The 125,485-nt window shown below is 41.1% G+C and overlaps 3 protein-coding genes and 1 long non-coding RNA gene across 6 annotated transcripts; 3 read left to right on the plus strand and 1 right to left on the minus strand.

Annotated features, from left to right (window-relative positions):
- Window positions 1–54,463: 54,463 nt before the first annotated feature.
- On the plus strand, window positions 54,464–103,156 carry LOC126992983 (uncharacterized). Its single transcript, XM_050851808.1, is given in 42 exon segments — window positions 54,464–54,619; window positions 58,418–58,509; window positions 59,073–59,210; window positions 60,606–60,809; window positions 61,416–61,442; window positions 63,508–63,543; window positions 63,859–63,979; window positions 64,930–65,060; window positions 65,571–65,721; window positions 67,159–67,309; window positions 69,658–69,829; window positions 70,676–70,930; window positions 71,534–71,610; window positions 72,426–72,519; window positions 73,288–73,481; window positions 74,054–74,180; window positions 74,437–74,561; window positions 76,914–77,040; window positions 77,541–77,686; window positions 77,804–77,888; window positions 78,819–78,931; window positions 79,430–79,627; window positions 80,183–80,297; window positions 80,834–80,970; window positions 81,866–82,132; window positions 82,649–82,892; window positions 84,002–84,122; window positions 84,663–84,835; window positions 84,838–84,894; window positions 85,446–85,616; window positions 85,890–86,077; window positions 86,798–86,941; window positions 87,589–87,745; window positions 88,556–88,681; window positions 89,252–89,639; window positions 90,525–90,622; window positions 93,851–93,911; window positions 93,914–93,993; window positions 95,533–95,853; window positions 97,549–97,649; window positions 98,508–98,618; window positions 99,588–103,156. Coding segments are annotated over 41 exon segments (6,228 nt in total). The 5' UTR covers window positions 54,464–54,619; window positions 58,418–58,419; the 3' UTR covers window positions 99,994–103,156.
- On the plus strand, window positions 68,419–69,626 carry LOC126992982 (uncharacterized). 2 transcript variants are annotated; one of them, XR_007747213.1, is made up of 4 exons: window positions 68,419–68,801; window positions 68,864–69,181; window positions 69,286–69,488; window positions 69,524–69,626. It is a non-coding gene; the product is annotated as an uncharacterized LOC126992982 (long non-coding RNA). The 2 variants fall into 2 exon arrangements; XR_007747212.1 differs by having other exon boundaries at window positions 68,864–69,488.
- A 755-nt stretch (window positions 103,157–103,911) lies between the features above and the next one.
- Window positions 103,912–110,016, plus strand: LOC126992981 (uncharacterized). Its single transcript, XM_050851807.1, has 6 exons — window positions 103,912–104,198; window positions 105,328–105,434; window positions 105,796–105,938; window positions 106,584–106,725; window positions 107,611–107,743; window positions 108,044–110,016. Exons 2-6 carry the CDS (start codon window positions 105,332–105,334, stop codon window positions 108,141–108,143), a joined length of 621 nt encoding a protein of 206 aa, XP_050707764.1. The 5' UTR covers window positions 103,912–104,198; window positions 105,328–105,331; the 3' UTR covers window positions 108,144–110,016.
- On the minus strand, window positions 109,477–113,203 carry LOC126992980 (activating signal cointegrator 1 complex subunit 2 homolog). 2 transcript variants are annotated; one of them, XM_050851806.1, is made up of 2 exons: window positions 110,122–113,203; window positions 109,477–109,889 (listed from the first exon to the last, which is right to left on the minus strand). In XM_050851806.1, exon 1 carries the CDS (start codon window positions 112,563–112,565, stop codon window positions 110,913–110,915), a length of 1,653 nt encoding a protein of 550 aa, XP_050707763.1. In that variant the 5' UTR covers window positions 112,566–113,203; the 3' UTR covers window positions 109,477–109,889; window positions 110,122–110,912. The 2 variants fall into 2 exon arrangements, with proteins under 2 accessions (XP_050707763.1, XP_050707762.1); XM_050851805.1 differs by having other exon boundaries at window positions 109,477–110,007.
- Window positions 113,204–125,485: the final 12,282 nt, after the last annotated feature.

Genomic DNA, 125,485 nt, shown 5'->3' on the forward strand with positions numbered 1-125,485 from the left:
GTGTGTGTGTGTGTGTGTGTGTGTGTGTGTGTGTGTGTGGCTTTATTCTTTAGTCATTCACGTATTTCCTAACTGTGTCTGTCGGTCTCTCTCTCTCTCTTTACCTCACTCTCTTATCTCTCATGTGGCGTCACCTATCATCATTTACGTACACACACACACACACCCACCCACACACGCACACACTTCCCTTCCTAAAGATTACCACTTAACTTTGAACACACACACTCTCTCTCTCTCTCTCTCTCTCTCTCTCTCTCTCTCTCTCTCTCTCTCTCTCTCTCTCTTTTTTTTTATAGTTCTTAGTATTCCCAGCATCTCATCGTGTCTCGTCTCATTTCCTGATGCAAGATCCTCTTTTTGGTAGTCTTTCACAACTGAGAGAAAGGGTGGGTGAGGATGAGAGAGAGAGAGAGAGAGAGAGAGAGAGGCAGAGAATGAAGGAGAGGAAGAAAGGAAAAGAGAGAATGAAATAATACGAAGAAAAAGTGACGAGCCAGGTGTGTGTGTGTAATAATAATAATAATAATAATAATAGTAATAATAATAATAGGTTTGTTAATGTAAGGCAGCCGTATGGCTGAAAATATACAAATTAAAAATCCAAGAAACTAATAGTAAATAGGCTACACTAGAGGGAGGGAGAGGGTGGGGGGTGGTTTAGGAGAGCTAAAAATAGAGACAAAAGGGGAAAGGGAGGGTGGTGTGAAGGGGGCACTTAGAGGGGTAGCGGCGAGGTGCTAATCTCCACCGCGGCCCTTTGGGTATGACTGTCACTGGGCATTGTTTATCATCCGCACCATCGCGGGCACTGCGCTACGCTTGTAACGGTCGGTACGCGGCGCTCTGAAGGGGTTGAGTCTGGAATCTGCCTGGTGAAGCGGGTGGGAGGAGGCGCGTCGGGTGGCAGGAGGTGGCGGTGGCGGGGATGGTGAGGCAGGGAGATTCCGAATTTTTTGAGGGCTTCCTGGTGCTTGTCAGAGAGCCTCGGGAGACTCAGGGTGGCCAGGGCGTTGTCGTAGGTGTGGTAGTCAGGGCCTAAAATGACCCTGAATGCCCTCTTTTGAACCCTCTCAAGCTGCTGTTGTTGGGTGAGGGTAAGGGACGATGACCACGCCGGGGAGGCATACATTAGCTTTGGCAGTATGAATGATGAATACATACTGCACAGCTCAGCAGCCGGTGCCCCCAGCGTCCTGAGTCTACGCAGCATGTACAGCTTGTAGGAGGCTGCTCTGACGGTGTTGGAGACGTGGAGCTTCCAGTTGAGCTGGTAGTCCACAGTGATGCCGAGTAGTTTGATGGACTGGACAACCTGGAGGCGGTGTGAGCCAATGGACAGCAGCGGAGGTGGCACATCTCTCTTGGACGTGCAAACGTACATCACCATGGTCTTGGTGTGGTTGATAGTGGCACTGTTGTCAACCGTCCATGCCTGAAGGTTGTCGAGCGACGCTTGAAGAGGTGCATAGTCAGGATCTCTGTTGTTGACGGGAACGCCCAAGCTGCTGTCGTCAACATATTTCCAGCGATGCGGTGTGTCCATGAGGGCGTTGTTAATGAGCACCAAGAAGCAAAGCGGACCCATTTTGGTGCCTTGCGGGACGCCACACGTCAGCTCAAGAGGAGGGGAGACCGAGCCCTGGGAGCGAACTATTTGCTGGCGTGCGCTGAGGAAATCAGTCAGCCACGATATTAAATTAGGGTGAAGCCCCAGCTCAATGGCCTTAGTAATGACAACAGTGTGGTCTACAAGGTCAAAAGCTTTCCTGAAGTCGACAAAAGCAAGGGCAAGGGAGGTGTCTCGTTTGTCCAGGTGGCTGTGTATGAAATCTAGAAAGCTGACCAGGCAATGAGTGGTGGAGGAGTGTTTCATGTTGCCAAATTGTTGGATGTCTATGAGGCTACTAATATCATCATAAGCCCAGTTAAAAATAAAATCTTCACAAATGAGGCTGGGAATGGGCGTGATGGCGATTGGCCTTAGGTCATTAAGGGACTGTGGGCTGGAAATTTTGGGGATGGGAGTGACAAAGGACGTTTTCCAGTCGCTAGGGCAAGTGTTTTGTTCAAGTGAAGCATTTATTATGGAGCAAATGGGGGTGGCAAGTTCAGGGGCAAATTCCTTATAGATTTTGATTGGGAGGTCAGTGGGCGTGGTGGCTCTGTGCGTCCTTAATTTCTTTAATTTATTGAAAACGTCAACCTCCTGGACGGAGGGGGGTGGGGAGGGGGATGGTAGGTAAGCGGGGAGGGCGGTGAGATCAAGTTTTGGGAGGCTTTGACAGAAACCCGCGAAATGGATATTTATCTCCTCGGCCGCCCGGTCAGGTGATAAATGTGAAGTGCAAGGGAAGGAGGGTGAATGTTTGCAGAGTCCACAAAGAGACCTGACCTTGTGATACCACTGTCTGTTGGCCTGTTTAAGATGGTGTATTTTTTCAGGATAATAGTTTGCTCTGGCGGTTTTGATCTCCCTGATGACTCTGTTCCTGAGGCGTCTGTAGCGGGCAGGGTCTGTGTTGTGGGCCGTGTTTCTCTGCGAGATGAGCCTCTTGACGGTGGGGTTGATCCAGGGGGCATCAGATGGATGGACTGGGAACGTCTTGATGGGGAAGCAGGTGTGGTAGGCGCTGGTAATAGTGTGCTGGCATTGCTCCCATTTGTGATTGACGTCTGGCTCATTTGTCACTTCAGTCCAGGGGTGTTGCGTAATCCACTGCCCGAACCGTTTGATGGCCGAGTCAGTCAGGGGCCTGACTGACCTGGCGTAGGAGGTCTGAGGCATTTAGGAGGTGTGAGCCTGTACCCTCAGCACTGACAGGTGTCCGCTGCGTCCCATGGGGGAGAGGCTGGGGGGTACTGCTGGCTTGTTGGTGGGTGGGGAAATTAACGACCTGAGTGAGATTCAGGTGGTGCATCGTGTCGTTGACGTCCAGGCGGTTAAAATCCCCACATATGACCAACTTTGCAGAGGGGAATCCCACTCGAAGCGCGTCAGTTGTGTCGATGATGTGGTCAACAAGCAGCTGTGCAGTGGGCGCGCGGGGGTGGGGAGGGGGGGGGGGGGGGTATGCCACACAGTAGATGATGGAGGCAGTGTGGCGAGGATGGCGGGCAGGTGTGACCCTCACCCACAGGGCCTCCACTCCCTCGGGGGTGTCGACCTGAAGGTGTGAAGGAGCGAGGTCGGAGCGACAGTACAGGGCCACTCCCCCTCCTCTCCTCTTAGTCCTGAGATGATGAAATAGTTCATAGTCATCGATGTTGCAGATCTCAGGAACTATTTGCCACGCCTCCGTGATGGCCACCACACCAGCACCAGTGGACCTGACCGTCACCATTAGTTCCTCGATCTTGTTGCTAAGGGAGGTCACATTGGAGAGGAGTAAAGAGGGCAGACTATACCACGCTCGCGGCACCTCAAAATGTTTGTACTCCTCCGCCACTGGTTTGTTCTGATTCACCCTCGTAACGATGACAGGGATGTTTCTCGCCACTCGTCTGCCTCTCCTTCTGCTTCGATTGCGGAAGAGTTTGGTGTTTTTCAGGCGTGTAATAACGTCCGGCGGAGGGTGGCCGCTCCCTCGCCTTAGTTTAAGCAAGTCACAAGGTGACAAGGGCGGTAGCGATGGGTGGCTGGGGCGCACATTATTCAACACTGGAAGCTGCAGCACGCACGCACGAACACACGTATGTCACTCGCAAATGTACAGGATGGTCACTGTTGCGTACGTGCACTGTTCAACTTTAGCAGATGTGGTCCTTGTTAGTGGAGTGATGAGGGCTTACAGCTACGGAAGGAGTGAAGGGGGAAAAGGGACCAACAGACTGACCCCGGGCTGCTGCGAGAGCGCCGAGCCGTGTCTTGACCGTGTGAGGTCAGGGACACGTGTGTGTGTGTGTGTGTGTGTGTGTGTGTGTGTGTGTGTGTGTGTGTGTGTGTGTGTGTGTGTGTGTGTGTGTGATGCAGAAGAAGAAGCTTGTGTAGGCGAAGGTTGCATCGGGAGACGAGACGATCGAACCCTCTCTCTCCCTCTCTCGGACACTGCTTTAGCCTTTACGTAAGACGATCGGATTCTATATATACACAGGCCAGCAGAATCAGATCCTTTGTGAGCCGCATCAGACAGCCTGCACAACGGGACGGGAAAAGGATCACGAACCTATTACGACCTGGATTACCTGCCCGCTTTTTTTTTTTTTTTTTTTTTGTGTGTGTGTGTGTGTGTGTGTGTGTCCTTACGTTTTCTTTTATATTTGCCCTTGGTTTTTTTTGTCTTTTTTATTAGGTTATTTTCTCAGCTAACTCATTTGGGCTGTATACGATTCTGTTATTTTATTTACTGATGTATTTACTGGCGGGGAAGGACAGGAACCACAAAGCTATGAGAATTATGGAGGAATTTACAGTTTAAGGTCTTTTTTTATGTATAATCTTATGTGTATTTATATTTATTTTTTATTATTCAAGGCCTCACGACACTAGGCTTATTCGGCAGGGGAGCGAGGGGGGGAGGGGGCCAAGACCATGAGACGTGTGTGTGTGTGTGTTATGGATTAAATGTTTGTTTGTTTATCATTTCCTGTGTAATCATGTGACTTACTTGTTTTTTTTCTCCTTCTTCTTCTTCTCTTGTTTGTGTGCGTGCGTGTGTGTGTTCGTGCCGTCTGATGCTCTCTTGTTTTATTTTTTTATTTTTTTTTCACCGTGTTTGTTGTCATGAATTACTCGCTTTAAATTACGTAGAGTTATAAGATCCAAGGCTTTTTTTATTTATTTTTTTTTTTTATTTTTTTTTTTTTTACCTTCGTGCTTTTTCTTTTCTGTCTAGTTTGCATGCGTGGGTTCGTGCAATCCGGGGCTTTTCAGTTAGCTTGCTTTGTCTGAATGTGTTTTTTTATATTGTTTTGTTTTATTTGTTTTTCCAGTCAAGATTATTTGGTCATGGTGAAACGAGGAGCTTATCATTATTATTAGTAGTTGTAGTAGTAGTAGTAGTAGTAGTAGTAGGTGGTGGTGAGGGAAACAAGGGCAGTGAAGCGAGAACTATTCCTAGACAAACTTCATTCACAAGATCTATTTCAGAACAACATTGATATAAAACCGTGTGTGTGTGTGTGTGTGTGAGAGAGAGAGAGAGAGAGAGAGAGAGAGTGTGTAGAAGAGAAAATGAAGAAAGGAAGACCCAAAAAAGTGAAGTATTTGTATTGTATTGAGACCTACAAGAGAATGAATTATCAGACGAATTTTAAGACCAGGACAGGTGGAAAGGTCTCTACAGGTATTCAGTGACTCCATAAAGACCCAAAATACCGATGCTCTTCCTTAATTAAAATAAAAAAACAGGTGGGAAAGTCAAGGAAACGTCAGGTGTTCATTTAGGTATATATATATATTTCTTTTTTATACCATAAGTTTTTACGAAAAGATATAAATAAAACATCTCGGCTGGACACTTCAACAGCCACAAACACGCACACAGACAAACAGACATACACTTTCACAACAGCCCCACATACGGGAAACTTGGGGCGAGGAGGAGGAGGAGGAGGAGGGAAGAGGAGGGAGGTAAAGAGAGTGGATTGGAGAAGAGTCCTGTCCAACTCCACCTCCTCTTTCTCTTTCTCTTCCTCTTCCTCCACAATCCTCCTCCTCCACAAACACACACACACACACACACACACACAACATTGCACAACACAGTGACAATGTGTTTAGAATTACATAACAGAGAAGCACTGGATAGGTTTTTTACACATAATAAATAGCAACGGTGATGTATGTATGTGTGTATGTATGAATGCGTGTACGTATGTGTGTGTGTACTAGTAATGATGAGGTATACAAACTTAGCCAAGATGATGTATGTGTGTGTGTATGTATGAATGTATGTGTGTGTGTGTGTGTGTGTGTGTGTGTGTGTGTGTGTGTGTGTGTGTGTGTGTGTGTACGTCTATGTGTATTAATAACAATGAGTACAAACTTAGCAACGACGATGTATGTATGTATGTGTATGTATGTATGTATGTATGTATACTGGCAACAGTGATAAATACAAAATACATCTCTCAGGAGGACATCGTGTTCTTGTTGCTGATGATGTATAATTCCAAATGCTTTAACAATTTCTTCTGGTTATTATTATGTCCATTTTTTAGGGTTTTTGTCACTTTCCGTTGACCTAAAAGTATACAAGTTTGGTTCCCGTTCCTCTCGAGGCTACGACGAGGCACGAAGCCGAGGGGGGCGGGGGAATGCCTACGTACACTGGGGGGGGGGAGGAGGAGGGGGGGGAGGAGCCTTTGGAAGAAATACTAAGCTGCCGCCTAGCTACGAGCGAGTCACTGTGTATCGCTCACTGCACGACTAGAAGCTGCCTGGCGACTCCTCCCTCCTGTCTTATCGTGCCTCCCCCTCCTCCTCCTCCTCCTCGGACGGTGCTCCCTCCAGTGTCCTCGTCGCTCCCGGCGCGGCGTCTCAGCGACACACAGTCACAGTCACCGCTCAGGTCACAGTTTATCACAATCACAGTGTTTGGCCTCAGCAAGACACACCTCTCGCGGGGGAGTGGCAGGCGGCGGGGTGGTGGTGGTGGTGGTGCCAATGGTGGTGGTGGTGGTGATGGTGTCCCGTCGCTGCCGGGCCAGCACCAGCGGCGCCTCAGGCAGCACAAGCCCTCTGAGTCGATGAGCCACGTGTTCTAGCAGCAGGGCGAAGCGACGCACCTCCTGTACTGACGAAGCTACAGCAGGAGTGAAGACGCGGCCCAGGGCGCCAGGGGGGAGGGCTGGGCGGCGGCGCGGCGCGGAGCAAACAACAATCAGGAGCTGCGAGCGTCCCCGGCGGGGGCGAGGGGTGAGTCAGGGCGGGGCGGGGCGGGGGGGGGGGGCCTTAGAGGGGGGGTCGCTTGGGCTCCTCCTCCAGGTTGAGGGAGGGCACGGCCAGGGACAGGGACTTGGTGAGCGTGCCCTTGGCGGCAGGCTTGGGCGAACCCTCCTCCATGGGGCAGCCGTCGTCGTCGTCGTCCTCCACGGAGCTGAGCGTGATGCCGGGGTTGAGGATGTCGTCCTCGATGCTCATGTCTGAGAGTCGCTCCAGCAGCACCTTCTCGCTGACGAGGCCCTTCTTACGGTAGCCCTTCACGTGCTTCACCTGGCCGTTCACCTGCTTGGAGGTGTTCACCTGGTTCTGTTGCGTCTCCGTCTCGTTGGCCATCTCTGCGGGCGGCGTCAGGGCGGCGGTGGGTACTACGGGCTGTGGCGCGGCGCTAGCCTGGGGGGCGCTGCTCGGGGCCGAGTGGCACGAGGGACGTGTGTGGCGGCGGGGGCGTGTGTACCCTGTCAGGCAAAGCGTCGGACTGGCCGGGCTGCAGGGCGCGCGGGCTTATATAGCGTGCGGCGCGTTGGAGGTCTGGGTGTGGCCTGCGGCGGAGGCTGTGGCTGGCGAGTGACTGAAGGCTGGTGCGGCGCGGCGGGGCGAGGAGGAAGGTGCCGCCGCCGCTTCCCCCCCCTTTTGACACGTGCGCACAGAGCCTCGGGCTGGCCGGGGCGAGGGTGAGGGCGCGGGCGGAGGGCGGGGGCGGGGCAGGGTGCCCCCCACCGCCTCGCTCACCGACAGTCTGACGCAACGGTGGCGGCGCCTCGCATTGTTGTCGTTCTTGTCGTTGCTGCTGCAGGTAGTGGTGGTGGTGTTGCTGGGCAGCCGTGGCGGGCCGCACCGTCACCGTGAACAGCGTGCGGGGTCCTGGGGCCGCGGGGAGTCCAGGGGCGGCGGGTCCTCGGAGGGGGCGGGAGAAGGGCTGCGGGACGTCGGGCCACGGCGCTGCGGCTGCTGCGGGGCGCGGCGCTGCGGCGGGCGGTGTCTGCGGCGGGCGCTGTGGGGCGGTGCCTGGGGCTGGCACAGCACGGAGCTCCGCACCAGCAGCAGCCCGCACAGGGCAGGGGCGCGGGGCTCCCTGCGGCGGGGGGCGGGGCGGGGCCGCGGAAATCTGTGTGTCGGCCGGCTTCCTGGCGGGGGCGTGTTGGCGTCACCGGTGACTCCGCAGGCACGGTCACGTTGGGCCGCCACGGGGGTGCGTAGGGAGGCCACGGGGGGCCGCGCGCCCGATATGGCGTGGGCGCCTCGTGCGGCTTCCCTGCCGCGGCGCCGCGCCGCCAGGAGCTGCTCCACCCGCACCAGGTAGCGGCGGGCGGGGCTCTCGCTGTCCTCCGGCGGGGCGTAGGCGTGGGCGTCCCGGGCCGCCACGCGGCGCCCCGTCACCTGCAGGGCCCCGCGGGGCACCGCCTCGCCCTGCCCCGCCAGCAGGCTGGACAACAGCAGCACGTGCTGCCGCCGGCTGCTGGCCTGGCGGAGGCGCTGCACCGCTGACCCCTGGGCCTCCTGCGGGTGCTGGCGGGGCGTGCGCTCCGCGGGGCAGCACCGTGAGTCAGCGGGGAGGGGCGGGGCAGGGGCGAGCACGCCAGCGGCCGGCCCCGCACCTGGGCTCTCCGCTTCCACCGCCCCCCCGTCGGGGTCACGGCTCAACATCGGCGGCGGCGCGGCTGACGCTGCCGTGACGTGCTGGGCATCGCGTGACGTCAACGGCGGGTGGCCTCCACGCCGGGGCGGGGCGGGCGGGGCGAGGAGAGTTGTGGTGGAGTCCCGTCACCACACTTCCTGTTCGAGGGCGATGACAACACGTCCTCTTCCTTGTCGGTCGTCTGTGGGACAGGGCGTGACAACACACAACGATGCTCAGGGTAACAACACGCGCCATTGTGGAAAATAGTCAAGTTGTATGATAATTGATAGTAATGGTAATAATAAGTATAACAATAAGAAGCGGCGAAAAGGCGAGAAAGAAGAAAAGTCTTGCTGAAAAAGAAAAGTCAGGATATTGCAGTTTTTTGGCATTGTGTTGCGCGATTTGGCGAAGACGAAACACAGCCGTCGTCTGCCCATTAATGAGAATAAATCCCCCCCCCCCCCTCTCTCTCTCTCTCTCTCTCTCTCTCTCTCTCTCTCATCATTAGTAACCAGTTCCTCTCAAGATTATTCACTCCATCCTCCTCCTCGTACTCCTCCTCCTCTCCATGGGTATGAGTCATCCTGCCTTGGGAGTCTCGCTATCCTCCTCTATCCCCTCCTCCTCCCCTCCTCCTTTCCCCTCTGTCCCTCCTCCTCCCCTCCCTTCCGTGAGTCACCCTAACTTTACCTGTGACGCTGTTCATTAGGGAAGTTTTTTTTTTTTTTTTTTTTTTTTAGGTGTAATGTTGTTATTGTCGTTGTGGTTATTTTTATTGTTTTGTTTACCTTGAGATTTTTTTTTTACTCTTTTTTTTTTATCGTCACTTGCTGGCATCATATTTTGTTTTCTTTCATTTTAAGTATATATATTTTTTTATTTCTTGATTATTCTCGTAGTCCATTTTCTTACTTTTCTTCCTGTTTTCCTTTTGTACTTTTATTTTCACTTTCTTTCTTTCTTTTCACTTTCTTTTCTCTTTCTTTATCTCGTTTTTTTTTTCGTAGTCCGTTTGATTATTTTTCTTCCTGTTTTCCTTTTTTTCTTCTATTTTCACTTTCTTTCTTTCACTTTCTTTTCTCTTTCTTTATCTCTTTTTTTTCGTAGTCCATTTGATTATTTTTCTTCCTGTTTTCCTTTTTTTCTTCTATTTTCACTTTCTTTCTTTCTTTTCTCTTTCTTTATCTCTCGGGGTTTTTTTCGTAGTCCGTTTGATTATTTTTCTTCCTGTTTTCCTTTTTTTCTTCTATTTTCACTTTCTTTCTTTCTTTTCTCTTTCTTTATCTGGGGTTTTTTTCGTAGTCCGTTTGATTATTTTTCTTCCTGTTTTCCTTTTTTTCTTCTATTTTCACTTTCTTTCTTTCTTTCTTTTCTCTTTCTTTATCTCTCGGGTTTTTTTTCGTAGTCCGTTTGATTATTTTTCTTCCTGTTTTCCTTTTTTACGTGTTTTCACTTTCTTTCACTTTCTTTTCTCTTTCTTTATCTCTTGCTTTTTTTCGTAGTCCGTTTTATCACTTTTCTTCCTGTTTTCCTTTTTTACTTCTGTTTTCACTTTCTTTCTTTCTTTCTTTCACTTTCTTTTCTCTTTCTTTATCTCTTGCTTATTTTCGTAGTCCGTTTTATTACTTTTTTCCTGTTTTCCTTTTTTACTTATATTACTTCCTTTTCTATTTTTCCGCTATTTCTTCTTTTTTTCTCGTTATTATTTTCTCAATTATTAGTTTTATCGGTCAAATTATTACTGTTTCCTGTTTCTTTTCTTTTTTCACTTTTTCCACTTTTCCTTGCGTATATTTTCCTCATTCATTCTTTATTAAGCCTTTTTTTCATTCTTTTATCCTCTCTTGTTTATATATCCCTTAAGTCTTCCGTTAAATCACTCTTTCCATTAGACACTGAAGGCCACTTACAACGAACCCCTTTACGTACATATAAATGAAGTGAATACCTGACTAGTCACTTAAGGAGTCCAGGTGGGTTGCCCTAAATCGTGCTCCTGCTATTAATAGTTTACTAAATTTAGCTTAGATTTACCTGGCCGCCGCCTCCATTGGAACACGTGGGCGAGAACACCTGAGTTTGTTTGTTTGTTTTAGTTTCAGTTTTTCAGTTTCAAATTTTCAGTTTCAGATTTTAATTTTTTTTTTCAGTTTGTTTTTCTTTTTTTTTCAGTTTCATTTTTTCATTTTTTCCTGTTTGTTTTTTTCCAGATTTTCATTTTTTCATTTTCATTTTATTCATTTTTTCAGTTTGTTTTAATTTTTTTCAGTTTGTCTTTCTTTATTTTCATTTTCAGATTTTCTTTTTTTCCAGTTTTTTTAATTTTCATTTTTTTTTTTCTTTTTCTTTTTATTTCCAGTTTCAGTTTTTCAGTCTCAGTTTCACACACACACACACACACACACACACACACACACACACACAAATAACAAGTATAACCTAGATTGCATTGTGTAATTTTACGTCAATGATCCTAAAATAAATCCCAACCCCCCTCTCCCCTTCCCCCCCTCCCCCTCCCTTTAGCACATTACTTTGTTCCCTCTTTCCATAAATAGTTCTCTTAACACAGATTACGAATACCCTTTTCTCTCTCTCTCTCTCTCTCTCTCTCTCTCTCTCTCTCTCTCTCTCTCTCTCTCTCTCTCTCTCTCTCTCTCTATCTCTCTCTCTCTTCTCTCTCTCCTCCCTTCTCTCCCTTCTCTCTCTCTCTAAATGAATAATGAATAGAACGAGAATAGAAAGTGAAGGTATTCCTGTACTCTTCATTTACCTGTAGTTGTATTTCGCACCTGTTCTCCCGTTTACCTGTTATTTCCTCACCTGTTATTTCCTCTATCGTCATCATTATTAGCCTTTTCCACCGTTCTTCATTCCTCCCATTGTTAGTGTGTTCCGTCCTGGCTTGACAAAGGTTCTAATTCCACCTCTCCACCTGGTCCTCTGTCTGGTGCTAGTGTACTCCATCCTGCTCCGGTAAAGGTTCTAATTTCACCTCTCCACCTGGTTCTCTGTCTGGTGTTAGTGTGCTCCATCCTGCCCCGGTAAAGGTTCTAATTCCACCTCTCCACCTGGTCCTCTGTCTGGTGCTAGTGTACTCCATCCTGCTCCGGTAAAGGTTCTAATTTCACCTCTCCACCTGGTTCTCTGTCTGGTGTTAGTGTACTCCATCCTGCCCCGGTAAAGGTTCTAATTCCATCTCCACCTAGTCCTCTGTCTGGTGTTAGTGTACTCCATCCTGCCCCGGTAAAGGTTCTAATTCCATCTCCACCTGGTCCTCTGTCTGGTGTTAGTGTACTCCATCCTGCCCCGGTAAAGGTTCTAATTCCATCTCCACCTGGTCCTCTGTCTGGTGTTAGTGTACTCCATCCTGCGGTAGACCGGCGGTCTGCCGCCGACAATGCCCGATCTTACAGCCGGTCGACCGGCGACCGGCTTATCGGGAGTCATCGGGGACGGTCGCCACCGGGACCGGGAATGTGTGAGAGCCCCTTGTGTACTTCATCCTGCCCTGGTAAAGGTTCTAATTCCATCTCTCCACCTGGTTCTAATTCCACTTCTTCACATGGTTCTAATTCCACCTCTACCTGATTCTAATTCCATCTAGCTCCCGTAAAGGTTCTAATTCCACCTCTCCACCTGGTCCCTGCCTTCACCAATACCTCACTGTTCTCTGTTTGCTGTCTTATCAGTTTTACGCACACTGTTGCTTTGGGAGGTCTCTGTTATCAGCTCCACCCTTGGTAACATGATGTCCCCAAGTTCAGTTCCTATTTTTAGTCGTTGTATTGCCTTTAGTTTTTATCTGTTCTGTTCCTTTCTTCTCACTCCTGTTTATCCATCTTATACTCAGTGTCATATTTTTAAACATTTCAACCCCCAAGCACATATTTGACAAGGGTTTCGGAGGAGTTTAGGGCATTTCCAAGGGTAGTTTTATGGCCCTGGTGGTAGTTTGACCCTTCCTCTGTACCATGAACCTAAGAAACAGTGCCCCAAACACACACATTTGACAAAGCTTTCGTAAGAGTTTGGGGCATTTCCAGGGGTAGTTTTATGACCCTGGTGGTAGTTTGACCCTCTGTATTAGAAAATGATATAGGAATTAGGAAGAAGGTGGAAGAGGAAGAGGAGAGGAAAAGGAAAAGGGGAGAGAAGAGCAAGCAATAATCACAAAGAGTAAAAAGACAGGGAAGGAGTGAGAAAATGATATAGGAATGAGGAAGAAGGAGGAAGAGGGAGAGGAGAGGAAAAGGAAAAAGGGAGAGAAGAGCAAGCAATAATCATAACGAGTAAGGAGACAAGGAAGGAGTAAGAATGAGAAGGAAGAGGAAATAGAGGAAAGAAAGGAAGAGGAGAAAAGAAGGAATAAAAAAATGAATTGAAGAGGAAAAATGACAGTATAAAAGACAACAGAAGAGGAATAGGAAAAACATATAAGGAAAATAAATGACAAGTGAGGACGAAGAGGAAGAGGAGGAGGAATAGCCAACGTCCTCTTGCATACATCAGTTAAGAGGACAAGAGGAAGAGAAGTGAGTCTATTGGTTATATCTCCCTCCTCTTTCGTAGGCATTAGAACCCGACTGATCTACTCTTCGGCCCTGGGAAATGGTTGATGTAGGGGGTGGAGGCGTCTGACAATACAAATCTTAGTATCATCTCTCTCTCTCTCTCTCTCTCTCTCTCTCTCTCTCTCTCTCTCTCTCTCTCTCTCTCTCTCTCTCTCTCTCTTCTTCTTCTTCTTCTTCTCTTTCTACGTTGCTTCTTCTCACCTGTCCAGTAACCCTTCACCTGCGCGCACCTGGTAACACCGAACTTGACGGGAAACAAAATGACGTCAGCTATAGATTGTTACGTAAAGGTGTGTGTGAGTGTGTGTGTGTGTGTGTGTGTGTGTGTGTGTGTGTGTGTGTGTGTTTGTGTTTGTGTGATCATGTTCAGTGTTCGTGTGTGTGTGTGTGTGTGTGTGTGTTTGTGTTTTTGTGTTTGTGTGTGTGTGTGTGTGTGTTTGTGTGATCATGTGCAGTGTTCGTGATCGGTAACCTCTTGAAACCAGACGAAACCAGACATCATTGCTAGATAACCAGTACCTGCAACACACACACACACACGAATGTAGAAAATAAAGATGAATTTTGAAAGAGAGGACGAAAGAATGAAGTGAAAGGGATGCAGATGTAGAAGGAAAGAGGAGGGAGAAGAGGAGGAGGAGGAAGGGGTAATGAGTATGGACAGGTGAGCTATTTGCGGACAGGTATTCCAATTAAGTATCGATGAATCACAAGGCAGAAGTGACCACCTGTCTTGCCCACCTCACCTGCCTCTCCCTTCCCTAATTAGTGACGCAGGTGCTGATTGGTCTTCCTTGGCTCACCTGTCCGTCTCTTGGCGTCACAGGTATGGCTTCTAATGAGATGACGTCACTCAGGTATACGCGCCATATGTACCTGATAACACACACACACACACACACACACACACACACACACCTAAACCCAAATATAGCATGTCATTATCTTTTAACTTATTTTCTCTTCTTTTCTTTTGCTTTCTTAACACACACACACACACACACACACACACACACACACACACACACACACACACACACACACACACACACACACACACACACACACACACACACACCAGGAACCCCCAACCAAATTTAGCTTCCGTCATCATTTTCTTTCCCTGTTTTTTTCTTCTCCTTTCCCTTTCTTTCTTACCTGGCGGCCCGGCTCACCTGTGCCTCGCCTCGTGGGACCATAACAGGTAAAAATAGAGGGGGATTAACCTTCGGACTGCGGCAGGTGGCAAGGGGGAAGTGAAAGGGAGAAGAGGATAAAGAGGAGAAGAGGAAGGAAAAAGAGAAAAGAAGGGAAGAGGACGGAACAGAAGGATAAATAATAAAGTGTGGAAGAGGAAAGCGAAAAAAAGAATAGAAAGGGAGGAAGGAGGGAAAGAAGGAAGGAATAGACGGATTGACAGAGGGAAGATTAGAAAGGAAAAGGGAATTGCGGCGGATGAGAAAAGGAAGAGAAAGGGAGAAGGGATGGAAGGAAAAGTTAAACAGAGGAATATTTGGAAAGGAAGAGAAAGGAGAGAGCTAGAAGAAGGGGAGAAGTAGAGGAGGAAGAGAAAACAGGAAAGAAAAAAAGGAAGGGAAGATAGGAAGAAAAAAGATAAGGAAAATTTTGGAATGGAAAAGAAGGAAAACTGGAAAAGAGAAACGAAGAAGGAAAGGAAAAAAGAAAGGGAAAGAAAGGAAAAGGAAAGAGAGAGAGAGAGAGAGAGAGAGAGAGAGAGAGAGAGAGAGAGAGAGAGAGAGAGAGAGAGAGAGAGAGAGAGACGTTCACCTACCTTTCCTCCATCTAAGGGCATTTACCTCTCTCTCTCTCTCTCTCTCTCTCTCTCTCTCTTTTTCCCTTTTACTTACTCTTAATTTTCTCTCCTCGTTCTGTCCATTTTTATTTTCCTCTTTCATCTCCTCCTCCTCCTCCTCCTCCTCCTCCTGGAATAACCTCATCAGTCCTCCTTTCAGCTCTCCCATTGACCTCCTCTCCTCCTCCTCCTCCTCCGTCCATCGCCATCAGAATGCAGGGCAGAAACAGAGACCTCGGTGCCAAAGAGAGGAGGAGGAGGAGGAGGAGGAAAAAAGGTGAAGAAAAATAAAGACGAAGAAGAAAAAGAAAAAAAAGGAGAAGAAAGTAACGAAGAGAAAGAAGAGGAGGAGGAGGAAAAGCAAAAAAAATGAAAGAAATTGAGGAAAAGAGAAAAAGAAAGGAAAAGAAAGATTGAAAAAAGGAAGAGATAAAAAATAAGAAATAAAGATCGTAAGAAGGAAGAAAAAAGATGAAAGGAAAGAACAAAAGAGAACCGTAATAAAAAAAAAATAATAATAATGATAATAATAATAATAATAATAATAATAATAATAATAATAATAATAATAACTTACAGATGAGCTAAAAATGTGATGACAGACTGACGTAAGAGAGAGAGAGAGAGAGAGAGAGCATGAGGGCACGTGAAACAGAAGTGACAGAATAGAAAAAAAGAAAAAAGCGAATGACAGCATGCATAGATCACGTGAGAGAGAGAGAGAGAGAAGCAGGTGGAGGTCGTTTAAAGGACTCTCTCTCTCTTTCTCTCATTTGGAGGAGAGATTGTAGGGATTCAGTGTTCTCAATTCTCCTCCTCCTCCTCCTCCACTGCAAGTCCGCCTGTAAGAAAGCCAATACAATGCTTGGGTTCATATCGAGGAACTTCGAATACAAGACGCCGGGAGTTATGTTATCCTTGTATAATTCGCTGGTAAGGCCCCACCTGGAATACGCCGTGCAGTTCTGGTCTCCAAATTACAGGAAAGAGATTGAATTACTTGAGAGAAGATGATACCATCACTGAGGACTAAGCCCTATGAAGAGCGACTCGAGCGACTCAACCTCTTCACGTTGGAAAAGAGACGACTGCGGGGAGACATGATACAAGTCTTCAAGTACCTGAACAAGCTCAGCAACGTTGATCACTCCAAACTCTTCACGCTACAAACTAACCTGAGAACAAGAAACAACGGAAAAACAATTCAAGCAAAGCGATGCAATACCGACATCGGCAGGAGTTATTTCTCGAATAGAGTTGTTCGCCACTGGAACAGCCTTCCTGCAGAAGTGGTTAGCGCAGAGACCATCAACTCCTTCAAGAAACGCATTGATCGCCACTTTGCTGCAACGGGAGTGAACTGAACATATCCAAGAGTAGGTGCACAAGTGCTTTAATCCTTCCCTGCAAGCCACTCCTGTGGCAAACGGATTGATTGGATCACTGAACGCAGGCAGCCTAGTAATGAGCCAACAGGCTTTCTGCCGCCTGCTAGTCCATGTTTCCATGTTTCCTCCTCCTCCTCCTCCTCTTCGTCGTCGTCGTCGTCGTCGTCGTCGTCGTCATCCTCCTCCTCCTCCTCCTCCTCCTCTTCACCTTAAGAATTTGACTTAATTATTTGCTTTCTTGATTATTTGCTTGTTTTCTTATCTTGTTTTTGGCACGTGAAGACCCGACACCCCTCCTCCTCCTCCTCCTCCTCCTCCTCCTCCTCCTCTTCCTCCTCTTCCTCCTTCTCTTGCTTACGTCATTTCTCCTTTTTTTTTTTATTTAATCCGTTTTCGCTATTCACGGTTGTTGTTTTTTCTTTTTTTGCGAAACGGAAGACGGAGGAGGAGGAGGAGGAGGCAAAAATGAGGAAGGAGAAAATAATAGAAATCAAAGAAAAAGAGGAAAATGAAGAAAAAAGAAAAGGAGAAAAATTTAAAGCGAAAATGAGAAGAAAAAAATAGAAAAAAGTAAAAGTAAAAAATGTAAATAAATAGAATACAAAAGAAAGTAGTTGATGAAAGAGAGAAAGAAAGAGAGAGAGAGAGAGAGAGAGAGAGAGAGAGAGAGAGAGAAGAGAGAGAGAGTCCCATGCTCCCCGACCAGCTGGAGAGAGAGAGAGAGAGAGAGAGAGAGAGAGAGAGAGAGAGAAAAAAAACAGGCCTCACTATCATACCTCGTGTTTCAATAAGGGTCTTTGAGTTTCGTTGAGGTACCATGTGTGTGTCTCTTTCTCTCTCTCTCTCTCTCTCTCACCTCTGGACACGCTGATTTCCACGTGAATTGGACTGGAGGAGGAGGAGGAGGAGGAGGAGAAGGAGGAGGAGGAGGAGGAGAAGGAGGAGGAGGAGGAAACTTAGAAACATTCTATCACAAAAAAGTAGAAGTCAACTTTTTTGTATTTTTTTATATATATACATACAAGTTAATCCCTTCATATTTTTTACAGTAAAGAATTCAACTCAAAGGCAAAGAATAGAAAAAGATAAATAAAAAATCAGTCAGTCAGTTAGTCAGTAATCCACTCAGACAGTTCTATATCTATCCAACCAGTCAGTCAGTCAGTCAGTCAGTCAGTCTCTCTTAAAAAGCAAAGGTAGGGAAAGTTTGCAGGAGGGAGGAAGAAAAGGTAGAGAAAGTGGAGAGACGAGAGAGGAGAGATAACGAGTAAAGATTGGAGTGGTGGATAAATGAAGGAGAAGAGAGAAGGAGAGAAAGTGCGGAGGAGTAAAGGAAAGGAATTGAAAGGAAACAAGATAAATAGAAGAAAGAGGAGAGAGAGAGGGAGGGAAGAACGGTAACGATAAGGGAGCAAAGGACTAAAGTAAGGGAGGAATAGAGAAACAAAAGACTGAAGAAAAGGGAAAATAAAGGAAACAAAAGACTGACGAAAAGGGAACATGAAGGAACGAAAGACTGAAGAAAGGGAAAACAGAGAAACAAAATACTAAAGAAAGGGAAAAATAAAGAAGCAAAACACTAAAGGAAGGAAGGAATAGAGAAACAAAAGACTGAAGAAAAGGGAAAATAAAGGAAACAAAAGACTGAAGAATGTGGGTATACAGAAGTAGAGTGGGAGTGATTGAAATACGCAGAGAGGGGGCAGTAAGGCAGGGAGGGAGAGAGGGAGGGAAAGCGTGAAGGCGTTAGGGGAGGAAGGGCTTCAAAGTTGTACAGGTAGATTACAGAATTCCAGGTACAGGTGTGTGGGCGGCAGGTGAGAAGGACTGGCAGATTGCTGACTGGAGAAATCTGATTGGCGGCTGATTACCTTAACACTTACTGACTGGGGACTAACTGACTAACTTATTAACTGATTGACTACCTGGTTGGATGATGGATTGACTGAGTGAATGAATGAATGAATGACTGACTGACTGACTGGCTGGCTGACTGAGTGACTGGTGAACTGTGATAGACTGACTTACTAAATGACTCACTGACTGACTAACTGAGTATCTGACTAACTGGATGATTGGCTGACAAACTGAATGAATGCTTGACTGATTGACTGTTTAATGGTTGACTGATTGGCTTACTGACTGACTAACTGACTGATTGATTGACAGACTGACTGGATGGATATAGAACTGACTGGCTAAGTGAATGAATCAATGAAATAGTTTAATACTCTCTCTCTCTCTCTCTCTCTCTCTCACCCAGACTATAAACAGGATGCATATTTTAACTTTATTTGAGAAAGTTAGAGAGAGAGAGAGAGAGAGAGAGAGAGAGAGAGAGAGAGAGAGACAGAAAAAACACACAAACAGACAGACTAACAAACACCACCACCACTATAATCATCACCACCACCACCTCAAATAAATAAATAAAACATCTCACGCTATTGGCTAACACTCATGACGTCACGGGATCGGGTAGCCAATTACGGCGGGGTATTGCGTCACTCCTGCAAGCGGGCATGGCAACGGGCGAGGAAGTGACGTCAGAAGGGCAGTGATGACGTCATGAGTGTGAGTGATGACGCAATGACGGCCTTCAACGGGGTGACTAAACCGTGTCAGTGTTATGAAAATTATGAAGATGATGATGATGATGATGAAGGAGAAGGAAGAGGAGGAGAGAGAAGAAGAGGTGTGTAGAAAAGGGGAGAGGGAATGAGAGAGAAAGTGAGAGAAGAGAGAAAAAAGAAGGAGGAGGAGGAGGACATGAAGTAGAAGAGAAGAAAAAGAAGCGAGAAAAGAAATAGAAGGAAGTAGAAAGAGGAATAGAAAAAGGAGAGAATTAAAGAGAAACAACGAAACAGGTAAAGAAGAAGGGAGAAAGAAGAGAAGGAATAAACGGGAGGGGAGAGGAAGAGACGAACACAAACAGGAAGAGGAGGAGGAGGAGGAGAGATAAGGAGGGAGGTGTGAGAGAGAAGTGAAGAAGGAATAGGAATGAAAATACAGAAGAAAGAAGATGAACAAGAAAAGGAAGAAGAAATAAGAGAAGAAATTGGAGGAGGAGAATGTCAAAAGGTGTTAGCAAGGAATTGTTCAAGAGAGAGAGAGAGAGAGAGAGAGAGAGAGAGAGATTCCTGGTAATGCCGTTATCAATTATTTTTTTATTTTATCGTTAACTCGAAGTAAGGAGGAGGAGGAAGAGGAGGAGGAGAAAAAGAAGAAGAAGAAGAAGAAGAGGAAAAGAAGATTGAGGTGTAGGTATTAATCAGTATATGAGAAAAAAAGAAGAATTAGACGAAAAAGAGGAGGAAGAGGAAGAGGAGGAGGAGGAGGAGGGATAAAAATAAACAAAGAAATAAGGAAAATAGAAAAATGACAAAAACTAGAGAACATAATAATAATAATGACACAAAATTGACCTTGAAGGAAAAAAAAGAAAATTGGGATAATAACAAAATGAGAGAGAGAGAGAGAGAGAGAGAGAGAGAGAGAGAGAGAGAGAGAGAGAGAGAGAGAGAAGAGAGAAGAGAGAAGAGAAGAGAAGACAAGACAAGACAAGACAAGACAAGACAAGACAAGACAAGACAAGACAAGACAAGACAAGACAAGACAAGACAAGACAAGACAAGACAAGACAAGACAAGACAAGACAAGACAAGACAAGACAAGACAAGACAAGGAAAAAAATAGGAGAGGAGGGAGAGAAATAAAATGAGATGATGAGAAAATGAGAAGAAATTGATGAAGGAGAGAGAGAGAGAGAGAGAGAGAGAGAGAGAGAGAGAGAGACCAGGCAAACACAAAAACACGCTGACCTATTGAAACACATCTTACGGTATACAAGTGAAAAAAAAAATAGAAGGAAGAAATAGAAATACCTTGAAAACCTCACGTCGTTATCTCTCCCACGTCATCGCTATTATTTCTGAAAACCCGTTATTTCCGCCTTCATTCTGCGAGACACCAAAGGAAATAAAGGAACCAAACTATATATGAACCTATTAAACCAAAACAAAGGAACTAAAGGAAGGGAACCACTGTAAGGGGAGATAATTAAAGAGAAAGAACGAAACAGGAGGAAAAGGAGAAGGGAGAAAGAGGAGGAGAAGGAATAAACGGTAGGGGAGAGGAAGAGAGAAGAGAGAGAGAGAGAGAGAGAGAGAGAGAGAGAGAGAGAGAAGAAGAAATAGGGATGAAAATGCAGTAGAAAGAAGAAGAAGAAGAAGAAGAAGAGAAATTGAGGAGGAGAATGCCAAAAGGTGTTAGCAAGGAACTGTGAAAGAGAGAGAGAGAGAGAGAGAGAGAGAGAGAGAGAGAGAGAGAAATGTATATGTGAAGGAATAATTAACGAAATGAACATAAATAATCATAAAAAAAAACAAGGAAAAGAAGAAGGAAAGTGAAAGGAATAGGTGTGAAAAGTGAAAGTGCAGAACAAGCGTAATGACCTGAAAGAAAAAATGCTAATAATAAATGCTAATAATAGTATCAATAGTAATATAAAACCTAATAAATGAAATACAAATGAAATGAATAATAGAAGAGATCGTAAAAAATAAATAGACACTTAGAATCCAAAAGAGTAATACTATAAAAAAAAAGTTAATAAGGGAGAAAATTAATACATGTTAAAAATTGCGTTGCATTGTGTTGTATTGTGTTGTATTGTGTTGTACTGTGTTGTTTTAATGTGTTATCAATACAAAAAATGAAATAGTAATAATAATAATAATAATAATAATAATAATAATAATAATAATAACAACAACAACAACAATAATGATAACCGTAATAAAAGTCATGCAGCTAAAAATAAACACTGAATAATTATCATAAAAAAACAACGAACTAAAAAAAGATAATATATGTATAAAAAAAACGGCAATTTCCTTTGGTGTGCGTCACTAAGCACTTAAAAACACACACACACACACACACACACACACACACACACACACACACACACACACACACACACACCGACACTGACGCACTGGTATGACTGTGTGCGTGTGTGTGTGTGTGTGTGTGTGTGCGTGTGTCCTATTTTTGTCCCTTTCTTTCCTTCTTTCTTTTCTTTCTTTTTTTCTTATTAACGTCAACAGAAGAAGAATGGTGAAATGTATGACCTATATAGTAACTCTCTCTCTCTCTCTCTCTCTCTCTCTCTCTCTCTCTCTCTCTCTTTAGGAAATAGGAGTAGGAAAATTAGGAATAGGAGGAGTAGGAAAATTAGGAATAGGAGGAGTAGGAAAAGAGGAAAATCGGAGGAAAAACGTAATTAGGAAAGAAACTCAGGACGAGGAGGAGGAGGAGGAGGAGGAGGAGTAACTGGACCCAAAGTAGATGATGAGGAGAGAGAGAAAAGGGAAAGAAGAATAGGAGAAGGAGGAGGAGGAGGAGCACAAGTAGAAGGAAGAGAAAGAGAAGGAGAAGAGAAAAAGTAGAACTGGAGATGGAGAAAGAAGAGGAAGAAGGGAACAAGATTAAAAGGAAAAGGTGAAAAGAAGAGAAGGAAAAGAGGAAAAGGAGAAGCATCATAAATAGAAGGAGTAAGAGAAGAAGAAAATAGAAGAGGAGGAGAAAGAAGAGTAAGAAGGAAAGAGACATGATGAAAAAGAAGATAGAAAGAAGAGAAGAAATAAACGAGATGGGAGAAGGGAAAGAAGGAGGAGGAGGAGGAAAAAGAAGAGAAGGGAAGGAACTTGAAGAAAAGAAAGAAAAAAAGAAGGAATAAACGGGAGAGAAGAAACAGGAAGAAGGGAAGGAAGCAAGAACGGGAGGAGGAGGAGGAAGACGAAGAAGATAGAGGAGGAGGAGGAGAAAGAAGAGAAGGGAAGGAACAGTTAGTAAAGAAGAAAGAAAGAATAAAAGAGAGGGAAGAAACAGGAAGAAGGAAGAAGGGAAGGAAGCAGGAAAGGGAGGAGGAGGAGGAAGACGAAGAAGATAGAGGAGGAGGAGGAGAAAGAAGAGAAGGGAAGGAACAGTTAGAAAAGAAGAAAGAAAGAATAAAAGAGAGGGAAGAAACAGGAAGAAGGAAGAAGGGAAGGAAGCAGGAAAGGGAGGAGGAAGAGGAGGGAGAAGATAGAGGAGGAGGAGGAGAAAGAAGAGAAGGGAAGGAACATGAAGAAAAGAAAGAAACAAAAGAAGGAATAAACGGGAGAGAAGAAACAGGAAGAAGGAAGAAGGGAAGGATGCAGGAACGGGAGGAGGAGGAGGAAGGCGAAGAAGATAGAGGAGGAGGAGGAGAAAGAAGAGAAGGGAAGAAACATGGAAAAAAGAAGAAAGAAAGAAGAGAAGGAATAAACAAGAGGAAAGAAACAGGAAGAAGGGCGAATGGAAGGAAGGAATAACAGGAGGAGGAGGAGGAGGAGGAGGAGGAGTGGGGGCTCGAACCAAGGTGTATAATCGAGAACACCGAAATTACAAGCCATTGAGCCAAGGCGATGTCTATAAATACTTCTTCCTCTTCCTCCTTTCTCTCTCTCTTTATTCGCAAGACCTCTGGAACTATTCTTAGAGTGAGGGAGGAAAATAGAAGAGTGCCCCCTGAAAATAGCTGATAATAGCCCGTTTTCTGCCCTACATAGAGAGAGAGGGGAAGGAAAGAGAGAGAGGGGGGGGGGGGGTCCACTTGCTCAATCAGATACAAATTGCAGCTAAAATTAAACTCACACTGTACCCGTTTTAGCTTTCTATTTTATGTATCAAGTTAATAATCTATGTAATTGGCGCCCTCCTTTTTTTTTTTTTTTTTTTAGTAGAAATTTGTATGTGCCCAGAAATAGGTGTGTGATTATGTAGAGATGGTGTGTGTGTGTGTGTGTGTGTGTGTGTGTGTGTGTGTGTGTGTGTGTGTGTGTGAATGAAAGAGAGTGAGAGGAAAAAAAAAGAAAGAAGTCAGCCCATAAAAGAAAGAAAGAAAAGAAAAGAACCGTAGAAAAGAAGGAAAAGAAAGAAAAATGAGAAAAAAGAAAGTTAAAATGTTACAAAGAAACGAAGATAAAAAGAACAGCCCCCAAAGAAAGAAAAGAAAGAAATAAAGAAAAGATCCAAAAACAAGGAAAATGAAAGAAAAAAGAAAGTTAGTTAAAAAAGTTACCAAATAAAGAAGAAAAAAACAGTCCAAAGAAAGAAAAAGAAAAATAGAGAAAAAAAGGAAAGAAAAGATCCCCAAACAGAAGGAAAAAGAAAGAAAAAAAGAAAGTAAAAAAAAGTTACCAAGAAAGAAAAAGAAGTCCAAAAAAAGAAAGAAAAAGAAATAAAGAAAAAAAGAAAGAAAAGATCCCCCAAAAAGAAGGAAAAAAAGAAAAATGAAAGAAAAAAGAAAAAAATACCAAGAATAGAAAAAAAAGAAGTCCAATAAAGAAAGAAATAAAGAAAAAAGTAAAGAAAAGATTCCAAAAAGAAGGAAAAAGAAAAAAGAAAGTTGGTTAAAAAAAAGTTACCAAGAAAAGAAAAAATAATTAATAGGAAAATAATATAAATAAGTAAAACAAAAAAAATATGTAATAGAAAAATAAATAAATACAAAAATAATTACATAAAGAATAAAAAAAAAAGGAATGAGGAAGGAAGGTGAGGTAAATGATTCCTCCTCCTCCTCCTCCTCCTCTTCTTCCTCCTCTTCTCCTCCTCCTCCTCCTCTTCTTCTTCCTCCTCTTCTCCTCCTCCTCCTCTTCCTCTTCCTCCTCTTCTCCTCCTCCTCCTCCTCTTCTTCCTCCTCTTCTCCTCCTCCTCCTCCTCTTCCTCCTCTTCTCCTCCTCCTCCTCCTCTTCCTCCTCTTCTCCTCCTCCTCCTCTTCTTCTTCCTCCTCTTCTTCTTCCTCCTCCTCTTGGGTGTGACTAATCTCGTTTATCTCAGAATTGACTCATTTTTCTCACTTCCACACAGCGATCCACGTGAGTCTTCCTCCTCCTCCTCCTCTTCTTCCTTCTTCTCCTCCTCTTAGTCGTTCTCTCCTCCTCCTCCTCTTCTTCGTTCTCCTCGTCTTCTCTTCCACTCCCCCACACCTTATGATCAAGAGAGAGAGAGAGAGAGAGAGAGATTTGGCTTTGATCTTCCAAACTTAGGCGTCGGATACAAATTTCCCATTGACTCTCTCTCTCTCTCTCTAATCGTGACTCAGATGATAAAAATAACATAATTCGTATATTTTTTCCACTAATTAATCTTTTTCTTTAATTAACAAACGAACGTAATAAACCTCTACAAAAATATCTAGTAATACTCTTAATTGGTGATCTCTGTGGCAATTATAATGATTAAGTAATTTATTTTCTGTTATTAAATTCATACTTCACTTATAAGTGCAGCGATTGACAGGGTTTTTTTCCTAACTTTTTTTTTTCCTTGAGCTGCGTAATTTACTGTCCAAAAAATGTCTGTCTTCAAACTTCGTGTCCTGTTGATATATTTTTTTCGTATATAAATAGACACTTCCATTTTTTTTCCTTTACCTGATCCCGTTATTTTTTTTATATATTTTTTTAATGAGAATAAAACCAACTCTTGCAGAAGAAAGATGGATACTTAGGAGAGAGTTTCGGTGTACACTTCCACCATTTTCAGCGGTAAGAGATTCGTGGTAAGTCTCCTCTCACTGCTAAAGATGGTGTCAGTCTCTCTCTCTTCTCCTTTTTCTCTTTCCTCTTCTTACCCCTCCGTTTTCTCTTTTTCCTTTCCCCTTCGTAAGTCTTCTCTCACTACTAAAGATGGTGGCAGTCTCTGTTCTCCTTTTTCTCTTTCCTCTTCTTTCCCCTCCGTTTTCCCTTTTTCCTTTCCCCTTCTTTCCCTTTCTTCTTTCCTTCCCATCGTCCGACTGCTCACCGACACTGTTTGGTAAATATCCATCGTTGATCTGCAAGAGTTGGTTTTACTCTCATCCAGAAGATCATGTCTGTGAAAACCACGGAAATATGAGAACCACGCCGGCGGGAATCGTGGTTTGACTGAGGATCCACGGAAAATTTGCCCAGTGTAATACCCCTTAAACTATCAGTAGGATCTCAAAAAGTAAATTAAAAGCCGAGGACCTTAGTAAAAAAAACTTGACAAGAAAAGAAATAAAATAGAACAGTCGAAAAAAGAGATTGAAAAGAAATAAAAAAGAACTGTCCAAAAAAGAAAGAAAATGAAAAGAAATAAAAAAGAACTGTCCAAAAAAGAAAGAAAATGAAAATAAATAAATAAGAACAGTCAAAAAAAAAAAAAAAGAAAGAAAAGATCCAGAAACAGAAGGAAAAAAGTTAAAAATGAGAGAAAAAAGAAAGTTAGTTAAAAAAGTTACCAAGAAAAGAAGAAAAACTAAGAATTAATAGGCGAACGGAGGGGAGACGTTTGAAAATGCGGGCTTAAGCGTCCCCGTTGCTAAGGCGACCCGCGTGAGCCCTCTAGCGGGGATTTGGTAAACTGATGAGGAAAAGGCCCGAGGCTCAAAATTGGATTGCATTTCTTTGTCTTCTCCAGCGTCCTTAATATGTAGCGGTGGGAGTACACACACACACACACACACACACACACACACACACACACACACACACTACCCTTTGCCTACTCCTCCTCCTCCTCCTCCTCCTCCTCCTCCTCCTCCTCATCCGCCTCCTCCTCCTCTTCCAGGTTACGCAGTTATCTATTAAGATATACACACGTGGGTCGGCACGAGGTAGTAAGTCACACACACACACACACACACACACACACACACACACACACCGAAAAGAGAAGTATATTATGAGAGGTTTCAGAAAAGAATATTCATAGCAATCACAATAATTATGATAATAATAATAATAATAATAATAATAATAATAATAATAATAATTGGCTTTCTACAAATGAATATACTAAAAATAGAAAATGAAAGAAAGTGATTGAAAAACGCCATTATAGACGTATGGTGAGAGAGAGAGAGAGAGAGAGAGAGAGAATACTTCCGTTTATGGTAATCAACTACACACACACACACACACACACACACACACACACACACACCAACGTGACTGCTGGGCTCCTAGGTGACAATAATTGGACTAACCTGGTTCTCTCTCTCTCTCTCTCTCTCTCTCTCTCTCTTCGTTACAAAGACAAAAATAAATATTCCAATCTATTTACGTGTTACACCCTCAACGAATTCACGCCATTTAAAGGGAAACTCTCTGGTATTCACGGGCCCTTATCTGCTCGTCTGAAGGCAGGTGCGTGGGCCGGACTATTGCCTGGGTGAGTGAAAGGGGAAGGAAAAATGTCGGAAAGGTGCGTGGGGGAAGAGGAGGAGGAGGAGGAGGAGGAGGAGGAGAATATGGGGATTAGGAGAGAGGGAGAGGAGTGTGTGTGGGAAGAGAGAGAGAGAGAGAGAGAGAGAGAGAGAGAAATCTGAAGTTATGTTTAAAAATTCTTTGGTAGGGGAAGAAAACTGGTTAGTCTCTCTCTCTCTCTCTCTCTCTCTGTTTGTTACTTGGGTACATTTTAGGTCAATCAACTTGTTTACCGCGAACACACACACACACACACACAGACACAGACACATTATTCTCTCTCTCTCTCTCTCTCTCTCTCTCTCTCTCTCTCTCTCTCAACAACATGTCTTTTTAAAGCTTGTTGACTTCCACTTCAACATAATTGGATATAATTTTTTATCATTTTATTTTGCCAAGCTTTTCACTCTCGCTATTTATATGCATCAACGAAGAGGAGGAGGAGGAGGAGGAGGAAGAAGAAGAAGAAGAAGAAGAAGAAGAAGAAGAAGAAGAAGAAGAAGAAGAGGCTATTTTTATTGTCTATTGTTAGTTCGAGTTTATCTGTTTATTTATTTATATATTTTTTTATCTTATCTCTCCATTCGTTTCGTTCTCCGTAAGCCTTTTGAATTGCACTGGTTTTTCGTTTTAATGTTTTTTTGTGTGTTTTATTTTTGGTGTTTTTTTACTTAATTAAGTTGTCAGTTTTTTTTTTTTTTTCATTGGAATGTTTTTTTTTCTTTTTTTCCTTTCGTTTTCTTTTTTTTCTTTTCTTTGTCAGTTCTCCTTCTCGTGTTTTCTTTACTGTTTTCTTGTCTTGTTTTTCTTTTCTTTTTATTGGTCTGTTTGTTTCTTTTCATTGAAGTCTTCCTTTTTTTCCCTTTTCGTTTTTTTCTTCCTTGTCAGTTCTCCTCCTCGTGTTTTCTTTACTGTTTTCTGGTCTTGTTTTTCCTTTCTTTTTGTTGGCCTGTTTGTTTTATTCATTTTTGGTGTCCTTTACGTTTTCTTACTCTGTCAATTCTCTCTCTCTCTCTCTCTCTCTCTCTCTCTCTCTCTCTCTCTCTCTCTCTCTCTCTCTCTCTCTCTCTCTCTCTCTCTCTCTGTCTATGGCGTACGATTCTTACTTTTCCATTTCTTTGTCTGCCATTTCACTCATTCGTATCGCAGGTCCAATAATAGCTTTCCCCTCTAATACTTTTTTTTTTTTCAGTTTTTATTTCAAGGCATACTATTTTTGCTTGCCTGTGTTCTTCTTTAAAGGAATGACGTGTTACACTCTCCCCCCTTTATTTTTCTTCAATGGATTACGTCATTTTTGGATCCGTTTTCTTTCTTTTGTTATTTTGGGTCCGTCTCCTTTCTTTTGTTATTTTGGGTCCGTCTCCTTTCTTTTGTTATTTTGGGTCCGTCTCCTTTCTTTTGTTATTTTGGGTCCGTCTCCTTTCTTTTGTTATTTTGGGTCCGTCTCCTTTCTTTTGTTATTTTGGGTCCGTCTCCTTTCTTTTGTTATTTTGGGTCCGTCTCCTTTCTTTTTGTTATTTTGGGTCCGTCTCCTCTCTTTTGTTATTTTGGGTCAGTCTCCTTTCTTTTGTTATTTTGGGTCCGTCTCCTTTCTTTTGTTATTTTGGGTCAGTCTCCTTTCTTTTGTTATTTTGGGTCCGTCTCCTCTCTTTTGTTATTTTGGGTCCGTCTCCTCTCTTTTGTTATTTTGGGTCCGTCTCCTTTCTTTTGTTGTTTTGGGTCCGTCTCCTTTCTTTTTGTTATTTTGGGTCCGTCTCCTTTCTTTTGTTATTTTGGGTCCGTCTCCTTTCTTTTGTTATTTTGGGTCCGTCTCCTTTCTTTTTGTTATTTTGGGTCCGTCTCCTTTCTTTTGTTATTTTGGGTCCGTCTCCTTTCTTTTGTTATTTTCGGTCCGTCTCCTTTCTTTTGTTATTTTGGGTCCGTCTCCTTTCTTTTGTTATTTTGGGTCCGTCTCCTCTCTTTTGTTATTTTGGGTCCGTCTCCTTTCTTTTGTTATTTCACTCTTTCGCACGTCAGTTCCAATAATAGATCTTCATTTTAATAGTTTTGTGCGATGTCATTGGAGTTTTATTTTAGGTTGTGAATGAATAAGGATTTTTTTATTGTTTTTCTTTCTGTTATTTCACTCTTTCGCATCTGTGTTCCAATAATAGATCTTCCTTTGAATAGTTTTGTGTGATGTCAGGGGAGTTTTATTTCTGGTTGTCAGTGGATTAAGATTTTTCGTTTGTTTTTCTCTGCATCGGAGTCTATTTTTATTTGTTTTTCTCCTTTCTGTGTTCATACCTTGTGATCTGTCTGTCGTGTTTTTTTTTTTTTAATTCCTTTTCATTTTCTTTTTTGTCATATTCTCTCTCTCTCTCTCTCTCTCTCTCTCTCTCTCTCTCTCGTATTTTTTTTCATTTATTCCTCTTTATTTTCTTACTTTGTCATTTCTCTTTTGTTTTTTTTTTTTCTTATCGTTGTTCTTTGCCTTTTCCTCCTTTTCTTTCTTTTTTGTATTTCATTCATTCAGTAGTTCCAATAATAGATTTTAATTTTAATATATATTTTTTTGGCTGGCAATAGTGTAGAGTTTTTTCCTTCCTTTTTCTTCGTTTAGCATTTCTCTCTTTCATTCAGCCGTTCCAATAATAGAATCTCCTTTTATAAGTTTTCTTTTTTCTTTTTTTTTTTTTAGTTGTCCATTTTATTTTTGGTTTTCTCTTTTTTCTTTGTTTGGTATTTTTCTTAATCGTATTCCAGGAGTTCCAATAATAGGCTTTTCCTTTTGTTGTATGAATTGTCCATTGTGTACGATCATTGCCTTTTCTCTTATTTATTTATTTACTTATTTTTGCATCCCCGTACAGCAGTTTAGTACAATGTGATTTTAGTTTAAGTTGTTCTTGTTGTTCTTGTAGTTCTTCTTTTCGTCATTTTTTCTTTCTTTTACACATTTTCTTCTTCTTATCATTATTATTACTTCTTGTTATTGTTCTTTATGTTACTTTTCTTTATTGTCGTTATTGCTGTTATTTCATTATTAATTTTGTTGTTTTTTTCTGATTCTCTGATTAATTGGCGAATATTTCAACTTCACGATATCACTAACAACGAAGAAGAAGAAAAAGAAGAAGAAGAAGAAGAAGAGAGGAAGAAATAAAAGAAAGAGAAAGTAAAGTGAAAAAAAACTAAAATAAATGATGATAATAAAATAAATAATAAAAGAATAAGAGAAGTAGAATTTAGCAACGAATCTAAAAGAGAGAGAGAGAGAGAGAGAGAGAGAGAGAGAGAAGCCATTGATACAGACGTCACTGTATACTTTTATTTTCTTCTATTGAGCGATTCATCGACAGCAGGAAATGTCAGAGAGTGAAGTGACGGAGGAAGAGGAGGAGGAGGAGGAGGAAGAAGAAGAAGAAGAAGAAAAAGAAGAAGAAAAAGAAGAAAAAGAAGAAGAAGGAGAGGAATAAGAATAAGAATAAGAAGCAGAAGAAGAAGAAGAAAAATAAGAAAAAAAAGAAGAAGAAGAAGAAGAAGAAGAAGAATATGAAAAAAAAGAAGAAGAAGATGAAGAAGAAGATGAAGAAGAAGAAGAAAAAGAAGAAAAGGGAGATGAAGAAGAAGAAGAAGAAGAAGAAGAAGAAGAAAAGGGAGATGAAGAAGAAAAAGAAGGTGCTGAAGAAAAAGAAGAAGAAGAAGAAGAAAAGGGAGATGAATGAGATGATGGAGAAGAAAAAAAGGTGCTGAAGAAGAAGAAAAGGAAGATGAAGAAGAAGAAGAATGAGAAAGAAGAAGAAGAAGAAGAAGAAGAAGAAGAAGAAGAAGAAAAGGGAGTTGAATAAGATGATGAAGAAGAAAAAGAAGAAAAAGAAGATGAAGAAGAAGAAGAATGAGGAGAAAGAGGAGGAGAAGGAGAAGGAATAGGATAAGAAAGAGAAAGAAGAACACGAAGAACAAGAATAAAAGTAGAAGGAGGAAGAAGCAGGAAAAGACAGAAAAGTGAAAGAAAATAAAAAAGAAAACGAAATAAATAAGTCATGCATCAATATCTACTTCCCACAATCCTTTCTCGTCATTTCTGATTCATCCAGTGACGTCATGCAATCACAAACCAATAGGAATGCGACAATATGATGACGTCAGAGTACATAAGCCAATCACCTTCCTTCTTTCTTGCTGACGTCATCACTTGCGTCAACCATTCAACGTTCTCGATACAGAGTGACGTCAGGAAGTGTGTCAGCTGCACGAGAGAGAGAGAGAGAGAGAGAAGCAGGAAATTTGAAACGGGGAAGAATGCAAAATTTCACTTCCTAGAGAGAGAGAGAGAGAGAGAGAGAGAGAGAGAGAGAGAGAACCTTGAATAACAAAGGTCTAATTCATCTTCTAACGGGGTGACAAATGAATAACAATAATAATAATAATAATAATAATAATAATAATAATAATAATAATAATAATAATGATAATAATAATAATAATAATAAGGAGGCGTGGATTTGTAATAGATCACATTGACACTGTACAAATATTAGGTAATTAATTGCACACACACACACACACACACACACACACACACACACACACACACACACACACACACACACACACACACACCTCTTTAGTCACTCATAATTACTCAACTGATATACTTTATTTGCTTTATTTGCACTTAAAGCGTCGATTAGTTTTTTTATTTGTTTTTTTTTCCTTTCATTTTTTTACTTTATTTATTCTTTATTAATTTTACTCACTCTTTATTCCTTCTTCTCTTCTCTCTTACTCTCCCTGTACTCTTTATTTTCTCTCTTTATCCCTTTTTTATTTCTTTTATTTCCTGTTTTAATTTATTTATTTCTTCAGTCACTTTATTCTTGTTTATTTATTAGTTATTTTTATTCTGTATTAACCTTATTATTTTATTTACCGTATTTCCTTATTCTTCTTCAGTGTCCCTATTCTTAATCTCATTCATTCATTCTTATCTTTTTCAATCCCTTTTATTTCCCTTCTCTTTCCTCTTTTCTTATTTCCTTCCTTCCTTCCTTCGGTCACCTAGCGAAGGAAGGATCGAAGGAGGGAATTGATACTGGTTCTTATTATTTTCCTCCTTTTCCTTATTCTAGTATTTACACGCACAAGAACTCTTAACTAACGTCACTACCACCCTCGCTATTTCCTTCCTTTATCTAAGCCTACTTTTTTTTCATACTCTTATTTACACTTTATTCAATTCCATGTATTTTTTCTTTCCTCTGTTTACTAATTTTCCTTCAATAACTGTTTACTCCTATTCGTTTCGTTATTATTGATTCATATTTATTCTGTATTTACTCTATTTAAAAGCGCTAGTACAATACATAACGTCACTATCACCCTCGCTATTCCCTCCCTTTATCTAAGCCATACAAAGAGAAGCAAGGAAGGAAGGAAAGGAAGGGGGTGACGCATGGTATGATATGATAGGAAGGCGCGCGTCGCAACACCCATTGTTTCTTTCGTTTCATCGGGATCACAATTCACGTCAGACCCTGGAAATGCCTCGTCAGACCAAGATATACTGCTTCCTTAGGTCTGAAGGAAAAGGGAAATGCGTATGACGTGTAGTATTTATGTATTGCTCATGAGTTAGACAGATAAATAGGTAGGTAGATTATTATAAAGAGAAGGTATGCGATATTAACCTCATTATCAAAAGAAATACTGACAGCGTAGGTCTGAAGGCGTATATAGGAAAAGGGAAATGCGTATGACATGTAGTATTGTTGTATTGATTATGAGGTAGAGAGATAGATAGATAGATTATTATAAAGAGAAACAAAGCAATATTATCCTTGTTAGCTTAAGAAATACTGACAGCGTAAGTCTGAAGGCGTTTATAGGAAGGGAAAATATATATGATGTGTATTGCTTATGAGTTAAACAGATAAATAGGTAGGTAGATTATTATAAAGTGAAGGAAAGCAATATTAGCCTCGTTAACAAAAGAAATACTGACAGCTTAGGTCTGAGGGCGTATACAGGAAGGGGAAATGCGTAATAGTACTGTATGCGTATTAGATAGATGGAAAGATAGTTAGATAGTGATGAATAATAGGAAAGGAATATTAGGAAATGTCTCACCAATCCCATAAATAGATTGCGTAGGTCTGAATGAGTGTATAGGAGGAGGAAATGCGTAGTAGGCTAGTAGTATTGTTCTATGGCGTATTACTTAGATAGATGGAAATGAATAGAAGGAAAAGGGATGTTAGCAAATGCCTCGTTAGCTAAAGAAGTATTCATTGCGTAGGCTTCAATGCGTATATAGGAAAAGGAAATGCGTAGTAGTAGTAATATTGTATAGCGTATGAGATAGATAGGTACATAGATAGATAGATTGATAGATAGATAGAAAAGAAATGATACGAAAATAACAACAAAGAGGAAAATAATGTAGAAAAAATAAGAAAGACAAGCAAATGAGTAAACAAAATGAGGAAAATAAAACAAGGAAAAAACAAACAAAAAAGCAAAACAAATAAAACAAAAAAGGAAAATAGATACAAAAAAAAGAAGAAAATAATTGGGGAAAGGAAAAAATAAAGCAAAATAAAGTTAATTACAAAAAAGTCATTAACTATGAAAACAAAAACAAAAAAACAAAAAGAAAATTGCAAGCTTGTCATCAGCAGTTAAGTAGGGTAATACATAGATAGATAGATAGATAGATAGATACTAGATAGATAGATAGATAGATAGATTGATAGATAGATAGGTAGATTCAAAGATGAAAAAGTAATACATATGATTCCTGTCCATTCTCTCTCTCTCTCTCTCTCTCTCTCTCTCTCTCTCTCTCTCTCTCTCTCTCTCTCTCTCTCTCTCTCTCTCTCAAAAATCAAACCAGAATGCCTTTAACTTTCCTCTCACGTGTTCCGGCATTTAATTAGAGAGAGAGAGAGAGAGAGAGACAGAGGATGGCTCGTTTCAGGGGTGACTTCGTTTGTTTACTCTCATTCTCGTTCTCATTAACCTGATTAATTGCACGTCATTGCCTCTCCACACACACCTTGATTGCCCTACTTCCCTGCCTGATGATCACTCGCTGGCACTTTTATTTATTTTTATTTTTTATTCTTTTTTCATTTTTCATTTTTTTTTCACTGTCCTCGTTTTGTATTAGTTTATTTCGTTTTGTATTAATTTATTTAGTTTTGTATTCATTTATTTATTTCTTGTTAATTTGTTTCGTTTTTTCATTCATTTATTTCGTTTTTTCATTCATTTATTTCGTTTTTTTTATTCTTTTATTTCGTTTTTTATTTTTATTTTTTCGTTTTTTATTCTTTTTTTTCGTTTTTTATTCATTTATTTCGTGTTTTATTCATTTATTTCGTTTTTTCATTCATTTATTTCGTGTTTTATTCATTTATTTCGTTTTTTATTCATTTATTTCGTGTTTTATTCATTTATTTCGTTTTTTATTCATTTATTTCGTTTGTTTATTCACTTGTTTCGTTTTTTTATTCTTTTATTTCGTTTTTTTTTCATTTTTATTTTATTCATCTTTTTTATTCTACCTGTTCGCTTTTATTTTTTTACTTATCATTTTCTTCTAGGTATTTGTTTTCCTAATTATTGCCTTTTTTTCGTTGTTTTTCCTTTTCCAATTCGATTTTTTTGTCTTGGTTTTCTTATTTTTCTTTGGTTTTGCTTTGTTTTAATTTTTTTTTTTTTCATTTTTCTTTTTTTTTCACTGTCCTCGTTTTGCATTCATTTATTTCGTTTTGTATTAATTTATTTCGTTTTGTATTCATTTATTTCGTTTTGTATTCATTTATTTCGTTTTGTATTCATTTATTTCGTTTTGTATTCATTTATATATTTTTTGTTAATTTGTTTCGTTTTTTCATTCATTTATTCCGTTTTTTGATTCATTTATTTCGTTTTTTTTTCTTTTATTTCGTTTTTTTCATTTTTTCGTTTTTTTACTCGTTTATTTCTTTTTTTATTCTTTTTTTTTCGTTTTTTTATTTATTTTTTTCGTTTTTTATTCATTTATTTATTTCACGTTCCAATATTATCTGTTCAATTTTTTTCTTCAACTTCTATATATTTTTTCCCCGGTGTTGAGAGGCTAAATAATTGCTTCTTTCCTTATTTTCTTTTTCTTTTGCCTTTGTTTTTTTCTGTTTTAATTTGCTATTTTTTTTAGAGATATTTTTGACCACGTTCCAGTATTATCTTCATTTTTTCTTCAACTTCTTCTATATAATTTTTTTTCGGTGTTCAAGGGCTAAAAAATTGTTTCTTTATTTTCTTTTCCTTTTGTCTTTGTTTTCCCTTAGCTTGTAACCTGACCTTGCATTACCTGACCTTTGCGTGCCTTGTCCTGGGTCATCTTGGTTCGTGACCCTGGCGTGGCGACTCCCAGACATTTTATTGACCTTAATTCCTGTCTCCTCCTCCTCCTCCTCCTCCTCCTCCTCCTTTTCCTCCTCCTCCTCCTCTTCATTCATTTTTTTTCCTACTCTTCCTCTTAATCTTCCTTTTCCGCATATCATTATTATTATTATTATTATTATTATTATCATTATTATTATTATTATTATTATTATTATTATTATTATTATTATTATCATTATCATTTTGTCTTTCCTCCTCTTTCTTTGTTTTATTATTCTTTTCCTTCCTCCTCTTTCTTTTTTTTATTTTCAATTTCCTTTTATTCATTTTTATCTTTCGTCCTCATTTCCTACGTTTACTCTCTTTTCCGTCCCAGCTTCTCTCTCTCTCTCTCTCTCTCTCTCTCTCTCTCTCTCTCTCTCTCTCTCTCTCTCTCTCTCTCTCTCTCTCTCTCTCTCTCTCTCTCTCTCTCTCTCTCTCTCGCTCGCTCGCTCTAGCTCCTTCCCTCCCTCCCTCTCCTTCAGCTATTTATAACATTAATTAATTTCTACAATAACATAATGAACCCCAGCAGCCTTAAATCCCCTCGTAATCCTCTTTGCTTATGGGATCTGACTCCATGTTTATAGATACATCAGTCGTCTTTTGTTTCTCGTAATGGGGGATAGGGTATTAAGCTCCTTTGAAGGGGGGACGTATATAAATTAGGTTGTTTTTATTTATTTATTGTTATTTTTATTATTATTGTAATTTTTTGGTGTTTGTTAAGTATGTATTGGTCTGATGGTGATTTGGGTCTCATTTTATACGTTATTTCAGTTTTTTTTATAATAATTTAGGTTTTATTTTTATTTATGTGTTCAGTTCTGCTGCCCGCATGCCGGTTGCTTGGTTTACGCTCCCGTCCCCCACACTGACTTTGTTATGACAAGCAAAGCCAAAAAAACGTCGCCTTGCTCGGTCCAGGCAGCTTCTCCGGCGGGAGCGTGCTTCCTCCCTTCCTGGACATGAGCCCGGAGACCGTTCACGGAGTCCTGCCAACAGTCAAGCCGGTAGTACAACCAGTGACGCCTCCTCCACCTCCTTGCCATCACCCGACGCCATGGAAAAAAAAAGTCACGCTCGGAGTCACCCTCCTCGCCGCCCGTGCCTCAGCTGAGTCCTCCCGGTCCGGCAGAAGCGGCTCTCGTCCCTCCTGCCCCGGAAGAGGGTCACAGTATGGATGTATCAGCAGCTGCGGGTGTTACTGCTACACAGGGACAGGTGCCCAAGACACGGCGTAGTTTGTTGTGGTCCCTCACCACAGGTCAGAACACGACGGCTGCCAAACACCTGTGGTTCATGGGACTCCTCCAACAGCACCCAGAGGCCAACCCGCTGTTCAAGGAAGGTAGGAACGTTCCTTACGTCACGCTGGATACTGGGCCAGTGTACGACCAGCTTGTGACGCAGGGCTTTCTGGGGGAGGTCCTGGTCCCGTTGGAAGGGTCACCAAGAACTGTTCTTGTTCATGGTGTGCCCACCTATGTGTCGGTGAACTACTTAGCCACTCCTCCGGGCTTTCTGTCACTGAAGAGACGGTTTGTGGGACAGGAGGCGCGTCTACAACTACTTGGTTCAGTGCAGGGTGACATTCCTGATGAAGTGTGGATATGTGGTCTGGGCAGGAAGCGGGTCACTCCTTACCGACATGAGCCTGACCTCTGTCACCATTGCAGTCGCTGGGGTCATAAGGACTGGAAGTGTAGATCCTTGCCTCGATGTCGGTTCTGTGCTGGCCGCCACCTTTCGGAGGAGTGTCGGCAACGTATCCAGGACGGTGCCTCCATTCCTCCTCGGTGCTACATTTGTGGTGGCCCTCATAATGCCCACTCCAGGGCGTGTCCTGTGAAACCTGCCCCCTTCGGGAGCAGTCGGACCCCTACACCCATCAAACTGTCCCTCCTGCAGCCTACCGCCCTGCACCGCCCCCTGCCCATAATGCCTGGGAAACTCCTTTACCAAGCTCTGGACCTCGACAACCCTCCGCTGGCACTGTCAGTGAGTCCTCACCTGCCCCTGCAGTCCCCGCTGGGGGTCCACTAGTCTCCGCTTCTGCTGCTGACCTCTCTAGTAGTATTCTGCTTTCCCTACAAAAGGAAATAGCCAACCTCTCAGTTGTCCTGGCTCAAGTTTCTGTGCGCCTCACTGCTGTGGAAGCTCGCCCTGTTCCCCCTGCTCCATGTCCTCCTCCTGGCCCGGCTCCTGTGACTGCTGACGCTGGAGGGTCCTCTTCTCTGCCGCTCTCGCCGGCGGCCGATCCCCAGCCTCAGGCAACAGCCAGTACTCCTCTCAGCTCAGTTCCTCCCGTGCAGGCTACGGGAACCCATGTAGCTTCGCACACCTCCGGCAGCGGTGCCCAGATTGTGGGTGACTCTGGCCTGACCGCAATCTACTCTCGGCTGGATTCACTGGAGACTTCGGTAGCGGGCATACATACTACCATGCAGGCCATCCTTGCAAGAATGGATGGCACTCAGCAGCAGCCCCTGGATATCTCCTTGACCTCGTAATGGCCTGCACGACCTATCGCTTCCTGACCTGGAACATTAACGGGCTGCGTGCCCGGTTCACTGATCTCCACTCATATGTTATAACGCAGAAACCCGACGTCATTGCCCTACAAGAGGTCGGGCCCGAGGTGCCACAGTTGAGAGGTTATGTGAATCACTCTCTAGGTCCTGGAGATGGTAGCAGTAGAGGGTTAACAACATATGTCAAACATGGACTTCCTGTTACTTTTCATGAGATGGGGTTACGGGGGGTATGGAGTTTCTTATTGTGTGTCTGCATGTTCCTAATGGTCCCCTGTATTGTATAAATTTGTATGTTCATGCTTGTGCCTTTCGTGCTGACAACCTCCCAGGTTGCTTCTTGGAAGAAAAATCATTGCTAATGGGGGATCTCAATGCTCGTCATCAGGACCTAGGCAGTCATTTGACCACCAATGTAAATGGGATTCGTTTTTAGCACTTGTCCCCTACCATTGCATCTTTTTAGTGTCCTGGTGGTACTTGCACATGTATCCTTAGTTGTATAATCACACTCTGTACTGCCTGGGGGTTGGGATGGCATGCTCCTCCCTTCTCCTTTGTTGTTTTACTTGCAACAATAAACTATCAATCAATCAATCATCAATTATTTATGTGTTTCGAATTTTACTATTATTTTTATTTCTAGTTTTCTCCGTGTTTTTTTTCGTATATTTTTTTTTCTTTGCGAATTTGTCAGATCTTATTTCTTTCAATTATCTGCTTTCTACTTCATTCTTTTTTATTATTAATTTTTCTGTGTTGTCATTATAGTCTAAACCTTTTTGAATATATAACTTTTTTGTTAGCTAATCAGATCTCATTTCTTTCAATTATCTTTTTTTTTTTTTTTTTTTAATCTTCTTATTCTTCATTCGTATCTATGTTCTTATAATAGTTTATATTTCATTGAATACACACTTCATTTTTTTTGTAAGCTTTTTATTGTTAGTATGCCAGATCTCATTTCTTTAATTTATCTTCCTCCTCCATTATCTCTCTTATCTCTAATTCTTGTCTTCTTTCTTAATAGTTTAAATCTCATTGAATACGTCACTTCATATTTTCGTAAACTATTTTTGTAATATTTTTTCTTTCCGTTCAATCAAACTTATTCACTTTTTCTTACTTTTCTTTCTTACTTCACCTTACTTACTTTCTTACTCTTCCTATTCTTACTTTCCTTTCCGTTCCTCTCATTATAATTCTCATTACTTCTCTCTCATTCTCATTCTCTCAATCAATCAATCCTATTCACCTTTTCTTACTTTCTTGGTTTTCATCTCTCTCTCTCTCTCTCTCTCTCTCTCTCTCTCTCTCTCTCTCTCTCTCTCTCTCTCTCTCATGTCAAAGGTGAAGATGTCTGTCTGGTTGGTCAGCGAGGCAGAGATAAGGGCGGGCAGGGAGGGGGCGGGTTTGTTTACATCGCGAAACAGCTGAATCGGCGTCCGCGCTTATGACGCAACCCTTGTACAGGAAGTGTAGGCTATGGTGTGACGCGCCTGGGAGGAAGAAGAGGAGGAGGAGCATGAAGAGAAAGAATTAACACAAAGAGGAGAATATTGACTAGAGGAGGAGGAACAAGGATGACAAGAGAGAGGGAGGAAGAGGAGATGGAAAAATATGAACAGAAATAGAACAAAGTAAAAGACGAGGAAAAGGAGCGAGGGCAAGATGGGAATAGGAGAGGAGGAGGAGGAAGAGGAAGAGATGGAAAAACGTGTTACCGTCCACAGGGTATAAGTGATGTGCCTTCCCTTGTCGCCTGGTTCATTAATCATAACATTGTACCTGACATTATTAAAGAGTACCCAAAGTTTGCTGCCAGGTGGTAATCTTGGTAACTGCATTTGTCCTCCTCTCTGTCAGTATTTACATTCTAATTCCTTTTTCTGTTAACTAACCTCAACTTGTGTTTATATTTTTGTACAATGGAAATTTTTATGTTTTGTAACTAGCCTAGTCAGGGGTTTGTCTGCAAGACCAGCCATCCCCCTTTGTTGTATTTTACAGCACTAAATAATTCAATTCAATTCAGAACAAAACAAAAGAGTAAAACAACAAAAACAAACGAAATGAAGAAGGATGACAAGATAGGAATAGGAGAGGAGAAGGAGGAGGAGGAAAAGGATAGAACAAGAGTATGTAGGAGAGGTAGGAGAGGAGAAAAATAGTTAAGAGCCGAAAGCGTCTGTTGCTAATAACTAAACTCACTGGGCTCACTTGGGCGCCGTCTGTCGGATCCTTGCCGAACTAACACCCACAGACTTGCTCAGCGTTACCATACCATCGTACTCTGAGCATCGTATTTCCCTGTTTCTGACACGTAACAATTCCAGAAAAACATCGATAATTAACCATTTGAACTCTTAATTGTAATTGTGTATCGGTATCAGTGTAGGTGCGACAGGTTCGGGCCTCAAGCAGACAAAAGAAATATGCCTAGCTCGACGATTATTGTACCGCAGGGTCACGTGTTAGCTACGGTGCCAGATTGTCGTACTCTGCCTCTTATGTTTCCCGATTTCCGACCCAAAAACTGCTTTCATCACCCAAATAACTGCCTTCATATGTGGTTACCCGCTAAATGGTTAATTATTGGTGATTCTTGGCGACAGTTATGAGCCAGAAACCGGTAAAATACGCGGCTCTGAGTACGATAATATGGCAACGTTGCATGCTAGCTCCACTCCGCACTCCACCGTCTCCGCCACACACACTCACACACTCGCAGTACTGAAAGGCGTAGTATTAGCAACACGTGGGTGAGTCATCGATTTTATAAGTAGGTACGTGAATTTTTAGAGGTAGTGGAGTGCTCCCTGCCTCCTCTTCCTCCTCCTCTTCTTCTTCCTTTCTCTCTCCTTGCATTCCTTCCTTCTGCATTTTCCTTTGCTTTTTCATTCCTGCTTTCTCTCCTCTCTCTCCTTTTCTTTCTTTTCTTCTCGTGTGTATTGTTCATTTTTCTCCTTCCTTTCTCTTTCCTTGCATTCCTTAATTTCCTTTCTCCTGCCTTTTCTTTGCTCTTTCATTCCTTCGTTCTCTCCTCTCTCTTTCTCCTTCTTCTTCTCGTTTAGTATTGTTCATTTTTCTTCTCCCTTTCTCTTTCCTTGCATTCCTTTTTCTTTGCTTTTTCATTCCTTCTTTCTTTCCTTTCTTCTTTTCTTTCTTTCTTTATATTCTTGTGTACTGTTCATTTTTCTTCTTCTCCACTCTCCTCTCTCCCCCTCGTTCTTTTCTTCCTTCCTCCCTCTCTCTCTCTCTCTCTCTCTCTCTCTCTCTCTCTCTCTCTCTCTCTCTCTCTCTCTCTCTCTCTCTCTCTCTCTCTCTCTCTCTTCTTTGCTTTATTGCGAGGTTAGAGAAATAAGAATGATAAGAAGATAGTTGATAAAGAGAGAAAGAAAGAGAAAACAATACAATATGAATCTCTCTCTCTCTCTCTCTCTCTCTCTCTCTCTCTCTCTCTCTCTCTCTCTCTCTTGCTCCATTTCATGTGAAGGGAAAGAAAAAAGAGGAACCACTCCATCACGCCATCATCAATTTCAAGGTCTCTCTCTCTCTCTCTCTCTCTCTCTCTCTCTCTCTCTCTCTCTCTCTCTCTCTCTCTCGTGGTGGTGTTTGTTTTCTTGTATAATAGTTTTTTTCTTGTTTTCTTTCTCTTTGTTTTCGTTTTCTTTATTTTTCTTTGTTTACTCTTGTTTTGTTTTTTGTTTGTTTTCATTTATTGTTTTCTTATTTGTTTGTTGTCTTTGTTTACTTTTTGTTTTTGTTTTCTTGTTTGTTGTGTTGGTGTGTGTTCGTTCGTATGTTCGTTTGTGTTTGTTTATATTCGTGTTTGTTTGTTTGTCTTAGTGTTTGGATGTTTGCTGCAATTTTTTTTTTTCCTTTTTCTTTTTTTCATTCTTTTTTTTTACTTTTCACTCACTCACACGCTGATATTTTTCTTATTTTTTTTTACCTTTGACAACCTAAAAATAAAGTAAACAATAGAAAAACAAGAATACGAACAAAACAAAAAAAATCAACAAAACAAAAAAGAAAACAACACCTGTCACATTTATAGTTTCATTCACACACACACACACACACACACACACACACACACACACACACACACAATTTTTCTTCCCCTCTCATCCATTTTTATTTTCCTCTTCCTTTTTCTCTTTTTTTTCTTCCTTGCCTCCATTTTCCTTCTTTTTCTTCCCTTTCACTTTCTCCTTCTTTCCTTATTTTTCCTTCTTTATTTCCTTCCTTTTGTCCCGCTTTTTTCCTTCCTTTCTCTTCTTAGACACACACACACACACACACACCTTTCTTTCTTTCTCTTTCTCCTTCTTTTTTTTTTTTTTCCCTTCCTCATTTCCTCCTTTTTGTCCTGCCTTTTCCTTCCTCTCTCTCTCTCTCTCTCTCTCTCTCTCTCTCTCTCTCTCTCTCTCTCTCTCTCTCTCTCTCACACACACACACACACACACACACACACACACACACACACACACACACACGCACTTCCTGGACCAGTAATTTCACGAGGTTGATGTGGCAGTTGTCGGATATAACTCTCCTCTTTTTTTTTCCTTTCAGTATTTTATTTTTATTTCAACAAAAGACGTCGCAAACACATTATTTTTGACCGGGTTGTATAATGGAATAGACTTTGGGATTTTAATTTTTTGATTGTTTTTGTTGTTATTTTTTTGTGTGTGTGTTTGTTTATGGTTATGTTATTTTCACGTTTTTTTCAGATTTTTTTTTTTTTTTTTTTTTTTTTTTTTTTTTATTTCAGAATTGTAACGTCATTTTTTTTACGTTTTCTTATTTTCTTACACCAATTTTCTTTTTTTATCTACATTCTGTTTTCTGGGTCATTTTTATTTTTTTCATACATATTTTCTTGTTTATTTTGTTTTGTTTTGTTTTTTCTCCTTTTCAAGACAATAATTGTTTTGTTTTCATTGGCGGATAACACTTTTTCTTTCTTCTTTATATAATTACGAGTAAGATTTTTTTTATTTCATTCACTTTTTTCTTTACATTTTCTTTTTTCTTTATTTTGTCTTTTTCTTTATTTTTGTCTTTTCTTTATTTTTGTCTTTTTCTTTATTTTTGTTCTTTTTCTTTATTTTTGTTCTTCTTTTTCTTTATTTTTGTCTTTCTTTTATTTTTGTGTCATTTTTCTTTATTTTTGTTCTTTTTCTTTATTTTTGTCTTAATTTGTTTTTGTCTTTTTCTTTATTTTTGTCTTCTTTTCTTTAATTTTGTCTTTTTCTTTATTTTTGTTTTTCTTCCTTTTTGTCTTTTTTCTTTATTTTTGTCTGCTTTTTCTTTGTTTTCTTTTTGCTTGACACTTGAAAACACATGGCACTGATAGGTACTCACTCCTCCTCCTCCTCCTCCACCTCTTCTTCCTCACCCATTCCCAAAAACACACAAATGAAGGTCACTGTTTACCCCGTGTGTGTGTGTGTGTGTGTGTGAGAGAGAGAGAGAGAGAGAGAGAGAGAGAGAGGAAGGAAATAAAGAAAGCAAGGAGAAACAAAGTGAAAGGAAGGAAAAAGAAGGAAAATGAAGATAAGGAAGAAAAGGAAAACAGAAACAGGAACAAATGAAAAAAAAATGGATGAGAGGAGAAAGAAAAACTGTTGAACTCGTGTGTGTGTGTGTGTGTGTGTGTGCGTGTGTGTGTGTGTGTGTGTGTGTGTGTGTGCAGCAGGCAGACTCACCTTCCTCAACCAGCAGAAGCGTGGAGAGGAGTGGCGAGTGGAGGTTGCGCGGAGGAGGAGGAGGAGGAGGAAGAGGAGGAGGAGGAGGAGGAGGTCAGGACGATTGGGTCACGCTGGGTTCCTCCTCCTCCTTATCCAGCAGGGGGAGATGACCTTCCCTGACCGTCTTCCTCCTCCTCCTCCTCCTCCCCCTCCTCCTCTTAACCCTGTCAACAATCTCTCCCTTCCACTTAGCCACTCTTGTTTTCTCTCCCTTTCTTTATTCTTCCTTCTTCCTCCTCCTCCTCCTCCTCCTCTTCTTTTTCTTCTTCTTCTTCTTCCTCTTCCACTTACTTCCCCTCTTTTTTCTTTTTTTCTTCTTCCTTCATCCCTCCTCCTCCTCCTCCTCTCCTCCTTCTCTTCTTCCTCCCCCTCCTCCTCCTCCTCATCATCATCATCTTCCTTGTCTTATTCCCCTTTGTTTTCTTTTACTTTCTTTTATTCCTCCTCCTCCTCCTCCTCCTCCTCCTCCTCCCCCCTACATTCCCCTTTTCCTTCCTTCCTTTTAAAAGATTAACTCACTCTCCCTTTAATCTTCACTTTCATTAGTTTTTCCTTTTTTTATAGTTCAACAGTTTATTTCTTCCTCTCTTTATTCCTTTTTTCCTTATTCCCATTTTCGTTTTTCTCTTCCTGACCTCCATTTTTTTTTTTTTTTCGTGCAGTGAATTTTTTTTTTTTTCATTGTCTTATTTCTTCCTTTCATTCATTTTTCCCTTTTTCCTTCGTGCTTTTTCCTTCCTGTTTTTTTTCCTTTTACTCTTTTCCTCCTTATCTCCTTCTTCCTTTCCTTCCCAATTTTTCCTCTTTTTTTCTCCTTCCTTCTTTTCTTCCATTTCTACTTTCCTTTGTTATTTCCTGTTTTCTTTTCCTTTGCTTCCATTCGCTTTTTCTTCCTTTTCCTTCTTTTTGCTTTGTTTCCTCATTTTCCTTCCTTTCTCTTTATTTCCTCTTTTCCTTCGATCGTTTCTCTTTTTCATTTTTCCTGATTTCCTTCGTTTCTCTTCACTTTCTTTCCTTCTTAATCTCTTATCTTATTTTCTTTCCCTTCGCTTTCCCTTTTAATTTTTCTCTTCCTCTCCTTTCTTCTTCTCTTCCTTCTCTCCCCTCCTTCCCTAATCACATTTGTGGCATCAGTAATGTTCTATTTTTACCTTAATGCTGTTTTGTGTTGCCCATTTGTCCGTCTTATCTTTCCCTTACCTAGGCTAATTATTATCTTTATTATCATTATTATTATTATTATTATTATTATTATTATTATTATTATTATTATTATTATTATTATTATATCTATCTCTTCATCCATTCTCTCTTCCTTTCATTTCCTTCTTTATCTTTCCTTTCTTTTCTTCATTATTATCTTTATTATTATTATTATTTTTATTGGTCTTCCTTTTCTTCTTTTCCTCCCTCCTTCTTTTCTTTGTTTCCATTCGCTCTTTCTTTCCTTTCCTTCTTTATCTCCTTCCTTTCTTATTTTTCTTCCCTTCCTTTCTCATTCTTTTCCTTCCTTTCCCTTCTTTTCTCATTCCTTTTCCTTCCTTTCCCTTCTTTTCTCATTCCTTTTCCTTCCTTTCCCTTCTTTTCTCATTACTTTTGCTTCCTTTCCTTCTTTTCTCAATCCTTGTCCTTCCTTTCCGTTCTTTTCTCATTCCTTTTCCTTCCTTTCCCTTCTTTTCTCATTCCTTTTCCTTCCTTTCCCTTCTTTTCTCATTCCTTTTCCTTCCTTTCCCTTCTTTTCTCATTCCTTTTCCTTCCTTTCCCTTCTTTTCTCATTCCTTTTCCTTCCTTTCCCTTCTTTTCTCAATCCTTTTCCTTCCTTTCCCTTCTTTTCTCAATCCTTTTCCTTCCTTTCCCTTCTTTTCTCATTCCTTTTCCTTCCTTTCCCTTCTTTTCTCATTCCTTTTCCTTCCTTTCCCTTCTTTTCTCATTCCTTTTCCTTCCTTTCCCTTCTTTTCTCAGTCCTTTTCCTTCCTTGCCCTTCTTTTCTCATTCCTTTTCCTTCCTTTCCCTTCTTTTCTCAATCCTTTTCCTTCCTTTCCCTTCTTTTCTCATTCCTTTTCCTTCCTTTCCCTTCTTTTCTCAATCCTTTTCCTTCCTTTCCCTTCTTTTCTCATTCCTTTTCCTTCCTTTCCCATTCTTATTCTTTTCCTTCCTACCTCCTTACTTCTTTTCCTTTTCCTTCCTTACTTTTCTTTCTTTCTCAGTCCTTTCCCTTCCTTTCTAATTCCTTTCCCTCCCTTTTCCATTATTTTCCTTTCCCTACTGATGGGGGGATATTGAGTAAGGCTTTGATGATGATGGTGGTGATGGTGGTGATGATGGTGGTAGTGGTGGTGGTGGTGGTGATGATGATGGTGGTGGTGGTGATGGTGGTAGTGGTGATGGTGGTGATGATGGTTGTGGTGATGGTGGTGGTGGTGGTGATGATGGTGGTGGTGGTGATGGTGGTGGGAATCTTGTTGACAGTCGCTAAATGTGTTTGCTTAAGTCAGCCTCCCCCCCCCCCCCCTTCCCTCCCTTCTTTCCTCCTCCTCCTCCTCCATCCTACCTTCCATCTTCCTCTCCTTCCCTTCCCTTCCCTTCCCTCCCTTCAATCTTCTGCCCTCAATCTCTCTTTTTATCCCTCCTCCTCCTCCTCCCTTCCCTTCCTTCCCTCCTCCCTTCCTTTTTGACCCTGACCTATTCTTCCCCTTCCTTCTCTCTTCCTCATCCCTTTATTTTCTCTTCCCTTTCCCCTTCTTTCCTTAACGTTTTTTCCCATTTCTCTTCCTTTATCTGTTATTCTCTTTCCAATGTTTTCTGTTTCTTCCTTCTCCTTCCTTTCCATTCCCATCCAATCCCTTTTCATCTCTTCATTCCCATTCCTTTCCCTTCCATTTCCCTCTCATTCCATCTCTTCCATTCCTCTCTTTTCCTCTTTTCTATTTCTTTCTCATCATATCCTTGCCATTCCCTTTCGTTTCCTTCTCTTCCCTTCCCTTACATTCCCTTCCCTTTTCCTTCCTTCTCTTCCCTTCCCTTCCTTTCCCTTCCCCTCCTTTCTCTTCTCTTATCTTCCCATCTCTTCATTATCCTTCCCTTCTCTTCTCTTCTCTTCCCTTCCCTTACATTCCCTTCCCTTTTCCTTCCTTCTCTTCCCTTCCCTTCCTTTCCCTTCCCCTCCTTTCTCTTCTCTTATCTTCCCATCTCTTCATTATCCTTCTCTTCTCTTCTCTTCCCTTCCCTTTTCCTTCCTTCCCTTCTCTTCCCTTCCCTTCCTTTCCCTTCCCCTCCCTTCTCTGCTCTTCCCATGTCTTCATTATCCTTCCCTTCCCTTCCCTTCCCTTCCCTTTCCTTCCCTTCCCTCCCGTTCACAATTATACCCTGGTCCATCTACCTATCATATCCTTCCCTTTAATTCCTTCCCTTCCCTCCTCTCCCTCCTCCCTGTCCCTCCCGCCCTTTCCTCCCTTCTTCCGTGATTGGAGGAAAGACACAATGGGGTGCTGGAATTGATCTGTTCAGGTGACCATAAAAAAAATATTAAAAAAGAAAGATAAAGATAAGAAAAAGAAAATAATAATACCTGGATTGACCTTACTTGACCTTATTATTACTGCTGCTACTACTACTACTATAACTACTACTACTACTACTACTACTACTGGTCAACATTTTTTTTATATTTATTAACTTACTGACTGACTGATTGAGAGAGAGAGAGAGAGAGAGAGAGAGAGAGGGGGGGGGGGAACAGAAATCGAATTAGAATTTTTTTTCTTTAATTTTATTATTTTATTGTTTATATATTTTCACACACACACACACACACACACACACACACACACACACACACACACACACACACACAAGCAATCACACACACACACACACACACACACACACACACACACACACACACACACACACACCTTATACAAACGCCATTAAAGGTAGTAAAAAAAAAAATAATAGGCAGAATAAAAATGATAATTCACTTTCCCGTCTGTTTCCTTCCTTTATCTTCCCCTCTTCCTCCTCCCTTTTCTTTTTTTTCCTTTTTTCTTTTTGCTTCCCTCCCTTTCCTTCCTTTCTTCCCCTCTCCCCTTTCTTTTTTTTATTAGCAAATTGACGGAATATAAAAAGAGGAGAAAGAGGAGGAGGAGGAGGAGGATAAGAATGAAAATAAACAAATAAGTGAATAAAGGAGAAGGAATGAAGAAGAAGAAAGGAAGAAAAGGGAAAGAAAAGGAAAGGTAGAAGAAAAAATAGGAAGAAAAGAACAGTAAGGAAAAAAAACGAAGCAAAAACAGCAATGATGAAAAAGAAGAAGAAGAAGAAGAAGAAAATAATGAGGAAGGACAGAACAGTAAAATGAAGCAAAAAAAAAAAAATCAGATAAAAGGAAGAAGAAAAAGACAAGAAGAATTATCTGTGTATACCTCTAATTGTTGTTGTTGTTGTTGTTGTGGTGGTGGTGGTGGTGGTGGTGGTATATGCTTTCTCCTCCTCTTCCTCCTCCTTCTTCTTCTCCTTCTTCTTCTTCTTCTTCTTCTTGAGAGAGGGAGGTTTGCGAGGGAATAGAGAACCCGATTTATGTTATTTATTTTATCTCCTCTTCCTCCTCCTCCTCCTCTTCCTCTTCCTTCCCTTTTTCCTTCCCTCCATCCTTCTTCCTTTCTCCTTCCTCTCTCCTTCATCTTTAATCTCCATCTCTCTATTTATCCCTGTCATCCCTCCGCCCTTCCTCCATTTCTTCTTCTCCTCCTCCTCCTCCTCCTCTTATTTTTATTCCTCTTCTCGTTAGTTTTCTTCGACGGAGGGGGAAAAAAACATATATTGGAAAGTGGGAGGAAAGAGATAGAAGAAGGAAGGAAGGAGAAAAGGAAGAACTAGGGAAGGGAGGAAAAGGAGGAAGAAAGAGAAGAGGAGATAGAGGAAGGAGGAAAAGAAAAGAAGGAAGAAGAGGAAGGAAAAGGAAGAAGAAAGAAGAGAAAGAAGGAAGAACTAGAGAATGGAAGAAGGAAGAAGAAAGATGAATAGAGGAAAAAGAAGAAGAAGAAGAAGATGAAGGAAAAAGAAGAAAATGAGAAAGAGCAAGACGAAGAAGAAAAAGGAAGAAAGAAGATGAAGAAGAACTAGAAAATGGAGGAAAAGAAAGCAGAAAAAAGAGGAGGAAAAGGAAGAAGAGGGAAGAGAAAGGTGTTAATGGAGAGATGATAAAGGAGAAGATAAGGGAGATAATGATAGTGTATGAAGAGGGAGACTTGGCTATTGTTGATATTGTTAATGTGTGTGCAGAGAGAGAGAGAAGTGGAAAAGAAAGAGGAGAGAACCAAGAGGAAAGAAAAGGAAGGGAGGAAAAAAGGAATTAAAAGGGAAAGAATATACAGAAAGAATTAAACCAAAGAAGAATGAATGGAGTAAATAAAGAAAGGAAAGAAGGAAGGAATGAAGGAGGGAATGGACAAATGAATAACGTAAGAAAATAATTGAATATATGAATGAATAACAGAAGGCCTTGGAATAAAGACTTACAGTACAAATACTAAAGTCACCCTCTAAAAATACGAACACCATTTTCTTTTGTATTATTTTATGGGAAACTACAACAGATAATAATAATAATAATAATAAGCTACTTGTGGATCATCAAAACACTCTATCGTAACTTTAAATTATTTGCCATGTTGCTTCCTCTTCCTCTTCCTCTTTTCCTCTTATTTCTCCTCAATTATCCATGTTGCTTCTTCTTTTTCTCTTCCTTTCTTTCTTCCTCTTTTTCCTCCCTCTCCTTCCTTCTTATTCCTTTTCTTTCTTATCCCTTTTCCTCCCTTTTCTAGCTTTTCTTCCTTCTTCTCCTTCCTTCCTTAATTCTTCCTCTTCTCTTCCTTCTTCTTCTTCCTCTATTCTTTCACATGTTGCTTCTTTCTCTTTCCCTTCCTTCTTTTCCTCCTCTTCTTCCTCCTCATTATTTCCCATGTAACTTCTTCCTCTTTCTCTTCCTTCTTTTCCTCTTATTTCTCCTCATAATTATCCATATGTTGCTTGTTCCTTTTTCCCTTCCTTCCTTTCTTCCTCTTTTTCCTCCTCATTATTTCCCATGTTGCTTGTCCCTCTTTCTCTTCCTTCTTTTCCTTAATTTCTCCTCAATTATCCATGTTGCTTGTTCCTTTTTCTCTTGCTCCTTTTCCTCTTCTTATTTCTCCTCATTATTTCCTTTGTTGTTTCTTCCTCTTTCTCTTCCTTCTTATTTCTCCTCTTCCTCCTCCTCCTCCTTCTTTCCCATTTTGCTTCTTCCTCTTTCTCTTCCTTTTTATTCCTCCTCTTCTTCCTCCTCCTCCTCCTCCTATTTCTTCATCTATTACTTTCATTATTCTTCTAAAACAAAACAGAATGAAAAACAACAACAACAAGCAAGTCCATGATATATTTGGTTTGATAAATCTTCTGAATTAAACATCAAAGGAGAATCAATTCGAACAAAAATCTATTAAGCTTCGTTTTTATACATGTTTTCATTTTTATTTTTCTGAGGTAGATTTCGATTTATAGTATAGATGAAAGCCTTTGTACCACGTCTTTATCATGCTCTAAATAATATATATATGACTGTAGTATTATGTTATTTGCTACGTTATTTTAGTTTTCTATTTTTTTATTATATTACTAAGCGAAATTAAACTTTACTGTCATTTACGTCAATTCCCTTTTTCTTTCTTTCGCTTTATCGTTATTTTTCCTTCCTTCAGTTATTCATTCATTCATTCATTCCATTTATTTACGTTCCTTCATCTCTAGTAGTAGTATTAGTAGTAGTAGTAGTAGTAGTAGTAGTAGTAGTAGTAGTAGTAGGATGTGTCTTAAGTGGTCAATCTTATCACCTACATAGCTTTGCAAATATCAAAAAAATGATAATATTATGTGGTCATGTCTATTTTTAGCTGGGAAATGTGACTTTGGTGGCTTTTGATAGTGATAGTGTGATGAAACTGATGATGTGTCAGGTGTGTGTGTGTGTGTGTGTGTGTGTGTGTGTGTGTGTTATTTGGGTACTGGAATTTGTGTTTTATTGTTATTTTTTAAGGATTCAGTCATTCCAGTTGTTATACCTACTACTACTACAACTTCTACTACGACTTACTACTACTACTACTACTACTACTACTACTACTACTACTACTACTACTGATGATAACAATAATAATAATAAGATGGAGAAGAGAAAGAGGAAGAAATAAAGAAAGAATAATAATAATGATAATAATAACTGAATAGGAGTAGAAAAACTAATGATGAGATGAAGAAGAGGAAGAGGAATAAGCAAAGAAGAAAGATAAAAATAGTGATAACAGATCTGAATTTGCGGGAAAAAACTAACCACTCAACATGTAAGTGACAGAAGGCGAACGCGTACTCCACACGTCACAACCAGCCAGTCACCCAGCCCGCTCAGACCGCATCACATCTTCTTCCGTTTTCAGACCCATAACTAATACAAAAAAACATCAACAACTTGCGAATTTAACGGTAACTATAGTGGAAAGTCGTTATTAGTGAGGTTGCGATGTTTGTTTGGTGGGAAATCACTTAAAACTATGCAAAGGAAGACCATCTGGTAACCTGGTAACCTAGAACGCATCACATTTTCTTCCGTTTTCTGATCCATAACTAATACAAAAAACATCAACACCTAACGAATTTAACGGTAACTATAATGGAAAGTCGTTATTAGTGAGGGTGCGATGTTAGTTTGGTGGGAAAATGCAAAGAAAGACCGTCTGGTAACCGTGCCTGCTTGGTTGCTTGAGTTGCTTCCAGTATTCAACCTGTATCGACTGTTGCTGACTGGTTGACTACGGGTACGGGACACTATCGACGCCTCAGCTCACTGGTAGGAGGTTAGTGCTCTCTCTCTCTCTCTCTCTCTCTCTCTCGAACACGGAAACACACACACACACACACACGGTTACAGTCTATCAGTTATGTTATCCCTATCAGTGTGTGTGTGTGTGTGTGTGTGTGTGTGTGGCGCAATTCAAAACAAGGAACTTTTAGCGCTGGAGAGTCAGTGTTGAGTTAGTTTGTGTTGCGGACAGACATAATATAGTGACGGTAAGAGAGAGAGAGAGAGAGAGAGAGAGAGAGAGAGAGAGTGTTAATTTATTTATTTCTCAACTAATACGTATCTGCTTCAAATGCACAGCTGTTTCTGTGTCCCATGTGTGTGTGTGTGTGTGTGTGTGTGTGTGTGTGTGTGTGTGTGTGATTCAAGGTTGTTATGCATAGTCGGGCTTTTTTTTTCCACCTCATCCTCTTCTACATCCTCCTCCTCCTCTTCTTCTTCCTCCTCTCTGCCTTCATGTCTTCCTTTTTTTCTCTTTCTTTTTATTTATAGTCCATGATTTTTCCCCGGGTTTTTCCTCCTCCTCCTCCTCCTCCTCTTTTTCGTCTTCTTCCTCCTCCTCTTCTTCTCTTCAAAACTCAAATCATTAGTTACGTACTTCTTTTACTACTACTACTACTACTACTACTACTACTACTACTACTGATTATTATTATTATTATTATTATTATTATTATTATTATTATTACGATGACCTTCAGAAGTTATCAAATACCATAATTAGTCGGTGGTGATAGGAGTATTAATTGATCGGTGGTGGTGACGGTGGTGTTGATAGTGGTGGTGGTGGTGGTGACGGTGGTGTTGATAGTGGTGGTGGTGAGTCAGCAGAGGAAGCAGAAAGTAGAAAAAAAAGTAATATATAGTGCATTCATTTCGTGGTGGTGGTGATGGTGGTGGTAGTGGTGGTGATGATGATGGTGGTGGTGGTGGTGATGAAGGAAAAATTTGGTGTTGAGAGAGAGAAAGAGAGAGAGAAATAGATAGATTAATCCCTTATATATCCACAAACATTATCTATATGTGGTGAAAGACTTCCTATATAGCGCTCGATCTTGCATCACAAAATGGGATAGATAGATATAACAAGAATTAATAAGTATTGCATTAAAACAATACTTTACACAACAAACACTGCAACACTATATTGATAAAAGGTTAAGATAGAGAAGAAAGAAAAATGAGAAAAGAGAGAGGAAGAAAGAAAAGAAGAAATGAGAGAAAACGGGAGAGAAGAGAGAGGAAATAAAGACAGGGGAGACAAAAATAGTTAAATAAAAGGAAAACAAAATTAGAAAAAGAAGAAAAGAAAGCAAACAAGGACTGAGAAAATAAAGACAATGAATGAAGAACAAGAGAATGAGTAAAACGAAGGAAGAACAAAAGAAATAAGCAGGAAATAAGAATAAAATGATAGGAAAACAAGATATAGAAGAGAAAAGAAGAAGAGAAAGAAGAGAAGAAGAAAAACAAGAACTGGGAAAACAAAGACAAAATTAATAAAGAACAAGAGAATGAAAGAAAACAAAGGAAAACAAAACAAAGAAGAAAACTAACCGAGTGAAGAAAGACAAAATAAAGAACAAGGGAACAAAAGAAGAAAACAAAGGAAAACAACCACGAAATAAGAAAGAAAGGAAGAAAACTCGAGAAGAAAAAGAGAATGGACCAGAAAACAAAGGAAGGCAAGAGAGCACACGGCTATACACTCTCCATGACTTTGTGACTTAAAAATAGATTATCGAGTGCGAAATATGTCGCTATAGCACCTGATAAATGGGTCCCACCTTTCACAACCGCACGTTAACTATTTCCACGGGCCGATAAGGAGGTCAAGCGGGCTCTGAGGAGTGTTATATTAGGTTCAATGAGAAGAAGAAGGGTCAAACTATCATCTGGGTCATGAAACTACCCCTGGAAATGCCCCACACGCCTACGAAAGCCTTGTATCATCGTATCACCTACATAGAAAGCCCGAAAAGGAGGTCAATTGGGCTGTGAGGAGTGTTGTTTTTAGGTTCATGGTACAGAAGAAGGGTCAAACTATCATCATACTGCCCCTGGAAATGCCCATGACGCCTATGAAAGCCTTGTAAAATATGTGCTTGGGGTATTGTAAAGAAGGTCAATCGGGCTCTGAGTAGTGTTTTATTAGGTTCAATGTGAAGAAGAGGAGTCAAACTATCATCTGGGTTATATAACTACCCCTGGAAGTGCCCATGACGCCTCTGAAAGCCTTGTGAAAAGTGTGCTTGTGGTATGGTCAGACGCTACCACCCATCACATAAGGCCGAAAAAGGAGGTCAGTTGGGCTCTGAGGAGTGTTGTTGTTAGGTTCATGGTACAGGAAAAGGGTCAAACTATCATCTGGGTCATATAACTACCCCTGGAAATGCCTATGACGCCTCTGAAAGCCTTGTGAAAAGTGTGCTTGGGGTGTAGTCAGACGCCACCACCCATCACATCACCTACTTAGAAAGGCCGCAAAATATGTCAATCGGGCTGTGAGGAGTGTTGTTTTTAGGTTCAATGTGAAGAAGAATAGTCAAACTATCATCTGGGTCATATAACTACCCCTGGAAATGCTCATAACCCTTAAAAAAAACTTCGTTAAATAGGTGATCTTGGCGCAGAAATTTTCAAAAATGACACCCGACATTCCTGCAAAGTTGCCAGATTGTCGTACTCAGCCTCATGTTTGCCGATTTCCGCCCAAAAAACTGTCTCCCTCACCCCGATAACTGTCTTCATATACAGTTATCGGTAAAATGGTTAATTATTGGTACTTCTTGGCAATAGTTTAGGGTCAGAAACCGGTAGATACGATACAGTTGAGTACGATAATCTGGCAGGTGTGCATTTCCGCCACAAAGGTTTCGCGCGCTCTGCCTTTGTTAATCTTTCTGGCATATCTAAAACCCTCAAACAACACCTTAAAAATAGAAAAAAACAACCTCAAAACTGCCTCTATAGACACACAAGAAATATTTTAGTCTTACATATAGTCCAACACCAGGTATGAGTTATTCGTGAGAGAAAACGTCATTTCATATACGCGAAATAATGAAAAAAAAGCGACATTGAACAGCCAAATCACCTCAAACACCTTATTAAAACACAAAACAGGATATTTAACCACATATTCAAGGCTAAAAGGAGTAAATTAACCCTTAAAACAGTAAATTTGGGCCTATTTACCATGGAAACAGGCATCCCATATACGCAAAAAGTGACTGCACAGCTTAACCACATCAGAATATTACTCAAAACACAGGAAAAGGATAATTAACCACATCCAAGGCTAAAATACGATAAATTAACCCAAGAAACGGTTAACTTGAGTCTGCCATCACACCCAAGTTAGTCAACAACAGACACAGAGGGAGAGAGAGAGACAGACATTTTTCTCCTTTTTTCGTCCTTTTTCCCCCTGGCGAGCGTGAGACAGCCCCAGCGACACCAAAGGCCCGGTGGTAAGATCCCTGGGGTTTTATTTAAGGCTGTGTCAAGGCTGGGAGTAAGGGCAAAGGCTGGATATAAGGGGAAAAGGTGGTGGAAAGAAGGGCGGGTTGGTCAAGGTTGGATGTTGTGTGTGTGTTTGTTTGTGTGCTTGTGGCCACGTGTTTTGTTTTAATTGTTTTTGTTTGTTTTTGTTTGTTTTTTCCTTTTCTTCTCTTCCTATTCTTCCTCCTTCCTTTCCTTCTTTTTCATTTTTCCCTTCCCTTCACCGAGTTTTTTAATTTTTTTTATTTTCTTCTCTTCCAAAGTTTTCCTTCTTCCCTCCTTCCTTTCCTCTATTTTTTTTTTAATTTTTCCCTTCCCTTCACACTGAGGTTTCCAAGAGGTTTCCTGATCATCTGTCATCCACAAGGGCGGAACTCTGTGCCATATATGAAGCCCTCCATATCACTGTAGCTCTCGGGAAGGCTGTGTACCTGTTTGTATGCCCTTCTGCCCTCCTCCCCCTCTGACTGTGATATAGTCAATAAATGCCTTAGTGCCCTTAGCCTGCTCGTGCTGCCTCTGATGATCTCAATGTACCAGGTGTTGAGTACACCTAAATTATGTTAGGAGTAGAGTTTCCTTAGATCCCTTGTTAGTTAGTCTGTTACCAATCAGCTTGCCTTGAGGTGTCAGGATGGTAGTCCCTCCAGCAGTCACTGTGCCCAGGTATCAAGTATCTGGACCCACACTTATGGCAGGCTTAGTGCATCCTATGATCTGGTGGTGATGCGGCTGAGGCTGGGCTACAGATATTACTGGGAGGTTAGTGGGGCTGACCCTGTACCTTGCCGCTTGTGTGCCAGGCCAGGGGGTCACACGCTCAAACACTATGTCTTGCATTGTCCTGCTATTAGTGCGTACTGCCCACAGGGCCACTGGAACCTGCCTGAGCTGGTGCACAGGCTGGTTCATTAGCGGTAATGTTCTCTCAGCTGTGCTTAGTGAGTATCCTGCATTTGCCCCTAGATTGTAGTTCATATGTCCAGTCCCTTATGTCTACTCCCCTGATTAAATTAAGGCGTTTATTTATTTTTTGCTATTGTCCCCTACCATTCTATCTTTTTAGTTTCCTGGTGCTACTTCTACATGTATCCTTAGCTATATAATCACACTGTACTGCCTGGGGGTTGGGATGGCATGTTCCTCCCTTCTCCTTTGTTTTTTACTTGCAACAATCAACTATCAATCACCTTCCCTCCCCTTTTCCCTTTTCCTTGCTGTCTCTCCTCCCTCTTTCTCTTTTCCTTCTCTTCCTCCTTTCCTTCTATTTATATTACCTTTTTTCCCTCCTTTATCATCTCTTTTTCCTTCCTCTTCCTCCTCTTTATTTTTCCCTTTCCTCTCTTTCCTTCTCTTCCTCCTTCCCTCCTTTCATCTTTATTTTTCTTCCTTTCTTCATCCTTTCCTTTTTTTTATCTTATTTATTCTCTCTCTCTCTCTCTCTCTCTCTCTCTCTCTCTCTCTCTCTCTCTCTCTCTCTCTCTCTCTCCTTCCTTCTTTCTTTTATATATTGTTCCTTCCCCCCTTTTCTTCTTACCTCCTGTTTATCTTTCCCTCCCCTTCCCTCTTCCTTACCTCTTCCTTCAACTTAATATCAACTAGAGTAGAAATGCAACGTTTTGGAGTCTTCTGATTAATGTAAAATCACTTAGGTTTAAGGACAGACCACCAAGTCTGGACCATGGGGTCTGTGTGGACTGATTTTCTATGTAAATCTATGTAAATCTCTCTCTCTCTCTCTCTCTCTCTCTCTCTCTCTCTCTCTCTCTCTCTCTCTCCTTCCTTCTTTTCTTTTTATATATTGTTCCTTCCCCCCTTTTCTTCTTACCTCCTGTTTATCTTTCCCTCCCCTTCCCTCTTCCTTACCTCTTCCTTCAACTTAATATCAACTAGAGTAGAAATGCAACGTTTTGGAGTCTTCTGATTAATGTAAAATCACTTAGGTTTAAGGACAGACCACCAAGTCTGGACCATGGGGTCTGTGTGGTCTGATTTTCTATGTAAATCTATGTAAATCTCTCTCTCTCCATATATCTATTTTTAGCTCAGGTCAAACCATGGGTCAAACAGTAATGGATTATGACCTGACCTGACCTCAGTCCCTTGCCTTCCCTCGTGGTGCATTCTTTCATCCCCTTTTCCTTTCTCTTTCCCATCTCCCTTTTTCTTCCTCTCCTTCCTTCTTTTCTTTTTATATATTGTTCCTTCCCCCCTTTTCTTCTTACCTCCTGTTTATCTTTCCCTCCCCTTCCCTCTTCCTTACCTCATTTTCTCTCCTCCCTTTCTTCATCCTTCCCTCCCCTTCACCTCACATGTGTTTCCCTCCTCTCTCTCCTCCTCTTTTTATATATCTTTCCCTTACCTCCCTTTACCTCATTTTCTCTCTTCCTCCTTCCCTCCCCTTTACCTCACCTCACCTCCCTCTCTCCTTCCTTTCCTTTGTGTCTCTCCCCTACCCTGTTTCTCACCTCACTTTCCCTCCCTCTCTTCCCCTTTACCTCACTTCCATTTCCCTCCCTTCTCCCTCTTCTCTCTCTTCCTATCTCCATGCTCTTCCCTTCCCTCACCTCACTCTCCCTCCTTCTTTATTCCTCTTTACCTCACCTCCATTTCCCTCCCTCTCTCTTCCAGTCAGGTCTCAAGGGAGGGTGAGCTGGGATTTAAATTTTAGGGTCACAAACAGTTGTCTCTCAGCCTCTCATGGGTTCAGAGCCTCTTAGAAATAGTTACAAGTTTAAATGACCAGGAAATTCTCACAGATACTCACAGATACTCACAAAAGTTCCCTGGAAGAGGCCCTATCGGGCCTGTGCCCCACTGTGGAAAAGATAATAGACAAAGAAATTGATACGAAGTCTTACACAGTTCACTCTCTTGGAAATAGTTAGAGGTAAGGATTTTAGACAGAAAGTGATGTGATGTGAATTTTAAATTTGTAGTTACACAGTTTTCTATCAGTCAGTCAGTTTAGAGCCTTTTAGAAATACACAGGAAGAAAGTTAAATGAGGAAAATAAGGTAAGAAAATGACAGTGAAGAAAGTGATCATAACCAGAACTACAGAAATAACAGTACTGGTAACATCATAACCAGAACTACAGAAATAACAGTACTGGTAACATTCAGAATCTATAAATACAGTCAGAATAAAAAGTTAAATTACCAGGAAAGTATGATGGCACCACTATAAACACTTGCCTGCACCATGAGGGGCTGGGGCTGAATACCATCCAGGCCCCTCAAGCAAGCCTACCGGTGCAATAGGCGGAGACGTAAAAAAAAAAAAAAAAAAAAAAGTAAGAAATCAAGACAAAGGAAGCGAGAATATCTATCACCAAAAACGACAAATGTGTGTATGTGTTGGGGGAGGTTACAGTAAGAACCTATAAATATTGTAACATGAAATTAATGTGGGAAAACTAACACACAGAAACGACACAGTGAAGGGAGGGGGAAGGTGGGGGGGGTATATTCAGAACCTAGAAAAATATGTCACAGGAAAGTAAATTGATGTGAGTAAATAAAGTAAGGAAACAATAGAGAAGAAAAGTGACATAATAACTATAAGCTCGGAAATGACATAGTGATGTATTCTTTCATATTGGTCAGCTCTCAGAGGCCTGGTTTCTCGGACATTTTATTTCAGTAACTAGATTCAAACGCCGAGGTCTCTGTTTGTGGGTATTCATTGGTATTCAAAATCAAGTGAGGTCAAGTATTCATTAGTATTCCTTTTATTCTCCTCTTATTCCTATTTTTTTTCCCCAGCAATGAGTGGCAAGAAATCAAAGTGGATGCTGACCAAGAGGGGCGTCTTTGCCCTTTACGAGGAGAACCTGAAGGAGGAAATCAAGATGCAGGTGAGAAATATTAATAAGTGTAAAACCATAAGAGTATCCCTGTTTACCTATAGCCTTGGTCTTGGTTAGGAGTCTCTTACATCATTGCTAACTTGGAGTGGCCTTGACTTATTGAAGAAAAAAGATTATAGATTTGACATATCCGCAGTTCCTCTTGTTTCTGTACTCCCTCTTTGCAATGCGCACAACTCTCGTAATATTGATGAAAAAGTTATATTTCCGTTACTGTACTCCCTCTTTGCAATACTACTCCATCTTTGCAATGTGCACAACTCTCTTGTAATATTAATAAAAGAAGTTATATTTCCTTTACTGTACTCCCTCTTTCCAAAGTGCACAGCTCTTTTGTAATATTAATAAAAGAAGTTATATTTCCTTATCTATTACCCTATCCTTGTTCGCTTCATAATGACACACCTTCTTGGCCCAGTTCATCTTGTTCCTATGCTCTCTCTACTATGCACACAACTTTTTCGTAGTATTAATAAAAGAAGTTACATTTCCTTACCATCACCCCATCCTTGTTCGCACCCCAATGGCACACTTTCTCTGCCCCCTCGCAGGTAATCTTCAAGGCCGACATTGATGACATGTGGTGCCTGCGCCTCTCTGACGGGTCCCACATCTCCCCTATCGTCTACGTCCTGGCCAAGCGCATCAACGAGACCTTCACTGTGGGGGCCATCATCACCATTAAGGAGGTGCGACTGGAGAGAGAGAGAGAGAGAGACCCTTTGTTCTTCCCTTCCTTCTTTATCTTATCGTTCTCTTCCCTTCTTCACCATTTCTTTCCTTTCCGTCTTTTCTTTTTCTTCCTTCTGCTCTTCCTTTCTTCGTCTTTTCTTTCTCCATTCATTCTTTCCTCAATCTTTTCCTGCTTCTCCTTCCTCACCTTTTCCTTCACCTTCACTGGTAGCCTGGTAACATACACTCCCAGGTCTTTCTCTGCCTCTGTAGTGGATAGTGGAGTGTTTCCCATGTGGTAGCCCGGTAACATACACTCCCAGGTCTTTCTCTGCCTCTGTGGTGGATAGTGGAGTGTTTCCCATGTGGCATTGGTGTGCTGGATATCCCTTCACTGGTAGCCTGGTAACATACACTCCCAGGTCTTTCTCTGCCTCTGTGGTGGATAGTGGAGTGTTTCCCATGTGGTATTGGTGTGCTTGATATCCCTTCACTGGTAGCCCGGTAACATACACTCCCAGGTCTTTCTCTGCCTCTGTGGTGGATAGTGGAGTGTTTCCCTTGTGGTATTGGTGTGCTGGATATCCCTTCACTGGTAGCCTCAGCCTGGTAACATACACTCCCAGGTCTTTCTCGGCCTTTGTGGTGGATAGTGGAGTGTTTCCCATGTGGTATTGGTGTGCTTGATATCCCTTCACTGGTAGCCTGGTAACATACACTCCCAGGTCTTTCTCTGCCTCTGTGGTGGATAGTGGAGTGTTTCCCATGTGGTATTGGTGTGCTGGATATCCCTTCACTGGTAGCCTGGTAACATACACTCCCAGGTCTTTCTCGGCCTTTGTGGTGGATAGTGGAGTGTTTCCCATGTGGTATTGGTGTGCTGGATATCCCTTCACTGGTAGCCTGGTAACATACACTCCCAGGTCATTCTCTGCCTTTGTGGTGGATAGTGGAGTGTTTCCATGTGGTATTGGTATGCTGGATATCCCCTCCCAAGGTGCAGGACTTTACATTTTTCTTCATTGAATTGTAGCAGCCACATTTGCCCCATTCCTGTTGCTTGTCTTCTTGTAGGAAATCCACATCCAAGGGAAGAAAAACTGGTGGAGACAAAACAGAACGCCCAACCTCAACGAAGCTGATTTAGTGAGAGAGATGTGAAGTTTCCAGTTAAGATTTTGAGTTAAGGATAGCCCGAGGATATTTAATATTGAAGAAGGTGACAGCTGAGTGTTGTCGAAGAATAGGGGATAGATATTTAGAAGATTGTGTTGAGTTGATAGGTGGAGAAATTGAGTTTTTGAAGGACATAAGGTTCCTTTTACCCCAATCGGAAATGATAGCAAGGTCTGAGGTTAAGCGTTCTGCAGCCTCCCGTTCTAAAATCCACATCCATTTCTCGTCCCTTACAGAGGATTGTGGTTCCAAATGACCCCTTCACGCCGGACGAGAGCAGGCCAAGACTCGAGGATACGGCTCTGCATTACGTCTACATCAAGAGCTACAAGGTGTTTGCCTCGGCGGAAGCGGTGGGCAACGTCATCGGCCATCTCAACAAGGATGACAACTACATTTATACCTACCGCGACGAAATGAGATGTGTCCTTCCGGCTTTGGTGAGTGGGGCTGCTGCGTTATGGGGCCAAGGCTGCTTCAACTGCATCATTTATGTTTTTCGCCTCCTTGAGGAATATATTTTCACGTTGCATGTATACGATTTATTATTTCATATGCCTTTATATATATTTATTGTATGGGTACCCTGGTTCAACTTACAATAATGAGTAGACAATAGATGTTTTTAAGCCCTTGCCCTGTTCTTTCCCAGCTAACATTAACCCGGTAGCAGCAGGGATCAATGAAGCGAGAAAAATGAGTAAAAATCACCCCTCACACAAGCCATTTCATAATATATATCAAAGCATTTGTGGTCATATTATGTATCATCTATTTTTTGGGGTTTATATCATGGCACAAATTTGGCCCGTTGCTGCTACACGGTAAAGCCACAAATTTGACCCGTCGCTGCTACCGGGTTAAGGCTACGCTACATATACCTACATTACCATATACCACTGCATACCCCTCATGCATAAGTATATTAATTTAGATTGAATATAAGCACCACAGTGTAGGTATACTCACACTGTAGTACACATGATATATTAATGTTCCTCACTCCAATCTCTACATTGCATGGAAACAACACTGATCGTCTGCAGTTTGGTGAACGTCGCCGCCCGATGTTGGTAAGTAGCTTAACCCGGCAGCTGCGGGGATCATGTTTCTCAAAGGCTCCTCTAAGTGAATTAATGAGAAAAAATCATCACTCACACAAATCATTTTATAATAGATAACAACGCATTTGTAATCAGTTGGTGCGTCCTCTAATTTTTGGGGGTTTATGTCAAGCCAAAAATTGAGCCCGTCGCTGGTACGCGGTAAAGCCACAAATTTGGCCCGTCGCTGCTGCCGGGTTAAGAAAACTGAGTGCATTGCTACGTTAACCTAATCTGCTGTATCCTGGCTTTTTTATGACCTCCAAGTAGCCTAATTGTTAGCGGGGAAGCAACAGGGCATGTGCATTGTCTACTAATTATGTTAAGTTGAAGCAGGGTACCCGAGCAGGAAATATATATAAAGGCATATGAAATACAGGTAACTCGATTTACGCGAGTATTGTGTCCATGAAGAGGTCGCGTAAATCAAACAAGAGGTAGGTTCGTACCTTTATTGCCTACTGTGTCACTCTGACTCCTCTCCTTTTCGTGGTTCCTCCTCTGGCTACCCTTCCCCTCGTGGTAGCACAGCAGCGAGGGTGTTGTTGTTGTTGAGTAGCTTGGCAGCGTGGGGACTGTATTGTTGTTCAAGTGGTGCGCGGGAAGAACTGAGCTCAGCTGCGTGGCCGCGGCGCCGTGTGAGTCCAGTTGCATGAGACATCTGGTGGCCACTCCATAAATTATCGTGTAGAAGTGAAAAAAACATGTAAATTAAACATTTATTTGGATTTTGGACCCCATGTTATTTAAAAATCGCGTAAACCAAACACGCGTAAATCGAGTTACCTGTAGTAAATCATATACATACAGCATGAAAATATATTCTTGAAGGAGGTGGAAAAATAAATGAAAGCAGTTGAAGCAGCCTTGGACTCATAATGCAGCAGCCAATCAATGAGCAGCGTCGACAAGTAAATTTTCAAAACCTTCACATCAAAACAGCTCGTAATCCACCATCAGATCTTTTTGGGTGCTTGTTGCTGTTGTTTATTTCCCTCACACCAATGTAGATTTATACAGGCTATTTGTTATTCTTGTTTGTTTTGCGGGAAAGGAGAAATCTGAGGTGGAACAGAACTTTCTCCCAGGCAGAGGGCATTCACATACATTTCGTGGATGGTCCATAATAGTAGTACAGTAAAACCCCGATTATCCGAAAGCAGATTATCCGAAAAACCGGATTATCCGAAATTGATCTGGATAATGCAATTAAAATTTATTTATTTTTCTATACTAAAACGTTATAAAACACCAAAAATAAATAAAAGTAACTACATATGTACTATATTAACACATTTAAAATTGATAAGAACAGTTAAAATGAATATGCTTTCTAATACGTATTGCCGAAATAGCTTGTAACGAATAGATCAATGTATTAGACAAAAAACATTAAACAAACTCTCAACAACACCACGTCCGCACCTTCGCCCCAGCAAGGACGTAGGTGCGGCGAACGAACAAACTACTGCACGACTACTCTCACACCGTACTCTCATTCCCCTTCCAACATACGAGTTTCGCGATAATATGAGTCATCATAGTATGTCTCCACCTGCACGATGCATCAAGGTCACACTTGCAAGCTTGCACAACCATTCACAATCGCACTCTGCAACATTCACAATTCTGATCTGCAACGCTCACAAGTATCAACATACACTGGTCCAGACAAGGAGACACACAGACAAACATACAATAAAACATTTACATCACATGTTTTAAGCGTACTACTTTGTTTAGCGTAGCGTGTGTTTGTTTGGTTTCATTGTTTACATCGTCAGTCGGCGGCAGTCGCAACGCCACAATGCCGACGATCAAATTGGCGGCCATAAATCCGGATTATCCGAAAAATCGGCTTATCCGAAAGAGGCTTCCCCCCTTCCATTTCGGATAATCGGGGTTTTACTGTAGTAGTAGTAGTATGAGAAAAGATACCTCTCACAATGCAACTCTAATGGATGGAGGCTGTAGGAAAAAAAAAGAGAAGTCATAGTAGTAGATGCAGTAACTAAGTGAACTGTTTCTCTCGCAGGCAAAATGGCAACGCGAAGATGAGCAGCTGAGATTCGTAAGTTGAGAATCGATCGTTGTTTACACATGATTTTTTTTACTCCTCATAATATGCCTTCAAGAACAACAATGTGGCTTGATATGTCCTTTTCTTTTACCCTGTTTTTCAAGGCGTAGTTAGCTGGTTTCATTGATTTTTTTGTCGCTTTATATGGCCAAGTTTGTAGGTTATGTCGATTATTTTTATCACATTTTACGTCTTGGTTCATAACATTTAGACCGTCACTAAACTTGAAATACGTATGCGCAAAAAATAACGAGCCTTCTACTCCTCTCTTCCGCCACTCCTTCCGCTGCTGTCACCGTGGATCAGGAGCTTGAGGATGCCGGCAGTTACAAGAAGCGTCAGCACGAGGGGGTGGTCCTCAGGGAGATCGGAAATGTGCACTTCAAGAATGGACAGTACGCAGAGGCCCTTAACTTCTACAGCATGGGTGAGCGCTTTACACACACACACACACACACACACACTTGGAATGAATTAAATGAGGAAGTGGATGAGGCGAAAAACACTATAAGAAGTTTGAAAGGAAGTTTGAAGTTTATTAGAGTATAGATTTATTGAGAGGACCTTATGGGTTTAATTCAGGCTCTGTATATTGGAACTAGGTAAACACACACACACACACACACACACACACACACACACACACACACACAGAACGGCTAGTAACCACACTGTACCGTTCAACTATTCTGGTTACTAATAATAATCGTCTATATTTAAGTAAACAATTAAGGAAAAGTACTTGATGATGATGATTATAAACGTTACCGCAACACACACACACACACACACACACACACACACACACACACACACGTTTCTTTTTCTTTTGTCAGAGCGTTTTTTTTTTTTTTTTTTTTTTTTCAATTTAACTTCCTTGCTCTAAAAAAATTAAAATGATAAAAAAAACTTCCCACACAACCCTTTTTTTCCTTTTTTTTTTTTTTTTTTTATTTTATTTATTTTTTTTTTCAATTGAACTTCCTTGCTCTAAAAATAAAAATGATAACAAAACTTCCCACACCTTTTTTTTTTCTTTTTCTTTTTTTTGTGTGTGTGTGTGTGTGTGTGTGTTTTTGTGTTTTTTGCAATTGAACTTCCTTGCTCAATAGAAGAAAAAAAAATCAAAAAAACTTCCCACACATACCCACACTGCATCCTCTCACCCCTCGCTCTCCGCAATTGAACTTCCTCCCTGGCTCAAAAAAAAAAAAAATGATATAATAAAATCTTCCCACACATAAGACAATCAAAACAGTGTCAGCATTAGTAAGGAAGGAAGGGAGGGAAGGAAGAGAAGGTGGAGTCTGTGTGGCATATCCTTACTGCGTCCTCTCATCCCTCGCTCTCCCTCCTCCCTCCCACCTCGCCCTCCAGTCATCAAGCAGGACAGGTTCGACTGCCGAGTGTGGACGAACAGCAGCCGCGCTCTCTTCAAGCTGGAGAATTACATAGAGGCTGAAGTACACGCCATCTTTTCCATGAAGATGAATCCATTTTACGAGAAGGTGAGTTTTTGTGAGGACCCAGTGCAGGCGGATTTTATTTATAGTGACCGTCGTGCTGTATGTCTCCTACCTGGGCCATGCTGTTGTTGATTTTGTTCTTCTTTTTTCTTTTTCCTCTTTTATGGCTTTCTTCCTCTTTTCTTCTTTGTTTTGTTTTCTTCTTCCTCTCAATCTTTCCCTCCTCCTCCTCTTTCTCCTTCTCAGTTGTCATCTTCCTCCTCCTCTTTCTTCTTTTTTCTCTTTAGTCATCATTACACTTTCCTTCTCCTCTTCTTCTTCTTCTTCTTCTTTTTCTCTTCTTCTTCCATCCACTTGAACGAAGTCGCTGAAGTTAAAATAAAGTCACTTATTTTCACTTATTCAATCTGTAAAAATTAAAAAAAAAATAAAAAAAAATAAAGCTGACGTTTCTGTTAGCAAGTAGTCCTTATCCTAATACCCTTATGTACTAAAAGGTAATGTTAAGTGTGCATTTGAGTAACGATATTCCTTTCTCTCCACCCCTGACAGGCCTATATCAGAGCAGGTCAGGCAGCCCTCAGTGACAATCGGCCATTCGCGGGACGCCAGTATGCAATGGACGGCATCTTCCTCTGTGGCCACACCAAGGACCTGAGGGAGATCCTGGCCGAGGCAATCCCCATGAGTGATGACTTCTTAGGTGAGGTTAGGTTAGGTTAAGTGACGACTGCAGGGAGAATGGTGAGGTAAAGTTAGGTTAGGTTAAGTGATGACTGCAGGGAGAATGGTTAGGTTAAGTGATGACTGCTGGGAGAATGGTGAGGTAAAGTTAGGTTAGGTTAAGTGATGACTGCAGGGAGAATGGTTAGGTTAAGTGATGACTGCTGGGAGAACGGTTAGGTTAAGTGATGACTGCAGAGAGAATGGTTAGGTTAGGTTTTAAGTTAAGTGATGACTGCAGAGAGAATGGTTAGGTTTGGTTAAGTGATGAGTGCAGGGAGAATGGTTAGGTTAAGTTAGGTTAGGTTAAGGGACGACTGCAGAGAGAATGGTTAGGTTAAGTTAGGTTAAGTTAAGTGATGACTGCAGAGAGAATGGTTAGGTTAGGTTAAGTGATGACTGCAGAGAGAATGGTTAGGTTAGGTTAGGTTAAGTGATGACTGCAGAGAGAATGGTTAGGTTTGGTTAAGTTAAGTGATGACTGCAGAGAGAATGGTTAGGTTTGGTTAAGTTAAGTGATGACTGCAGAGAGAATGGTTAGGTTTGGTTAAGTTAAGTGATGACTGCAGAGAGAATGGTTAGGTTTGGTTAAGTGACGGGTGCAGGGAGAATGGTTAGGTTAAGTTAGGTTAGGTTAAGGGACGACTGCAGGGAGAATGGGAAGGTGTGAAGTGACAATGTTATCTTTTATGTTTCCTTCCATTTCTCCAGCAGTCTTTTCTTATTTCTATGTTTTGAGTGATGACTTAGGTGAGGTGAGGTTAGGTTAAGGGATGACTGCAGGGAAAGTGTGAAGTGACAGTGTTATATTTTATCTGTGTTTTGAGTGATAACTTAGGTGAAGTGAGGTTAGGTTAGGTTAGGTTAAGTGATGACTGCAGGGAGAATGGGAAGGTGCAAAGTGACTTACCTGATATGTGTTTCCTTCCATTTCTCCAGCAGTCTTTTTCCTATTTGTATGTTTTTATTTATTTTTATTTTTTATTTTCGAGGTGACTGTTATCTTTTCTTTTTTTGTTTTTCCAGCTTTTTTGTCTTATTTTCATTTTTTATTTTGTTTTACGTATTTTATTTACTTATTTATTTATTTTGTCCATTTATGCGACTTGGTTTATTCTTTCTTGTATTTCTCTCTCTCTCTCTCTCTCTCTCTCTCTCTCTCTCTCTCTCTCTCTCTCTCTCTCTCTCTCTTGTGTTCTTTCCTTTATTTTCTCTTTTCTATTTTTTTCCCCTTTTCCATTTTCTTTTCTTGCCCACAGAGCTTTTTTTTTCCCCTGTTCTCCCCACTTGTGTGACCTGGTTTGGGTTCTCTTCTTTCTCTCCCCCGCCCCCCTACACTCCACCCTAGCCTCCCCTACACTCCAACCCCAACCCCTACGCTCCTGCCCCTTTCACCCCTTCTTCTCCGTCCCTCCAGCGATGGGTGACTCTGTGTACGATACCCACCGAGAGTTCTTCATGGCCTCGTACGTGAGCTCCCTCGAGAAGGTCCGCTCCCAGACCAAGGGGCGCGCCATCTTCAAGGAGATCCAGGATGTGCTGCAGCGGAAGAAGATTGTCGAGTTGAGGTAGGGCGGAAAAACGGGGCCGAGAGAGCCGTTTTTATTTTACTTATTTATTTATTTATTATTATTATTATTATTTATTTATTTTTATTTTTTTATTTTTTTTACATCAAAGGCAAAGGAGATGGCTCAGGGTCAACAAATGAGTAGAAAATGCCACTCCTATAATAGACAAAAGTAAACAGTAGCCAAAAGAGAGGTCAATTTTGGGTGGAGAGGTATCTTGATACACTATGCCTTGGTATGTATGTGTGTTTGTGTGTTTTAAGATATTACAAACAATGGAGAGATACATGGTTCTTTGAAGGGAAGGGAGATAGGAACACATCTCATAAAATTAACACACACTCACTTCTCAGGCCTGTTTTAAGACTTGAGAGGAAGAAATCAAAGAGAAAGGAAGTATACCTCTTAGAATATGACATAAACAATCACTACTTAACCTATCCGCTGCGATTGGCACGGATTTGGCCTTCACTGGTAGCTTGGTAACATATCCTCACAGGTCATTCTCTGCCTCTGGTGGATAGTGGAGTGTTTCCCATGTGGTATTGGTGTGCTGGATATCCCTTCTCAGGTAGCCTGGTAACATACACTCCCAGGTCTTTCTCTGCCTCTGTGGTGGATAGTGGAGTGTTTCCCATGTGGTATTGGTGTGCTGGATATCCCTTCACTGGTAGCCTGGTAACATACACTCCCAGGTCTTTCTCTGCCTCTGTGGTGGATAGTGGAGTGTTTCCCATGTGGTATTGGTGTGCTGGATATCCCTTCACTGGTAGCCTGGTAACATACACTCCCAGGTCTTTCTCTGCCTCTGTGGTGGATAGTGGAGTGTTTCCCATGTGGTATTGGTGTGCTGGATATCCCTTCTCAGGTAGCCTGGTAACATACACTCCCAGGTCTTTCTCTGCCTCTGTGGTGGATAGTGGAGTGTTTCCCATGTGGTATTGGTGTGCTGGATATCCCTTCACTGGTAGCCTAGTATCATACACTCCCAGGTCTCTCTCTGCCTTTGTGGTGGATAGTGTAGTGTTTCCCATGTGGTATTGGTGTGCTGGATATCCCTTCACTGGTAGCCTGGTAACATACACTCCCAGGTCTCTCTCTGCCTTTGTGGTGGATAGTGGAGTGTTTCCATGTGGTATTGGTGTGCTGGATATCCCCTCCCAAGGTGCAGGGCTACATTTTTCCTCATTGAATTGTAGCAGCCACTTTTTGTTCCATACCTGTAGCTTGGTGATGTCTTCTTGTAGGAAATCCTCAGTCAAGGGGTTAAGAAGCAAAAGAAAACAGACAGGAATGGACTTTTAGAATTACCATGTTGGCAGTGATTTCTAAGCCCTACTTTTAGACTGGAGGAACACAGGGAAGCAGACAGATAGAAACATGCATCTGGGATAATAATAAACAGACACTTGGTTAGCTTAGGTTAAGTATGGTTTGGTTAGGTTAGATTGGGTTAGATTAGGTAAGGTTAAGTAAGGTAAGGTTTAAAGTTAAGTAAGATTATTATTATTTTTTTTTTTTATTATTTATTTAAGTAAGATAAGGTTTAAGGTTAAGTAAGATAAGGTTTAAGGTTAAGTAAGATAAGGTTTAAGGTTAAGTAAGATAAGGTTTAAGTAAGGTTAGGTTAGGATAGGTAAGGTTAGGTTAGGTTTAGTTTAGTTTAGACAGGTAAGGTAAGGTAAAATTAGGATAGGTTAGGTTAGGTTTACTTAGGACAGGTAAGGTTAGGTTTGGTTTAGTTAGAATAGTTCAGGTAAGGTAAGGTTTGGTTTAGTTAGGCTGGTAAGGTAAGATAAGGTCAGGTTTGGTTTGGTTTAGTTAGGACAGGTAATGTTAGGTAAAGTTAGGATAGACTAGGCTGGCAAGGTTAGGTTAGGTTTGGTTTAGTTAGGACAGGTAAGGTTAGGTTAGGTTTGGTTTAGTTAGGACAGGTAATGTTGGGTAAAGTTAGGATAGATTAGGCTGGCAAGGTTAGGTTAGGTTTGGTTTAGTTAGGACAGGTAAGGTTAGGATAGGTTAGGTTTGGTTTAGTTAGGCTGGTAAGGTTAGGTTTGGCTAGGACAGGTAATGTTAGGTAAAGTTAGGATAGATTAGGCTGGCAAGGTTAGGTTAGGTTTGGTTTAGTTAGGACAGGTAAGGTTAGGATAGGTTAGGTTTGGTTTAGTTAGGACAGGTAAGGTTAGGTTTGGTTTGGTTAGGACAGGTAAGGTAAGGTAAGGTTAGGTGTAGTTTAGTCAGAACAGGTAAGGTAGGGTAAGTATGAGGAACCAGAGGAAGGGAAAGAGACAGTAACCCACCTTGTATAACGCTGATTTTCATGGGCACGTCATGACTCTCCTCAGCAATGCTTTTGGTAGGGAGCCGCGTAAGGAGAGCAAGAAGAGCAGCAAGAAGCCCAAGAAGCCCATGGAGGAGGCAGGAACGATCTCAGCAGCAGCAGCGGCAGCATTCAAGGAGGAGGAGGAAGAGAAGACTATTTTATCTAGGAAAGGGAAGAGGAGGAAGATGGAAGAAGAGGTAAGGAGGAGGAAGAGAAGATGATTTTATGTAGGAAAGGGAAGAGGAGGAAGATGGAAGAAGAGGTAAGGAGGAGGAAGAGAAGACTATTTTATCTAGGAAAGGGAAGAGGAGGAAGATGGAAGAAGAGGTAAGGAGGGGGAAGAGAAGATGATTTTATGTAGGAAAGGGAAGAGGAGGTAGGGAGGAAAGGGGAATGAGAGAAGAGGAGAGGGGAGGAGCAGAAGGTAAGAGGAAAGGGAGGAAAAGGGGAAAGAGAAGAAATAAAGGAGGAGGAGGAGGAAAGATAAATGGGATATGAAGAAAGAGGAACTGGAGGAGGAGGAGGAAGAGGAAGACAAAAGTATGGGATGGGAGAAGAAGAGAGAGAAGAATGTCTATTTATTTATTTTTATTTATTTTTATACCTTGTTTTTATATTTATTTTCTTCTGATATGATACTAACTGAATAGGTGCCTCCCTATCTATCTATATTTAACTCTTTGTAGTATACTTGTGGTTGCAACTCTGGCTCCGACAAACCTATCTACTAATCTATAATTATCCAACTTTTCCTTCCTGTCTGTGCGTGTGTATGTTGCTAAGGTCCATCTCTCATTAGCAGAATATTGTGTTATGGACCTTCATTGCTGTCTAACTTTTGCCCCTTGCTCTTATCTAAACTATTGATAAAGAGAAGAGGATGTATTGCGTGTGTGTGGGAGTGTGAGGTGGGGGTTCCCTACATCTGTGCCCCGAGTCAGCACTTCAACATCCTCACTCAGCAAAAACCGGGTGGCTGCTGACCTAGGATTTGCACCCCAGAGTCCACCAGTCTTGTCCCTTCTCAGTGGCTGTAACAGACTGTTACGTGTTGCGCTGGGCCACTGAGAGGGCTGTTGTGCTGGCTGTGTGGATGTTTACCTTTTATTGGTCACTTCCTGTGCTTGCTGAAGTTCCCCAAGCTCCGTGACAAGGCCAGAATGTTGTTTGAGGGGTCTGCGCCGGAGGGTTGGGTGCCCCCCTGCCTCTGCTGTATGTGTGTTGGTGTGCTTGTGGTATGTTGGTCACGGCGTACACATACACAGCCCCCGCGTCAAGGAGAAGCTTATATAAACGTAACTAGATTGCAATGAGGTAAACTTACGTAAACTAGCTCATACTTAGGAAAAAAACTTTGATAAGCGTAATTTAACCAGCTCGCATCTTGGAGAACTTATATAAATGTGCTTTGCCAAATATAGGTTAGCGTTTCATACTTCTAACAGTGGTTCTTTACACTTCTCTTGGTCACTGCCAATACACATATCATGAGTTGTATATTTACTATCATCCCTTGAGATACATGAAAAGTAACTTGCATTGACGAAATATAGATTGTTTTGTATTTTTTGCCATTGTTTGCATCAGTGTAAAAACTTCTGGATCATTGAGGTACACAAAACATCACTAGCATTGCCCAAGTATATTGTTTTTTAGCTTTCACAATTGTCCTTTTTATACACAAACTTGATTATTGTTTTCCTGTTGCGAGGATGAATTGTTTAACCCGTCCGCTGCGATTGGCATGGATTTGGCCTTCACTGGTAGCCTGGTCTTTCTTTGCGTCTGTGGTGTGGTGTGATTTTTTCTTTATGTGCCCGATTCTAGTGTGTTTTTTGTCTACGTGACCAATGCTAGTGTGAACCTGTCTTAACATGTTCAATTCTCTCCCTTTCCAGGAATCTAAAAAGGGAGAGAAGAATAATAACAGAAACAAAAATACTTCTCTGAATGAAACTTTAAAAGAGGGAAGAAGGTATGTATCATTATTATTATTATTATTATTGTTACATATTATTATTTTATTATTATAACTATTATTTTCACTTATTCAGTTTATCCTCTCTGTCTTTCATCCTCTGATTGATGATATATTTGTTCACTTAAACACTTAACCCGTCCGCTGCGATTGTCACGGATTTGTCCTTCACTGGTAGCCTGGTAACATTCACTCCCAGGTCTTTCTCTGCCTCTGTGGTGGATAGTGGAGTGTTTCCCATGTGGTGTTGGTGTGCTGGATATCCCTTCACTGGTAGCCTGGTAACATTCACTCCCAGGTCTTTCTCAGCCTCTGTGGTGGATAGTGGAGTGTTTCCCATGTGGTATTGGTGTGCTGGATATCCCTTCACTGGTAGCCTGGTAACATTCACTCCCAGGTCTCTCTCTGCCTCTGTGGTGGATAGTGGAGTGTTTCCCATGTGGTATTGGTATGCTGGATATCCCTTCACTGGTAGCCTGGTAACATTCACTCCCAGGTCTTTCTCTGCCTCTGTGGTGGATAGTGGAGTGTTTCCCATGTGGTATTGGTGTGCTGGATATCCCTTCACTGGTAGCCTGGTAACATACACTCCCAGGTCTTTCTCTGCCTCTGTGGTGGATAGTGGAGTGTTTCCCATGTGGTATTGCTATGCTGGATATCCCCTCCCAAGCTGCAGGACTACATTTTTCTTCATTGAATTGTAGCAGCCACTTTTTGTTCCATTCCTGTAGCTTGGTGATGTCTGTTTGTAGGAAATCCGCAGTCAAGGGGTTGAAACTCTGTCTGATTTCTGTTTTTCTCTTGTGTTTCAGGTTATATCAATCTGAGCAGTACCAGCAAGCAATAGAGATGTATAACAAATGTTTAGCTTACTCTGAACTAACTGACAACATTAACAGTGGAGTGGTAAGTACCTGTTGTGATCATGTTTTAAATTTTCTAAGAACAATAGGAAAAAATGTGTGTCTAGGAATTAGGTCAGCCCAGTTCTCATTTTTATGTTATCGTTTCCTCTTGTGGTTCAGTTCAAGTTATTTGGAAGGTCATACAAATATTTCTCGCTTAATTAAATGGTCTTGAAAGAGTAAATACAATTGCCTTTTAAATTTTCTAAGAACTACAGGAAGCTGGGTGTTTTTAAAGGTATCAGTTGGTCACACATATATTTGTCTCTTAATTAAATGGACTTGAAAGAGTAAATACAATTGCCTTTTAAATTTCCTAAGAACTATAGGAAGCTGGGTATTTTTAAAGGTATCATTTGGTCACACATATATTTGTCTCTTAATTAAATGGATTTGAAAGAGTAAATACGAAATGAAGAAGGAAAAAAAAACGGATACGACAGTTCAGGAAAAAGAATAAAAATGAAATGGATAATAAATAAAATTAGACACAGGGATTCAGAAAAAAAGGTCAATGAAATGAAATGAAACACATAAAAAAAGAGTAAATACAAAATGAAAAAAAAATAGATGACAGGAATTGAGAAAAAAGGTAAAAACAAAATGAAAAATAAAAAAAACATACAATTCAGATAAAAATACTTAAAAAAAAAAAAAACATACAATTCTGATAAAAATACATAATACAAAATGAATAAAAACACAGCAACCCAGAAACACCATCAAACACTAACCCATCTTTCCCCTTCTCCCCACCCACCTCTCACAGCAGGGCAAGAAAGGTGAGCGATGTGAGGTGCAGGTGATCCAGTTTATCATTGGGATGTCCAAGGTGCAGTCTGGCCGCGGGTACATATACGAGGGGCTGGAGATCATGCAGACCCTTTGTGGGGACGGCACCAAGTTCCCCTACAAGCCGGCTGCACGCTACTGGCTCGCCCTGTCCTTTGAGAAAATTTTTTGGTGAGTGTTGCGTCAAGTGTTTCCGGGGTTCTTCCTTGGTTATCTACTATTATTCATTTCATTCAATCAGTCATTCAGTCAATTAATCTCACTATCTTCTTTTTCTTAGTCAGTCAGTCAATCGATCTAATCTACTCTTCCCTGGTCCACCAATTAATATCACTCTTTGTCTCGTCTCGTCTCCCTCATTTCATTCAGTCAGTCGGTAAATTAATCTCACTAATATTCTCTTTCTTAGTCAATCAGTCAATCGATCTAATCTACTCTTCCCTGGTCCACCAATTAATATCACTTTGTCTCGTCTCGTCTCCCTCATTTCATTCAGTCAGTCGGTAAACTAATCTCACTAATATTCTCTTTCTTAGTCAGTCAGTCAATCGATCTAATCTACTCTTCCCTGGTCCACCAATTAATATCACTCTTTGTCTCGTCTCGTCTCCCTCATTTCATTCAGTCAGTCGGTAAACTAATCTCACCAATATTCTCTTTCTTAGTCAGTCAGTCAGTCAAACACTAATCTACTCTTTCCAGGTCCACCAGTCAATATCACACTCTTCGTCTCTCCCTCACAGTTTTAAGTTAGCCCTGAAGCATGCGCAGATGTGTCGTGATGCCCTCAAGAAACATAAAAACCTCAAGCCCATCAAGTGGCCGGGCACAGACCAGAACATTAGTAAAACACACCCCAATGAATTAGAGGTGAGTGAGTGCGTGTTTGTACGAGTGTGTAGACTTTTTTTTTTTTTTTTTTTTTTTCTCCCCCCCTTAAAATAATTTCCCATGATGCTAACAAGATGGCTCCCCTCCCCCCTTTATCCCCTCCCTTACCCCCCTTTTTCCTCCCCCTTCCATTAGGTACAAAAAGGGAAGAATGGGAGGGTAAGAAGGAAGGGGGTAGGTAATTTTCCATTTGCCTTTACTTTGTTTTCTTCTATAACTCTGTAACATCTTCCAGGCTGAGTGTAACGAACTCCTTGAACGACCGCTCTCGGCCAGACCAACCCCCAAGGCAAAGTGTCGCTACAAGAAGTGTATTACAACCCAAGGCATCCCCTACGCCAAGGAGGAGATTTATTTGACGTAAGTACGAGTCCTACATTTTGGAAGGGAGGTGGGTCGAGGGTGTGGCGGGTAACAGATGTGTCCGCTAGGGGTCTTAATCTCATATTCTTAAACTTATCAGTACCTCCCTTTTCTTAATTTCATGTTTGTATTCTTAAACTTATTAGCTATTCAGTTTTCTTAATTTCAAGTTCGTATTCTTAAACTTATTAGCTATTCAGTTTTCTTAATTTCAAGTTCGTATTCTTAAACTTATTAGCTCCAGTTTTCTTAATTTCAAGTTCATATTCTTAAACTTATTAGCTCCAGTTTTCTTAATTTCAAGTTCATATTCTTAAACTTATTAGCTCCAGTTTTCTTAATTTCAAGTTCGTATTCTTAAACTTATTAGCTCCAGTTTTCTTAATTTTAAGTTTGTATTCTTAAACTTATTAGCTATTCAGTTTTCTTAATTTCAAGTTCGTATTCTTAAACTTATTAGCTCCCGTTTTCTTAATTTTAAGTTTGTATTCTTAACTTATTAGTATTCATTCAGTTTTCTTAATTTCAAGTTCGTATTCTTAAACTTATTAGCTCCCGTTTTCTTAATTTTAAGTTTGTATTCTTAAACTTATTAGCTCCCGTTTTCTTAATTTTAAGTTTGTATTCTTAAACTTATTAGCTCCAGTTTTCTTAATTTTAAGTTTGTATTCTTAAACTTATTAGCTATTCAGTTTTCTTAATTTCAAGTTCGTATTCTTAAACTTATTAGCTCCCGTTTTCTTAATTTCAAGTTCGTATTCTTAAACTTATTAGCTCCAGTTTTCTTAATTTCAAGTTCGTATTCTTAAACTTATTAGCTATTCAGTTTTCTTAATTTCAAGTTCGTATTCTTAAACTTATTAGCTCCAGTTTTCTTAATTTCAAGTTCATATTCTTAAACTTATTAGCTCCAGTTTTCTTAATTTCAAGTTCGTATTCTTAAACTTATTAGCTCCAGTTTTCTTAATTTCAAGTTCGTATTCTTAAACTTATTAGCTATTCAGTTTTCTTAATTTCAAGTTCGTATTCTTAAACTTATTAGCTCCAGTTTTCTTAATTTCAAGTTCATATTCTTAAACTTATTAGCTCCAGTTTTCTTAATTTCAAGTTCGTATTCTTAAACTTATTAGCTCCAGTTTTCTTAATTTCAAGTTCGTATTCTTAAACTTATTAGCTCCAGTTTTCTTAATTTCAAGTTCATATTCTTAAACTTATTAGCTCCAGTTTTCTTAATTTCAAGTTCATATTCTTAAACTTATTAGCTCCAGTTTTCTTAATTTCAAGTTCATATTCTTAAACTTATTAGCTCCAGTTTTCTTAATTTCAAGTTCATATTCTTAAACTTATTAGCTCAGTTTTCTTAATTTCAAGTTCGTATTCTTAAACTTATTAGCTCCAGTTTTCTTAATTTCAAGTTCGTATTCTTAAACTTATTAGCTCCAGTTTTCTTAATTTCAAGTTCGTATTCTTAAACTTATTAGCTCCAGTTTTCTTAATTTCAAGTTCGTATTCTTAAACTTATTAGCTCCAGTTTTCTTAATTTCAAGTTCGTATTCTTAAACTTATTAGCTCCAGTTTTCTTAATTTCAAGTTCGTATTCTTAAACTTATTAGCTCCAGTTTTCTTAATTTCAAGTTCATATTCTTAAACTTATTAGCTCCAGTTTTCTTAATTTCAAGTTCGTATCCTTAAACATAACAGCGCTTCAGTTGTCCTAATTTCTTCACTGTATTTGTAAACATATTTGCACCTCTTTAGAGAGTATACGTTCTTTACTCCATACACTACGATTGCCTTGGATTTGGCCTTCACTGGTAGCCTGGTAACATACACTCCCAGGTCTTTCTCTGCCTCTGTGGTGGATAGTTGAGTGTTTCCCATGTGGTATTGGTGTGCTGGATATCCCTTCACTGGTAGCCTGGTAACATATACTCCCAGGTCTTTCTCTGCCTCTGTGGTGGAGAGTGGAGTGTTTCCCATGTGGTACTGGTGTGCTGGATATCCCTTCACTGGTAGCCTGGTAACATACACTCCCAGGTCTTTCTCTGCCTCTGTGGTGGATAGTGGAATGTTTCCCATGTGGTATTGGTATGTTGGATATCCCTTCACTGGTAGCCTGGTAACATACACTCCCAGGTCTTTCTCTGCCTCTGTGGTGGATAGTGGAGTGTTTCCCATGTGGTATTGGTATGTTGGATATCCCCTCCCAAGGTGCCGGACTGTCCATTTTCTTCATTGAATTGTAGCAGCCACTTTTTGATCCATTCCTGTTGCTTAGTGGTGTCTTCTTGTAGGAAATCCGCAGTCAAGGGGTTCAGGCCTGATCCACCCTTCCTCTCCTTTCCACAGAGACCCAGACTTCAAGGGCTATTTAAATGTGATTTGTGAGGATGACTGCACAGTGAGTTACCACCATTGTTGCTGGAAGGTCTTCAAGGAGCAGCATGACGGGAGCATCAACAGAATGTCCGACAAGGTGAGTCTAGTAAAATCGCTATCCTTCCCATTTTTGTTTTTTCCTTTCCCTCTCTTCCCCTTTTCTCCCTTCTATCCTTCCTCCTTTTTGTTTTTTCCCTTCCCTCTTCTATTTCTCCCTCTCCTCCTTTCTCTCCCTCCTCTCCTGCTTCTCTTTCTTTTTACCTCCCACTCTCATTTTCTTCCTTTCTTCCCTATTCCTCCTCTTTCTCTCCTCCTTTTCCTTTTTCCCTCCCTCAATTCTTTCCCCTCTCCTCCCTCCTCCTTCCCCTTTCCTCTTCTTTTTTCTCTTTCCCTCCCTATCATTTTCTTCCCTTCTTCCCCATTCCTCCCTCCTCTCCCTCCTTTTTCTTTATCTCTCCTCAATTTCTCCCTTCACCTTTTCTCTCCTTCTCTACCTTCCCTCCCTCCCTTCCCAAAAACAAAAAAACACCACCTATACCCCACTAGACCCCAAACTGACCCATCCATTTTTTTTTGCCCCGTTCTCTCCCCCCTCAGGATTTTTTAGGGCAAGGCTGTGTGACCCCAGACTGCACGGGCAAGATCTTCAGCATCGAGATTTACGACGACACGGGTGAGCTCAAGAACGTGGTGAAGAAGGACAAGAAGAACGAGCCCGCCCCAGTCAAGCAGAAGAAGAAGAAGTGAGTTATCGTGTTTTTCTGTTGTGTTTTATGTTGGCCGTTTTATTTCTGGTATATGGCCAAGATGGGAAGTGCTATTGTTTGCGTGTATAATCGTTTGTTTGTTTTCCTTGCCAGGGAGAAGAAGAAGGAGAAGAACCAGACCCACAAGAGGAGAAACAGAGTGGAGAGTGTTTGTGAGGAGCAGGGAGGTGGAGAGGAGGTGAGTGTATTTACCTAGTTGTAGTCTACAGGGCCTGGGGTTGACGCTCATGTGGTCCCGTCTCCGTATCTGTATTTTTCCAACTTTTCCTTAAAGCTTTGCACACTCCTCGCCGATACTATATCCTCACTTAGTCCATTACGAACCTCTATATTTCTTTGCGTATGTGTGTGTGTGTGTGTGTGTGTGTGTGTGTGTGTGTGTGTGTGTGACTTTAGTATGAATGATAGAAGTTTCCCATCTAGTTTCTACCCAAATATAAAAGTTAAAAAGTGTAAGAAATATATGTCCCTAGGTGGATCGGTAGGGTGAGTGAGTACTGGAGCGAGAGAGTTGGGTGTAACAGGCTTGAGTGTGCAGAGAGGGAGTGCCAAAACAACCCAAGTATAGAAGGTAATAAAAGAAAAATACAAGAGATATATAAGGCACCAGGTCCTTTGTTTCCATAGACTTAAGTGCATAGTGGATCGGTAGGGTTAGTGAGTACTGGAGCAAGAGAGTTGGGTGTAACAGGCTGGAGTGTGCAGAGAGGGAGTGCCAGAACAGGGAGAGATGGAGACACTTCCGCTCAGGCCGTGAGAGAACAGGGTGTCGGCGATGTAGATAGATGGACAGTTGATAAAGATACTGGCAGGCACTGATAGTCAATAGAAAAGATTATGTAGTAGTCTAGTTAACCCGGTAGCAGCGACGGGCCAAATTTGTGCCATGATTTATACCCCCCAAAATAGATGATGTATGAACTGATCACAAATGCGTTGATATATATTATGAAATGGTTTGTGTGAGTGATGATTTTTTCTCATTATTCTCGCTTAGAGGGACCATTAAGAAACATGATCCCCGCTGCTACCTGGTTAATGTAAATACAATGGAAAGATTATTAGTATTAGTATTCTTATTAATGGCGTGTGTGTTTGTGATTTCCAGGCATCAGCAGGAACAGCAGAAAGCACAGGGGGCCAAAACAGCACTACTACTACTACTATAACCACTGTCAATAACAACAATAACAACACAACCACCAATAACAATATTAAGAAGTGAGTAGAAGTTGGATTAGTAATTGTAGTGGTTTCTGTGTCCATTATATGTCTGGAAATATGTTTTATCCATCCCCTGTCTCCATTATCTCTTACCATAATATCTTTGGTTAATATAATTATGGTTTTAATTAGTTTAGTTTCCCCTTTTCTGCCAGTTCTTTACAACCTCCTCTTGAAAGTCTTATTAGCTCAAATTATCACATTAAAAATTATAACGCCATGTATTTAGAATTGTTTCATACACTCCCTCATTCCTCACAGCCTTTCCACATCGCACTTCATTCCCATATATCCTAGTCTTGTCATTCTTTCCTCATCATTCTCTCCGTATCTTACAACACATTCTATTCATTCTTTCTGTACTAATTTCCATTCCTTCCATGTTTTCTTAATCTAACCTAACCTTATTCATTCCCATTTTTCCCACTGCACCTTAGATTACTTTTATAACACAAACTTAACCTCTCTATCATTCTTATCCTTCTGCCCCACCAGGTCCCAGCCCACTCCCATGCTGCCCATTGATGCCAAGAGTCTGGAGACAGCCCAGGTGACCATTCTTAAGCCCGGAGGCGAGTCCCCGACAGCCTCACCCACCAAGGCTGCTAAGAAGAACAAGAAGAAAAAGAGCAAGAAGCCCGTTAGTCAGCCCAACCTTCTGGCAGACCCCCTTGAGAGTGACTTGTGTGTCCAGTGAGTGTTTTGCTTGGTCGTCTCTTTCCTTTTTATGTGCCTAGAAATATATAATGCACCAGGTTCTTTGTTTCCATAGACTTAGAGAGTTCATAGGGAATCAGTAGGGTGAGTGATACTGGAGCGAGAGAGTTGGGTGCAGCAGGATTGATTGTGGTGAGAGGGAGTGCCAGAACCGATAGAGATGGAGATACTTCTGCCTCATAGAAATAGATATACGGCATACACACATAACTAACTGAGCTCTTTTCTGCTTTAGATAAACAACTATATCGTATACAAACAACTAACTGAGCTAATTCTCCTGGTTCACAGAAATAGGCTTAGTTTTAAATGCTACTGACCCATCTATATAACCTACCCTACATACACACACATAGTTCACATATACACAACAGACAGACTCATTATTTCCTTCCTCGCAAAAACGAATAAGTCACAACTATTTCCGACTTTACATTCATACAGAACTGACCCTTCTGTATTTCCTGCCTTACATACATTAACAAATTTACGTATACACAGCTGACTGATTCCATATTTCCTCCCATGAAGCGAATATGTGGCGTCTCCGAAGCAGCAGCAGAGGGATGCGCTCGAGGCAGATGGTACCGTCAACGCCAGCTGTCCCTTGTCCCTCACCAATAGCCGCCAGAAACAGACAATGCTGGTCAGTACAGAGGGAAGGAATATCATTGCAGTGAAATTCTCGTTCGTTTATACTTCGCTGCTAATCTTGGAACTATTGAATGTGTTGAATTATTTTGTGTTCTGTTTCATTACTGGCACATTATTTATTTATTTATTAATTTTTTCCCTGCTCCTTTTCATCCTTTCCTCTCGCTTTTATTCTTTTCCTTTTTTTTTTCTCTATTTTATGAGTGTCCTTTTATCTTTTTTCCTGCTTAACTAAATCCTTTCCACTTTTTTTTTCCATTACCAACACTCATTTTTCCTCTTTCCTCTTTTTCATCCTTTCCTTCCTTTCTTTTATTCTTTTCATTTTTTCTTCTGTTTTTCTTTTTCTTGTTTTCTATTTCTTTTTTATTCTTTTTATTTTATTATGAACCCTTTCCACGTCTTTTTTTCCATTACCGACACTCATTTTTCATCTTCTTTTCTTCCCATCGCTGGTACATTGACGTCATTATCCATTTATTATTTATTTACGTATTTATCCCCTTTCCTCTTCCTCGTCCCACCCAGCTGGACCCCGACAACCCCTTCTACCTGCCCCAGCACCTGCGCGACAACCCCGAGGAGCTGGAGAATGTCTTGCAGCAGAAGCTCACCACCAACTCCCCTCCTGGCCTGCAGAAGGAAACCGTCAACACCCTTCTGGAGTAAGTGTTCCCAGCGCTACACTATCGGTCCATTACTTAGGCTTAGGTGTATCTATGTTCTTGCTTGTTGGTTGAGAAAACGAGGATAGATAGGAGTCCACTTTCTTAACCCGGTAGCAACGACGGGCCAAATTTGTGGCTTTACCGTGTAGCAGCGACGGGACAAATTTGTGGCTTTACCGTGTAGCAACGACGGGCCAAATTTGTGGCTTTACGTGTAGCAACGACGGGCCAAATTTGTGGCTTTACCGTGTAGCAACGACGGCTCAAATTTGTGGCTTTACGTGTAGCAGCGACGGGCCAAATTTATGCCATGATATAAACCCCCCAAAAATAGATGATGTATAAACTTATGCTTCGATATTAAAATGGCTTGTGTGAGAGGTGATTTTTTTCTCATTTTTCTCGCTTAGAGGGACCATTAAGCTGCTACCGGGTTAAATTAGTCTCATTACTGTGAAAACATATATGAATTCTTGATTATATGATTGTGATGACTTCAGATTGTATTGTTTTCAGTTATTCATTACTTTTTGTTTTCATTCACTACGTTGTCTCCTATATCCTTGTGTAACTTATTCTTCTATATTACTACCCCATATTACTATCACTCGTTTTTATTTCTCCATTTTTTCCTTCTCTCTCTCGGCCAGCTTTATGATTGGCTCAAGTCCGAGGGTCCATGCACACTTCTGACCTTCTGTCCCTGTGTACTTATTTATTTTACTTCTGTCTATTGTTTTTATTTGTCTTTATTCACCCCGTTATTTCCTCTCTCCTGTCCAGCTTCATGAATGTTTGGCTCAAGTCCGAGGGTCCATGCACACCTATTTTACTACTGTCTATTGTTTTTATTTGTCTTTATTCACCTCATTATTTCTTTTTCTCTCTTCAGCTTTATGTATGACTGGCTTAAGTCCGAGGGGCCCATGCGCACCTCTGACTCCAGGCTGGCAGAGCAGGTGTCCGAGAGCTTCCCACAGGAGGCCAAGGACTATGTGTCACGATGTGGCAGTATCAAGGAGTTCCTCATGCAGTCGATTAAGTTTGCGATGATCGACGACATCATCTGCGTGCACGATGATGTGATGAAGGCTCAGAAGATGCTGTGCAAGGATGTCTCGGACAAGATAAACAGATCCAAGTACCTCATTTTTTTCAGGTGAGTGTGTGTCTGTGTGTGTGTGTGTTTACCTAGTTGTAGTGCACAGGTTTTGAGTTTAGCTTGTGTTGTGTTTCCATATTTGTTTCTGCCTAACTTTGCTGTGAATTCATTGATGTTTTGAGCTCTTGGTTATCTCCTCATCCAGACTATTTCAAGCCTCAGCAGTTCTGTTTGGGAAGTTTGTTTTTTCCTTTGCTTTTGTGTGTGTGTTGGTGAATTGGTTTGTGAGTGTTGGTGAGGTGGTGTACCTTAGTGCTATTGAAAAGATGATCTCTATATTTAAAAAAATTGGTACTTTTTCTTAACGTAAGAAAATAAGGTAAAAAGAGTGACAGTAAAAGAAAAGAAATAAAAGTATAAGAAGCAGCAATATCCCTCTAACAGAAGAAAATAATGGAGAAAAAATACTAACACAAAGCAATGATAAATAACAAATCTGTCCACCAAAAAAAAAAAAGATGATAAAAAAAACTGATAAAGACTGACCTTGTTTTTTTCTCTCTCTCTTCATAGTGACGGCAAGAAGGCCAAGCGGTTCACCCACTTACTGGACGACGCCAAAAGCACATGCTCCACCGCCTCCTCCTCCGTCGCTGAGTCCTTCATCTCCCGGGACTCCTCCGCCCACAACGGCAAACTCAGCAACCACGTCAACTCCAGCGGCAGCAACGGCAACCACAACAACTACGACACCGAAAGTAACGCCTCCCTCGCCCCGGTCTCAAAAAGCATCGTGGAGCAGCTAGCCATGCTCTCGGTAAGTGTTTTATTTTTATTTTTATTTTTATTTATTTATTTATTTATTTATTTTTTTTCCGCAAAGGAGACGGCTCAATAGCAACAAAAAGAGCGTAAAAAAAAAAAAAAAAAAGCCCGCTACTCACCACTCCTGCAACATTGATTTTTTTTTTTTTTTTTTTTATTTGATCGGTTTTAATTTTATTGTTTGTTATTTATTTATTTATTTATTTATTTTATTTGGAGATGCTGACCGCTTTTTATTTTCTCCTTTACTTTCCTTCTTTTGTTATTTATATTTGCACCTTTTTTTCTACTTCTGTTTAATTTCTTTCCCTTTCTTAAAAAAATCACCCTTTTCCTTCCTCTGGCATGTTTCTTCCTTACTTCATTTGATCATTTATTTTATTTCCTTTCATTCTTTCATCTCTTAACTATATTTCTGTTTATTTCACTTGTCTTTCTCTTTCTTTCCATATATGTCTCTTTGTGATTTCTTTTCCTTTCTATCACTTTTTCCTCGTTTTCCTTCCCTTCTATAATACTAATCTTTCTACCCCATTCTTTGCATTCCACTTTCATCATACACTTTCTCTGATGCGTATACTTTAAGGTAACACATACATTTACCTTCTCTAATAATGATGGACCAGTTAGTAGACCTAGGAAAATGTGGAGAGGGTGTATACAGGAAGACTTAGCATTGATGGGACTGGATGAGCATTGGACAGAAGACAGAGTAGAATGAAGGAGAGCCATAAAGTGTCCAATGAAATGATGATGATGATGATGACCCTTCCTTTCTTCCTCCCTCAGAGTCAAAACTTATCCCTAGACCCCTCAGCCCCACCCTTTGAACCTGTGATGTGTATATTTCTATGGCAACACATACCTTCCTTCCTCCCTCCCTCAGAGTCAAAACTTATCCCTGGACCCCTCAGCCCCGCCCTTTGAACCTGTGATGTGTATATTTCTAAGGCAACGCATACCTTCCTTCCTCCCTCCCTCAGAGTCAAAACTTATCCCTGGACCCCTCAGCCCCGCCCATTGAACCTGTGATGTGTATATTTCTAAGGCAACACATACCTTCTCTAATAATAACTGTCCCTTCCTTCTTTCCTCTCTCAGAAACAAAACATATCCCTGGACCCCGCAGCCCCGCCCTTCGAGCCCGTGGTGACCGTTGTTGATGTGCCAAAGGAAAATGAAGAGGAGTACGAGGAGGAGGAAGAGGTTAAGTGGAGCAATGGTAAGTGTTCCTGTTTATCAGCCGTAACTTTTTATTTATTTATTTATTTATTTATTTTATTTACTTATTTGTTTTTTTAAGTGGTACTGATGTTAAGTATATTTTTCTTCTTTTTTTATTTTATTTATTTATTTATTTATTTATTTATTTATTTATTTTTGGTAATGGTTAGTTTTCCCGTCTACCAGCTGTAACTTTTATTTACTTTTATTTATTTATTTTTTATTGTTATAGTGAAGCTGATTTCATTTATTTTTTTCTATAGAGTACATCTTTTTTTTCTGTACCAATTAGTGTAGCATTTATTTATTTATTTATTTATTTATTTATTTTTTATCCTGTTATATAGATGTTGATTTCATTTATTTTCCTCTACTTTTCTTCTTCGTTTTTATAGTCCATCCTCTCCTATTCTCTTGGTTGAACTTCCCATGATCCTCCTCCATTTTTCTTCCTCTATTTCCAACACTTCCTCCTCCTTCTCCTCCTCAAACTTTACCTTATTCATCATTCACACCCCTTATTTATTTTTCCTTTCAGGCGACTCAGATTATATAGAAAACTGGGCGGCACAGGCGAGAGAGAAAACTGCGTTGATGCCTGAAGGAGAAGAGGAGCTGGAGATGTCAGTCGAGGCAGAAGAGCAAGGAGGAGAAGATCATGGAGAAGAAGAAGAGCAGGGAGAGGAGGACGAGGAGGAGGAGGAGGAGGAGGAGAAGAAGGAGAAGGAGGAGGAGCAGAGTCTGTGAAGGAGGAGGAGGAGAATATTGAGGTAAGACTAAATATGTTAGTGATAAAATCGTTCATGAATTTTTTTAAGCGTAACTAATTCAAAATAAATAATGTCAGTCTTTAAAATTTTCTTGCCTTAACTTAATTGCACTTCAACTACTTCTCTTTCTTGGCTATTTAGTTACATGGCATTACTAGCAGAGAAAATGAAGGTACTGAAACTAGCTATTGACCTATATAACATTAGTCCATGGAAAGCTTGTAGGGAAAGGTATTAGGCAAACTGATATCAATTAATTGTTTTTCTTTTTTCCAGTACTATAACTAAAAATTATTGTGTTGAATATAGCCATTGACCTATAAGACTGGTCCATGGAAAGCTTGTAGGGAATGGCATCTAACAAACTTTTATTATTGAAACTGATGTCAAGAGAATGTACCAGGAAGGGAGAGCTTAGAATATAGGAATTCACCTGCATGTATCATCTCTTTGCAGCAATAAACACGCTATCAGGACAAGAAGAAGCTAGTTAAAGATCACTAAGAAATTCTATACGTACAATTCTTAATACTTCTTCTTCACCCCTTCAGGAATACATCATTCAGCTCCAGGACGAGAAGGAGAATCTGGCGCAGGACATTGAGAAGGTGCAGGAGCAGAATGAGAAGCTGAATGACAAGCTGATCCAGGTGAAGTCGCAGTACAAGAGTGAGGTCATGAAGCTCAAACAACAGATCGAGGAATTAAAGGACCAGAACAAGGTGAGCGCTCAGACAGTGAAGGCCCCGAACCTCTCCCTAAAACCTTACTTCTTTTTCTTCTGCTACTTTTTGGTTCTCATTTTTCTTTTAGTTTCAATTTTGTAAGAAGTAGAGCAGCAAAAGGGAGACCATTGTACATTGCTTGTGGCTTCCCCATCCCACGTTAAGCCTCGTATATTAAACCTCAAGATCACTGATATGTTTCTTTCTCATGCTGTCTCTATCATCCTTCTCTTTTTCTCCTTTAATACTTATCTTTCAACACCCCGGCAGGAACTGAGCACGGAGAAGCACGCCATCCAGTCACAGAAGGAGACAGACATCAGGAAGTACAAGAGTGACCTTTCCCGTGCCACCGAAGAGCTTAAGACCTTCCAAGCCAGGGTGCATTCCGCCGAGGTGAAGTGTGAACAGTACCTTGATCAGAAGAACGAGATGGAGGCAAGACTGGAGGAGGCACGGTGAGTAGTGGTGGTGAGTGGGGATAGTGATGATGATGATTTCGGTGGTGATTTGTAGGCCTGGTGGTAGTGCGGTGGTGGTGGTGATGTTTGGGTCTAATGGTAGTGGTAAGTCTGGTGATAGTGATGATGATTTGGGTGGTATTTTGTAGGCCTGGTGGTAGTGAGGTGGTGGTGATGTTTGGGTCTAATGGTGATAGTGAGAGGTGATTTGTAGGTATTGTGGTGATGGAGGTGGTGGTGAGTCTGGTGAAAGTGATGATTTGTGTGGTGATTTGTAGGTTTAGTGGTAGCAAGGTGGTGGTGGTGGTGATGTTTGGGTCTAATGGTGGTAGCGAGAGAGGTGATTTGTAGGTCTTGTGGTGGTGGTGGTGGTGGTGGTGATGGTAGTGATGGTTAGTGTGGTGGTGTGTGGGCCTGATGGTGATAATGGTGATGTGCCAGTCTGGTGTTCATGGTGCCCTTGAGCTGCATCCGTTGATGTAAAAAAAAAAAAAGAAGAAGAAAAGGTCCTGCTCTCTCTTGGTAATAGTCAGGCGTCAGAAATCGGTAAATACTATGCTCTGAGTATGATAACCTGGCAACGTTGAGTAGTAGTAGTAGTAGTAGTAAGTCAGTATTAGTATTAAATGTATAAATAAAAACCCACACTGGCAGATGATAGTTATATTTTTTTTAGTATTAAAGCATATCTTCATGTTCCTTTTGCCTCTCCTCCAGGGAACTGAACACACAACTGAAGGACGAGATTGAGAAGATGGGGAGCCTGCAGGAGTCCCTCACCAGCTGTTCCCGGCGAGCCAGGGAGGCGGAGGTTAAGTACCTGTCCACCAAGAAGGACCTGGTGGAGGCAAGCTTGAGCAGGTGAGTGAGGAGGAGGAGTTAGGATAGGTTAGGTTAAATTAGTTAAGTTTGGGGTATCTTCAAACACATGATAGCCAGCCCCTTATGATATAAATCAACAAAGAATGACCCCACTTTTTTGTATAGAAAGTCTCATTAGTAAGGAAGCATATACGAATTTTTTGAGTCGAAAGCAATAGTAACTTTGGCGTTTTGTTAGGTTAGGTTAGGTTAGGTTAAGTTTCGGGTATCTTCAATCACATGATAGCCAGCACCTTATGGTATAAATCAACAAAGAATGACCTCACTTTGTTGTATAGAAAGTCTCATTAGTAAAGAAGCATATATGAATTTTCCGAGTCAAAAGCAATCGTAACTTTGGGGTTTGGTTAGGTTAAGTTAGGTTCCGAAACGTGGCATGTGCCTCAATAAGCATCACTTAAACAATCCTGCCTGCGCCACCACAGGGCTAAGGGACATTCACTAACAACCCCCTAAAACTGAGGTCTAAAGAGGCAACAGTAAAAATCCCAAGGGCACCATGGGCAAACTTGTAAATTTTTCTCAATTCTCAAAGTTCCCGAAAATCCCCCCAAAATCCCAAAACACACCCTAACTCCCATCCCATCTATTCTGCCTCTCCCTCACCCCCTCACCTATCCCTTCAGAGCCATCAAGCAGCTGACGGAGGAGGCGATGGTGATGAAACACATGCTCCCGGCGCTCACCGACACCACCATGCCCGACCGCAACACCCTGACCCACACCATCATGGCCTGGGAGGAGACGGTGGCCGGCCTCCTGGAGCAGCAGCGTTCGTTTAGCGTGAGTGGCGGAGATCAGTTGGTTTGGTCACTTGTTACGTCGTCCTTTCGTACTTGCTTTTTCGTACTCTTCTGATTTTATTTTATTTTTATTTATTTATTTATTTTTTTTATTTTTTATTTTTTTATATTTTTTTTAGGGATGTGGTGCTGCTGTTTAGGCCCTCGTTTCCTTCTCAGGCTTTGTTTTTATCTATCATTGTTTTATCTATCTAGCTTTCCTTTATCATTTTCTCATATCTTCTTTTTTATCTTATCCAATTTACAGTATTTTGTTTTTATTCAGTGATGTGGTGCTGCTGTTTTTCCGTCAATCTCCTTCTCAGGCTTTGTTTTCTATCCTGTATCGAGCTTTCCTCTATCATTTACTGTCTTTCGTTTTTATTCGGTGATGTGATGTAACTATTTTTTCCTCCATCTTCTCCTCAGGCTCTTTTTTTCACCCTCTATATAGCTTTCGTTTATATATTATTACTCCCACCATCTCCAGGTCTTTAGGTTGGTATTTCAAGACACCTTTGCTTCTCACATCAGCTATTTCTAAAGGCCAAAGAGGGGGTCAGTCAGGTTCTAATGAGCGTTTCTTGAGGTTCACGGTACAGAAGAGGGATCAAACTACCACCAGGGTCATAAAATTACTCCTGGAAATCCCCACAACTCCTACGAAAGCCTTGTCAAATATGTGTTCTTGGGCAGCAAAATGTCTTATAATGCGACCTTTAGTCTTTCCGCTGGTCTCCCTTCAACCTCCTCTCCCTCCTTTAAATATTAACTGATGCTTTTATTATCATTTATTATCTTTGCCTTTCAGGAGGAGGGCACACGTCTGCTGGGCATGATCCACCAGGGCCGCCCCCTCAGCGCCCTGCCTGCCGGGGACCTCAAGATACCCATCATCCCTACCCTCTCCGTGGCGCCGCTCCTCAAGCACTTCCAGGTAAGCTACACAGCCTCTTTTTTTTTTTTCTTTTGTTAGAGCAGAGGATAGCGGGTGTTTTGTTGCTGTTTTTTGTTTATTGCTTTTTAGCTGTCTCCCTAGCTAATTAACCTGTCTGCTGCGATTGGGAAGGGCAATGGATATGTATCTTTCAGCTTTCTTAACCCGGTAGCAGCGACGGGCCAAATTTGTGTCTTTACCGTGTACCAGCGATGGGCCAAATTTTTGCCATGATATAAACCCCCCAAAATAGATGATGCATAAACTGTTCACAAATGCATGAATAGTGGTCAATAGTGGAGTGTTTCCCATGTGGTATTTGTATGCTGGATATCCCCTCCCAAGGTACAGGACTTTACATTTTTCTTCATTGAATTGTAGCAGCCACTTTTTGTTCCATTCCTGTAGCTTAGTGATCTCTTCTTGTAGGAAATCTGCAGTCAAGGGGTTAAATTCATGGATAGAAGGTGGAGTTTGGTAAGCAGGAATCATCATGGATAGGCTGACTGGCTTCTTGCAGGCTCTGTACATTCTTGCGGTCTCATAATTCATTGTCTTTTCTCCCCACAGACCAACAACCACCACCTCCACCACCACCAGAACAACAAGCCTCCACCCACACCCACACCACCTCCACCACATCCACCACATCCGCCACCAACACTCGCAGTTCAGGAGGCCATGCCCATGCACCGCCCCATCCCTAGCCCCTCGCCGCAGCCTCCACCGTCGCCACACATGTCCACGCCTCCCCCACCCTTGACGGAGCCCCCACAAGTGCCTCTCATGTCGGTGGCTCTCGTTCAGACGGCACACCATAACGGACACCCAGTTTACATGCATAATGGAGTGCCGCCCCCTGGTCTCATCCCCAACCACCCCCCTCCCTCGGCGTCCAACCCTGCCACTGGTGCTATTCCTAAGGGTGCTGGCAACCCCACACCCACCAAGACCCCAGGTTGGTATAAGGGCTGTATTGGCATTCTTCTTTTTCTTTTTCTTTATTTTCTGTTCTTACCATTTTTCTTTTCAATCTTTTTCTTTTTTTCTTTATTTTTTTTTTGTTCCTCTTCTTTTTCGCCTTCATCTTTTTTTTTCTTTTTTTTTTGTTCTTTTTTTCTCCATCTTTTTCTTCTTTTTCTTTTTTTCTTTATTTTTTGTTCTTCCTCTTCCTTTTCTCTCCATCTTTGTCTTTTTCATCTTCCTCTTCTTTTTTTCTTTATTTTTTGCTCTTCCCCTTTTTCTTCTCCATCTCCTTTTTCTTCTTTATTTCTTAATTTTTTGCTCTTTCCCTTTTTCTTCTCCATCTCCTTTTTCTTCTTCATCTTTTTCTTCTTTTTTCTTTGTTTTTTGTTCTTCCTCCTTTTTCTACTCCATCTTCTTCTTTGTCTTCTTCCTCTTCTTCATTTAACATCTTCTTTTTGTGCTATATTTTTTTGTTCTTCCCCTTTTTCTTCTCCATCTTTTTTATTTCTTTTTTATTTCATTATCTAATCATTTACTATTATCATTACTGTTATTATCAAAGCGTTATCACATTCTTGTTATTTATTTATTCATTTCATTGCCTAGTCCTTGTCATGCACACCTATTATTATTATCAGTTACTTTTATGTCACTATCTTTATCTTTTGGCTACTCTTTACTTCTATCTTTTATGGGAGCGGCGAGTAGCGGGCTGTGTGTGTGTGTGTGTGTGTGTGTGTGTGTGTGTGTGTGTGTGTGTGTGTGTGTGTGTGTACTCTTTTTGTTGCCCTTGAGCCGTGTCCTCTGATGTTAAAAAAGAAAAAAATATACCTATTGTTATTTATTTATTTGCTTTTCTTTTTTTCGTCCCGTCCAGAGATCGTCACCGCCCCGCCACAGCAGCAGTTCACGGAGCCCACCAGCACTCTCTTCGTGGGTCAGCTGCCCTGGGATTACACGGAGGGGGATGTCAAGGTAAGGGAGGGAAGGAGGGAGGGTCCTGTCTGTCTGTGTCTGTATATCTCTCCTCTGTCGTCATCTGGTCAACAGCTTGTTTTTTATATCTTCTTTTATTTTTTTTGTTTTTATTTTCATTTCCCTTTTTTTACTTTAGGAAATTTTCTTGTCTTTTTTCAGAGTAGTGATGAGTGAACTAGTTTTTAAGCCTTATCCTCTTTTTTATTGTTTTTTTTTTCCTTTTTTCTCTTTGTTTTTTATAAGACTTACTTTTTTCCTATTGTCTTTTGTCTATTCAAGATCTACAATGAGCTTTCACTTTTTTTTTTTTTTTCTTCCTCTTCCTTATTCCCCCGTCTCCCTTGCAGGCTTTGTTTTCTATCCAGTATCCAGTTTTCCTTCATCATTTTCTCATTCTTTTTCATATCCTCCAATTTACAGTCTTTTGTTTTTATTAAGTGATGTGGTTTTTGTTTATTCCCTCATCTCCCTCGCAGGCTTTGTTTTTATCCTGTATCTAGCTCTCTTTTATCATTTTCTCATACCTCCTTTTTCATATCCCCCAATACTTTATATTTTCTCATGTATTATCCTCATCTTTTCTTCTATTTTTTTCTTCTGTGGTGTTCTGCATTATATTTGTTTTTATACTTTTTATGCAGGGTGGTGAGGTAAAGGTTACATGATAAGTATGAAAGTATATTGTCAGTATGTTGCCCCTTTGAAGAATGACTGTGTGAGAGAGAGAGAAAACCACCCCAAAAAGTTACTTAACCTGGTAGCTGCGGGGATCATGTTTCTTAAAGGTCCCTCTAAGCGAGAAAAATGAGAAAAAAATCATGACTCACGCGAACCATTTCAAAATATATATAGAGGCATTTGTGATCAGTTTATGCATCATCTATTTTTGGGGATTTATATCATGGCAAAAATTTGGCCTGTTGCTGGTACACAGTAAAGCCACAAATTTGGCCCGTCGCTGCTACCGGGTTAAGAAAGTGAAAGATACATCCCCATTGCCCTTCCCAATTTATCATTTATCAGCCTCTTGTCAGTTTTAAGTAATTCATCTTAAGTTATTGATATTGTATTAAAATTTTGTCTCCCAGGATGCATGCCAATACTGATGCATGGCCTCTTTATTTATCTCTGAGCATCATAATTTATTTTTTCATTGATTTATTTGTTTATTGTTTGTTTGTTGTGAATTATTATCAGTGTGTTTTGTTTGCTTTTCCACTGAGTGTTAGTGTGCATTAGTGTGGCTCACCGTTGCTATGTTGTCGTACTCAGAGCATAGTATTGACTGGTTTCTGAAGCCTATGTGTTGCTAAGAAACATCACAAATTGACTATTTTAACGTTAAATATAAATGGATCTCGTTATTGGGGACCAGGAGACAGATTTGGGGTCAGATTCGGTATATTTAGGAGGCTGAGTACGACAATCTAGCATCGTTGGTGTGGCTGCACATCACCGCCAGTGTGGCCAGCAGTCTTGGGCACAGTTTACTTTTCGACATTCGTTCAGGCCAACGCTGAACACAACTGCATGACAATATTTTCTGCAGCTGCATTCCACAGTTACTGCTTGAATATTGAAGTTTTGGATCAGAACTGCATATTAAGATTTTTGTCTGATTTCACTGTTCTTGAAAGAGAATTGTAATATGTTTTCCAAGAGTATTTCCACATAATTTTCACACAAGCTGTTTTGAAGTCTCACACTAAGGTAGTCTGTTCACATTTTAAGCAATTTTAGGTTCATGGAGAGGTTGCGTCGATAGATTTTCACATAGATTGCAGAAACATGTGGAAGGTTAAGTATGGTAGCCTGGATATCACACCTGCTATAAATCCTGGCATGATGGATAGCAACAGTCGTATGTGCTTATAAGAGTGCAGTGTTGTTTCCTCTCGGTGGTTGTAATGTTTTGTTCACTGTGCTTTCGCTGAGTCAGTAGTGCACGCGCCAGGGCAAGGAAGCATTGATAAAGTATAGGTGTTGCAGACCCACCTGTAGATACAAGTGGCTAGTGTGACCACAGCCTAACACAGCTACCACACTGCAAGATCATAAAGGTGATTGTAAAAAAACAACACAGGTCGGGTGTGCAAGACTTAAATCTGAGAGGCTCGGTCGTAAAAATTCCCTCCACATTACCTGGATTATTTGTGTCCATGAGGGCCTTGGCTGAATTTATGTGGATAATTGATTGTCTACTCTCAGCTTTATCTCCACGGGCATAATGGAGCACACTCAAGGGTGCCATGCGTCTTATGAGATGCTAGCACTTCATAAGCCTCAGCAGTGTTGTGTTATTGGTGTATGTATGACACTTGCTATTGCTAGTTTACTTGTAATAAATGCTCGTAAAATGTGAACAGACTAATAGTTGCTGTCAAGTGACAAGAAATTGTTTTAAGGAGTATTGCATCACTGTCACTGCAATGGACCATTTAATGAAGGCACAGAATGTTTGCTCCTCTGTTGTAAGCACAAGGATTTAGCACCAAGGCAACCATTCCTTTGTTAATTCATAAAAGGTGATTCAGTTTACATCCCTCAGCACTGTGATGCTCGTCTTTATGAAAAACTGTTCCTGGAGCTTGCATGGAAAAGTTCTTTTTAGGGAATAATCTTTCCATGGGTGGGGATCACTCCCTCACCCTGACCCCTCAGCTGCATATTCAACATGAAGCAGCAAGATCCCCCCCCCCCCCCACCCCTCCCTTCATACATTTCACCAGTGCAGTGTTTATACCTCCCCCAGTCCCACCCCCTCAAGCTGCCCTCACCAGTGCATGTTGGAGTGAAGACCACAGCTGGGGTAGTGCCTGCCAGTTCTCATAAAGTCTGCGTTGAATAGTTAAGTCTGCAGTCTGCGGGAGTATCTTATGGTAATGAATGAAATAGAAGTAATATAAAACATGACATACCGTTGCCAGTTAGGTGCTTAATTTGTGGCTCATTTTTATTATCTTGAATGTTGGATGCAGTTGTGTTCGTGTTGGAATGATGGGAGGTATATTTAAGACTCCCTGTACCTTTAGTTTCACTTTCATTCACTGTCACCAAAAGAAATCATCAGAACCTTCCAACCATCATGTGCCCAGGGTGACACACAGGGTATAGCAGGTCATTACTGGCGGTGGTGTGCAGGGGTGGCACCAGCGGCAGCAGCCACACTTCTAATGCCACCACTGTGTTACAAGCATGATGACTCCCGTGTGTTGCATGTGGCAGGCCCTGTTCAGCCGCTTGTTTGGTGAGGTGGTGTCCGCGACAGTCTTTGACAAGGGCTGTAACTTGACGGCAGGCCAGTCCCTAAGTATGGGTTTGTCACGTTCCGTAAGACTGAGGACTGCTCAAAGGCGCTCAAAGGCCGGGTAAGTTCAGCAGGATGGAGCAGTCCACCGCCTTTTGTCTGTCTTTTGCCACTCAGTGAAAAAAGAATGCTAAATTTGGGTGTGTCTGCCAATTTGTACGCACTGTTCCATTTAGTACTTGTGCTGGGAAACTGAGCTGTTTGTATATCTATCTGTGTATGATGTCCTGTTCCACCACCCTGTCATTCCACACTCAATCCTTCACCTATAAAGTTCTCCAATTCTCATCCACTCCATTGGTCTACTTATTGATTATCACGCAGTTATCCATTAATCTTTCCCACTAACCCACAACTCTAACTAAAACTCTCACTGACTAACTAAACAACCTAATCAGCAGTCTAAGTCACTAATCTTTATTTTCTAACTAAACAACTTAATCAGCAATCTAAGTCACTAGTCTTTATCTTCTTTCATTTAGTACTTGTGCTGGAAAACTGAGCTGTCTGTATATCTGTCTACTATGTCTGATGTTCTGTTCCACCACTCCGTCATTCCACACTCAATCCTTCACCTGTTAAGTTCTCCAATTCTCATCCACTCCATTGGTCTACTTTATTGATTGTCACCCAGTTATCCACTAATCTTTCCTATTAACACACTAACTAAAAATTTGACTGAATAACTAAACAATCTAATCAGCAATCTTAACTCACTAGTCTTTATTTTCTTCACTCACTAATCTTTCTCATATATACGCTTTACAAAGTTATCTTATATTTAATTCACTCACTAATCTTTCTCGTATATACGCTTCACAAGTTATCTTATATGTAATTCACTCGTTAATCTTTCTCGTATATACGCTTCACAAAGTTATCATATTTAATTCACTCACTAATCTTTCTCGTATATACGCTTCACAAAGTTATCTTATATTTAATTCACTCACTAATCTTTCTCGTATATACGCTTCACAAAGTTATCTTATATTTAATTCACTCACTAATTTTTCTCGTATATACGCTTCACAAAGTTCCCATGTCCAATCGATTTCAATACCAAACTTAGCCTGTTCAACCCCTCCATTTTCCTCCTCCCATTACTTTCTCCATCCCATCTTCACCAAATTGAGCAGAGATGAAAATGAACTCTTTGTAAATGGAAAATAACCTTTATGTTATAGATTTATTTTTGTTCATTTTTATACTTTAGCTCAATTTTCCTAGACAGTTTTTAAGTTTCAAGACGCAGGTACAAAGTGGTGCGGTGCGTAGAGGTTGGTGGACGCGCCCAAACCCTAAAGTGTCATAACAGCAATCCTGAAATATGTGTAATTATATCTATCATTCTCCCTCTTAAATTTGATGGCCAGAAAGCCGTGAGCGTGTCTTGAGAGCCTTCACAATGCGATGTTCTGTCCACAAGGTGTAAAACAATACAGTAAAGGAACAGAATAATATAACCATGTAAAACAACAACAAAAAAATTACCAACCATTACCAAACACTTGCCTTAAGATAACACACTGTGACAGACATGCATGATCCAGAAATAAAAACAAAGTCGATGGATCCATAACTGACTGCTCTTTTCCAGCCCATATTTGTAGGCAATCATATGCTCAATGTACAAGCAAAGGAAAGTAAAAAGAACCCAAAGCCTGCAAGTGTGCCGACAGCTGGAGGAGGAGGAGGAGGAGTGGGAGTGGGAGGAGGAGGCCTGGCTGGGATTATTGGTGAGGCCGAGATTGTTAACGGGTCAAATAATGGACGAGCGAACTTCCCCGTCGGTGGCAGCGCGGAGCCAAACCAGCCACCCGCCGCCCGCCACCTTCACACACTGCCCACACCAACACTACACCACCACCACCAACAACCTCCTCCTCCCACACAGCCCGTTACCAAACCCAAGTTCCAGGTGAGTCCCCGCCGCCTCCACGCCCCGTTTTCTGCAGCTAAAGGGAGGGAAGGAGGGAGAAGCAATAGGAAAGCTGTGATTCATTCTATAGTGAAACCAAATTGTCAAGTCCGTTTTGGCGTTGGCTCCCGCAGGTCCATTTCTCTCCTCTGCTCTGCCACACAGTCCCAAATACCAATTTTTTCCTCTCATATGTTACCTATAGCTTACATATGAGAGAAAGAGATAGGTGTGAGATATACTGTGGCAGAGCAGAGGGAGAAGGACCGATGAAGCTCATCAGACCGGCTCTCATATTTAGAAGACTATAGGTTGTTTAGTTGTCACAAGAGCTGATATTTAGAGAAAGTTTTTTTATATTCCAGATTTGTCATTTGTTACTTGAGTCTAAGGTATATGCAGTTGATAGTTTTAATTAGGTTGTTTAGTTGTTACGAGAGCTGTTATTTAGAGAAAGTTTTTAATATTCCAGATTTGTCATTTTCTTTTTTGTAACTTGAGTTGATAGTTTTAATTAGGTTATGAGGAAGCACACACCTAAATTGCTTGATATGCAAGTCTATGGTATGTGCAATTGATAGTTTTTATTAGGTTATGATGAAGCACACACCTAAATTGCTAGATATCAGGACTTAAAAAACAACTAATCATTATCCATATAGATTTAGGAGGAGGAAGTAAGTTGGGAATAGATTTGGCCAGAGTACAAACTTTTTTTACATCTAAGCCTAACTGTAGACAAATTAACAAAAACATAAGTAAGGAACAGGAAATATACCGGTTAGTACATTTGACGTAAGTGATTAGGTTAGAAGGTGAAGAAGCTGGTATGTAGGGATGAAGCAACACACTCCGCTTGCTGTAGGTAGGTCTGCAGCGATGCCTGTGCGAGCCAACACCCACAGTAAGAATTTGTGTGTGTGTGTGTGTGTGTGTGTGTTCGAGAGAGAGATTAACCCCAAGCAGTGTAGCAGCATTTATTAACCTTCTATTCCAGTGTAGTTTTTCTTTTTTGTTTTGTTTTGGAGTGAGAGGAATGAGGGTGGAATCCTATTTGCTTTGTTTCCTGCCAGCGTGTGTGTGCGTGTGTGTGACTTCCCTCGCCCAATTAAACCTGTGTTAGCCCTCACTAGGAGATTTTTTTTAGTGACTGACCTGTATATATATTAGTGTGTGTGAGTGTGTGTGTGTGTGTTTGATTTTTCCTCACAAAACTAATCTGCTATGTAATTAGTGAATAGTCATCTTAAAAAAAAAAAAATATTAGTCTCCCCTATCCCCCACCTCAACAGGCTCCTTACACACACACACACACACACACACACACACACACACACACACACACACACATAGGTTATAGTGTGTGCTGGTAACCCATTCTGTTTTTATTTTTCCCTTTCCCTTTACTGTATGAAAAAAAAATTGGTGGGAAGTCCTTGAACTAGTGTAATTTCTCCCTTTTCCGTCCTATACTCACACACACACACCAACACACACTCATAGGTTATAGTGTGTGGTTGTAAGCCTTTTCCTATTTATTTTTTCCCTTTCCCTTTACTGTATGAAAAAGAATAGGTGGGAAGTCATAGAAAAAGTGTAATTTCTGCTTTTCTCCACCCCCACACACACACAGTCACACACACACCTCGAGGGAACGCCATTCTAAACTAAGCCATCCTTCTCTCCCCATCACAGAGGCTTCTACCAAGCAACAGTGCCGTGGGAACCATGGGAACATTGGCGCCTCCCAAGCTGGTTCGCCCCCAACCCAAGGTCGTGCCCAACCCCTCGAAGATGTGAGTAGCGCCTTGTAGCATCTGTCTTTGTCTTGTTTTTGTGTTTGTTTTGTTTATCCTGTTTTCCTACGTATTAGTTGTGATATTGTTTGTTTTCTGGGATACTAGACCCTCTGTTTAATGTGTCTGCTGTGATTGGCATGGATTTGGCCTTCACTGGTAGCCTGGTAACATACACTCCCAGGTCTTTCTCTGCCTGTGTGGTGGATAGTGGAGTGTTTCCCATGTGGTATTGGTGTGCTGGATATCCCTCCCAAGGTGCAGGACTTTACTTTTTTCTTCATTGAATTGTAGCAGACAGTTTTTACTCCATTCCTGTAGCTTGGTGATGTCTTCTTGTAGGAATTCCGCAGTCAAGGGGTTAACGCAAGACATGTACCTAAGTAATTCAAGACAACTGGAGGTGTTATTTGAATGAGATTTATTGATTTGGGATTGATACAACTATTTCATTTTATTCTTTTATTAATTTTTCTTACCATTTTTTATTCTTTTCATTTATTTACCATTATTACTCTTGTGTATGTGTGTATGTGAAGGAGTGAAGTTAGCTCAAGGGAATCCGATACGCTAAGTGGAGGGTCTACTCAATACACACTAATACCTTACCTGCCAGTACCGTAAACTCTTAACCCGGCAGCTGCGGGGATCATGTTTCCTAAAGGCCCCTCTAAACGAAAATAATGAGAAAAAATCATCACTCACGCAAACCATTTCATTATATATATCAACGCATTTATGATCAGTTTGTGCATCATCTATTTTGGGGGGGTTATATCATGGCACAAATTTGGCCTGTCGCTGCTACCGGGTTAAGCACACCTGTCTCATTCTGTCTCTCTTTCTCACCATCGACAGCGGGGGCCAGACAACAGCCACCAAGGAGGAGAACGCCGCGCCTGCCTCCTCCATCTCCTACCCCAAACTCATTGAGGTGTGCAAGCAGCGACTTGGGAAGGAGTTTTCCTCGTAAGTGTTCCCTCAAACCCCCAAAAGTTGATTGTCAGGTTAGGAAATACAGTAAATTGATTATGTTTTCCAGTTGAGTATATTTTTGTTCCAGTTGTTTCCAGTGAATATATTTTGTTTTCTAGCTGACTCTTGGACTATGAAATGTATAGATAGTGAATAGATTATGTTTTCCAGTAGGTTGTTGGGTTAGGAAATGTATAGATAGTGAATAGATTATGTTTTCCAGTAGGTTGTTGGGTTAGGAAAAGTGTGCATAGATTGTTTTTCAGTTCTTCTAGTTAGCATGACCAGATAAAAATATCAAAACTAAGCTCTTTAAAGTAAAATGTAAAAGTCTAGATGTTTACCAATAATGTATTTAATGTTTATGAGTTATTTTACAAACTCAGACTCGAAATCGACCTCTTTTGACCTGATTTATTTTGTTGGTTACTGGTATGTTTAAGGTTCATTAATTATTTTCAAACTCAAGCTCTCGAAATCGACCTCTTTTGACCTCTTCTGATTTATTTTGTTGGTTACCGGTTTAATTTAGGTTCATTAGCTATTTTTCAAACAAACCATCTTGCAATTGACCTCTCTTTTGGCCTCTTTGTTTTGTTTTCCTTTGTCGGAGCAGCACTTAGCGGACTTCAGTTGCTTTTTCTTTTGTTTTTTTTTTGCCCTTGCGCTTCCTCCCTTGCTCCCAAAAAAATAAAAGATAAGGTTCATTAGTTATTTTTCAAACACAAACCATCTTGAAATCAACCTCTCTTTTGGTCTAAGTTTGTTTTCCTTTGTCGGAGCAGCACTTAGTGGACTCTTTAGTTGCTCTTTCTTTTGTTTTTTGCCGTTGCACTTCCTCCCTTGCTAAAAATATAAAATAAAAGATAGATAGAAAAAAGGGTAAATCATAATACTCCTCCATCCCCCCATCCTCCCTATGCCTGAAATCACAATACACCTCCTTCCTCCCATCCTCCCCAGGCCTGAAATCTGCACTGCTCTGAGGGAAGTCCGCACCCACAACAACAACAAGAGCCTGATGGAGCTGACCACGGAGAAGATCGTCGAGCGCGTCAAGCAGCAACTCCGCGCACGCAAGGCAGGTTTGGGCGCCCCCTCCGTCGCTCCCTGGGCCGGCCTAACACAGGAACCAGGGAAGAAGACCAGCCCAGAGTGGCAGGGACCGAGGAACGAGGAAGGGGTGAAGGAGGAGTCGTGCTCAATCTGCCTCGAGTCGCTGAACACCGGCCCGACTCTGCCTCTCCAGTGCCTCCACACCTTCCATGAGCGCTGCATCAAGGACTGGCTTCGTAGGCAGTCGAATTGTCCCAACTGTCGGAAGTTTGCCCTGATGACGGATGAGTACCCGACACTCACCCAGAAGTAGGCAGATGCAGGGCCTTGAGGAGAAGCACATGGCCCAGAGCTAAGTTTTCCTATGTTGTGTTGTCATTTGTTTTCCGTGCACTTTAGGGTTTGTGTGGCGGTTCGTGCGCATGGCGACTTTGAAATCATGTCGGGAAATGAGTTTGTACTGCCGTGGAAAGGAGCGATTGTAAAAGTGAAAAATTAACTGCTGCAGGTCAAGTCAAGATCAGGTTATAAGAAAGCTTGTTCATTCTTTCGCTATCTTGTTATTAGTCATTTGAAAAGCATAGATGTTGAAAAAGATACTCCATTGACTATTAACTATGGGAACGTGGCGTGAAGGAGTTCGTTCTTGCACTTTAGCTGAGTTGACATGAACTGTGTGTGCATATGTGTGTGTGAACTGGCAGACAAACCCAATTTCTCGGATGGAATATGCCAGGGTGTATTCCGTGGGAGGAAGCCGTGACTTTTTACTTTGTTTTGCGGGTGGAATTCAGTGTTTAGTTCGTTCTCAGCTGGAATAAAACAAAGTCGTTTATCCCGCAGGAGAAAATGACGCTTGTTGTTGAAATTCTTGCTTGTGTAGTGAGCAATACCTAGCACGTAAGAGTGAGCACCCCCACTGTAAGTTAAGCCCCGCCAGTGTTTCTCCTAAATTAAGCGTCGGTTTTGTGTTCCGCCTTCAGAATTTTACGTTGTGACTTTTTTTTCGCCTTCAAAAATTTGTGTTGCAACTTTATTTATTTTCTATTTTTGTTTCGCCTTCAAAAATTTACATTGCGACTTTATTTTTGATTTTTTCGTTATTATTTATCTTTTCCGCCTTCAAAAATTTACGTTACAACTTTAATTTTTTGGTTTTGCCTTTAAAAATTTACATTGCAACTTTAAATTTTCTTCAATTCTCGCTGTAATTTGTATGACTGCGGAGAATTAGGATTATGGGAAGGACACATAATTCTTTCATTACCTTCATCCTTGTAAAAGACTTGCTTGAAAAATTAAACTATTTGTCACTTTTTTGCACATAAGACGGATTTTGGATCAAGCACGACATTATTTTCACCCTAATCAAATTCATTTCATACAGTTTTATTTTTCCCCCTTTGGTGTTTTGTGTCATGGAAGGTTTGGAAGTGAAACCTTGAAATCATCATCCCTTCATCACCAACCCCACCCAGCTCATTCCCCTGGCTGAAGAATTTTATGGCAGTTTTGTGTGTGTGACATGACTGAGGGCTTGTGGAACTTACTATTACTACTACTACTATTATCATCATCTCAGCAAAAACAAAATATCGCTTATGTCCTCATTCACAAAAAAATCAATTCCCCTTTTTATGAATTCAATTACGTCTTTTTTTTTTATACACTTCATACGACACGGAAGACTTAGTTACCATATCTTCAACCCCGATATGATAAGTCTTGGAAACGGATGATATGTGTGTATGTGGAGTGGGTGAGTGGATGAGTATGAGGGAGTTGTGAAGGTTGTATATGTATCCGGAGTAGAAGTGGACCACATGTATCCTTAGGTATTAGTGGAAAGGGTTGTATGTATGTGTGTGTGTGTTTGGGGTGTATGTATGTATCAGGGAGTTATTCTGCACCTTCCCTTTCTCTCTCTTCCTTTACCTCTTCTTTCGTTCTCTCTCTTCAGGAAGTTGACGAGTGGATGAGTGGATCAAGTATGAGGAAGATGTGGAGAGGAGAAGGTTGTATAAGTGTGGAGTTAGGGAGTGGAGTGTATGTTGTATCAGGGAGTTATGGAGTGGATTGAGTATTAGGAAGTATTGGATATGGTTATGTGTATGGGTGTGTCTGTCTGTGTGTGTGTGTCGAATAAGGAGGAGGAAATGTGTGTTGTGTGAGTGTGTGTGTGTGTGTGTTTAAAGTGTAGGATAAGGAAGAGGAATTGTGGAAATATAGAATAATAAGAAAATGTATTAGTGTATGATTATAATGAAAAGGAAATGTGTATAGGCCTGTGTGTGTGTGTGTGTGTGTGAGTGAGTGAGTGAGTGTGTGTGTGTGTGTGTGAGTGAGTGAGTGAGTGAGTGCATATAAGCATAGGATAAAAAAAGAAGAAATGTGGAAATGTCAGATGAGAAGAAAATGTGTGTAAGTTCAGAATAAGGAATAGGTAATGTGTATGTACGTGCGTTTGTGTGTGTGTGCGCGTGTGTGGCATAGGGTGGAGTTCATAATATAAGCGACGTGCCTTATACCGCTTAGGAAATGTGATCTATTTTTCTATGTACCAACGATGTTCCTTTAATTTTGTATCGCATGCTAGAGGGATAGGAGGAGGAGGAGTCGAGTCCGTTCCGGCGACTGACGTAAAGGAATAGCAACCCTTTGTGGCAAGAGCTTCATTCATTTACCTTATTTTGGTTTGCTTTTCTGTTTCTTCATTTTCTTTTCCTTTACCTTCAATTACCTTTCCTTTCCTTTAACTTTCTCTCCTGTCAGTTCTTCCCTTCATTTATCTTCCTTTAGTTTGCCTTTCTTTTTCTTCCTTTTTTATTTTATTTTACCTTCATTTATCGTCAATTAGCGACTTTCCTTTCTTTTAACTTTATCTCTCTCTCCCTTCAATTCTTCCCTTCCCTACCTTTCCTTTACCTTTCCTTTACCATCCTTTCCTTTACCTTCTTCCCCTACCCTGCTTTCTCTCTCTTTCTTCACTTTCAAACTTCCCTTTACCTTCCCTTCCCTTTCCCTTTCCCTTCCCCTTCCCTTTCCTTTACCTTTCCTTTACCTTCTTCCCCTACCCTGCTTTCTCTCTCTCTCTTCACTTTCAAACTTCCCTTCCCTTCCCTTTCCCTTTCCCTTTCCCTTCCCTTTCCCTTTTCCTTGCTCTCTCTACCCTCTAACCTTCATATATACAAGTGGCAGCTGAATCATCATATTTTTCAACTATTCCTTTAGACTATCATTGAAGTGTTGCTGTAAATAAAAGCATAGTCAATAGGTTAACGGGACAGCTCATTAATTCTTTTGTTATGTTGTTATCTGCCATTTATGAAGCATTGATGGTGAAAAAAGATACTCCATTGTCTGTATTAAACTATGGGAAGCTATTGGAAAAATATACTTAAGGAAAACGTGGTATATAGGAGCTAAGTCAAGAAAGGGTTAAAGGGAAACTCATTTATTCTTTCCTTATGTTGCTATCTGTCATTTAAGAAGTATTGATGGTGAAAAAAGATATCCCATTGTCTGTATTAAACTGTGGGAAGCTATTGGAAAAATATACTTAAGGAAAACATGGTATATAGGAGCTGAGTCAAGAAAGGGTTAAAGGGAAACTCATTTATTCTTTCCTTGTGTTGTTATCTGTCATTTAAGAAGTATTGATGGTGAAAAAAGATATCTCATTGTCTGTATTAAACTATGGAAAACGTTGTACATAGGAGCGGTCAAGATAGAGTTAACAGGAAAATTCATTAATCCTTTCGTTATGTTATTTGAGGAGTATCGGTATTGAAAAGATACTCCATTGTCTGTATTAAACTATGGAAACCGTGGTGTCATGGAGTCTAAAGGAACGGTTATACTAGGAAGCTGCTGTTGCCCCATAGAGAGAATGCTTCCTTTTGGTCAGTCTCTGGAGTGGCGTGGAGTACTAGTATTAAGGCATTGGTTATAGTACCGTTTTTCATTGCTCTACTGTACCGCTGAAACAGTAAACTATGTGGGTCATGATTGTGTGTGTTTTATTGTCCAAGGGAGAGAGAGAGGAGGAGAGGGAGGAAGAGTAAGAGAGGGAGAGAAAGAGAGAGGGAGTGTAAGAGAGAGAGAGAGAGAGAGGATGAGGGTGAGAGAGAGGGAGGGGTGGATTTGAATGAGTGAGTTGTAAGAGAGAAAAAAAAAAGTGAATGAAGAGAGAGGGTAAGAAAAGGATTAAATTGAGAAAAAAAAGTGAATGAATATGACAGAAAAAGAAAGAAAATAAAAATAATATGGATTGGATAAGAAATGGTTAGAAAAAAAGCATGATTAGAGAGAGAAAAAGAATGAATGAATGAAAAAATGAGTGAAAATGAAAAATGAAAGGACTGGAATGGGATGAGAAATGTTAAAAGACTTGAAAGAGAGAGAGAGAGAGAGACACAGACAGACAGACACGTTTGCATGACTACTGCACCAAACACTTCCAGCAGTTCCCAGCAAGTCACCCAGACAGACAGACACTTCCCTTTCTGCTGCCAAACTGTGAGTACCAACCGTGTCATTCCCTTGCTTTCGTTACACCTTGAGAGATAGGTAAAAGGAAACTGTTGGTAGGAGAAACATTACAACCCATAGATAGAACATGGTAGAGAGTCTTCATTCGATATACAATTAGAAGGAAGATGAAGATTGACAGGTTAGTGAAAAATAGGTCAGATAAGAACATTGCAAAGACTTATACAGATATTACAACCCATAGATAGGTAGATAAATGTTAAGTTAGAATAGAACATTGTACAGACTCTTCATTAGATATACAATTAGAAGGAAGATAAAGATTGACAGGTTAGTGAAAAATAGGTCACATTAGAACATTGCCAAGACTTATACAGACATACAATCCATACATAGGTAGTTTAAAGTTATAATAGAACATAGAGATTCTTCATTCGATATACAATGAGAAGGAAGATAAAGAATGACAGCTGGATGAAAAATAAGTCAGATTAGAGATTGCAAAGACTTAGACATACAAATAGGAATGAGATAGACAAATAAAGGGGTTAAAAGTTGTCACATTAGGAAGCAAATAGAAATAGGAGTAATAGAAAGAAATAGAATACACCACATAGCAATAAGATAAATATTTTTGACTTATACATAGGCAGTTAAAAGTTGTCAAAATCGAACATTGCAAAGACTTTTAATTGGATATATGAATAGAAAAATAGAAATGAGATAATAAGTTACAAAGAAAATAATTACAGTTTAGTATAGTTGCTTAAAGGGTATGTCAACTTAGAACATATAAACAGTAGTAAGAAACCATTGATAGAGAAGTAATTAAAACCTATTCTATGACTGGTTATTAAGAGTTAAGTAAGTTAGGATAATGTTGAGATTCTTCGTTAGATGTAGAAATGCAGATAAGGGAAATTGTTGAAAGGGAAAGAATTACATAGCAGGTGTGTGTGTATGTGTGTGTGTGTGTGTGTGTGTGCTATTCCTGTACACCGTGTATGTATTGATTAAGGGAACGGGCGCCTCTCTGCTTAGCAACAAACACACACACACACACACACACACACACATACATACATCTTCACTACTCTCCATGATATCAAATTTATACATGTACTGATCGCGTATCGGTTTGAATTCTTCCGGACAGAGATATGGAGGCGATGGAGAAGATTGGAAGAAGAAGAAGAGGAGGAGAGGAAGGCAAGGAGGAGGAGTCTTTGGAGGAGGGGAACAGGACGCCGCTTCTGTCTCCTGGTAAGCGTCTTGTTGGGTTATTTTTTGTCTATCTGTTTTTATTCAATATTAGATTATTTTTTGTGTGGAGGTTCATGAGCGTGTGTGTGTGTGTGTGTGCGTGTGTGTGTGTGTTTCTTAGATCCTCAACTTTGGCGATTTTCTCTTTTATTCTATTATGTATTTTTTATTATTTATTTCGTACTTGTATTTTTTTTTTTTTCGTTCATTACCGGAGTTTTATTTTATGTTTAATTAGTAGACTCATTTTAATTTCACTGTTTTCGGAGCCATTTTTTAATATTTTGCGCACCTTTTCGTTTCGCCAAGTCAACCTGAACAGCCTAACTAAAATTCTGCGCCTTTCGTTGCCGTGTCCCAGGCGGCGGTGCGGTGCGGCGGCGGCGGCGAGCCTTGGGGCCGCGCTACAAGCCAACGGACTGGGACGAGTCGCTCCCCTACGGCGGCAAGGTGTTTCTGGCGCGGCGGAAGTTACCTGACACCTGGCCCTGCGTGGCGCTACAGGTGATGACGACGATGAGGATGATAACACTGATGCTGGTGATGAAGAGATAGAAATGTTAACTATATGAAGAAATGATACTAATATTAACGAGAACCGAAGTTATGGCCAAAAATATGACGTTTTGTGCGACCTTGACCCTTGACCTTTGACATCAGGCCATGCAAGGTGCATCATATGGAAGCATTTGTTTCGAAATTTGAAGAAATTATATTTTTTGGAAACTGACCTTGGGCGAACTTTTCGAAGTCAAGGTCAAAGGTCAAGGTCAAGGCCATGCAAGGTGCGTCTTTCCATGAGCTAAAATATGAACCAAGTCTGAAGTCGCTACGATGAAGAGAGCCGAAGTTATGACCAATCTGACGTTTTGTGCGACCTTGACCTTGACCTTTGACCTTTGACATTAAAAAAAAAAATGGGTTCTATTCTGGTTGGACACGAAGCTTCCCTGAAGAATTGGTTGAGATATCCGCAAAATTATGTACAGGAGACTGCTCACGAACAAACAAACAAATAAATAAACATACCGACCGGACCGAAAGTATAACACCCTCTAACTTCGTTTACGGAGGTAATAAAAATAGTGTTATGTGTACGTGTGTGTGAATGTAAGTCCTTATCACGCCACCTGTCTCGCCTTCCTGCAGGTGCTGGTGGTGGCGGCGGGGCTGGGCCTGGTGTACTACGCGTGGTTCCACTCCGACCACATGCACTTCCACTTGACGAAGGCCTACGCGCACCTCGGCCACAGGGAAGCTCAGGCCACCGTGGGACACAAGCTGCTGCACGGTGAGGGGGGCGGGGGGGCTGTTGTGGATGTCAGGGGGGTTGAGGGTTCGGTTCGGGTTTGTTTTGGGGATTCGCTGCTTTGTTTTAGTGATTTCTTTGTTTGTTTTTGTCATTTATTGTTTTTGTTTTTGTTTTGTTTTTGTTTTTCTTTTGTATTGGGATGTTTATTTTGAGTTTTGTGCTGTTATTGAATTTAAGATAGCTCTGTTTGATGATTCTAAAAGCATATATTCATGTTTTTTTTCTTTCTTCCTTCCCTTCCTCCTCTCTCCTTCCTTCTCCTCATTTTAATTTTCCTTCTCCTCCTCTCCCCTCTTTCCTCCTCCTCCTCCTCCTCCTCCTCCCTTTCTTTCTCCTATTCCCCTCCCTCTCTTTTATTCTATTCACCTTCCTCCTCTTCTCTATCTCCTGCACCTCCCATTTTCTCTCCTATTACGCTTTCCTTCTCTCTTCTCTTCCCTCCAACCCCCCCTTTATCTCCCCTCTCTTTCCCTCCTCCTCCCCCTCGTCCACGCTCTCCTTCCCTCCTTCCCTTTATCTCTCCTTCTCCTCAGTTTCCTTCTCCCTTTCTCTCCTTATCTTTCTTTCCTCTTTCCTCCAACCCCATTTATCTCTCCTCTCTTTCCCCTCCTCCTCTTCGTCAACGCTCTCACCCCTACCTCCCTCCTTCCTTAACCTCTCCTCCTCCTCCTCCTCCTCCTCCTCCCCACTTTCCCTCTTATCTCTCTAATTACTCTTTTCTTCTCTCTTCTCTTTCCTCCAACCCCCTTCCTCCCTCCTCCTCCCTCTCGTTCCCTCTCTCTCTCTCTCCTACTTCCTTCCTTCCTTTACCTCTCCTCCTCCTCCTCCTCCTCCTCCTCCTCCTCCTCCCCCTCCACTCACCAGGCAAGGGAGTTGAGCAGAACCACACGGCGGCAATGGAGTGGTTCGGGCTGGCCGCTAAACAAGGTCATCCTCAAGCCTCCTACAACCTGGCCGTGGGTCATCTCCAGGGGCACACGACGCAGCTCAGGCCGGGGTAAGAGAGAAAGAGAGAGAGAGAGGGGGGGGGGGGTTAAGTGATAAATGATAATGATAGTAAGTCTTCATTCAACCTCTTTCTCTATCTCTTTTTATTAGTCTCTCCTTTTATCTTTTCTTTATTCTTTTTTCTTTGTTTTCCTTCATTTCTTCATTCTGTCCGTCTTTTTCTTTTTTTTCTTGGTTGTTTTCCTTCCCTCGTTTCACCCTCTCTCCCATCATTGCTTTCCCTCCCACCCACACCTCTCCTTCCCATCACCTCCCATAACACCCTCCTTCCCTTCTCCCCTTCTCCCAGCGAGGCCCATCAATTGATCCGCCATGCAGCCATCCACGGCGTACCAGAGGCGGCCGAAGTGATGGACCGGGTCTGTTCACGCGGCTACTGTGACGAGTAAGCCCTGCAGTCTCCCCTTCAGTGGCTCCGTTTTCTGTGGTGGTGGTAGTAGTAGTAGTAGTAGTAGTTGTAGTAGTAGTGGTGGTGGTGGTGGTATTGTTATTGTTTGTGTAGTTTTGTATGGTTGTATAATTTTGGTTGTAATAGTAGTAGTAGTAGTAGTAGTAGTAGTAGTAGTAGTAGTAGTAGTAGTAATAATAATAGTAATAATAATAGTAGACTTGTTAATATTTTCACTTATGTTCGTTATTTTAATTTTTATCAATAATTCGTGTTTTTTTTTAATCTTTTTATTTCTTCATTTATTTTATTTCTTCTGTGTATATTTATTTTATTATTATTATTATTATTTATTTGTTTGTTTACCTGTTCACCTTGTTACCAATTACCTGATGAAAGCTTGGGAGTGAACACAGACACACACACACACACACACACACACACACACACACACAAACACACACACACACACAACGCATCCACCGTGTAACTAACCACAACACACACACACACACAAACACGCACACGTTACCTTGGGTCCATTCATGTCTTCTCTCCCTTCCCTCCCTTTCTCCCTCCTCCTCCTCCTCCTCTTTATCCCTTTCAGTTCCATTTTTTCCTGGACTTTCCCTCAATTTTCCTGTTTCCCTCCTTCCTATCTCATTCTCTCTCTCTCTCTCTCTCTCTCTCTCTCTCTCTCTCTCTCTCTCTCTCTCTCTCTCTCTCTCTCTCTCTCTCTCTCTCTCTCTCTCTCTCTCTCTCTCTCTCTCTCTCTCTCTCATATTTCCTCTTCTTCCTTCCTTTCTTCGTCTCTTCATCTTTCCCCTTTCTCTCCCTCTCCCTCTCTCCCTCTTTTTGTTTGTTTGTTTGTTTTGTTTCCTTATCGCTAGGGAAGTGTATTCACCTTTTTTTGTCTCGATTAGAAAAAAAGAAATAAGAACAGTTCATGACAAAGCTATTAGTAACGTTCGTGCGTTCGTGAAAGATTGTGAAGGTGAATAAATAAAATAAATAAATAGAGAGGGAGTTTATTGTGTGTGTGTGTGTGTGTGTGTGTGTGTGTGTGTGTGTGTGTGTGTGTTTTACCACCCCGAGGCAAGAGGGAAAGCGAATAAGCCTGAGTGTGTTCGTGAGTTCGTGAAGGATCATTGAAGTGAATAAATAAAAATAGAAATAAAGACAGGGAGTTTAGAGAGAGAGAGAGAGAGAGAGAGAGAGAGAGAGAGAGAGGTAATTATATGACAACACGAATTGAAGGAAAAAGAAGAAAAAAACGGAGGAAAGAGGAAAATCACTTACGAATTAGGGAAAAAATATATATTAAAAAAAACTCGTTCCTCACTAGCTTTATTGACTACAGAAAACTAGAAAAAAATAGGCTTTGTGTTACTCCCTAAAACGTGACATATAAAAAGTAATAAATAGTAAACATCCACCTCTTTGGATTCTTTTTAGGAGCAGCGAGTAGCGGGCTTTTTTTTATTATTGTTTCCTTTTTTGTGCCCTTGAGCTGTCTCCTTTGTTGTAAAAAAAAAAAAAAAATGGTACATAATATTACACAACAAAAAATAAATTAGAAGTGACAATTCCTTCAGCAAAAAAACAGAAAAACAAAAATAACTAACTAGAAAAAAACTATAGGCTTTGTGAAACTCTCTATAATGTGACATATATAAAAAGTAATAAATGGTAAACAGTAGTAGATATAATATTACTAAACAAAAAAATAGATTCGAAGTGACATTACCTACAGCAAAAAAAGCAAATTACTAACAACTAACTAATAATTAACTAGAAAAAATATAGGCTTTGTGAAGTTCCCTATAACGTAGTAAATTGTAAACAGTTGTCGAGATAATATATACCTACAGCAATATCAAATAACTAACTTGAAATATTATAGGCTTTGTGAAGTTCCCTATCAAGTGACGTATATAAAAAAGTAGTAAATTGTAAACAGTTGTCGAGATAATATATACCTACAGCAATATCAAATAACTAACAACTAACTAATAACTAACTTGAAATATTATAGGCTTTGTGAAGTTCCCTTTAACGTGACCTATATAAAAAAGTAGTAGACATAATATCAAAAAAAAAAAAAAAAATAGCAGTGACATTACTTAGAGCAAAAAAACAAATAACCAATAAATTAAGATATATCGATAGGTAAATATTTAGTGGTAATATTACTGATAAATTGAAATATATTGATAGGTATATTTAGTGGTAATATTACTGATAAATTGAAATATATTGATAGGTATATTTAGTGGTAATATTACTAACAAATTGAAATATATCGATGGGTAAATATTTAGTGGTAATATTACTGATAAATTAAAATATATTGATAGGTATATTTAGTGGTAATATTACTAACAAATTGAAATATATCGATGGGTAAATATTTAGTGGTAATATTACTGACAAATTGAAATATATTGATTGGTATATTTAGTGGTAATATTACTGACAAATTGAAATATATTGATAGGTAAATATTCAGTGCTAGTATTACTTATAAACTGAAATATATTGATGGGTAAATATTTAATTGTAATATTGCTAACTCCTGCATCGATTCCACCCTTGATAATGCAGTTGAACAAATAATACAAGCACTTATAAATTCACAAATACATTAATAAGTAAATAATTAAATATATCGTTACAAAAATCACGTTGACAAGTTATTTTTTGTGGTTCTCTTCGTACGAACTTCCCGGCTTACATTATATTCATTCAGTTATTTTTTTACTGTTTTTTTCTATGTTTCTGGTCTTCGTACAAAAATAGCAACCGGCTCAGCACTCAGCAGGCCCGGACCGCTGACTAACGCTGATGTCACCTGCTGCGGGGGCTGACTGACTTGCTGACTCGTGGCTTCTGGTTGCTGAGTCCCTTCCTGTGGGTGCTGAGTCGGTTCTGAGGGCTGACTGACTTGCTGACTTATGATTTCTTCCTGCTGAGTTCCTTCCTGTGGGTGCTGAGTCGGTTCTGAGGGCTGACTGACTTGCTGACTTGTGATTTCTTCCTGCTGAGTTCCTTCCTGTGGGTGCCGAGTCGTTTCCGAGGGCTGACTGACTTGCTGACTTGTGATTTCTTCCTGCTGAGTTCCTTCCTGTGGGTGCTGAGTCGTTTCCGAGGGCTGACTGACTTGCTGACTCGTGATTTCTGGTTGCTGAGTCCCTTCCTGTGGGTGCTGAGTCGTTTCCGAGGGCTGACTGACTTGCTGACTCGTGATTTCTGGTTGCTGAGTCCCTTCCTGTGGGTGCTGAGTCGGTTCTGAGGGCTGACTGACTTGCTGACTTGTGATTTCTGGGTCCTGAGTCGTTCCTGATTGCTGACTCGTAACCTGAGACTGCTGACTTCCTTCCTGACTAACACCTGGTGAGTGCTGACCATTCCCCTGACTCAGCAACGCTCTCCCATCACCCACGCTGAGTACAGAGACACCCTGACCCACATTGCTGAGTTCTTGCGGCATTCCAGTGGGCCCGAAGAGTCTGATGCACTCCGCGGTGGGTTCCGAGGCGCGTTGCTGCACTCCGCACGCAGTCTCGCACTCGCTTAAAGTACGGAAGCGGTTGTCGTTGCCTCTGCAGCCGCCGTAGACGAAGCAGTCGCAGGCGCCGAGGATTGGGTCGTAGAAATAGGTCGGAAGGAGGGCCCGACAAATGCCCTTTTTAGGAGGAAGAAGGCATTTAGGAGGAAGGGAAGAGGAGGAGGAGGAGGAGGAGGATGAAGAAGACGAAGAAGAAGAGGTGGTGGAGGAGAAAGAGGTGGAAGACGAGGAGGAGGTTGGGGTAGATGGGAAAGAGGAAGAGGAGGGAGAAGACGAAGAAGAAGAGGAGGAGGCAGTCGTGGTATTATTTGGGATAGTGTTGGGTCCTCCTCCTCCTCCTACTCCTCTTCCTCCTCCTTCTGTTATTATTGCCCTCCCTTCCTTCTCTCCTCCTCCTCCTCTTCCTCCTTCTGTGGTCGCTTTTCCCTCATTATCTCCTTCTCCTTGTCCTCCTTCTTCTGTTGTTTCTATTCCTCCCTTTGCTTCTTCTCTTTCTCCTTCTCCCTCTTCTTCTATCGCTTGTGGTTTCTCTGTCTCCGTTCCTTCAATTTCTTTCTCTTCTCCTTCTGTTTGTGTTATTCCTTCTTCCTCTCCTCCTTCTTCTGTTTCTTCCTGTTTCTCTATTCCTCCTCCTCCTCCTCTTCCTTCTTCTGTTTCTTCCTGTTTCCCTATTCCTCCCTCTCCTCCTTCAATTTCTTCTCCTCCCTCAGTTCTTCCTCCTCCTCCTCCTCCTGCTCTTCCTTCACTTTCCTCTTCTTCCACTCCTCCTCCTCCTCTTCCTCCGACAGCCGCGGTCATGATCGCTGTCACCACACACGACAGGATCAAGACTTGTATGATACGTGTTCCCGCCATTGTCTGTCTTTAAGTTCGTGTTAGTATATATATTTTTTTTTTCTTTGTTTTCTCTTTTGTTTTCGTTTTTTGTCTTCTTTTCTTTCTCTTCTGCTTTGTCTTCTTGCACTCTGTTTTGTTTTCTCTTCGGTTAACTTTCTTTTTATTTCAGTTTTTTTTCACTTCTATTTCAATTTCTTTCTCTTCCTCTTTTTTTCAGTTTTTTCTCCTCTTTCTTCGTTCCTTTCTCTCCTCTTCTTCGTTTTCTTCCTCTTCCTCTTCCTCTTCTTTCTCCTCTTTCCTCTTTAGCAAAACAATATTTCTTCTCGTTCCTCTATCTCCTCTTATTCAGGTTCGCTCTTCTCTTCCTCCTCCTCCTCTTCTTCCTCTTCCTCTTCTTTCTCCTCTTTCCTCTTAAGCCAATCTCTTCTCACTCTCTTCAAAATCTTCCACACTTTATTTCCTTTTCTTAATCTCCTTCAGTGAATTGAACTTGTCTGTGTTTCTGTGGCTCCGTGTCTGTCTGTGGGCGCTGTGTCACGCCTCCACAGACACCCTTAGCACCGGACACAGACAGAGATAGAGAGATAGAGAGAGAGAGAGGTGTTGAGTCTGTGCACACTTCAAAGTCTCTCTCGTAACTGATGGTGAGCGTGAAGGGCACAGAATCACATAGGTAGTCTCTCTCTCTCTCTCTCTCTCTCTCTCTCTCTCTCTCTCTCTCTCTCTCTCTCTCTCTCTCTCTCTCTCTCTCGCCTTTTCTCCTTTCTTCCTGGTTTTCTTCTGTTTCCTCTTCCTCCTCCTCTTCCTCCTTTTTCATCTCCTCCTCCTCCTCCTCCTGTTTTTCTTCCTTTTCCTCCTCTTCGTGTTGCTCTTTATCTTTTTCTTTTTCCTTCCTGCTCTTTTTTTTCCTTTTTCCTCTTCTTCCTTTTCTTCTCTCTTCCTCCTCCTCCTCCTCCTGTTATTCATTGTTATTACCTCCTCCTCTTCCTGCTGATTCTTCTTTTTCCTCCTCCTCCTCTCCTTCCAGCTCTCTATTTTCTTTTCCTCATCCTTTTCCCTTCGTTTTTCTCCTCCTCCTCCTCCTCCTTTTCCTCCTCCTCTTCCTCCAGCTCTCTATTTTCTTTTCCTCATCCTTTCCCCCTCGTTTTCCTCCTCCTCCTCCTCCTCCTCTTCCTCCTCCTCCTCCTCCTCCTCCTCCTCCTCCTACTCCTCCTGTTGTTTACCTGTTCGGGGGGGGGAGCACCTTGGCACAATTACACAGGTGAGGGAAAGCCCGCAGGGGTGACGTAACACACACACACACACACACACACACACACACATACACACATACACACACACACACATATACACGCGTGACATTGCAAAAGGTACAGAGTTATTAATCAGAGCAAGACAGTTTAGTGTGTGTGTGTGTGTTTGTGTGTGTGTTTGTGTGTGTGTCTGTGTGTGTGTGTGTGTGTGTGTGTGTGTGTGTGTGTGTCCTTGTCCTAAATATTTGGCTACTGATAATTACAGGACAGTCTTGGACATTTTATTTTTATTTTATTTATTTAATTTAATTTTATTTTATTTTATTTTATTTTTTTATTATTTTATTTTGTTTTTCATTGCGTTTTTGGTTTTCCGAAATTTTAGTGTGTTTTTCTTGCTTTTCTTTTTGTTTTTCCTCTTCTTTTTTTTCTTTTTGTTTTGTTATTTTCTTCTTCTCTTTCTCTTCTTCTTTATTTGCTTTCTTTTCTATTCTTGTTTTTTTTTCTATTCATCTCTTTATTATCTCTTCATCATTACCTCTATTTTATTATCATGTTTATTCCCTATTATCACCATTCATTATTTTCTCTTCATTATCTTTACATTTTCTTATCACCATTATCCGTTTTTACATCATTCATTCATTCATTCATTTTATCTTCATTATCATCTTTTTTTTAGGGGGAGGAAGACCAACAGTAGGAACAGGAGGAGGAGGAGGAGGAGGAGGAGGAGGAGGAGGAGGAGAGGAAGCAGGAGTAACATAAACAGAAGGAGATTAGGTCAGGACATCATTCAACATTCACTGCTAACTTTCTCCTCCACTTCACTCTCCCATCCACTCATCCACTCTCCCTTTCAACCATCCCCCCCTCCTATTCAACATTCCTTCACCATTCACCATTCACTGCTAACTTTCTCCTCCACTACACTCCACTATTTGCTCTCCCATCCACTTACCCACTCTCCCTTTCAACTATCCCCCCCTCCTCTTCCTCTTCCTCCACCTGACCTCACCTTTTCTCTGTACTCTTGATGATGTGAAGGTTAAATGGTGATAGAAGAGACCAAGGTGACTGGTGGGAAGTGTTTGTGTGTGTGTGTGTGTGTGTGTGTGTGTGTGTGTGTGTGTCCCTCCACCACCCAGTCAGTCAGTCAGTCAATTAGTTTTATGGTCATTCAGTCAATCAGTCAAGTATCTATTCAGTCGGCCTGTCATTTAGTTATCCAGTCAGTCAGTTAGTTATTTTGTCATATGCCAGTCAGTCAGTCAGTCAGTCAGTAGTCAGTTCAGTTAATCAGTAAGCCATCTTATATATCTGTCTCTTGTCCAGTCAGTCAACTATATCATTCATTCAACTATATCATTCAGTCAGTTACTCATTTAGTCAGTCCATCAGTAAGCCAGTCTGTAAGCAACTCAACCAGTCAGATAGTCAGTCAGTCAACCACTCATCTGCCATATCCCACCAGTCAACCAGCCAGTCAGTCAACCACTCATCTGTCATATCCCACCAGTCAACCAGCCAGTCAGTCAACCACTCATCTGCCATATCCCCCCAGTCAACCAGCCAGTCAGTCAACCACTCATCTGCCATATCCCACCAGTCAACCAGCCAGTCAGTCAACCACTCATCTGCCATATCCCACCAATCAACCAGCCAGTCAGTCAACCACTCATCTGTTATATCCCATCAGTCAACCAGCCAGTCAGTCAACCACTCATCTGCCATATCCCACCAGTCAACCAGCCAGTCAGTCAACCACTTATCTGCCATATCCCACCAGTCAACCAGCCAGTCAGTCAACCACTCATCTGCCATATCCCACCAGTCAACCAGCCAGTCAGTCAACCACTCATCTGTCATATCCCACCAGTCAACCAGCCAGTCAGTCAGGTTACAAGTTCGTCAGCCTTCCAACGAGCCTACCAGTCATCCCACCCAGTCCACCTCACGACCCAGTCACTTAGCCAATCCGTGAACCAGTCACATAACGCACATAACGACTGTTTGCCTTCGTGACTGGACGCTTTCTGACCCTCGTTTTTTTTTCGTTTTTTTCTTATATAGCTTCTGTTTGACCTGATTATTATTGTTATCATTATTGTTATTATTATTATTATTATTATTATTATTATTATTATTATTATTATTATTATTATTATGGCGAGATTATTTATTTTTGGAGTTTCTTTTTTATATTTTCTTCTTTGTTTTCGTTATTTTGCTTCATTTATTGTCATTTATTTATTTATATTTACCTGGAAATTAACTCTACCCCATTTTATTTTATTTATTTGTTTATTTGTTTATATTAGTTACCTCGATCGGTCTCTTTTTTCATTTTCTTATTTGTTTTTGTTATTTTACTTCACTTATTGACGTTAACTTATCTATATTTACCTGGAAATTAACTCTACTCCATTTTATTTTATTTTATTTATTTATTTATTTATTTTAGTTGCCTCGATCGGTCTCTTTTTTCATTTTCTTATTTGTTTTTGATATTTCACTTCACTTATTGACGTTAACTTATCCATATTTACCTGGAAATCAACTCTACTCCATTTTATTTTATTTTATTTATTTATTTATTTATTTTAGTTGCCTCGATCGGTCTCTGCATCCAATCTTATCCGGTAATTGATTTCATGCTAATATTAAACCACTTTCTAATATTTTCTCTCCCACGAAACTAAAAAAAATATATAATCGCGACACTGACCTTCATTTTTTTGTGTATATAACCTTTCCATATTATCGCACGCTTTCCCTTTTTTTCACCATTAATAAAAACAACAAGAAAAATAAAGAAAAAGGAAGAAAAATCGCGTATAATGTCCCTCGTTTCCCCTCACCCACCTCCTTTTCTCTTTTTTTTTTCCTCCACTTTGAACGCCCACTTTCCTAGCCTACTTTCCCTTTTTTTTTAGGGCAACAGTGAATGACGTTTTGTGGGACGCTGTTTTCTCTCTCTCTCTCTCTCTCTCTCTCTCTCTCTCTCTCTCTCTCTCTCTCTCTCTCTCAGTTTTCATCTTTTCTTCCCCTTTTTTCTTCTCTCAACCTTGACTTTTATTAATGTTATAGCCTATCAGTTTTTCCTCTATCTCTCTTTTCTTCTTTTTGTTTTCATTCCATTGTCTTCTTTTCTCCTTCCTTATTTGTCTTCTTTTCTCTCCTTTTCTTCTTCACTTCTGTCAGTTTTCCTCTATTTATCTTTTCTTTGTCTTCGTTTTGTCTTCATTTCATTGTCTTCTTTTCTTTCTTTTCTTCTTCACTTCTGTCAGTTTTCCTCTGTATCTTTTCTTTTCTTCGTTTTGTTTTCCTTATTTGTCTTCTTCTCTCTTTTTCTCCTCTTTTATCTTTTCTTTGTCTTCCTTATTTGTTTTCTTTTCTCTCCTTTTCTCCTTCACTGGTTAGTTTTCCTCTATCCGTCTTTTCTTTGTCTTCTTTTCTCTCCTTTTCTCCTTCACTGGTTAGTTTTCCTCTATCCGTCTTTTCTTTGTCTTCTATTCTCTCTTTTTCTCCTTTACTTCTGTCTTCCACTTTCTGTCTTCTTTCTTTTCTTCCACATCGTCCTTTGAGCTCTTCTTCATTACTGTTTTACCGTTTTTCCTTATCTTTTCCTTAATTTCCTCCACCTTCGCTATTTTCTTCTCTTCTCTCTCACCTTGACCGATCTCGTTAGCAGCGCACAGAGATAAAAAGTGCGTCTGTGGTTCTTTTCTTACGAGGTGAAAACGTGAGAGTGGTGGTGGTGGTGGTGGTGAAGGTTAAGGAAAGGAAGTGGAAGGGAAGAAAAGGGAAGAGAAAGCGAGAGGAAAGGGAAGAGAAAGGAAAGAGAAGGACAGGGAAGAGAAAGACAGAGGAAAGGGAAGAGAAGGACAGAAAGAGAAAGAGAGGAAAGGGAAGAGAAGGACAGGGAAGAGAAAGACAGCGGAAAGGGAAGAGAAGGACAGAAAGAGAAAGAGAGGAAAGGAAAGAGAAGGACAGGGAAGAGAAAGAGAGAGAGGAAAGGGAAAGGAGAGTTAGCGAAGGAAAGGAAAAGTACGGGGAAGAAAAAAGAGGAAAAGGAAAGCGAAGGAAAGGAAGGAACTGAGGAGGGGAGGAAAGTTTAAAAAGGAAAGGGAAAGGAGAGGTAGCGAAGGAAAGGAAAAGTATGGGAAGAAAAAAGAGGTAAGGGAAAGCGAGGAAAAGGAAGCAAAAGGGAGGAGGGAAGGAAAGTTTCAAAGGAAAAGGAAAGGGAAAATAAAAAAAAATGAAAAGCATAACAGGAAAAGGAAAGGAGGGACATGAAAGAACAAGATAGTGAAAGGTAGGAGAGGAATGCAAAGAAACGGAAGAAACGAAGTGGCGGAAAGGGAAGAGAAAGGAAAAGGGAGAGAGGAAAGGGAAGGCGAGGAAAAATAAAAAAGAAGAAAATTAAGGAAGGGAAAGGAGAGGAAGACAACAATAAATGATAAAGGAGGGAATAAAATAAAAATAAAAATAAATAAGATAAATAAAAAAAGAATAAAGGAAGAAAAAACGAAGAAAGGAATATATACTAAGTTAAATAAAAGTTTGGTTGATGTGCTAACTGGCGCCGGTGGTGGTGGTGGTGGTGGTGTTGATTAGTGGTGTTAGTGGTGGTGGTGGTGGTTAGGTTAGGGTCAGCAAGTGGTGGTGGTGGTGGTGGTGGTGGTGGTGGTGGTGGTGGTAGTGGTGGTGGTGGTAGTGGTGGTGGTGGTGGTGGTGATGTAACTTCTCTTTTGTGCAAACCTAGTAGCCAGCTGGTCCGTGTGTGTGTGTGTGTGTGTGTGTGTGCTTGGAGGATGGCTTTTAGGGTTATATAAGAGAGAGAGAGAGAGAGAGAGAGAGAGAGAGAGAGAGAGAGAGAGAGAGAGAACTTGTGTAATGTGTATATTATAATGTACATGTGTATGTATGACTGTACGTGTGGCGACACCCGGTCAGTGTCGCACAACAGGATGTCTAACAACACGTCGTGCTTTTGGCCGTGGGAAGCAAATGATGACTTTCATCAACATTAGCTACAGAAATGGTTTCCCCATCTGTCCAGTTTCCTTGTTTAAAACACAAGATCAAATCAGTAGATAGCCTATAGGCGTCCACTGGCCTGTTAAAAAGGCCACTCGTTTGCACAGTGTCCACAGCAAAATATACACCCTTTACGAGGCTGTGTTGCCCATCTTCCCCAAATGTTTCAAGAAAAAGTGACCGAAACGCATCATAATCCTTCCGTCCTGTGAACGCGCTCCTGTTTATGAGGGCCCTGCGCCCGTTCCCGGGATTGACCTTCGAGCGGCTGAGAGATATTTTATCTCCCGGATTTGACATGAATGAAATGTCCATGACAATCTTACTTTGAAACAAGAAGTCCCTGGCCGAATAATCTGCCTCCCTTGCTACCCTGCGAAAGGCCTAACTGCTGTTGCTGGTAGTGGGTGATTAGGGGCAGAAGCCATTGTGGGATTAGTAAGGTAAGTAAATACCTCTTGGTTGCACATGCAGCGTAGGAGGAGCAAGCACCCTTTGAAGACTGCTACCACTCCTTACATGAGAACAATTACCGTTATCCTTGACGGCACTGTTCTTTCTCTCTACCCACCCCTCATAGTCCTCGGGTCAGGTTTCTCTGCCATTAAAAGAGTTACTAGTAAAATGAGGAGTAAAATGGTTAAAGAAAAAATATTGCTGCAAAAATAAGTAAAGTAATAATCATTCACCGCTAAGTGTGTGCTCACTCCTCCCCTATGCTTTTAAAATGCATAATAAAAGAGGAAAAAGAATAATGAGTGAGGCTTAGCAAGACTAAACTTCTCCACTGTGCAATAAAACACACAAAAGAAAGGAGAAAAGAAAACGAATGATTATACATGAAATGCGTAACAATGTTACTCAAAAAAAATATTAAACATCCACACGCCAGAAAAATCAACAGCTGAAAAATCTAATAGATTAGATACGGCCCCACACGCCTTACCACGTGAACATAATAATAGTAACGCACCTGAAATACTGTTGCAAGTGGTGTAATTACTGAAACCGTATCAATGAGTGTCGGCTATAATGTGTTAAAAACCTCGAAGACAACAACTCCATGCCCCACTACTCAGCACGCTCGCGTCCTTCCCTCGCCGGTAGCAAGGGCAGGGCTGCAGGGGTGGCAGGGTCTGCCGTCCCCCGTCTGGTAGCGGTGGTGGGAGGGGCGGCGGGCAGACAATATACGCCCACCAGTCACCCTCAAAGGTCCGAGTTGCCTGGCGAAGATGAGTGCGCACCTACGACGAGTTGTGTCGTAGGAAGAAACAAGTGCCTGGACACCTCCAAGGAAACTTGGTTGTGTGGAGGTGCGAGGCGGGGCGCGCGGGCTGTGTGGAGGTGCGGGGTGGGGCGGGGTGTGCTCTCGGGTGCGGCTGTGTGCTGACTCGACTCACTGGGGCAGGAAAAGCCGCGCGCTGATGTCAGCGTATGCTTGCTGTGTCCGATACCGTTCACTGCCCCCACACACTGTCACTGAAGCTACGTTTGAGAGAGAGATATAACAATTCGGAGTAGATCGTAATCACGCTGCACATCATTTATGTTAATAACATTTGAGCGTTACTTTTTTTTAACGTGGTAAACAACGAGGCGGCCACCAGCCACCATGCATTTTATGTTATGTTATATTAGAGATAACACCTATAGAACACTTCGGAGAGGCCCGTAAACCGCTGTTCACCACTTTTGTTAGCCTTTCTTGTTAGCTGTTTTTTTGTGTTTTTGATTAAGGCGCGAACTGTTTATGAGGGTAACAAGAAAGGCTAACAAAAGTGGTGGCAGCGGTACATCGGACCTGACGTGAGATAACAGTTCGCGCCTTAAAATTATTAAATATTAACACATAACACAAACCACTTAAAGAGGGTAACAAGAAAGGCGAACATTTGGAGACAATATTCCTCCTCCTCTTCCTTCCTCCTCCCTTCTCCTCCTCCTCCTCTTCCTCAGCTGACCTCATGTATCTCTCCTTACTTCAAAACAACAACAACAACAATAATAATAATAATAATAATAATAATAATAATAATAATAATAATAATAATAATAATAATGACAATAACAAAAAAAAGAAAAAAAAAGATACAAATTTAGTTAAGAAAGTAAGAAAATAAGAAGACAAAGAAAATAAATAATAAATAAAAATAATAAATACGAAAACAAAAGATAAACAGATAAATTAAAGTGAGAGAGAGAGAGAGAGAGAGAGAGAGAGAGAGAGAGAACTTCAGTTAGGTCATGGGGGTTCAATGCATTTGGGGCCCCCCTCCTCCTTGCGATACCCACTCACCCCCCCCCCCCCAACTATGCCACCGTAGATAAATAAATAGATAGATAGATAGATAGATATACCTTTGTTAGGCTGTTATTGTATTGGCCCACACTATTATTATTATTATTATTATTATTATTATTATTATTATTATTATTATTATTATTATTATTATTATTATTATTGTTATTCCTTCTCCCTTCTCCTCTTTCTCCTCCTTCTCCTCCTCTTCTTCCTTCTCCTACTAAATAGCCAGTAAGTCTTATTTTCCGTGAGTTTTTTCCCCTCCCGTCCTATGCTCTCTCTCTCTCTCTCTCTCTCTCTCTCTCTCTCTCTCTCTCTCTCTCTCTCTCCCCCCCACCCCTTTGAGAACCACTGAGTTAGCATATGATAGATAGAAAATATAAGGAAAAATTAAGTAAACGCAAGGATGGGAAAGATTGTTATTATTATTATTATTATTATTATTATTATTATTATTATTATTATTATTATTGTTGTTGTTGTTATTGCGGTTATTGATACTAGTTTTATCAGTAGTAGTAGTAGTAGTAGTAGTAGTAGTAGTATAGAACGAAAAGAAAAAGGAAATGAAAAAGAAGAAAATAAAAAAAAAATAAAAAAAAGCAAAGGAGGAAAAAGAAGAAGGAAGAGGAGGAGGAGGAGGAGAAAAAATGATGATGATGAAGAACAAGAAAACAAGAGCAAGAAGAAGAAGAAGAAGAAGAAGTAGACCGGGCCAGCTGAGATGAGGTGAGTAGGACGGAAGCGACAGTTGGCACTCATATGGTGGAGGTGGAGGTGGAGGTGGAGGTGGAGGTGGTAAACAGCAGCACCAACCAGTATTTACCGGCCGCTGAAGGGGGTTGGGGGGGCAGAGAGGGCATGGGTAGTGATGGGGGGAAGGGGAGGAGGAAGGGGACAAAGTGGGGACAGGTAGCCAGGAATGGGTAGTGTGAAAGTGGGGAAGGGAAGGGTAGGGTAGGAAGGGTTGGGCAGGGCAGGAAGGGAGGGTAAGGCTGGGTAGGGAAGGGAAGGGAGGGGTAAGGCTGGTTAGGGAATGGAAGGGAAGGGTACGGAAGGGCAGGGAAGGGTTGGGCAGGGCAGGGCAGGGAGGGGTAAGGGTGGGTAGGGAAAGGAAGGGAGGGGGAAGGCTGGGTAGGGAAGGGGAGGGTAGGGAAGGGTTGGGTAGGGCAGGGAAGGGAGGGGTAAGGCTGGTTAGGGAAAGGAAGGAAGGGGGAAGGCTGGGTAGGGAAGGGAAGGGAAGGGGAGGGGAGGGTAGGGTAGGGTAGGGAAGGGAAGGAAGGGAAGGGTATGGTGGGCAGGGAAGGAAGGGAAGGTGGGGCAGGGAGGGAATGGTGGAAATAACGTGACATGGGAAGGGATGGGAAAGGGAAGGAGAGAGGGAAGGTAAACGGTACAGTATGGTAGATGGGAGGTAGAGGAAGGGAAGGAAAGGAGGGAGATGAAGAAGGAAGTGAAGGGGAGGAGGGAGAAGATAAGAAGGAATGAAAAATAGGGAAATGAGATAAGAGTAAATGAACAGAGAGGAAGAAGAAGGAAAGAAAAAAAGAGATGAAGATGAAGATGAAATGTAAGAAATAGAGAAGGAAAAGGAGAGAAAGACAAGGAAAAGGAGATAGGAAGACAGAGAAGATAAAGGGGAAGAAAAAGATGATGGGAAGAAGAAGGGAAGAACAGGGAAATACGAATCAGTGAAGGGACTTTTTTCTCTCTTCTTTCCTCTCTTCCTTCCTTCCCTTCTCTTCTTTATCTCCCTCGTTCTCTCTGTCTCCGTTTATCTCTGTCAATTAGTCTGTTAGTGTGTCTGTTTGTATCTGTCTGTCTGTGTATGTGCGAGTGTGTGTGTGTGTGTGTGTGTGTGTGTGTGTGTGTGTGTGTGTGTGTGTGTGTGTGTGTACCTTACCTTTGTGTGCGTTATGAGGTGTGAAGGTCTCGGTGCGTGTGTGTGTGTGTGTGTGTGTGTGTGTGTGTGTGTGTGTATATACCTCAAGGGCGTTATTGTGTCCAGGTGTTATTCAGGTGTGTTTGAGGACAGGTTAAAGGGGGGGAGGGGGGGGAGGATGTCAAGGTGAGAAGAGAAGAGAAGAAGGAGGAAGAAGAGGAGGAGGAGGAGGAGGAGAATATATTTGGAGTGATAAAAGTTAACATGAAAGAGTAAAATAAGGGAAAAGGAGGAGGAGGAGGAGGAGGAGGATGGTGAAAAAAGCAAAAGAAGAGAAATAGAAGAAGAAGAGGAGGAGTAAAAAGAAAGAAGGAAGGAATAGCGGGAATTAGGAAAAAGATGATAATAGGAGAGAGTGAAGATGTAAAATAAAATGAAATAAAAGAAGAAGTTGACGAAGAAAGGAACACGAAAAGAGAAGTAAGAACGAGAAGGAGAAAGAGGAAGAGGAAGAAGAAGAGGAGGAGGAGGAGGAGGAGGAGGAGGAGGAGGAGGAATATAAGGAGTTACTGAAGATTATAAGATAGAGAAAAAGAATGCGTAAAATAAGAAAAAAAATAAGGAAGAAGAAAAGCAAAATGAGAACGAGGAAGAAGAGAGGAGGAGGAGGAAGAAGAGGAAGAGGAGGAGGAGGAGGAGGAGGAGGAGGAGGAGGAGGTTACTAGGCCATTTATGTTAAAGGAAGAAGAGAAGGAGTCACTTTACTCCTCTTACAAGTTTTGGAGGAGGAGGAGGAGGAAGAGGGGAAGAGGAAGAGTGTTGGGGAAGGTCAAGAAGAGAGGAGGAGGAGGAAGAGGAAGAAGAAGGGAACGAAGAGGAGGAAGAGAAGGAGATGAATGTAGAGACGTAGAAGAAGGAGGAAGGGAAAAGGAATGAATGAAAGGAAGAGAAGGAGGAAGCAAGAAGAAGAAGAAGAAGATGAAAAATTGGAGAAGAAAGTAAAGAAAAAGGAAGAGGAAGAGAAGAAAAAGAATATGAAGAAAAGGAAGAAAATGTGAAAAGAAGGAAATAAAATAAAAAATAAAAAGGAAAATGAGAAGAGAGAGAAAAAGAAGATAGATATAAAGAGAGAGAGAGAGAGAGAGAGAGAAGGAGGAGGAGGAGAAGGAGGAAAAGGAAGGCGTAGGAGAGATGCGTAGAAACGGAGGAGGAGGAGGAGGAGGATGCGGAGGAGGGAAAAGGGGAGGTAGGAAATTAATGAGAGAGAGAGAGAGAGAGAGAGAGAGAGAGAGGAGGAGGAGGAGGAGGAGGAGGAGGAGGAAGGAAGAGGGTAGAAAGAGAGAGAGAGAGAGAGAGAGAGAGAGAGAGAGAGAGAGAGAGAGAGAGAGAGAGAGTTCTAGATTTCGTGAACTGCGTAGCCCTGTTGCTGTCTGCTTTCCTCTCCTCCTCCTCCTCCTCCTCCTCCTCCTCCTCCTCTCTTTTTCCCTTCCCCTTTTCTCCCTTCTCTCCCTCTCTCTCTCTCTCTCTCTCTTCTCTCTCTCCTCTCCTCCTTCTCTTTCCTTTCCTCTTCCTCTCTTCCTCTCTCTTCTCTTCTCTTCCTCTTTTCCCTCTCTTTCCCTCTCCCTCTCTCTCTCTCTCTCTCTCTCTCTCTCTCTCTCTCTCTCTCTCTCTCTCTCTCTCTCTCTATCCTTCATCTCCCTTCTATTCCCCTCACTTTCCTCCCTTCTCCTTCTCCTCCTCCCATCTCTCCCTCACTCTTCTCCTTCCATCTTTTTCCTTCCCTCCTCCTCCTCCTCCTCCCCTCACTCAGAACAAAGGTGAGGCGTTCCTAGTATGGCGTCATTAGCGGCCAAAATGTGCCCCGGGCTAAATATGGCGACCTCACCTGGTGGACGCAAAAGGTGTGATGGGGGGTGGGGGGAAGGGGGGGGAGGAGGGGGGTTAAGGGGGTGGGGTTGTTGTTGTTGTATTTTTTTGTAGTTTTAATTTTGTTGTATTTGATGCAGTTAGTAATTGTTGTTGTTACTTAATGTTGTTGTTTTTTTGTTGTTATTGTATTCGTTGTTTTTTTTTATTTTTTATCATGTATTGTTGTCATATCACTTTTTTTTATTTGTTTGTTTGTTTTCTTCACTATTTTCTTGATTCGTTTTATTCATTTCGTTTTTTTGGTTTTCATTTTCTTTATATTTTTTTTTATATTCTTCATTTCGATTCTTATTATTTTTTTCTATATTTTTGCATTTTTTTTTCTTTCAGTTCATATTTCTTCTCGTTTCTTGCATTTCCTGTTTTCTGCTGCATTTTCATTTGACATTTCCTTTATTTTCTCCTATATTTAAACATTTCAATTATCTACATTATTTTCCCTGATCATCTTCTTATTTACTTCCGTCTATATTAAATTTCATCACCTCCCATTTTCTTTAACGTCATTTCTTCCTTTCCTTCCTTCCGT

The sequence above is a fragment of the Eriocheir sinensis genome, unplaced genomic scaffold (genome assembly GCF_024679095.1).
Source record: "Eriocheir sinensis breed Jianghai 21 unplaced genomic scaffold, ASM2467909v1 Scaffold535, whole genome shotgun sequence".
In the NCBI taxonomy this organism is placed as follows: domain Eukaryota; kingdom Metazoa; phylum Arthropoda; class Malacostraca; order Decapoda; family Varunidae; genus Eriocheir; species Eriocheir sinensis.

What these genes read in the sequence shown, in the direction of transcription:
- LOC126992981 (XM_050851807.1), top strand. Translation starts at nt 105,332, where the DNA reads ATGGAGGCGATGGAGAAGATTGGAAGAAGAAGAAGAGGAGGAGAGGAA. An exon ending in GGGACACAAGCTGCTGCACG is followed by an intron (nt 106,726 to 107,610) that starts GTGAGGGGGGCG and finishes TCCACTCACCAG; the next exon opens with GCAAGGGAGTTGAGCAGAAC. An exon ending in ACGACGCAGCTCAGGCCGGG is followed by an intron (nt 107,744 to 108,043) that starts GTAAGAGAGAAA and finishes CCCTTCTCCCAG; the next exon opens with CGAGGCCCATCAATTGATCC.
- LOC126992980 (XM_050851806.1), bottom strand. Translation starts at nt 112,565, where the DNA reads ATGGCGGGAACACGTATCATACAAGTCTTGATCCTGTCGTGTGTGGTG.